Here is a 144179-nt window from a genome sequence, read left to right as displayed (position 1 = left end):
GCATTTATACGGAGACTTGATTACACACAGGTGGATTCTATTTATCATCATTAGTCATTTAGGTCAACATTGGATCATTCAGAGATCCTCACTGAACTTCTGGAGAGAGTTTGCTGCACTGAAAGTAAAGGGGCTGAATAATTTTGCACGCCCAATTTTTCAGTTTTTTATTTGTTAAAAAAGTTTGAAATATCCAATAAATTTCGTTCCACTTCATGATTGTGTCCCACTTGTTGTTGATTCTTCACAAAAAATTACAGTTTCATATCTTTATGTTTGAAGCCTGAAATGTGGCAAAAGGTCGCAAAGTTCAAGGGGGCCGAATACTTTCGCAAGGCACTGTAGTGTAATACATAGGCTTTTTGCCGTCATATAATATCAATAAATAATACAAATACAAAATAATACAATAAATCATAATAATGGCGCACAAATATACATAGGGGCCGGGCTCCCCGTCACACCGCCATATTCACTTGGCTTTTCAAGTTTAGGGTGAAGGATCTACAGACCTAAAATCTCATTCAGGTTTTATTGAGAAGGTCAGCACACCACAACACAGCCCACAGTAGCGTGCAAGCTGCCCCTTTATACCCCCAAACCCCGAGAAAACATTTAGACATAACAAGACACGTTATTGGACAACATTCACAAGCACACTGGGACTCGATCACCCCCCCCCCCCCCCCACAGGTGCACTCGCTCACATGCACTCAGGACATTGACAAAACACGGAACAGCGACACAAAACCATATAACACATAACACATATAGTCCAGATCACTACAATATGAAAGGAAGGTTGGTGAGTCTTACGTGTTTCACGTAAAACCGAACACTGGGGCATCTGCGTTCATTCCTGCCACCCGGACACAGATGCCAATTCCCGGGCTGTCCAAGTCAAACCCGGACAGGTGGCAACACTATTTACAGTGCAGATTATTTTGGATTATTTATAACTTTGCCGAACAGAAAGCAAATACGAGCGTTTCTAAAGAGATTCCCAAACACTGTCTTTTAATTCTGTGCATCTAAAGTCTTGCAATTTAAAGTTTTACGAATGAAGCCTACTGTTTGGTATTACATCCTAAATCAGCAATTTGTCAGTCTCAGACTGTTATGACATAAATTATATATAGGGTTTCTGGTTTTTAGCCCGACTTTTCTACTCTCCTTTAAAAATTCAATGGATCCATGTTGAGCCAACCGTATCTCAACTGAGAAATGTATTGATAGCAATAATTTAGGGGTTTATGCTTTGAAATAACTAACTTGTCTTTTAAAATTGGCCAAGCCTTAATTGTTAATTTACAAGCAGAACGTACATACGTGATCACAGCATTTCAATAAGTGACTAATCTTTATTAATGCTATAATGAAAAATAAAGTGGAAACACTTGTACAATTGCTATGCTTAACTGTATTTACATTAGTAAAGATTAGTTGCTTCTGCTTTTACATAATAAACTAAGACATACGATTTAAAAGCCAATATAGTTGTTTCTCAGAAAAAAAAAAAACGTAAATTAAATCAATTAAACTATTAACACGTTTCTCAGTTGTGACTGAGATACACAAACGGCTTAATAGGTATCCGCTGAATTCTCAAAGGAGAGATTAAAAGACATAAAAAAATCTAATAATTATATACTAAATAAATTAGAAAAAAGACATTTGTTAGTCAGATTATTCTGCATTTTGTTGCAACTGTGGCACCATTCAGTAGAGCGAAAATCGTAGAGGCGTACTTGAGCTGAAACTTCCAGACAGAAGGGGTACAGTTTCAAAAAAATGTTGAAAACTACGGAAATAATGGAATTAAATATTATCAGGATTTATGTAAAATAATTGAAAGTTCCTGAAAAAACTAATTCAAATTATATGGTTCAAAGCATTAATTGACTCAGTACTTCACAACATTTCTGAATAATCTCAAAACAGGTTAATATGCTGAAATTGTAATTTATTTTATCAATTACAAGTCGAGATATACACACCAGTCACATCTCAACAGCTCTCTGTATAGCTCAATCAATAAAGCCAGTGCTTGCGGCTTCTTATTTCATAGTATTGAATCTTGCTGTTTGAAAGTATTTCAAGGCAAAGGTACTTCTCGTATAATAACTGAAAATGTAATTGGGTTCGATATTTTTTTTACTAACACTGTTTTTGTTGTAAACAGAGCCAATGTAATGAGTTGGCATCTCAGCCCATTAAATTAAATGGAAAGGCAAGGACTGGCTGTGAACAGCAACCATCAGGTTCAAAGATGAAAGTCTTACCACTCAACTAAAGAGCAAGTACGAGGTAAGTACGAGTCTTACGCTGATGTCAGTATTATTAATTCATCAGTCATTACGAGAAGATCCATTACAACAGCTGCAAAAATCAGCTGAGATCAGCTGGACTACCAAAGGTCATTCAAGAAAAAATCCAACAAGATTTCTGGATGAAGACGGATTTTCAAATCAAAAAGGTAAACATTTGTTTTTATTTTGACAAAAACCAGATTTTTGTTAAATAAAAAAACATTTTATAATAACTTTTTGTTTTCTATTTATTAGGCCCCACATTTAAGAAATGAAAAGGCCAACATACTTTGGATAACTCTGAATCAGGCAATACTGACACAGAATCGTTGTTTTTCATTCAAGAACAGCAGTACTGAATTCAGTAAGAAATAATTAAATCTCTATATGGTCTTTTATGTAGAAAGTGGGATTATTCAGTGTAAATGGATGTATATGGGTACATTTATAGAGCAAAATTGGCTGTATTTCCATGCAGCTTAGAAAGTCGATACTCTCTCTCCACCATCATGATTTATCATTCAGAATTATAGAAGTTACCATTGTTATGAGTGTTTGCAGGTCCTAGGTTTATTTTTCATTACATTCTCATTGGGAAACATTTATTTTATGGAGTTGGTAGCTTTCTAGAGAAAGCTCTGGTTGTTTTCAGTGTATGCGATTAAACCTTGCCAAAGATTAAACTTGTAATTGCACCCAAGGCTATCAGAGTTAAACCAGCTGTCGTGCGGGGGAGATCCACTGATGTTAAATTGATCACACTGCCTTCATCACAACAGTTGTTCGGATAGAGCCAACAGTCATTTTTACCTGCTGTGCTGGGAGTTTCTTGAAATTGAATTGTAGTGATATTGTCAAAAACAGAAATCTTTCTGCCATAAAAAAATAGTAAGGTATAAGTTGCTGAGAGTATGGCAGCCGGAGCTAAATACTACTGCCCTCTAACTTGGGTATCTTGAATGTTCTCATATGCAAAAAATAGTCCAAAGTTACATTTTTAAAGGAAAAACATAACCATTCCAGGTTACAAATTGAGAATGCTGTCTTTATTTCTAATTTTGTAACTTTGCTTTTGCCCCTTGGAAAAAAGAGTAATTTACTCTTAGGAGTATTAGTCCCTAAATATTACATACAATGGCAAACTTGGTATTTTGCCCTCATTAGCTTGCATACACCACACGCAAGCTCCAAATGTTTTCTGCCTTCATTGACATAAGTGTGAACATCCTGTCTCTGGTAGTGGCAATACTGCACAACGATTATTTGCAAATAAGAACCTTGGGCCCTATTTTGAAGTATTTGCAAAAGGATAAAATAATTCTATAAAAATAGCCAAAACCTATTTAGAAGAATAATTTAACTGCTTCTTCCTGAAACTAAGTTGTTACTGTATACTAGAGTTGTAATGACGCGAGTCAAATTTTTGGTGACTCGACTCGACTGAAGTCATCAAATAACTCGAGTCGAGTCCCTGCAAGAAAATACTCGAGATGGAACTGTATTTTTTCAATTAATTTTTCTGTGGATTTTGAAAATTACTTAACGGTATTTTGTAACACGCATTATTATGCTAAACTCTTAGCCTTTCAAGATACATTTCTTTCTGTAATATTAAGCAAATTAGTTTGAGTTTATTGATTTTGAACTGGAGAATATATGTGTGAGTATGCAATGGTTTTAAAACTCTGCTTTCACCTCAGTTGCATTACTTAGACTGTTTTCCTTTGTAGCTGTTATGTTTTAAGCTTAGATTCAAGGGTCAGTGAAGGTCAAAGGGACATTGTGCTGATTTAATGTTAGAATTACAGCTTTTTAGACTTGAGAAAGAAATAGAGGTACAAAAACTGAAGCCCAAAGGAAAAGTACAAAGTTGAAAATGATTTATGTCAAGCAATCTGTTTAATGGAAAACAACCAGGGATAGCGATGCCCTAAGCAGATCTAAGACTTAATACAATATCTTGAAAAATGCTGTGACAGTACTGTAGCAATTTTAAAGCTGATACAGGCACATCTAAATGGCCATTGTTAATTCCCCAGGTGAAAGTATGAAGTCATAATCCTTTAAAATCTGCTGAGATATAACAGCAAGCCTATTTTCTGGTCTTAGCAACTGCACTGCTTGTTGTACAGTTTTGACATAGTCAGTCTTTATAAGCTAAGTTTGGTACTTAAAAAAAGTAATAATCCTATTTTAAAAATAAATAACTCAGCTATGGCCAAAAGTTTTGCATCCCCATGAATTTTTGGATTGAGACATAATAAAAAATAATAAGAAACTATATGTACATAATTTAGATATTTTATTTACATCACTGTTGCAGGGCAAAAGTCCTGCCCTTGTAAGTAATGTGTGTGGGAGGATGTAAGGTTGACAGGGATGGGGTTAAATCTATCCCTGCCAGCAATCACAGGTGCAGCCATTCTCCAATTAGGTAATTGGTGCTAATTGGGGAATGGCCACATATGGCCACTGATTTTCTGCATTTTTGCATATTTTTGACACTGAATGTTATCAGATCTTCAACCAAAACCTAATATTAGATAAAAAGGGACCCTGAGTGAACAAATAACACAAAAAATTGATACATATTTCATTTATTTATTAAAGAAAGTTATGCAACACCCAATGCCCCTGTGTGAAAAAGTAATCGCCCCCTTAGACTCAATAACTGGTTACGCCACCTTTAGCAGCAATAACTACAACCAAACGCTTCCTGTAGTTATTGATTAGTCTCTCACAGCGCCGTGGAGGAATTTTGGCCCACTCCTGCATGCTTAAACTCAGTGACAGTTGTGGGTTTTCGAGCATAAACTGCTCGTTTCAGGTCCTGCCACATCATCTCAATGGGGTTTAGGTCTGGACTTTGACTAGGCCATTCCAAAACTTTAAATTTCTTGTTCTTCAACCATTCTGATGTAGACTTGATTGTGTGTTTCGGATCATTGTCTTGCTGCATGACCCAGCTGCGCTTCAGCTCATGGACGGATGGCCTGACATTCTCCTGTAGAATTCTCTGATACAGAGCAGAATTCATGGTTCCTTCAATGATGGCAAGGCGTCCAGGTCCTGATGCGGCAAAGCATCCCCAAACCATGACACTACCACCACCATGCTTGACCGTTGGTATGAGTTTCTTACTGTGGAATGCAGTGCTTGATTTTCGCCAGATATAATGGGGCCCATGTCGGCCAAAAAGTTCCACTTTTGACTCATCTGTCCATAGAACATTGTTCCAGAACTCTTGAGGCTCATCCAGGTGCTTTTTGGCAAACTTGAGACGAGCATTCATGATCTTCTTAGTGAGCAATGGTTTCCGTCTTGCTACTCTGCCATGAATCCCATTTTTGCCCAGTGTCATCTGAGAGAGGCCTGCAGATCCATGGATGTTGTTCTAGGGTTCTTTGTGACTTCCTGGACGATTTTACGCCTTGCTCTTGGAGAGATTTTGGCAGGACGGCCACTCCTGGGAAGATTTACTACTGTCCCACACTTTCTCCATTTGGACAATGTGGCTCTGACTGTGGTTCAGTGGAGCCCCAGAGCCTTAGAAATGGCTTTGTACCCCCTTCCAGACTGATAGGCATCAGCAACTTTTTTTCAGGGGGTCTTCAGAAATTTCTTTTGTTCGTTGCATGATGTGCCTCTAGAACCTGTGTGCTGACAACGTCACTCTGATGGTAAGGGACAAAGTTAGTCAGATTTATATTGGGCAGAGCTGGCCCAAATCAGGCCTGGTTGTTAACAAAAGTACTCAAACAGCTGACCCTAATTATCCCTTTAATTGGGTTGAGTTAACTAGAGGGGGGGCAATAACTTTTTCACACCTGAAGATTGCATGTTTGATTACCTTGCACACGAAACAAATGAAAGAAGCACCAAACTTTGGTGTCATTTTTTCTCTCAGACTCCCTCTATATACTACTACAACCCACAAAAAAATCTGACTAAATACAATGTGAAAAATGTGCAAAAATGCAGAAAATCAGACAGGGGGCAAATACTTTTTCACAGCACTGTATAAGGAAGGAAAAATCCTTTGTCTGGTGGAGGAAGTTTGGTGAGTTTAGATCTGTTCAGTGAAAGCCCAGCCTGACAGCAATTTTTGTGTATATTTGTGTATTTTGTTTATTTGTTCCTTTGTTTTGTTCCTTTTTTTGTTTAATAAATGTGTGCAACAGTGCTTCACTGCAGCGTCTGTCTCTCTTTTTACTGGTAACAGCTTGGGTCATGACGTTATCCTGTCACATGTGGTGTCAGAAGCACCCTCTAGAGACTCAGAGCGGAACTGCAGGTTTTTTTTTTTTATTTGGGGAAAAAAACATTTGTAATGGAAGACTAGAACAACCAGAAATTGCGCCAGGAGGCAGAAGGGACTCCAATCTGTGTCGCCTATACAGAGTTTGGGCACCGCTTCATGGAGTGCACATACGAAGACCCACTCTTCTTGGAGGCGTTCTATGGGAATGAGGTGAAGTCAGCTGAGGAATGGCTCTGCCTGAATGCGCTCCAAACACTGACCTTGCAACCGCCAAAGACAGCCCCCCCCCTTCTTCCCAGTGCTGAGGGATGGTGGCCTGGACACCTTCCTCACCTGCCTTGAGGACCAAGGTTGGTGTCCCTGCGGGGAGTTTGGACACTCTGTGGCCTGCTTCAATTTAGGTTAAGACATTTTTGCTGGTTATTTGTTTCATCAACCTGTTACTTGTGCAGCTGCAGCACCAGAAAGGCTGCATAGCTACTATTTAGAAAGTTGAAATGTGTTAATATTAATATGTATTTATGTTTTGATAAATATACTGTTGCATTCTTTATAAAAAGGCACACTCTGTTTTATCTGCTTCCAACAAAATGCTTTATATACAGCAACTACATTTTAGCAGATGTTGCAATATATATATATATATATATATATATATATATATATATATATATAAAGTTTATAAGTTGCAAACTACCATTCAAATATTTTATTTTGCCTGATTTAAAATGAATAACTTGAAGAATAGCACCCCCCTTAAGATTGACTCATGGGACGTAAAAGGGTTTAAAAATCCAATTATGCGTAATAAATTTCTCTCACCTCTATCGAGATTAAATTGTGATATAGCATTACTTCAAGAATCACATTTGATTGATTCTGAAAGCCTAACACTGCGTAAAAGATGGGTTGAACATATTTTTCACTCTTCTTTAGTTCCAAATCTCGAGGGGTTCTGGTTCTAATCCATAATCTAATTCATTTTAATGTGCTAGAGGAGATACATGATGAAGGAGGAAGATTTGTTTCCGATTAGGTAGGGAATTTCAAGGTGGGTCTTGCCATTGTGTATGCTCCTAACACTAAACAAGCTGGATTTTACCACCAAATAGGATCTAAACTCTCACATTGGAATAAAATCCTGTTGATTATTGAAGGAGAGTATAACGCAGTCATAGATTATAATCTTGATAGGTCTTTGTAACAGGGCGAGGTGCCCTGTACATTGTTTTGTTTATTTTATTTTAGAGTGGGGTCCCCCTCCGCCCCTGTGTTTATTTTGTATTATTATTAGTATTATTATTATGTATGTATATGACGGCGAGCGCCATATGTTTTTGTTTTGTTAGTGATGGCGTAGCCGTTTTTGTTATTTAGTAGCGTGGATGGGAAGCCCCATCCACATTGTAATTAATAAACTCGTGCAGATTGTGGCCGAGGGGTAATAGAATAATTAATTGCATGCTAGTTAGACCCCTCGGCCACGATATAAAAAGACTGCAGCACTCTCAGTGCGGGGTTGAGTGTAGAGAGTACGGGAGAGCGGAGAGAGAGCGTGTAGAATACAACAAAACAATTGCTATATTTAAAAAAGTATACTTGTTTCTATTTGTTTGGCCATTGCGCCTTTTTGTTTTCTGTTTTGTTGTTGTGTTTAAATCTTTCATTTTGTTTTGTTTATTAATAAATCCACACTGAGTGTGGTCAGCTTCACCCACCCATCCATTGTTTTGGTTTCTGTACTTCCTGGTCCGTGACGTCACCACACCTCACCACTGCGAGCCAGCCTGTCACATATGGTGGGATTACCAGCGCCTCCTGGACTCAGGCAGAAGTAGGGTACTGCAGGTTTTTTCATTTTTTTTTCATTGTGTGTGGAGAAAAGGAGTGAGGAGGAAGAAGGATGGGAGGAAAGAGGAGGATGAGAAGGCAGCAGCCACAACACCAGCCGGAGGAACAGCAGCCCGGGTGTTACTGCTGCGCTAAGCCTGGGCATTCCAGAACCAACTGCCCCTGGTACCCCCTCGGACAGCTACCCCAGCTATGCCCCATCTGCGGAGGTGAGCACTACGTGGCCCCTCTGCCCTGTCCATCAGGAGAGGGAGGAGCAGGGGTCGCCTCAGTCTCCACCACCAGCAGGGGGAAGTAGACTGCTGCTCCCACTGCCCCAACAACAGCGGCAACAACAGCAACCACAGCAGCTGAACAAGAAGTGGTGGTCCCGGGTGCCAACTAAGTTTGGACCCCCGGACTGGACAGCTGAACAGGAGCAGTGGAGGAAGGAGGGGGCTCCCATGTGCAGCGCCTGTGGCGAGTTTGGGCACGTCAGGGACGACTTCCCTTACGGGGACCCCCAGTTTGAAGAGGCGTGGAACCAGGGTCTGGTGGGGGATGCTGCAGAGTGGTTCTGGGCAGTGGACCAGACCCGGCCATCTCCAGCACCCAAGAGGAATGAGCCCGAATGTCCTGCGCCTGAAAGGGAGGAGCCCGAACGTCCTGCGCCTGAAAGGGAGGAGCCCGAATGTCCTGCGCCTGAAAGGGAGGAGCCCGAACATCTTGCGCTTGAAAGGGAGGAGCCCAAACGTCCTGCGCCTGAAAGGGAGGAGCCCGAACGTCCTGCGCCTGAAAGGGAGGAGCCCGAACGTCCACAGCCCAAGAGGGGGGAGTCGGTGCGTCCACAGCCCAAGTGGGGGGAGTCGGTGCGTCCACAGCCCAAGAGGGGGGAATCGGTGTGTCCACAACCCAAGAGGGGGAAAGCCGAACATCCACAGCCCAGGTACCTGCCAGCAGAGGGTGAGTTCCTGCTGGTGCCACCTCCACCTCCATGGGAGGACGACTTGTCACTCCCACCACCACCAGCAGAGGGAGCATGCCTGCTGGTTCCACCTCCATCGCCGCCACCAGCAGAGGGAGCATGCCTGCTGGTTCCGCCTCCATCGCCGCCACCAGCAGAGGGAGCATGCCTGCTGGTTCTGTCTCCATCGCCGCCACCAGCAGATGGAGCATGCCTGCTGGTTTCACCGCTGCAGCCAGAAGGGGAGGAGGCCCTGTTGCCTTCGCAGCCAGAAGGGGAGGAGGCCCTGCCGCCTTCGCAGCCAGAAGGGGAGGAGGCCCTGCCGCCTTCGCAGCCAGAAGGGGAGGAGGCCCTGCCGCCTTCGCAGCCAGAAGGGGAGGAGCCCCTGCCGCCTTCGCAGCCAGAAGGGGAGGAGCCCCTGCCGCCTTCGCAGCCAGAAGGGGAGGAGCCCCTGCCGCCTTCGCCAGGAGCAGAGCAGCAGGAGCTGCCTCTTCCTCCACCATCACCACCTGGGGGAGAGGAGCAGGAGCTGCCTCTGCCTCCACCACCACCTGAGGGAGAGGAGCAGGAGCTGCCTCTGCTTCCACCACCTGAGGGAGAGGAGCAGGAGCTGCCTCTTTCTCCACCACCCGAGGGAGAGGAGCAGGATCTACCTCTCCCTTCACGACAGGACGGACCAAAACAGAAGGCTGGCGGTCCGCAGCTGCCCTTGCACAGGCTGCTAAAAAGGGCAAGGGGGAAAATGGCTGGGTCACCGCGGCTGAGAAGAGGGCCAAACCTAGCCCCACCGCTGGTCCTGGCTCCCCTCCTGCAATTGCCTCCCAAGGGTCCACTGCTGCTGTCGCCTCCTTAGGGAAAAAAGGGGGGAGGTCAGGAGACCAGCTCCCCCAGCCGCACTTTCGCGGCCGGAAATTGTGTGGTCAGAGCCCCATGGAGGGGAAATGCCGGCCATGAAGAAGGGGGGGGGGGGGTCAGGAGACCAGCTCCCCCAGCCACACTTTCGCGGCAGGATAGTGTGTGGCAGGAGCCCCGGAAGAGGCACCTGCCAGCCACGAAGAATGGGGGGGTGCCGGACCTCCCACCATGGCCACCCCCATGGACACTGAGCTTCCCCCTCTTGCGGGACTGTGAGACTGAGGGGGGAGGTGGCCGTTGGGGCCATGTGTGCGTTACTCAAGGGGGGGGTATGTAACAGAGCGAGGTGCCCTGTACATTGTTTTGTTTATTTTATTTTAGAGCGGGGTCCCCCTCCGCCCCTGTGTTTATTTTGTATTATTATTAGTATTATTATTATGTATGTATATGACGGCGAGCGCCGTATGTTTTTGTTTTGTTAGTGACGGCGTAGCCGTTTTTGTTTATTTAGTAGTGTGGATGGGAAGCCCCATCCACATTGTAATTAATAAACTCGTGCAGATTGTGGCTAGTTAGACCCCTCGGCCACGATATAAAAAGCCTGCAGCACTCTCAGTCCGGGGTGGGAGTTCAGAGGAGGAACGAGAATGGAGAGTGGAGAAAATAAGAATTATAACAGGAACAGTGAAGGTAATCTGCCCAGCCTGACCTATATGGTTTATTTATTATTTAGTGTGCAAGATTTGTTTGGTGTTAACCCTTTTATTTTGCTCTGTGAGCGTGTGTGTTTTTTTGTTTAAATATTTTATTTATTTTTGTTATAAATAAAAATGGCAGCCAGCCGATTCTTTTTACCTGCAGTACTTCCCTGGTGTCAGTGTTTTTACGTTCCTGCTTCTGTCTGACGTCACCGACTCAGTCATCCTGTCACAGTCTTCTAAATATATTAATAAATGCTCTAAACCTTCAAATTAATTTTAGAAAATATGTTAAAAGAATTAGGCCTAATAGACGTGTGGAGACTTTTTAATCCCTCTGGCCAAGCTTATACATTTTTCTCAGCAGTACACAAGTCATTTTCACGAATTGATATGATATTTACCTCAAAATACATTACTAAACATTTTATTTTATTTATACCCATGTCCACCTGCAAACGTCATGCACACTGGAGTTCCCTTTCAAGTCGAAGACGACCACCAACATTAAGTATGGGATATTCCCTGTCCTAGAGGTAGGTAATACTGAGCTCTCTATATCAGAGCTGCCGAAGGCCCCTTTCTGTGATGACGCACTTGGTCCCGCCTACCGAGGGTACAAAACCGTCACTCACCGGAAGATCTCCCTCTTTTTCCTTCTCAAGACGGTAAGGTAAGACCTCTGTGTCTAGAACTGAGCGTGTTGATAGGAACAGCCCTCGAGTCGATTCGGGTCGGTTGTAGTTCCTAGCATTCGTGCTGAAATCAACGACTCTTGAAAAAGACTGAGTCTTTCATCTTTCTGTCTTTCAACGGCCCCTCTTTGTGTGCCGCTCTCTTTTTACTGTCTGTCGTATGTGAGCGGCTGTCTGTGCAGCCACCCGCGAGTGAGTTGTCTTTTCCTAAAGAGAGTTACACAAGTATCCTCCTCGGGGCCAGGCCTGGCCGTATCCCCGCTGTCGTGTGACCCAGCCGTGCTCCCTTCCTCGGGGCTAGGTACTGCTGTATCCCCGTCCGAGCGGAGCCGCCGGCCGAACCTGACCGCTGCAGTGAGTCGGTTCATGTGCGTTCGGTGTACTCTCTCTCTTTCCTTCCTTATAAACTGTAATTTCTGCTTGACAAAAACTTCACCCACCGCGGCTTCGGCCTCTGTCCCACCAGGTGTGTGTGTTGACCATGCGGTCTGGGTACGCCCTTTGCGTAGCGTCCTCTCCGGTGCTGCGGTACTGCAACGCATGCATAGCCTGATTTCTCTTGACACGTTGCCAGTGTAGGAGCATAACGCACACGGTAATTGGTACACGGTACTTGGTGGAGTGTGTGTATTTTCGTTTCTTTACTGCCTTGCAGTTTAGAATTAAAAAATAATACAGCGGGCCCTGCTGTTGAGCAGCTTCTGCTGGCTTGTCTCAGCCCGCCTACTCGGTGCGCTGTTTAAAAGCAGTCACACGCGCTGCCGTGGTGACCGCTATTTTACCCTCACAACCTTGCTGTTGTGTGTGTGTGTAACAGGGCGAGGTGCCCTGTACATGGTTTTGTTTATTTTATTTTAGAGCGGGGTCCCCCTCCGCCCCTGTGTTTATTTTGTATTGTTTATTTATTTTTATTGTATTATATTTATGACGGCGAAGCGCCGGTTTTGTATTTTAAATGACGGCGTAGACGTTTGTTTATTATTTAGTAGCGTGGATGGGAAGCCCCATCCACTCGGCCACGATATAAAAAGGCTGCAGCTCTCCAACTCGGGGTGGGTGATGTAGGAGTGGAGAGAGCGAGAGTGGAAAGAAACGTAAACGGTAAAACATTTAAAGTATAACAATACAGGAGCAGTGACAGCGACTGCCCAGCCTGATCTGTATGGTTTATTTATTATGTAGTGTTCGTGATTTGTTTTTGTTAAAATATTTATTTTGTTTTTTGTTATTAATAAAAACGGCCGCCAGCCTTTACCTGCAGTACTTCACTGGTGTCAGTGTTTTTACGTTCCTGCTTCTGTCTGACGTCAGACCACTCAGTCAACCTGTCACAGTGTGTTATGTGTTTTTTCTTTACTGCCTTGCAGTTTAGAAAAATAAATAAATAAATAAATAAAATGTAGTATGATATCAAACGGCAGCTCTGCTGCGCCCCGCTGTTGAGTTACATACGCAGGCTTGCTTCAGCCCGCATACTCGGTGGGCTGGAAAAACAAAACAAAATCAGTTAACCGCGTTGCCGTGGTGACTGATATGTTTACCAACACAGCTTCTGTGGTGTGTGTTTGTGTGTGTGTGTGTGTGTGTGTTTGTGTGTGTGTGTGTGTGTGTGTGTGTGTGTGTGTGTGCATTTCCTTCTTACTGCCCGGCAGTTAGAAATAAATAATAAGCTGATTCTTCCACGGGAACCCAGCTCTGCTGTGTACCATGGTTGAGTTGAATCCACTGGCTTGTTTCAGCCCGCCTACTCGGCGCGCTTGGTCACCCGCCTGGCATGGTGAATGTGTTTCTCCCATAGCTGAATGGCTGGGTATAAGCCTGTATGTTCCTGTTACTGCCTTTGCAGTTAAAAAGAAATAACAGGTTGCAGCTCCTTGAGCCTGTGCTGCACCCTGGCATACGCTATGCGCTGCCACGTTATTATTATTATCCACGTTGTGTGACTGCACGCGGTCCAGAACCAGGTTATCGCCGCTCTGCACCATGGTGCAGCACCGTGCGCTCCCCTGTACTGCTCTCCTGGTTGCCTACCGCAGCCACTCGAGTCTGGGTATCCACCCCGTTGTATGCTTTGCGCTACCCCAGGTTGTGTTGACTTCACCCGGTTAAGGCTGGGCGCCCCCAGTCGGCGCCCTCGGTGTTTAGATGCTCCAAGCCTCAATGCTTAGCACCACAACATGTGAATAACACCTGCACTCGGTGCCCCAATGCTTTGGTGCACCAGTACTGTATTCTACCTCACTCAGTGTCTTTGGTGTGTCTGCACCCTTGGTGCCTGAGTACACGGCTGAGCTGTACGCGGCGTTGGGCCTGGCCAGGCAGCAGGCTCAAGCCCTTTCTGTGGCCTTAGCTCAGTCAATAACACTGGCCCCGGCGCTGACCCCGCCTGCACCGGTGGTTACCCCGGATGTTACGCGCTGGCATCTGCCGTACTCGCCAGGCTGTCCGGCCGGGCGAATGGTTTATCACACTGGACTGAAAGAACGCGGATTCCATGTTGCTATCCGTCTAGTGCACAGGAAGTATCTCCGCTTCGCCTTACAGGGGAGCGTCCTGAGTTTTCTGTGCTGTGGTTCAACCTCTCCTTAGCCCCCGCACGTTTCAAAGTGCATGGGATGCCATCCTAGCACCCTTGCGGCTGCAAGTGATCAGGGTGATGAATTAGCTGAACGACTGGTTGATCTGCCCAGTCGCAGGAAGGAGAAGTGGCCCACACAGTGCAAGCCTACCTGTTGGACAACAGAGTGGCTGCCATTTGCAACTGTATGGCCCTGTTCAACAAGGGTTCACAGTATAATTGGTGTTGTGTTAAAAACTATCGAAGTGTGGCTCAGTGCCTTAGGCTGCACCCCAAGCGCAACAGACACCGTCAGCTGACAGTGTCTCGGCTAGGCTGGGAAGCCCTACGCTGATGGAAGCAAGCCTCTCTTCTGAGCGAAGGCGCAAGCATAGGAGTGATACACAACTGTCAATTGGTGATGACAGACACACCCAACTCTGGTTGGGGGGCTGGTCTGGGCAGGTGGAGCAGTTCGCGGACCCTGGTCGGATCGCTGGACATAATGCGTGGGAACTGAGAGCAGCCCACGAGTGGTCCAAAGCGTTTTTTGTACGCTTTCCCGCCTCTACCTCTGCTCCCGGCTTTTCTAGGAAAAGTCGGGTTAGAGAAAGCATCAGTTCTCCAGGTGGCCAGGAGAATGTGGTTTTCGACCCTGTGCCAGCTGTTGCATAGCCAGCCCTGGGAGATTCCACTTCGTTGGATCTCCTCAGTCAGACGGAAGGCTCTCTTTGGCACCCGGAGCCACGCAGGTTCCAGCTATGGGTCTGGCCCCTGTAAGGGACCGCTGGCTAGCCCTAGGGCTATCGGAAGCAGTTGTGGGTACCATGCAGAGCGCTAGGGCGGACTCCACTAGGTTTTTTGTATACCTGTAAGTGGAAGTATTTTCAAGCTTGGTGTCTGGCTAGAAACGATGACCCCATCACTTGCCCTAGGCCAGTCATATTGCAGTTCCTGCAATAACTGCTTGGTGATGGAAGGTCACCTTCCACCTTGAAGGTGTATTCAACGGCTATCTCTGCTTGACATGCCCCCTGTAGATTCTATGTCTCCGGGTGCGCATTTTTGGCTACCCATTTCCTTACAGGCGCACGGTCATTACGCCTTCCTAGGAGGACTGTTCTCCCCGAATGGAGCCTTAATATTATACTAGAGGCTCTCACTAAGGCCCGTTTGAGCCCTTAAACTCCATTGAGCTGAAGTATCTGTCTTCCTCTTAGTTATCACCTCTGTAAAGCGGGTCAGTGAGCTGCAGGTGCTGTCAGTGCACAGCTCCTGCATACGCGTGTGGGAGGATGGAAGCGGTGTCGCTGCGCACCAACCCTGCTTTCCTCCCCAAGGTGATTACAGCTTTCCACATTAACCAGTCTGTGGAACTGGAGTCTTTTCATCCACCTCCGTTGCTTCAACGGAGGATGAGAGATTTAATTTTCTCTGCCCAGTGCGGACATTGAGATGTTACGTGCTTAGGACAAGAGCGCTGCGTCAATCTGACCAGCTCTTTGTCTGTCACGGAACACGGACCCTAGGACAGCCCCTCTAAGCAGCGTCTGTCACACTGGATTGCAGACACGGTGTCGACTGCATATGATGGTCCTGGGTTACCCCCACCTGGTAGAATAGCTGCACATTCGACTAGAGGGTTGGCTACATCGTGGGCCCTTTTTAAGGGCACTTCGATGTCTGAGATTTGTGCTGCGGCTAGCTGGGCTACGCCGCATACTTTCACCAGATTCTACCGCATTAATGTGGTAGATCCTGCTGTGCCGTCTGTGGGCACAAGGGTCCTTGAGGGTGTAAGTTCACACCGTTAACCTCTGGGTTAGACAGCACTTGTGCGTCCCTCATATGCTGCCGTTCCTTATCCCTCGTAATGGCTCTGGTATACATTATCCCATACTTAATGTTGGTGGTCGTCTTCGACTTGAAAGGGAACGTTAGGTTACTTACCGTAACCCTGGTTCCCTGAAAGAGAAGACGACCACCAACCATGAGGTCGCTCTGGTCGTCCTCACGGGTTTGGCGGAAAAAGAGGGAGATCTTCCGGTGAGTGACGGTTTTATACCCTCGGTAGGCGGGACTGAGTGTGTCATCACACGAAGGGGCCTTCGGCAGCTCTGATATAGAGAGCTCAGTATTACCTACCTCTAGGGCAGGGAATATCCCATACTCAATGTTGGTGGTCGTCTTCTCTTTCAGGGAACCAGGGTTACGGGTAAGTAACCTAACGATTTAATGTATCAATAGTAAAAGATCAAGCTTTTAAATAATTTATTCATGCAGAAATTAAGGAGTTTCTTCTCTTTAACAAAACCCCAGATACTCCTCCAGCCACTCTATGGGAAACGATGAAAGCCTTTCTTTGAGATAGAATTAACTACTATACTGCCAAAAAGAAGAGAAAACAAATGGAAGAGATTCAGTGTCTACAAGGGAATATATAGAGTTTACACGTGCTGAATTTAAATTAAACAATCTGATTACTGATAAAGAAGTGTATTTGTTAAACTGATTGAAAAGAAAAAAACCATGAGCATGGGGATAAATCTTGCAAGGTATCGGCTCATACTTTGAGAAAGTTGGTACTGGCCTCCATAACGCGATAAAGACTTACTAGACTGTGCCAACTACAGACCAATTTCACTTATTCAGAACGATTGTAAGATTCTGGCAAAGATCCTGGCTACCAGGTTACAAACTGTAACAGACACATTAATTCATAATGTACAAAAAGGATTTGTAAAGGGAATATATTCCTCTGATAATATTCAACATTTATTAAATCTTATATACATTTCCAGAGACAACCCTGATCCATCCTTGGCTTTATCCTTAGATGCAATGAAAGCATTTGATCAACTTGACTGGAAGTTCTTATTGTATACATTACAGCATATGGGTTTTGGAGAGCAGTTTATTAAATGGGTAAAGATTTTATATGCTCAGCTTTCTGCTTCAGTTTACATGGGGGGACCCATGTCTCCAAGCCATTCAGGCTCTTTTGGGGAACATGTCAAGGATGTCCCCTTTCTCCAGTGATGTTTAACATGGTCATAGAGCCTCTCACAGCCAAAATACAACAGTCATCTGGTGTCCAGGGACTTAGCCAGTATAGTCAGTTTAAGTTGATGCTCTATGCAGATTATATTTTAGTTGCAATTAAAAATCCTCAAACCTCTTTACCACAGTTATTTTCTATTCTAGAAGAATATGGTGCTATTTAACTGGGCTGAATCAGAGGCAATTCCACTTTCTAAAAATTGCTTTCCATCAGAATATTTGGAATTTCCTTTTAAATGGCCTATGAAGGGCATCAAATACCTGGGTATTAACATTCCTAGATTTGCTGAAAATATGGTAAATGGTAACCTAACCCTCTGTTAAGTAAAGTTCAAAAATTAGAACTCTGGAATAAACTTCCTTTATCTCTGTGGGGCAGGATTGAGACCATCAAAATGGCTATCATGCCTCAGTTAGCATACATGCTTTCTATGATACCTCTTCACATTCCAAATTCTTATTTTAAGTCACTTAATGAAATGTTTTCTGAATGTATTTGGCCATTTAAAAAAGCTAAATTAAAAATGGACAAATTGGACAAGTCATAAAGACAGTGGTATTAATTTACCTAACCCCCTTATGGTATTATTATGCCTATCAGATCAAACAATACTCACAGTGGTTATCACCTTCTTTAGCAGAAACACCATCAGTATTGAAATTAGAAGAAGAAATTGTAGCACCCTTTTCATTGAACAAGATTCTGATGCATGATCCACCTAGTTTCCTGCGTAATATTCTTACTATCGTAAATAGTTATAATATTTTTTTTATTAAAATTGGTAAACTTATAAACTCTAAAATAAATTTATATTCATATTCAGGGATTTGGAATAGTCCACTGTTTGTATACAAGAAAAAAAAACAAAAAAACATATGGAATGACTCGGCTACAGCTTTGGGAAAAAAGATCTAAAGCAAGAAATGACTTGAAAATTGGAAAGATATTTGCAATAATATCAAATTCTCTACTCGAAATGCCAGATTAAGGTCAATACAATTTAAAATTCTTCGTGTCTGTTATTCCCCTATGAAAATACATAGGTGTGAATTAATATCATCTGATATGCTGGAAATACAATTTGTGAAACAAGATCTATTATCCATATGTTTTGGGAATGTACTAAAATTCAACCCTTTTGGAAAAAGATAATACAGCATTTATCAAACATTCTGAATAGAGAAATTCTATCCTCCTTTAAAATTGCAACCCTGGGAGATTAGCATATCCTTAAACTTTAAAAAAAAAAAATTGATTCTTTCTTCTTTGTTAGTAGCCAAAAAAGTAGTTTTGTTGTCATGGTAAAATAATAGCTCCCCAATACTGAACTTGTGGAAAAACCTATTATTAGATAATATGAATTTGGAAAAAGTCTCTTACTCCTTTAATAATAATAATAATAATAATAATAATAATAATAATAATAATAATAATAATAATAATACGGATGAATATGAAAACATTTGGCATAAAGCGTCAATTTATCTTACCTCCCTAGATTTGCTAGACTGAACACAAAGCCTATTGTATGTACAGATGGCTTGGGTGTAAGTGTGTGTGTGTGTGTGCTGTATAGTACATTTCAAACTGTATGTTTGCATAGGTATTCAATGAATTTGTAACTTGTGCCTTTTTATTATTGTTATCACTGCTTTATTGTGAACTGATCTTACGTGTGTTTGTCTTTCTGTCTTTAAAAATCCAATACAAATGCAAATAAAAAATAAAATAAAAACAAGTGTACTCAACACATGCTGTTCATGCATTTATAAAGATACAGCAGAAATACAGATTTTTGAGTGGTCAGGCACAGTAGTCTAAAGCTATTGTAAACAGTGAGGCAAAAAAAAAACCATGTTTAAACTTTTATAAAGGTAATTTAGAGAATTATTTCTGCAGAGACCCTGTGATGGGGTATGTCCGTCCCTATGTTTATTTGTATCATTTTTGTAGTATTATTATTATTGTTTAATGTATTTGTATTATTATTGTTAAATGTGGTTGGCAGGGATGATTGTTAAACTCTTGTCTCTGCCAAATACATCCTTTGTGAATGCGTGGTCGGCAGCTAATCATTTATTGACAAATTGGCTGTCGACCATGCTCATTAGAAAACCCCTGCGGAATTTGGTCAGGGATAAACAACCCAGTGGGCAAAGTTGGTTGCAGTGATGTCGTATTGACGTCAGATTCTTGGATATTGGTCAGAATAAGGTTGTATATGGAAGTTTTTCTGACGTCTGAATCACAGAAATGAACGGTGATAAATATGTGTGTATTTATACTGACACTCTTGACAAAAGGTAATTGAACAGCAATTAATTGTCCTCGCTTAACACTGTAAACTTAAATCATTTTAACAATCGCAGTTTCAGGTTATATTTAACAATTAAATTTACTGATCCTTACCTTGAAATGTGGAAGAGTGTGTTTCTGCATGACTCTCGTTGTTTGTCGATTTAACACGGATGTAACACACCTCTGTCTCTCACCAAGTCACCGCCTTCTGCGATTTCTCTCGAGCATCTTGTTGACCTATATTCCTGCTCTTGTGCATATTTTGTGCATAAATTGTTGCATGCTGAGATTTTAATTTGGGACAATTGATAAGAGGCTAGAAAAAAATGTGTAATCAGTCAGTGACCGCTTATTTACAGCCATGGATACCGTACCCAACAACGCAGTTCAAAGAAACATATAATATAAAAAAAGGAAGCGGATTAGATTAATGTTTTTTATTAACAGTTTTTATTAAGTTGTTTATGAGAGTATGTTTGCTGTCCCAATACATAAAAGAAACATTTATTATTAATTGATTGAAATGTTTATGAAATGTACATTTTTAATGGCTTAAAAATAGTCGTGACTTTAGCTCCTGAGTGGCGCATTCAGTAAAAGCACTCGCTAGAGTGCAGGATGCGCTGTATAGCCTGGATGTCGCGAGTTCGAATCCAGGCTATTCCACAGCCGACCGTGGACGGGAGCTCCCAGGGGGCGGCGCTCAATTGGCCGAACGTCGCCCGGGGGGAGGGAGGGTTAGGTCGGCCAGGGTGTCCTAGGCTCACCGTGCACCAGCGACCCTGTAGTCTGGCCGGGCACCTGTGGGCTTGCCTGTAAGCTGCCCAGAGCTGTGTTGTCCTCCGACGCTGTAGCTCTGAGGCAGCTGCACGGTGAGTCTGCAGAGTGTAAAGAAGCAGGCGGCTGACGGCACACGCTTCGGAGGACAGCGTGTGTTCATCTTCGCCCATCCCGAGTCAGCGCAGGGGTGGTAGCGGTGAGCTGAGCCTAGAAATAATTGGGCATTTCAAATTGGGGAGAAAATAATAAAAAATAATTGGCAACGACTAAATTTATTTTTAAAAAAAAATAGTCGTGATTATAATGTGGTTGATGTGACAGTAACATTTTTGGTTTAAAAAAAAAAAAAGGTGACACACTCTTGTCTCTCAAGCTCAGCTCACACTCTGTCGTGCAGCACTATGGAGCGTGTCGTTGTAGTTTTTGGCCCCCTCCTAGAGACTTACATGCATGGGGGGGTGCCATAGCAAATAGCAAATAGCAAACTCATCACCGGGCCTGGTCTGATGTCTGCAACCAAGCCATCCTGTCACAAAACCATACAGTATAAAGTGATCAAACTGACATGCCCACAAAAGAAACACTTGTAAATTTATTTAAATAAAAGTATTTTGTTTCTAGCAACTCATAGAACATATTCCATTATAACCAGATCACCTGTGATGTGTAATGTGTTTTGAAAACACAAGCCACAATTACTTGCAATTATCAAAACGATTATCCACTTGGATTCTTTGCAGTTACGGTTATGCATTGAAGTAGAAGACCTTTGTATTTAATCTGATGTTATTTAACACATACAGTACAGTGCGCTGAACTATTGAATTAATTTGCGATTTTTTTAGATTTCTACAATATTGTTGAGAATGTTCTCTATATTTCCTAAGGCCTAAAAGCTTTGATATAAATCCACTCACTATTGGTTATATACGCTATTGCTTCTAAGTCATTGAAAGTCTTTCTGAACTATATATATATACAATGCCTATAGTAAGTATTCACCCTCCTTGGACATTTTCACAGTTTGTTGTGTTACAACCTGAAATCTTGATGCATTTAAATTGGATTTTTTTTCCTTTGATTTACACCACCTACTCAACACTTTGAAGAGGAAAGGCAATTTTTATTGTGAAACAACAGTTAATGAAATGTCTTGGTTAGATAAGTATTCACCCCCCTGAATCAATACTTGGTAGAACCACCTTTGGCAGCAATTACAGCTGTGAGTCTTTTGGGGTAAGTGTCTACAGGTTTGGACATCTGGATCGTGCAATATTCGCCCATTCTTCTTGGCAAAATTGTTCGAGCTCTGTCAAATTAGATGGGGATCGTTGGTGGACAGCAATCTTCAAGTCTTGCCACAGATTCTCAATCAGATTCAAGTCCGGGCTTTGACTGGGCCACTCTGGGACATTCACTTTCTTGTTTTTAAGCCACTCCAGTGTCGCTTTGGCTGGGTGCTTGGGGTCATTGTCCTGCTGAAAGGTGAATCTCTGTCCCAGTCTTAGGTCTTTGGCAGACTGAAGCAGGTTTTCCTCAAGGATCTGCATGTATTTAGCTCACGTGCAATAACTACACTTTTTTTCTTCATAAATCTCCAAAATCAATCAGTAAATAGTTAAGGCTAACAATAGTCTCATAAAGAAACCATGAAGAATTGTTTCATCCATTTTGCCCTCTACCCTGACAAGCTTCCCAGTCCCTGCTGATGAAAAGCATCTCCATAGCATTATGCTGCCACCACCATGCTTCACAGTAGGGATGGTGTTACCTGGGTGATCTGCTGTGTTGGGTTTGTGCCAGACATAATGCTTTGCATTTAGGCCAAATAGTTCAATTTTTGAATCTTTTGCCACATGTATTCAGAGTTTCCCATATGCCTTTTTGCAAATTCCAGGCAGGATTTTACATGGGCTTTTTTCAGAAACGGCTTCCTTCTTGCCACTCTTCCTTACAGGCCAGATTTGTGGAGTACCTGAGCTATTATTAACACATGGACAGTTTCTTCGATCTCATCCATGGAATGCTGTAGGTCTTTCGGAGTTGTCATTAGCCTCTTGCTGGCTTCTCTCACCAATGCCCTTCTTTCCCGGCTGCTCAGTTTGGGAGGACGGCCTGCTCTAAGCAGATTCTGGGTGGTGCCGTATACCTTCCACTTCTTAATAATCGGCTTGACTGTGCTCCAAGGGATATTGAATGCCTTTGAAATCTTTTTATGCCCCTCCCCTGATCTGTGCCTTTCAACAACTATATCCCAGAGTTGTTTTGAAAGCTCTTTGGTCTTCATGGTAGTATCTTTGCTTTGAATGCACTACCCAACTGTGGGACCTTACAGAGACAGGTGTATTTAATCTGAAATGTGAGCCACTTTTATTGCACACAGATGGACTCCATTTAACTTATTGTGTGAATTCTGAAGACAATTGGTAGCACCTGAGCTTATTTAGGAGTGTCATAGCAAAGAGGTTGAATACTTATCTAATGAAGACTTTTCATGTTTTTATTATTCATTGATTTGATCCCCCCCCCACCATTTTTTGAAAGTGTTGAGTGGGTTGTGTAAATCAAAGGGAAAAAAAAAATCCCATTTAAATGCATCAAGATTTCAGGTTGTAACACAACAAACTGTGAAAACGTCCAAGGGGGGGTGAATACTTACTATAGGCACTGCATATATATATATATATATATATATATATATATATATATATATATATATATATATATGCAGTGCCTATATACACACACACAGTACAGCGTCACATATCTGACCCCCTGTGAACTGGGGTATAGGCGGATATGTGAAGAAGTCAGATTTGCAGACATCTATAGAAAAAGCATTTACTCATCCATAAATAGCTTAGTGAACAAAAACAACACGCAAACTGCTTTAAACATGGGGACATTTTTTGCTTTAAAAGTAAGCAAATGTAAACAAGATTAATTAGGCTACAAATACATAGTGTTGCTATGCGATTTTCTATAAGCCATCTCCACACAAAGCTTTTAAAAAAAAATAAAAATAATACAAAACAAAACGGTAAATGTACAGTATCCTGCAACTGATGGTTTCCTTCTTAACTCTAGAAGTCCCTGCCTCCCTGGTTCTGCATTCTTAATATCTCTGTCACAGTACTTTGCGCTCTTTCTTGATATTGCCAACAGCCAATAAGTAGCTTGGTTTGAATATTGCATCGGCTATTTTAAACAAACTGATGGTATGCATTGCATTTATTAAGCTTTCTTTGTTTAATTCATATGCATTTAAAAGCTACAACAACACACTTCCAATATCTGCAACTGTGTGCTCCATATAAACACATTGCACAAAAAAAAGTTTTTTGACTGGTGTATTGAAACGTCACTGCTACACACAGCTGACTGACACACGCACACAGCCCGTCTCTCTTAAAGGGGAATGCACCAAAAGGCTGATTGCTATAACGCTTTCTTTCTGTTTCCATCTCGGAAGCTGCATTTGCTGCCAATACCATTACTCTCATTGCCTATTTTTAATATTTATTTATCTATTTAGTGAGGCGGTTAATTGATAAGGGCGGTTATCTCTCTCTCTCTCTCTGTATATATATATATATATATATATATATATATATATATATATATATATATATATATATATATATATTAGCTCAAAGAGCCAGCTGCCCAACGTTTCGATATGTTGTACATACCTTTCTCAAGGGAGCCTGTGTTTGAATCAAAACATTGGAGGGATTTATAGGTTTTTGACGGCATGACAACTACTTGTTACTGTTTACATTCAAATCCATGATTTATTCTTACATGATGTAATGGTGTTCTATACATTGTGACATCATTTTTACTTCTATCTTTGAATCTGTATTAATTCTAATTAACATTACTTTATATAAACTTATATTTTTATTATATCATGCAATGCTGGCTCTGAGGATTAGTCTAGATTTGGCCTCCCCAGCGCATCAGCATGCACAACTTCTGAATGAATTTTGTTTATTTATTTAAATGTTATATATTTATTGAAGTTAATTAGTTCATTCTTTTCTGTTGAGTCCCGCTGGCATAATCGTGTTCAGTCTATTTATCCATTTACTTTCTTTTATTCTTCTATACGTCGCATTCTTTAATTTGAGCTGTTCTAATACTACAAACTTTACATCATTTATGTCATGTCCCTGACTGGTGAAGTGCCGTACTATTGGTTGTTTCATTTTTTTATTTCTAATTAATGAAAGGTGGTTCTGAATTATTTTTTATAAAGTAGTTCCAGTCTCTCCAACATATTTGATTTCATCACATTTTTCACAGGCTATTCCATAAACAACATTGCTATTTTTACAGTAGGTATTAGTTTTTAGTGGATATGTGGTGTTCTTATGTTTAATTATATTTTTACTTTTGTCTATGTATTTACACACTTTACATCTACTAGTGCACATGTTCGTAGAACCTATTTTGTCAATTATTCTTTTATGTTTACTGTGAACTAAAATATCACCTAAATTAGCTTCTCTTTTGAATGCTACAACTGGGGCCTTAAGAAATACTTTTTTAAATTTTTCTGAATTATGTAGAATCCGCAAGTGTTTCCAAACTATTTTAGAAATATTGGGCAAAAGTTTAGAGTAAGTCATTATTAATGGGACTCTTTTGACCTTTTTATCTCTATTTTTATAATCTAGTAGATCATCTCTTTTTAGTTTATCCACTTTTCTTAACTCCATCTCTATAATTCTTTCTTTGTATCCTCTTTTTTTAAGATTTGTTTTTAATACATTTCTTTGTTGTACATAGTAACTTTCTTTTGAGCATATTCTTTGTATTCTTATTCCTAGACCCTTTGGGATTGCCCTTTTAGTGTGTATCGGGTGTGCAGAGGACATGTGTAAATACTGGTGCATGTCAGTAGGTTTACAGAAGAGGTCAGTCTCAATTGAAACTGAGTGTACAGAACATTAGGAACACCTGCTCTTTCCATGAAACAGACTGACGAGGTGAATCCAGATGAAAGCTATGAACCCTTATTGATGAAACCTGTTAAATCCACTTCAATCAGTGTAGATGAAGGGGAGACAGGTTAAAGAAGGATTTTTAAGCCTTGAAACAATTGAGACATGGATTGTGTACTGTATGTGTGCCATTCAGAGGGTAAATGGGCAAGACAAAAGATTTAAGTGCCTTTGAACGGGGTATGGTAGTAGGTGCCAGGCTCGTAGGTTTGAGTGTGTCAAGAACTGCAACGCTGCTGGGCTTTTCACGCTCAACAGTTTCCCGTGTGTATCAAGGATGGTCCACCACCCAAAGGACATAGTGGTCGAAAACGGCTCATTGATGAAAGAGGCCAAAGGAGGCTGACACGAATTGTGCAGAGCAACAGACGGGCTACAGTTAGTCAATTGACAGTCCAGTACAACATTGGTGCCTAAAGATCCATAAAAGAATGCACAACACATATATATATATATATATATATATATATATATATATATATATATATATATATATATATATATATATATATATATATGGTGTAAAACTTAAAAACACACATATTCTTGCAATAAAAAAAAAACATATTTGAAAACGGTGTACCATCTATTATTAATAAAATTGAGTTTAAAGCTTTAGCCATGTACAAAAAAAAACAATTCTTTCAAAAAAGAAATTATTCTTTAGCTTTCTATTTGTGCTTGAAGCATATGCTGGCATCCCTAATTTATTCATATACAGTTCCCTAAAGCCACAGCTGCTTCCTCAAACATAAAAGCTAAAAGATAATAACTTTGAATATTGTTAGCAATGTTTCGTGACTGCAACTAAGGCCAAAAAAAAAAAAAAAAACCTTCTGGCTCTGGCTCAAGTCAAGCAGCCTGTGTTATAAATATATATTTTTAATTAAATGTTGGTGCAAAAAAAAGCATGTTCTTGAGTCAGAACCTTTGAAAAGAACATCCATGTGTGATTAAACAACCAGCATTCTAAAACGCCTATATTATTCCACAATCATATTTTAATTATTATTATTTATGACTTCAACATAAGAAGAGAACTAGACTGATGGCAGTGCAGTGTTGTTTTAGGAGATTGGTGTTTTCTACAGTAATATCTACTTTTACACCCCAAGAGGTCACATGCAATAACTACTCTTCATAGATCTCCAAAATCAATCAGTAAATAGTTAAGGCTAACAATGGTCTCATGAAAAATTATTAAAGTCGTTTAGATAACCATATTCATGACAAGTCCACCCCCCCCCCCCCCAAACAATTAAGTATAAATTCAAAACTTTTGTTGGTTGACACCTATATCATGTGAGAAAAGTGTTCTAAAAATAATATAACTTTAATGTCATTTTGGGGTACCATTTAAAGAAAAAGAAAGAAGTAGCCATCAATTCAGCTAACCAAACCATGACAGTTTGAACAACAAATTGACTTCAAAATTCAAAATATACAGCACTAATGTACTACAAAAAAATTGTATTAATACTTCCATTGACCTTTTCAGTGCCATTGAACAGTCATCATTATTGCACAGTATTTAGCTCCTGGTAGGAGATTTTCCTGTGTTGCACTTGATAAATACATGTCCTTACCCCCTGAAAATTTGAATTGCTTTTATTGAATGGAACCTTCTCATTTCCGATTAAGTCAGCAGACTTAGAATTCTAATGTGAAGATGATCACTACAGCACCCATTGAAAACATAACTACATAAGTTTCCCTTTCTCTGTATCCTGGGGAAAATAGTTCAGTTTTTCCCATGCATAAATTACAGTTCCCTGAATTTTTTTAAATTACCATTCACTTTAAAGCAAAACTTATCTTTAAAGCGTGACTGTGGTTCAGTCTGACCTCTTGCACACATGCTCATTACGCTACAGTCCCTTCAAGAGAGAACAGTTGTCTACGAGACAGAAACATCTTACAGGAATGCAAATTTGGTGCTATGGTGCTTGATTTTAGAGCCAGGGTACCTCATATAGCGTCAGCAACATAAAATTATTAATCTAAAAACATAGGTCATAAAGAACAAAGTAGTTTGGTTATTTTTTATAATTTTACCTGACCTACAGTAAACCACGTTCCCTTTTCTGCCAAATTATGTTTATTTATAGTACACATGCCATTTAACTGATTTTATTTCTATGCAGTACTAAAACTGGGCTGCAATCTTGTGAGATGTTAATTTTAGGTCACTATCCCTCAGGTTTTTGTAGTTCAATCCAAACAAGCTTGAATCAATGAAGCAAAATAGGTCTTTTATTACAGAGTACAGACAGCACTATATAATTACAGTATGCAGCAAAAAAAGCTCCAGGTGACAATTCAAGGTGACTGCAAACACCCACTATTACACATTCAGTTTAATACAGTCTACTTCTTTATTGAACAATACAGCCATAAACACACACACACAAACACGTATACAATATTCACAACTTAGTGATGTGGTTGTGGCTACCTTGTGGGAGACTGCCGATTTATTTTTCTGCATACTGTTATCCTTTAAAGAATTGTAACTGTTTTGTGAACTGTTTATAAGCCTATTCTGCAATGGCCAGGCCCTATAATGTTACCTGTTGGGTATAGCAACACCTATTTATTTGATGGTGTTTGGATTACTGTGAGTTTGGTATGGTATAAAAGCATGAAGTAATAAATGGCTGACTCCAGTTTTAGTTACCGTTGTAGATGCAAGGACCGAAATTTCTGGACATTTCTGACTTGGGACAAGAAAAATCCTTTTGCCTATTTGTTATGTGAACCAGCTGGATCCACTCCCCATGCCGGATGTGTTCTTTGCATGTGTATCTCCAGGCTTTAGATACTTATGGTCTATCACCTTCAGATTTGACACCTTCCTCATCACATAAGTCAGCATCACTGACATGTTAATGTTCTTGTTCTGGCCACCGCGGCTGTCCGGAAGGCTGGTGATGTAGTTATAGAAGAAAAAAGCAATCTGCTATAAATTGCCAGAGCCAAAACCTTTGTGTTACAGGAAACTGAAAGCTTCACTGAATGTACCACCAGATTGTATGTCCACAGTAGCCTCTAATAGAATGGCCTCTCTTCTAGGCACTGCTAGAAATACAACATTATGCTGCTGCCTTATCATGCATCTTGGATTAATAAACACAGTTCTTGTATTTTAGCTCCTGCTGCAAATGCCTGCACAGGTACATCTAAATAGTGCAAGCACTAATGCAAAGAGAGACCCGAGTAGACCATACTCAGTAAATAACAATACAACAAAAATAACTCCAAACAATTAATATACATCCAAAGTGATATATACATATTACCTATGCACACATATACATATACTTTACATGCATATATACCCATACACATTCACATGCATACATATACATATGCCTACAAATGATAAAAAACATTTTAATAATGGTTTCATTACAACTAAAACAAGTTAATCTCAAGCACAGAAGATGCTGAACAGTAGTTTTAAACCTGGAGAGGCTTGACAATGACACAATGGCCAAAGAAAGAATACTGACACAACCGAAGAGATAAGGAATGATGGCAAAAATGTATATAAGTGAACAAGAATAAAATAAAACTTTCTGCCACTTAGTGATTTAAGAGAGGAGCGATTAAGGTGGTTATCATAAGTAGAATATCAATTCATCATTCAATACAAACCTACAAGCACATTTTTGCAGACTCAAGCTTCTTAATATTGTATTTTTTAAATGGATCCCAGACAAAACAGTTGTACTGTAAAATAGGCCTTACCAAACTCTTGTAAAGATGTAAAACAACATTTGGATGGGCCTCTCTCAAGGAACAAAACATAAACTCCAAAACTCTTCTCACTCTACTACAGACATAATCAACATATTGTGTCCAGAGCAAGTTATCTGATACCCAAACCCCCAGGAGCTTGTAATGCGACTTTCTCAATTGTAAATTAAACAAAAAAGGGCCCAAAACAGACCCCTGAGGATTGCCAAATATCACCGGTAGCTTAAAATAAAGTTGTCACTGAACAGCAGCCCTTTGCCAATGCCCCATAAAGGAAGAAGAAATTGAGCCCAAAATGCCTTCACCAAACCCTTATTTAGAAATTTTTGATAAAAATATGTAAAAGTAGCCTGACCAATACAAAAATTAAATTATAGAAGATACCTACAGCATACTCTTATTGGACTATTTTTGGTGTGTAATTAGTAAAGTTATGAAATTTAAGGTAATCTTCCATATTATAGTGGAGAGTATAATCTGCAAACACGTGTGGGATCTGCTTCTTCCCATGGCTGGAATTCATGTTGCTGTTTGAATCTGTGTTGAAATAGGTAAGTGGATTGTAGTTTGTTAGTTAAAATAGTTGCTTGCTAAAGGCAACCAGCCTGCACTTGAAAACTAGTAATTAAGTTATCCAAAATGTGTTGGGGTGTGTTGAATTGTGAGGTTGATACAAATGTTGTGTTAAGTATACGGCTCCTGGCCTACAGAATAGTATAAATTGGCAATCAGTGTCTTATAACGCCAGCCGTTCTAAGCGCTAGCCGTCTAAGGGCAGTCTGAGCTGTGGCAGTCAGAACAAGGTCCTTTTCCTTTTCCAAATCTCTCCCATTGACTACTAGAGGCCTCATTCCAACTCTTAACATTAGCTGTAATTAAGTAACATTATTAAGGTGTTTTATTTAATTAAGTGATTTACTGTTTGTGATTAGTACCAGGTGAGTGTGGTTAAGTTGAATAGAGGTTGATTTGCAATTTGATTGGTTTCCACACAGCTTTTTCTAGTTGTGTGGTCCCATTGAAGTGCATTGAAACTATTGTATTGCTTAAGTATTGTCTTTAGCATAGTTTAGCAACTGTTAACCAGTTCCCTTGCAAAGTGAGGGTGCGAGGAGAGGCTGTTTGAGAAAATCCGAATCTAGCAGTGCTCTGGAAGACGCCAACTACTAGACAGGTCTGTACCCTCCCCCCACAGCTCCTGCTCCCACTACTACTGTACATATCTGCCTCACCTGTCCTGCTATGACTATCTCTCACATCCGTTATTCTGTCCTCTCACTCCCGTCCTCTGTCCTCTCTGCCGCTGCTCCCCTAACCCCTCTAACCTCATCCCCCCCCCCCCCCCCCACCTACCTCCCGCACTCTCTGGTGCCCTCTGGAACTGCCACTCTTCTGCTAATAAAGCTGATTTCATCACTGCCTTTGCCTCCCACCCACAAAGCTGGACCTCACCTTCTCCAGGGCCTGCTGCCCCTCCACCCTCTCTGTCACCCCTCTGGACCTCTCTGATCACTATTTCATCTATTTTCTCAGTCTCTCCCCTCTCTCCCTACTCCACCTACCCCCCACTGTCACCTCCCACCGTAACCTCCGCTCTCTCTCCCCCTCTGTCCTTGCCTCCACGCTCTCTCTCACCTCCCTCTGTCCCCTCACCTCCCAATCTGCCCGCCCCTCCCCTCCCCTCCCCAACCCTCCTCTCCCCAACCCTGGCTCTCCTCTGTGCTCCACTTGGCAAGAAGCAAACTGCGCTCTGCTGAAAAGAAATGGAAGAGAACCAAACTCCCTGCTGCCCTAGACCTGTACCGCTCCCTACTCTCCCCTACTAAACGCTCCTATTTCCAATCTGTTGTCCAATCCTCCACTAACAACCCCTGGAAACTATTCTCTACCTTCTCCTCCCTCCTCAACCCTCCCTGCCTCCTCCTCTTTCTCCTCTGACGACTTTGCCTCTTTCTTCTCCTCTAAAATCTCTGATATCCACAAACTCTAACACCTCTCCCCCTCCCCCTCCCCCTCCAACCCCAACACCCTCTGTCTCCCCTACTTCTCCTTCTCCTTCTCTCCCCTCTCTGACCTCTCCTCCCTCCTCCAGGGCCACAAACCCATCACGTGCACCCTGGACCCACCACGTGCGCCCTGGACCCCCTCAGATCTTCCTCTCCTTCCCCTCATCTGACCCCACCTGTATCTCTACTTGTCTCTGCTATCTCCTCCTGAATGCACTTGCATCACCTCAAACTCAACCTCTCGAAATCTGACCTCCTTTTCTTCCCCTCCTCATCTTCCCACTCCTCTGATTTCTCTATCTCCATTCCTCTGGAATCCACCACGCTCTCTCCCTCCTCCTCAGCCAAGAACCTCTGAGTAACCCTGGACCTCTGCCTCTCCTACTCCCAGCACATTTCTACTCTAGCACACACCTGCCGATTCTTTCTGAGCAACATACAAAGAATCCGACCCTTCCTCACCAACTACTCCACGCAACTCCTCGTCCAGGCCCTCGTAGTCTTCCCGCCTAGACTACTGCAACTCCCTCCTGGCCGGCCTCCCTACGTCCGCCACCCGTCCACTCCAGCTCATCCAGAACTCCGCTACTCGCCTGGTGTTTTCTCTGCCTCACTTCTCCCATGCTACTCCACTGCTCTGCTCACTCAACTGGCTCCCGATCACCGCTTGCATCCAGTTCAAGACTCTTGTACTCGCCTACCGATGCCTTGACCAGATTTCACCCAGCTACCTCCAGACCCTCATCTCTCCCTACACCCCCAACCCACCTCTCCGCTCCGCCTGCACTAGAAGACTGGCTGTACCTCCTCTACACTCCCCTGCCTCCAGACCCCGCTCCTTCTCCACCCTCGCCCCGCAGTGGTGGAATGACCTTCCTATGGATGTCAGGACTGCCCAGTCCCTGACTAACTTCCTGCGCCTCCTCAAGACACACCTCTTCAGATAATACCTGTAAAACTCAACTATTTCCTTCTGGACAATATAGCACTCTGCCTTTAATGCATTTTAACTTGCACTTATCTGCTCCCTATTTTACTGTATTTAATCCTGCACTTAACCCAATCTGTAGTATTTTGTATTTCACTTGCACTTGTATCTAACCCTGATGTAACTATCAACACTGTTATCTGCTCTTGAACTGCCCCGATATCAAATCGTACTGTGTTTTGTATTTGCTCTTATTAGGACTGAAGTCATTGTATTTTGCATCTTGCTCTTAATTGTACAGTAATTCTTGATATGTATTTTTTGTATACAACTGTAAGTCGCCCTGGGTAAGGGCGTCTGCTAAGAAATAAATAATAATAATAATAATAATAATAATAATAAAATTGATCTATAATATTGTCAATAGGGATCATAAATACATTCACACTGTCAGAATCATACAACAATGCTATACATAGAAATAGGAACCTAAAAGGACTTAAGTACAGTAGACATCTGGTTCATGGGAATACACTGATAAGGAATGGTTGATACATAACTTTGTTAGTTGAAAAACTGAACTGTACTTCTCATCTGGAAATAAATAAGGATGCCATGGTTGTTTGTAGTAGAATTTATTTAAAAGGACAAAACACAAGCACATATATTTATATCCTTTTTTTTGTTTAAATCAATGACATTAGTTTTGTCAAGTAAGTATTGAAATTAAGTGTTTGTCTTCTTAATAAACTGTAGGATGCCTCTTGTTGTCATTTAATTAAAAAGCTGAAAAATAAAAAGAAACCATTAAAAACCTTTGTTATTGTAAACTGCTCACAATCACACTTTTAATTACACCAATGACATTTCCTAATAAGGCATAATGAAAAACAAATAAATAAATAAATAAAACCAAGAAATACAAAACTGGAATGAAAATCCATCTGAGGATTTCCTCCAGAGGTGATTTATTAAACTATTTATTAACATAGGTACATACAATAAAAAAATAATGAAATCAGGTCAGCAAAAACATACATTTATACTTTCTAGGGATAGTGACATTACGATCCACCACTGTTTACATCATTAATAAAGACCAAAATATGTTTTAATTGTTCAAAGAAGAGTGTTCAGGCTTCTGATGTTGAATGAGTCGTTTGGCAGAAACACTTGATGTACTGTCCGTTTACTCCTCAACATAAACAAGATCACTAAATCAAAAGGTATATCTAATCGGCATTCTATTGCATGCACAAAAAGAGCTTTTCCAAGAGGATATTGCTTTTTAAAACATTGTACTTACCTATAAGGGTAACCATGATATTTTGATCTGAAGATTGATAACAGGAAGCTGAAGAAGAATACAACCAAGCCCAGGCCCACAAGGCAGATAACTGAAAAAAAGGAAGAATATTTTTGATTAATGGTAAAACATACTGATAAATATATAGTACTGTCTAGAATACAGAAACAAGTCAGTGTTGTAATGCAGTTGGTTTCGATTTGATGTCAATGTTTTTAACACAACCTCAGAAGAACGCTTACCTCCAAGGTTTTAAACATTTCTTCCACAATAATGATCCACAAATGGATTTTACAGTTTACTAATTATTAACTATATGTAAAGGCTTTAGCATTATCCCTTTAAATAAAATGAGAAACTTTTTTTAATAAAATGTTATTACCAATGTAACCCACACCAATTAAGTTGTATTTCGACTTGGGATCCCAACAGAATTCACCATTTATTGAGTATGAATGTTGAATGATTATGAATTTTAAGAGCTTCGTTTCTGAGAATTAGCATGCTGATATTAACAGCTGTGCTTTTGACACTGAATATATTTGTTGTGTAAAGTAAAGAAGACAATGTATAGAAGAGTCAGCATTGCCCATTAGTAGACCCTAAATTACATTGTAAATCTGTGTCTCATTTTGTAGGTAGGCATTGAAATTCATTCTTTGAGCTATTTCCTACTGTTGTCTTTAATCATAGCAGGCAATAGTTATTGGCAATGACATTTATTGTCACATAAATTGGTGATACAAATGTTTTAATAATACGTTTCCCAGGCAAGCACAAGACTTGGGGCACACAGCATAACATTTAGCCGCATTTGCTACGCCATGCTGCCTTTGGTATTTTTCTTCAGTTAGGTATCGTGTTAGCAGAACACCCTCAGCACTAACAGGGTCGTAAAGCAACATTTTAGTAGAGTAACAAGAAAAATACAATACACAAGTAATAGAAATACAGGTCAGTATCATCCCAATATTTACAATGTGAAAGTACTGCTGTATGTTTGTTGAATCATTTCATTTGGTCTGTAAACTATAACATACCATGTATGGGCAATTATTATAATAGTCTGTAAATGTGAATATATCTGAATAGGTATTTACTATTCACAGACATATTATATTTAATTTAGGAATGTAACTGGTAGTTTGAGAATTAAGCCCTTAAGGTACATTGTACAAGTTTTCAGCAGCGAGGACTTCTCCTTCCCTCTGACACAGATCTCCCCTAAAAAACTGAAGAAGCATTTTGTATAAATCAAACCGAAGACTAGGGGCTGTTCCCTGGTCCGGATGGCATATACCCAAGTGTGCATAAAAGAAACAAGGAAGGTCATTGCCAAGCCGCTGGCAAACATTTATGACAAATCAATCAAGACAAGAGATTAGCTGACTGGTGCATTGCACATGTATTAACCATATTTAAAAAAAGTAAGATAAAGCTGAACCAGGAAACTACAGGCCCTTCAGCCTAACAAACTCATGGAATCAATCACAAGAGAGAAACTAGTGGAGTGTCTATATCGTAACAGCATCATAGGAGACAGCCAACACCCATTCAGAAAAGAGCGCTCTTGTCTGACCAACTTGGAAGAGGTACAACCTCTAGCCCGGGCCATGTAATCAGTGGGGTGCCACAGGGCTTTGTGCTTGGAAACCTGTCTTAAGGTCTCCCCACACAGGACGTGATGCTATTTGTTCTGCGTTAAAATTGTACTTTTGCTGCAACACTACCTTTCACTCTAGTGGCGACAGGCGCACACGATGTGATAGGTGACTCTCCTCTGATTGTATCATCAGCTGGAAAAGAACCACACGTACTATAGTCCTGTTTAACAGCTAATAAAAATGTAGAATACATAGTAGCTTTTCAGAATGCTTATTTCAGTTAAATGAATCATACACACAAGCTATATCCAGTTCCCTGGAGATGGACTGCCAGATGTTCTCCCTCATTGCTGTGTCTTTTTATTATTATTTTTTATTTCTTAGCCGACGCCCTTATCCAGGGCGACTTACAATTGTTGCAAGATATCACATTATTTTTACACACAATTACCCATTTATACAGTTGGGTTTTTACTGGAGAAATCTAGGAAAGTACCTTGCTCCAGGGTACAGTGTCCCCCACCTGGGATTGAACCCACAACCCTCCAATCAAGAGTCCAGAGCCCTATCCACTACTTCACACTGCTGCCCTGTCTTTATAATTGTTGTATCCTTTATTGTACAGCTTCGGGTATTTTTATCCTGCAAGAATGATCTTTTCTTCTACTATTAAAGGTGATGAAATGTGTTAAATACCCTATCATTTGACTGTGTGCAATAAATGAAGCCCACTAATCAGCTTTTCTCAGTTTTGTTTAGAAGCTGCCCTGATTGCAGAAACAGGAATTACCTTCTGAAGTAGTTATTAAGTATGGTAAATAATAATCCATGTAGGCAACCAACAAATAGTTGTATTTCCAAATTTCCCCTTTAACATGTTGTAATGGAAAGGAACCTGTTAAACATGTTAATTGCATGATGAAATTTCCTGCCTATTCCATTTTTCGGTATTAATCAATGAGCTTGCGAAAGCGTATTCTGACAATCTAAATGAGATAACTACGCATTTTACGGTATAGAAAGTCACGTAAGAGTTTATTGCAGAAATTGCTTAGCCCTGTGTGCAAATGCCTTTTTTTCTCCTCACTATTCAGGTTATACATTTTCCCGGTGCTAAAGCCACAGAGGCAACCAAGCCACTCATGCCACAAGTTCTGTAAAACAAGATGGGTGGAAAATGTGCCAGTGACAGAGAGGATTATTAAAATAATGCCAGACTTAAAGAACTATGTAGATGCAGTGGAGTCTGGGAAAATCCCAAACCCTGCTACAAAGTCATACAGTACTGTCAAGGAAGGGTGGAAAGATCCATTGATGCCTGCCAGACTTGCATTTCACCTCTCGTTTGCAAAAGAAGTGACCCCCTTTCTGACTGTATACCAGACAGACAAACCAATGGTTCAATTTATTGTAGGTGATCTCTTTAATGTGATTAAATCAATCATGCAGAGGTTCATTAAGGGAGATGCGATTGCTGAAGCCCACTCTGTGTCCAAATTGATGAGCATTGATGTTGCTGACAAAAAAACTCCACTGCCATCCACACAAAATAGATGTTGGGTTAGAGCTGAGAAGATAATGAAGGATCTGGTAGCAAAGAAAATCAGTGAAAAGAGAGTACTTGAATTTAGGATGGAGAGTAAAGAGCTGCTTGCTGTCAGTTGTGCTGAAGTTGCGGGATAAGTCTCCCCTACAATACACATTGGTGCGCAACATGGCATGCTTGGATCCACATGAAATGGCCAAGGATCAGGAATCTTGTGTGAAAATGTACAGATTTTACATATTTTAATTATACTAAATGTAGGGTGGATACCCTCTTCTATGACATAATGTCAGGCAACAAAGCATTTGACAAACTGTGGAAAATTGTGTAGGTCCTGCTGCTTTTGTCTCATAGAAATGCCTCAGTTGAGAGAGGCTTTTCAGTGAATCGTCAGATTGAGGTTGAGAATCTTGAAGAGAAGACCTACACAGCCCAGCGCCTTGGATGTGACCATCTTAACAGCTGGTGCCAGACAAAAGTACCATACGTACCTGGATGAGCAAAAGAGGCTAAAGGAAAATGAAAGCAAGACACTGAAGAGAAAATCACTTATGGATGAAATTGATGAAATAAATAAAAAAAACAAAAATTTCATCAGCTGATGAATTTGCTTTGAAGGCTGAAAGCACAGGAAAGCTGACATAAATAGCAAAGTCAAACAGTTTGCGCAGATCTGCTAAGGATAAACTTGAACATCTGGGACATGTAAAATAAGAACCAGATGAAAAGCTCAAAGAACTTAAAAAAACATGTAAAACAAACAAACAAAAAAAAAACATTCAACATTTGTATGACAGGACTTTGTTAGAATTGACATTGACATGTTCTTGACAATCAGTATACATTCTTATGGGTTTATTTGAAAAATAAATAAATAAATAAACCAGTTTTGTTTTTTGAAGAACTTTAGTTCCCTGCAGTTTTTAAAATCTTTTTACTTGATCTAATAACACCGTGTAACAATTTTTTTTTTTTTTTTGGTTCCTGGGTAGTAAGTGTTATTTCCTAATTGCTTATGCCTCAAAAGTATAGAAAATGGCTATTATTCCCCACAAACTTTGCTTTTGTGACCAGGACAGTGATATTTTGAAATTTACCTATTTCCAATGAGAAAACGGGCGTATTTGTGTCTTTTCGTTCACATAAAGTCAGAAAAAAACCAACATATGAATCCAAATTATGTATTTATACTAAAGTAATACAAAAATGACTACAAAAGATTTAGAAGTGAGTAGTTTTTCGAGATTTACGATTATACTGTAAATCACTTTCACGAATCAGCCCCCAAATGTAATCTCCCATCATGTTCTCGTTATACTGTCCCTGGTAGCGGCGTTCAAAGTCCAGTATATCCTGGTGGAAGCGCTCGCCTTGCTCCTCAGAGTACGCTCCCATGTTCTCCTTGAATTTATCAAGATGAGCATCAAGGATATGGACTTTGAGGGACATTCTACAGCCCATTGTGCCGTAGTTCTTCACCAGAGTCTTAACCAGCTCCACATAGTTTTCGGCCTTGTGATTGCCCAGGAAGCCCCGAACCACTGCGACAAAGCTGTTCCAAGCCGCTTTCTCCTTACTAGTGAGCTTCTTGGGGAATTCATTGCACTCCAGGATCTTCTTTATCTGTGGTCCGACGAAGACACCGGCTTTGACCTTTGCCTCAGACAGCTTAGGGAACAAGTCTTGAAGGTACTTGAAGGCTGCCGACTCCTTATCTAGAGCTCTGACAAATTGTTTCATAAGGCCCAATTTGATGTGCAGTGGTGGCATCAGCACCTTCCGGGGGTCCCAGCCGTACTCATCATACTTCAAGGCGTCCAGCAAGGTCTTGATGCTGTTGTAATCGTCTTTGAGGTGCACCGAGTGAGCCAGGGGAAGAGACGGGTACTTGTTACCATTATGGAGCAGCACGGCTTTGAGTCTCCTGGATGAGCTGTCAATGAAGGACAGTGTAACGAGAACATGATGGGAGACTACATTTGGGGGTTGATTCGTGAAAGTGATTTACAGTATAATCGTAAATCTCGAAAAACTACTCACTTCTAAATCTTTTGTAGTCATTTTTGTATTATTTTAGTATAAATACATGTTAAATTTGGATTCATATGTTGTTTTTTTCTGACTTTATGTGAACGAAAAGACACAAATTCGCCCGTTTTCTCATTGGAAATAGGCAAATTTCAAAATATCACTGTCCTGGTCACAAAAGCAAAGTTTGTGGGGAATAATAGCCATTTTCTATACTTTTGAGGCATAAGCAGTTAGGAAATAACACTTACTACCCAGGAACCAAAAATTGTGTTACATAGTGTAATAATTCCAGACATGCTTGCAGTTACTGATCAGGTTTTAATGAAACGCAAGCAAATATGAGCAAAGAGAAAAAAAAACAGAAAGGGACGAGACGGGACGGAAAGGCGCAAATATGATTGCCTGTCTCTGCCGCTAAAATACCTAATTACGGCTCAGTGTACGACGTTATCGCTTACTGCATCATGTCTGGTGTGTAGAGGCCTTTAGATGGGGGGTAATTAGAGAACGTGTCAAATTTGCAGAGTAAGTAGTCTAATACTGGTCACCACAGTACCAAAGGGACATTATGGCCCGGGAGAGAGTCCAGGCTAATCCCACGGTATAATGAAATGTGCTATAGTATGAAGGCAGGCTGAAAAAAAATGTCTTTGTCTAGTTAGCCTAAAACAAAGAAGAATTAGGAAGGACATGAAGTCTTTAAAATCTTACAAATGAACCCTAACCAATACATTAAGCACAGTACAGAAACCAGGGTACACATTGGAAATAAAGTGGGGATAGACTTAGGACAGAGGGAAGGATATACTTCTTCACACAGAAGCGAGGGTAAGGACATGGAATGGGCTACCTAGTCATGTTGATGAGACAGAATCACTTGGATCCTTTAAGACTCAACTTGACAACATTTTGAGACCAATCACCTACTAGGAACTGGACGAGCTTAGATCGGCCGAATTGCCTTCTGTTCTTATTTAAATATGTACAAGTAAGTTGCATACGTTTACATAAATAAAGAAAACAATTCATCTCAAAAGAATACATTTATAGAGTATAATGGTAAAATGTGTGTATGCTGGATCATCAAAATGAACAGAAACTCTAATTTGAAGAACAACAAAAAAACAGCCTGGTACCAGTTATAATAATATTTACATACATATATGTTCATTAAACTCTTTTCAGTGTTATAACAAGTCTTTTAAATGCAAATGAGTGTTTAAATAAAACATACTTCTTCGCTTGCCAACGTCTCCTTTGGAAGTTGCAGCTTCATTCAGAAGAACCATCCCCATGGTAATGGCAGCATCTGTAGTTGTTGTCAAGGAAACCTGCTCTGTGTAACTCATGGAATGCACAAGAGTGCATATTCAAAAATAGATTTTATGTTCGACTGAACAAAAACAAACAAAAAAAAAATGGTAAACTTGTGATTTACATAAATTGTGACCAAATATATATTGTTATCACATTACATTTTGAATCCCATTTTATATGCTAGACATTGACACTTTTTAAAAATTAATTATCTGTGCAATACAAAAGATAAAATTATTTTGTGCACATGTAAACACCTACAGCATTCTAGCTTGTGACTTCCTACTTTAGTAACCAACATTTTTTTTTTTAAGATGATTAGCAACCTGTGTTGAGGGAACCCTTTTCCTGTGATGCTTTGTTGTCACAGAACCCATGTCCACAGAACCCCTATCCATTTGAATAACTTGTCAATACCAGTCGCATCATCGTAGTGACAGTGTTACAGAGCTTCTATTTTTTTTCTTACTGAATACCTAAATTGTACATCAAAAAGTATTCCTAAAAGTCATGCCCATAGAAATAGAAGAACTTAAAATATAAAAAGGGGGATTTTACACTGTGCATTTTTAAGAGTTACAGTATTAAAACTGTAAAATACATTTGAAAGCTCATAGTAAAATAGGCAACCTGGAAATTTTACTTCATAGACAAATATAAAAATACTGTATTTGAGGATTTAGAAAAGACAGGTCAGTTTGGCCCATTTTCATTCAACCAGACTGCATTTAACATCTTCATCAGTAAATTAATAATAGACATCTCTCATGTCAGGTGGTCTCTCTAAAATTATTCTCACATTCAAATGTTGTATAATAACCTCAACCTGCATGTTAGAAATTTGGAAGCAAGAGGTTTATCAAAATATTTTTTTTTCAGTGACACTGAGCAGAGTGGCTTTTAACAAACTTCATTGTGCCAGGGAGCAAGGCAGAAAACTAAACACGACCTGAATCAGTTTTTTGAAAACCATAGAATGAAAATAGTACTAAAGCTAATTAGTAAGACACACCCTTCATGGCTTTAACTAAAAAAAGAGAGAGCCATCAGTGTAAAGCATTACAACGCACATCCACCATATGCATAAGTGTGAAAATGGACAGCTACCTCCAAATATTTCAGATTCTTTGGGTGTGCCCATTCTCGGATTGCACCACTGGAAATGGGCAGGGCTAAAACCAGTAGCACAATAAAATGCATTTCTGGCACTAATGTAAAAATGATTTTGATCATTAAGACTAAATATCTGTGAAGTACTAGTCCCCCCTTCATCTCGGATTGGCTCTATCCCTAGACTGCAGGTTGACAGTTTTTACTGTCCAATTACAACCATGAGCTCCAAGGACATGGAATACCCCTAATACCAACCAAGAGAGACATAGCTATCTCCAAATATCCTTAGATATTGATCTCTCAATAACAGGATCCTGCTAAATCACAACTGGACAAGCAGTTCTCCATATTCATACAAAATATATAGGTGTGTCATATGTACATGCAGAAAGACCGTCAGACAGGTGCCTCCTTATAAACCCAGATTCTAATACTCTAAGTGAGTGCATACTGACTTGAGGATACCCTTGCTGTTAACCTGAGGCCTCATGAGAGTGTCAAAGCTGTTGATTTGAAAATGTCCTCCTGAAGAACACACTTACATAGACTGTATCCAATCACAAAATTACAGATTACACAAAATAAAAGTCCCCAGTAGTACTTTTCCTAAATTAATCCCACTAATATATTTCAATTTTACATATTAGATGTAATGGATAGTTTTCTGCTCAGCAATGGCAATGGTATAGCACTTAATATTAAAATGTTTGTGATATCCTGCATAAAATAACTAACTCAAATAATGTGCCACATGCCTGGAAATGTGAAAAATCCTGTCCGCCAAATGCATACCTGTGGACTAGAAACACTCTTTTGGGTTCCAATTATTTATAATTAGAGAACAACAAGTTCACCTGTTTTTAAGGACCTTTTTACCTCCGCAAAAGACTAGGGCTGTGTTTGAAGGTTCACGCTAGCCAGGAATTCGAAGGTAATTCTAAACCACATATTAAATGTCATTTGCATGCAAAATTCAATCTTTTAATTTGTGTAATGCGTATTACTGCTCCCAGGCAGTTCAAGTGCAGCTCCCGGTGAAATGCTGGGTGACGCACACTTTGCGGCTCGAATGAACTGAAGAAAGAATAATAAACAAAGAGGACTGCAAAGTGAAGCGGAATGGTTCTGGCTGCTCAAAATGATGTCCCCTATACAATAAGAGACACCCCTACACACAACTTTTTATAAATAAATCACACAAATGAAGACAGTCAGGAATAACTTTAAAACCGTGACACACTGTACAAGACTAAACACTGTTGGAAAATGTTATCATCATAACCCTGTGTGACAGATGGCTTCCCAGTGACGTGTGACCAGGATGAGACAGGACAGAGTGGTGAGTGAAATGCGCTGTTGCACCGGTTTATTATAAAAACAAAAGGGTTGAACAAAACACGAAACACTAACACAAAACAAACGGCATGTTGGCCAAAAGAAACAGACAAACAAAATACTGACCCAAACAAGTACCGTGCTGAGATGGTTTAGCACCAGTAGCAATTGTTTCTATTTTAGTTTTCCTTTCTTCTATCACCCGTTCTCCACTCACCGAACACCCAACCCCATGTGCGTGAAAAACTGGATCTTTTATGCAGCTGTACCAAGACTCGCTAGCTAATCAATCATTCATTCAACTTGAATCTCAGCACATCTGCACATGAACTACTTTGTGCACTCCCTGTGTTCACATACTATTACATCTGCACGTGAAGTGATTGTGCAACCCCGTGCCTACATACAACTATATATTTGAAATCATCCGTGATAACCCACACTCCGTGCAATACATACATACATATAACACAAAATAAGCACAGGGGCAGGGCACCCTCCCACACCCTGGTTCCCTGAAATAGAAATGTAACCATTACCAAATGGGCTATTACTGAATAGGTATTTGCCTCCTAAAGACCCGAAACCTGAATATATCAAAGTTGCTCACAGAGCCTGTGACGCAGTCATGGCCCGCTCCTGAGGGCACAAAATGACAGCACTCACAGACCTCAGCATCTTTTTTCCTTCGAGCCTGCTGCAATCATGGACGCAGCGACATTGAAGGTTAATGGTTAAATTTCCATTTCAGGGAAGCAAAGAGTTATGATAACGTTTCATTTCAAGTACTAAATGTAACCATTACCGAATGCACCAAACTGTTAATAAACTTGAATTTGTAATCACGTTCCTAGTATGTGGCCCTGGTTGTTTATATGTATTAAGACATATATGTACGAGGCATCGGTATACAGGCGGAGCGTTGGGGGTTGTTGAGATAATTTCAGCCCCATTACTACTCAAGGTGAAAATTTCCACCATCTTGCTTCTCTTGCTGCTCCCAGAGAGTCCTTGATGCGATGAGAATCTGGAAGGGTTATATTCCAGGAAGAAAGGAGACACCTTTGTAAGTGTCTCATATGTAGTCTTGTGTCTCTTACCAGGTAGACTGCTGCTGCTATGTGACCCAGGAATTGCTGGAATAATTTTACTCCTACAATGAAAAGACCTGCAACATGATGAATGAGGGCTTCGGTTAGGCACACTGTTCCCAGGATAGTGCTGAACTGTGCACCCAGGAAAACCAAGGATTGTGTTGGAATGAGAGCTGACTTTTCTTTGTTCACTAGGAGACCCAGTTCCTGGAATAGGTAAATAGTTTTGGATGAAGCCTGTATCAACCAATCGTCTATATCAGGGTATAAGTGGATGCCTAAGCTTCTGAGGTGTGCAGCCACTTCGGCCATAACCTTGGTGAACACCCTGGGCGTGGTGGATATTCCAAATGGGAGTATTTTGAATTGATACTGACCTCCCTTGATGGAGGTATTCCCTGTAATCCTCGTGAATGGGGATATGAAAATATGTGTCTTATGAGGTCTATCAGCCAATCTCCTGGTTGAACTGCCTTGATGACTGTGCCCAGAGATACCATCTTGAATTTCTTTCTAAGAATATACTTGTTTAGACCCCTGAGGTCTAGAATGGATCTGAGCTTCCTGTTCTTTTTGGGAGTCAAAAAATACCTGTAGTGGCCCTGCTCTTGAGAAGATGTAGAGACATGTTCTATGGCAAGGGAAAGGAGCACAGCCCCTATTTCTTCTTGCAAGAAGATCCCTTGTGGGCTTGACCAGTCCAGTAATGTGCGGACGATTCCTGCTGGTGGTGGCAGGTGTCGGAATGGTATCTTGTATCTATTTTGTATGAGCTCCAGGGTCCACTGATTTTGTGTTATTTTCTGCCAGCTTGTCAAGAAATTTGATATCCTTCCCCCTATAGGCAGAGATGTGTTCTGAGGGACATATATATGGAGAATGTCAGGAGGATGAAGTAGGTTTACCTCTTCCTCTGCTATAACCACGAAAAGAGCCCTGTGGCCTGGCCACGTTGGAAACAGCCCTGCCCACCCGAGAAGGATTGAGTTGGTTGGTGACGAAAAAATGCTGTTTGGATATGGTCAGCTAAAAGCTAACTCTCCAGTCGGCGTTGAGCAAGATCGCATTGCTTGTCTAGCCTCCTTCATGTTTGCCAGCAAATCCTTGAGACTCTTGCTGAACAACAGCTCACCCTGAAAAGGGAGCTCAAGCACCTTGGACTGCGTGTCAGCAGTGAGAGAGGAAGATTTCATCTGCCGACATCTTCTTGCAGAGATAACATTAGCCACTGCTCTAGCATTAGTGCCAGTTGTTGCATGCGGCTTGTAGTTGTATCTTAGCTGCGTTTTTGTCTTCTGCTGCCAGCTGCATAGCCATCTCCACGCTTTCTGGAGTAGGGGTCTGCAGTGAATCATACAGCTGGCTCCACACTATATGCTGGTGTTTAGCCGCATGCATTTGATAGTTGTTGATACCCATGCTGGCAGTGGCAGCAGAATAATCATTCTTTATGAAGTTGTCAATCTTTTTGTCTGCCCAGTCAGGTGCAGACGTTCTGGAGGGAGTACTGCTTGTGACAGACATGATAGTGTCTATTTTAGGCTGTTTGAACAGGTAGTCCTTATGATAAAAAAAAAAAAAAACTCTATAAAATCTGTCCACTCTAGGTAGGACTTTGACCGTAGATGCAGGGTTCTCCCAAATAGCCTCAACGGGCCTCCAGACTGCCTCATGGAGGGGAAAACCCCCAAAGGCTTTTTTATCATCCTCCTCAGTATTAGTCTGGGTATTAGTGATAAGGAGGATATCCTTAAGACCGCTTCTGCATTTGTATATAGGGCTGCAGTACCGCTTGCCTCCCCCAGTAGTATCCCAGGGAGACAAAGGGGACATTTTGTCACATGTAATGAGTTTTCTCTTCCATTAGAAATTAGTAGAGGGTGTCAGTAATAATAATAAAAAGGTATAGCTTAGCACCTGATTCCCTGGTGCTGATCTAAAAGCATCTACTATATGCTCAGCAAGTATTATATGTGCCAAATTTATGTCACAAAACTCTAAATTCACCTGCACATTTTATTATTTAAGGAGGCTGTGTGGTCCAGTGGTTAAAGAACAGGGCTTGTAACCTGGAGGTCCCGGTTCAAATCCCACCTCAGCCACTGACTCACTGTGTGACCCTGAGCAAGTCACTTAACCTCCTTGTGCTCCGTCTTTCGGGTGACACGTAATTGTAAGTGACTCTGCAGCTGATGCATAGTTCACACACCCTAGTCTCTGTAAGTCGCCTTGGATAAAGGTGTCTGCTAAATAAACAAATAATAATAAAATAATAATTATTTGATTTACAAGAACATTTTTTCAACCATCACAAACAGTCAAACAGATATTGGATTAAGGCCACTACCAATAGTAATCAAGCAAGATAAACTTAAACCAACCTCTCTTTAAAGAGGCTGAGAGATGTAAATCAAGATTTTGAGGCAGCACCAAGTGCCACCAAAAGCAAGGCAAAGCACCACAACCAAGCAAGTCAAAATGCTATGATACTTATGTTATGTTTGATTCACTATTAAAAATGTTAAAAAATGTTTTAAAAAAATCCTGACGGATCACGTTTCAACAAGAGAAACAAAAACAAGCTTGGACTATATGGATTGCTTGCTGTATTTAAGGGCTGATTTATTTAAATTCACAGATATTACCCACATATAACTGTACCTTAAAGCTACCATAACCAGTCAAAAGAAGCTCAATTTTCGTAATATGATTGTTGTTTTTTTACTTAAAACTTGTGAGGACTATTTGCATTTTTTCAGTTTTTCAGACATAACACGGACATAGAGAAACAAGATAGCTGCTTCCGCATCCAGCGCTTAAAGAAAACCGTGGACATTTGCCAAGCTTTTTGAGATGTGATAGTAATAAAATAATGACTTGGATAGCATTATTGAAGAGATTGGTGATATCAGGAGATGATTTATCAGTATGCACGACTATGAAGAGGTATGTGAAAAATACAGCGAACAAGGGGTGGGGCAGGGCTGGAGATGCAGTACTGAGTGTCCTGTTGATATGCAGTGCCTTTTAAACCTGTTTTTACTGTGAATAAAATTACTTTTAAACAGTGCATGTAAAATAAACAGCTTGTGTGAAAATAAATTAGACCTGACGTGCCTGACAGGCGCTGAATAAATGGACCGCAAAGGGTTAAGATAAGCCCTGACCACCTTCAGTGATTTAAAAGAAGTATGATCTAAGTATGAGTACATGTACAAGTAGGAGTTATGGATCCTCTGCATAGCCCTACTGTGCAGGATCAAGAAAGGGTCAATAGGAGTCAAGATAAGACGTCTTCTTGTTGACAGATCTCAGCCTATTTATATTTAGTACACGATTGCCACCAAATGATGTATGCTAAAATAAAAGTCTTTCATTAATTCAGAAATCCCAACAACTAAATGTTATACCCTGAGATATTCTATATTCTTTGGGACCTCACCCATGACAAACAGGTTTACCCTGCATGTTTATGAAGGCAATTTTACACAATGGAAAGTTTTTTCTCCTTGTTGGGATGTAAGTAAACTGAATAGTGGGCTTTCAAAAAAAGTATATTTGAAAATAAAATCAACTATGCTAGAATTCTTTAATTAGGCAAAGCACATTTATATTTGCTTTGCCACAAATAGATTTCAAAACTGCTCTACTCCCAAACTGTGAAATAATGGCTCAGACTTCTTTTTATTAACCCATCCTCCCTTGTGTGATAAAACTGATTATACAAAAAGCGAATACTGCTCTCCCACTGTTTTCAGTCAACAACAGAACGACAAATGAAGCACAGCTGAGATGACACTAGCAATTAATAACACTTGTACTAAAACCACTACTTAATGGTGAAACTGCTCTCAAAATGAATCTTTTCTGTGGACTTCAGAACAAGAATAAGTTAAATAAATAAAAAATAAACAGTTGCTGTGGTGTGTTCTTTGTTGAGAATGGACCTTACCTTGCAACACAACACAGCAATGCCATTATACCTTAATTATCCCATACTAAACCAAATTTGTTATACCAATCTTTTTTTTTTTTAACATATACTTGGATACACAATTTAAATACACAACCAGACACATTTTTGTATCAGACATTGCTAGCCTATATTAAACATACAATCATTTTTGTACTACTAAAGAAACTTAATTTAGTTTTACATTTTTTGGACAGGTATTTTTTTGCTTACCAATTTATCAAGAATATAAAAATTTAGTTTGACTCACCTCACACTTAATCATTTTAAATGATCTATGTGCGATTAAAAAAAGGATACTCAGCAGCAGTATGATGTGAGATTCTGCAACAAATTGGGCTTGGCTGCTCCCATGGATATAGCTCTGTTGAAATGAAAACAAAACATGATTAGAAACAGACTCATGCAATTAATGTACATTAACACAAATCATTTATGTAAGAAATGTAAGATTTTTCTTTTTCACTTAAAAATATTTGCTTTGTGTTGCACAATTTTGTTCTAGTTTAAATATCTGTCATGAAAGAACTAGACTCCAATTGTGTGGTGGCCTACCTTTTACACTGTATAGCCTTTCATGTGGTTTATCACCAAAAGGAGGACACCTTATACAGTAGTGATAAAAACCATTAAAAGTTTTCTCCAGTCACACGTGAATAAAGAAACACATTCATTTATGGTTGCTGTATACCTACATTTTCTGTATTGCAGCAATATATTTCAGAATAATCTGGATATTTTTGATATTTTCATCCAAACACCATGGGTCAGATATGTACATTTCTCATACAAACACCTGTACGCGTTGACACAGCGGCTGTGTCACCATATAAATCACCTGTAAGTGATGACACAGAGGCTGTGATAATAACCACCAAGTTAAATAGTTAAAGCCTTTTAACCACTCTGCTACCATGCGTGTTCAGCTAAAAGTGTTGTAACAGTGTGAAACAACTGCTATTACACACAGTGTGAAATGCGCTACTATTACACTCATTATGGTACAGTTGAACACACTCAACAGGCAGCTAATTTCTCCAAGGGGGAAAGAACTCATTTTATTTCATGTAAATTTATAATCCTGACAAAAACAGTTAAACCATCATACTCTGATACTGAAAATGTTTTTGATCTGGCTTTTAAAAATCCCCGATCCCTGCTTCTGAATTCCGATTCCCGACTGCCGATTGCTAGGTTCTAACTTCCACGTGGTTAAATTACTTTAACTCAGTGGTGCTTTGCTTCATAATACCCACGGATAAAAACAATGTCTCTATTAATTTTTTTTTTTTTTTTTACGATTCCATCATTAACCACCTCAAAACCGAAATATTCCTTTACCTCACTGCGCACAGACTTTGAGGTTGTTCATTCTATAGCCAATCCGGAAGTAATTCAATCAAGATGCTCTGCGTATGCTGACTCACGACACCTCTAAAAGTGTTAAGTATGGTGTTCTGCCAATTGTGCATTATTTTGAGATGTGTTTTGATGTTTTTATACTGTTTGATCTCTAAAAATGACATCTCATGTTTAATACCAAAAGTACACATTTAAACCACGGCAATGAATACATTAATAATAGTGCAATCAAAGACAACATTCAATTAAAACACTGACACGTGCATATATCAATTAATGCAAAATCTGGCATGACACCAGATGGCCAATAGTGCCAAAATTAATGCAGCATGCAAATAGCGTTTAGTACCGAAAAGCCAATTAATGGAATAAAATGGTTGCAGAAACTGTTGCAGAGAAGGGAGGATGCATTTTTCCTCATTTTTGCCATCGGAAAAGTAAGAGCGCATGCAGGGTTGCTAAGTTTGTAGGCACTGTAGATCAGATAGGTAAAGCTGTCTATCTCCAACTGTTTTTCAAAGGGAATGGCAGTGCAAACTTAATCAACTGAGCCAGGGATGGCCCCAATTGGTACCCCCAAGTGACCAAAGTATGACCCAGACAGAAGACATTTGGGGTTCTGATATTAATTTGACTGTAGAACAAGAAAACGATCGCACTCTGAAATATGCGTGGGGAAATGCAATATCTGTTGATGGGAAACCCGTGGACAGTATTTAACCTGTGACCAATCCACACATTCTGGTCGAACGATCCTTCTTGTATTGTGAGGCCAAATTACTGGGACCGGGATAAATGGTACAGCAATTGTGGGTAGCCAGGTTCTGATCAGAGCTTTTGTGGTTGGCGCATAGCATCCCGGTTGCAGGATATCTGGGGAGAGACAAGACCAGGGAACGCCTGGCCACCCAATTTTATTGGCCCAGAATATACAAAGATGTGTGTAATTATTGAGCCCAGTGCCTGAGTGCCAGTTGGGTGGCTCTGCGGCGGGTGCCCCCGGCTCCTCTGATTCCACTCCCTGTTGTTGCGACTTGAGCGGATTGGCATGGACATTGTAGGCCTTCTTATTAGCTTCAGCATGTCATAAGCATGCAAAGAAATTAACACGTTCTCCAGTCACGTAACACGTTCTCATGTGGTGTAATAGAGCTATTTCAGCGGGAGCACGACAGATTACAAAGCAGAGGAAACACACACACACACAATAAATACCAGATATGGATACATTTCTAATTCAACCATCAGCATCAAAACAACAAAACCAACAGAATGATGATACAGAACTTCCTTCAACAAGTTCAACTGTAAGGGCTGAAGAACAGCGAGGAGGTGGTGTTGTGAGTAAAAAACATAAAGCCGTTATTAACCCTGCAAAATTAAGTTAATACACAGACAGCTACTTGAATTTCAGTTTTATTTGTACTGGAAGTGGATATATACTTCAACCACAGTGTGTAATTGTGTGTAAAAGTACTGTCCAATGAATGTTTGAAACCCTCCAAATTACAGAGACATTTAATTACCATTCATGAAATATATAAAAACAAGCAACATTCATTTTTTGAGCGAAAGGCTAAGGAACTGCTTGGTACTAAAGCTGTAATGAAATCCACAACTACCGTGGATAAAAAGCTTGCAGTGTCATCATACATAGTGGCACAGAAAATTGCTAAAGCAAAAAAATCGCATACGATTGCTGAGGAGTTGATAATGCCATGTGCCACTAAAATTGTAGAGGAAATGTTTGGAGATCAGAAGGCCAAGGTACTGGCAAAATACCAATGTCAAATTACACTGTCAAATGTTGGATCGCTTTTATGTCAGAAGACATAGTTTCGCAGTGCATTGAATGGCTGCGTGACAATGATTTTGCTATACAACACGATGAATCCACAGACATTTCTAAAATGTCCCATTTACTCGCCTATGTTCGGTATGTGTGGAATAATGGAATAAATTAAGACTTTTTTTTTTGCAAGGAGCTCAAGACAATAACAGTTAGACGATATTTTCAAACTGTTAGATGATTTTATGACTTCAGTGCATTGTGGTCTGCACTGCTGGAGCTGCAGCAATGACCTTAAACCATTCTGGTGTTGTGCAAAAAATAAAAGTCGTTGCAAGTCGCGCTACTTGAACACATTGCTTTTTACATCGAGAGGTGCTTGCTGCGAAAGATATTGAACCAGGTCTTCAGTGTTCTGAACACAGCAGTAACACTCGTTCATTTTATTAAATCCAGAGCAACAAACTCCAGGCGTTTTGCTGCACTTTGTGAGGAAGTGGGCGCAGAGCACCATTCCTTGCTCATACATACAGATGTGAGATGGCTATCGAGGCAGAATGCTTACCCATATGTTTAATCTTAAGGAAGAGTTACCTACTTTCTTAGCTGATAAGAAACCCAAACTTGCCAAAGTGCTGAAAGATGACGTGCGGCGGGCAAAACTTGTCTGCGAGGCAACCCTATTCAGTGAAATGAATAAGCTGAATAAATCTATGCAAGATGGGAGCACTCACACCTGTGGGCTACAAACTCCATTAGTGATAATATAGCTAAACTGCCACCCTCTGTCCCATCAAAGCTGTTAGGAGAGCTCACTGACATTTCATTAGACAGCTCTCTCAGAACCAAGTTCAGTGAAATGCCGCTGGAGACATGTGAGTTGGTGTGAGTGCTCTGATGAATACAGCACCGCTTCTTCTGCAGCACTGAAAGTGTTGGTCCCATTCAGTAAAACCTAATTCTGCAAAACCGGACTTTCAGCCATGACATTGATGAAAACAAAGTACCAAGCCTGGATGAACATTACACACACACACACACACATATATATTTTATTTATATATATAAAAAGACGAGGAAAAAAAGTTACAAGAAACAGATGTCTACAATTATTTATTTCAGCAATTTTTATTGCAAAACTCCAAAAATGCTAATTCAAAAGTATTCATACCCTTTGATGCTATGATAGTACTGTTTACAAGGTGCTAGACATTTCAATATGATAATGCAAAACCTAATTCTAGAAAAGTCTAGAAAATACTGGATTGTAGATGAATGTTTTTATAGAGTATAAAAGGGTTGGACACAGGATGATTGCTGTCATTAACAATAAGTTAATATGGGGAAAAAGTAAAGAGCTATCTGAAGACCTTAGGCATAACATTATTTATTGTAGTAAAGCTGGACAATGACACAAGAAGATTTCCAAGCATTTGAGTATCCCAATTTCAACTATTGTTTCTACTATCAAGTACAAGACTCATGGTACTGTCACAACACTCCCTCGGTCTGGAAGAAAGAATGTTCCTTCACCAAGAACAAGTAGAAGAATTGTGAGGCAGGTTAATAATCTGAGATTGACTGCCAAAGACATTCAAAGTGAATTGGCTGCAAGTGGGAGTGGGGTTTCCATTTCAACCATAGGTCGAATATTGCGTGGTGAAGGTCTCAATGGTTGCAGGCCAAGGAAAAAAAAAACAAAAAACACTCTTAGGAAAACGTCACAAGGACAATCACGTAAAGTTTGCAAAATGGCATTTGAATGATGGATACCTACTGTCAAGCACGGCGGTGATAATATCCTTCTATGGGGCTGTTTTTCCTCTAATGGCACAGGAAATTTAGTTCCAATACATGGTAAAATGGATTTCATAGCATGCCAAAAGATGCTGGCCAATCATCTGAAACCCTCCGCTACAAAACTTGGTTTAAAGCATAACTGGACGTTCCAACATAACAACGATCCAAAGCACACATCAAAATCTACTTCAGAATGGTTGAAGAATAAAAACAAGGGTCTGGAATAGCCAAATCAAAGTCCTCATCTAAATCCGATTGAGAATCTTTGGTATGAGTTGAAGAAGGTTGTGCACAAGAGAAGTCCTCGGAATTTGAATGAACTGGATTAATTGCGCGTTGAAGAATGGTCACAAATCACTAAATAATAATGCCAAAAGCTAATTTACAAATATCCTAATCATTTAAAAGAAGTTATTATTGCAAAAGGTGCCTCAACTAGCTATTAATTTCATTTTCCTTGTCAGTTGAATACTTCTGAATTAGTATTTTTGAAGTTTTGCAAAAACAAACTGCTTAAATAAGTAATTGTACGCATATATTTCTTGTAACTTTTTTTTTTCCTTGTCCACAAAAAAAGCAAAACTTTTATTTCAAAAGATTGTTCCTAAAATTATTTTTTTAATTTTGATATTTTATTTAACATCATGTAATCAAATAAACTACAAAATCATATTGCAGTCTACCGGAAGTCATAATAGTTGTACAGTATTTTATGTTAGATTTTGAAATATCACATTTTTCAATTTGTGTCAGTTTTTCATTAAGTACATGGAAAACTACAAAGCGGTATGCAATTCAATATGTTAACATGATTCAGCAGATTTCATTTGACTTGGTGAAGCAAAATTAGTTAATTCTGTAGGACGGTGCAAAACCTTTGGCCATAGCTGTACATTAACTGAAGCTTGTACTCATTATTTTTCTGTTAAACTCTATGCAAGTGATTTGGGACCTCAGTACTTGGAAACAATAGCTGAGTGAGTTATTTTTCAGTGCTGAAGACAATTCAGTTAGCTTCAAGAACAGTCCACGTTCAGTTTTAAACATTGCACATCTATGGTTCTACAAACTGGCCCTAGTACTGCAGCAAGCAGCATGGGTTTGCTACTAAAACGCAAATGTTGATGTAATGGAGTATTATTTTTAAGCTAATTAATTAAGCACTCGCTTCAAATAAGTAACCACAGCTTGATGGCAAATATAAGGAAACAATGTTCTGCAGGTTTAATTTTTCGAAGATTCATACATTAGAGTGTTACCTAAAACGAGCTTCATCATAGTCATTAAAATAATAATAATAATAATAATAATAATAATAATAATAATAATAATAATAATAATAATAATACCATTTTTTTTTCTTTTTTTTCCTTTTTTTTTTTAATAAATGTAGTCATTGCCAATTATTTTTTTATAATTTTCTCCCAATTTGGAATGGCCAATTATTTTATTATTCTCAGCTCACCGCTACCACCCCTGCGCTGACTCGGGAGGGCGAAGACTAACACACACTGTCCTCCGAAGCACACTGCAGACTCACCATGCAGTCACCCAAGAGCTACAGCGTCGAAGGACAACGCAGCTCTCGGGCAACTTACAGGCAAGCCTGCAGGCGCCCGGCCAGACTACAGGGGTCGCTGGTGCGCGGTGAGCCTAGGACACCCTGGCCGACCTAGCCCTCCCTCCCCCCGGGCGGCGCTCGGCCAATTGAGCGCTGCCCCCTGGAAGCTCCAGTCCTCGGTCGGCAAAGGAATAGCCTGGACTCGAACTCACGACGTCCAGGCTATAGGACGCATCCTACACTCCACGTGGAGTGCCTTTACTGGATGCGCCACTCGGGAGCCATAATAATACCATTTTTGGTATTAGTAGTATTTGTGTAAAATTACAAACTTAATAAATGTAAACCATTTCATAGTATCTACTTCCTCTGTCAATAACTTGTAAAAACATTAACCCATGGTATTAGCATGTATTCCTGTTACCAGTGACAATAACACTCAATTCAATAAATGAAAAGTATCAAATCATTTACTATACTACTTTTGTTGATAAGTCAATTTAATACATAAAAAAACAGTGACAGCCAATAAACTGTAAAATGAAATCATTAGCATTTATTTATGGTGTCAGTGACTACAACAAGCTAGTCAATACATTGTGAAGAACATCATTGCCATCTACACACATGGTATGTGGGGAGGACATTATGGCTGCATTTGACACTACTGATCAGATTCTATTGGAACGCCTTGAATATTTGGTGAGTAGTCCACGGAGTCCCGCAGGGTTCTGTTCTTGGTCCTCTCCTTTTTAATGTGTACATGCTGCCATTGGGAGATGTTATACGGCACCATGGGTTACAATGTCACACCTACGCAGATGACACCCACACTTATTTTGAAATTAATTCTAATGCTGGAGTGGTCCTATCTGCATTTTTGGCTGATGTAGAAGCATAGATGTCAAGTAATTTCTTGAAATTAAATGCAAACAAAACTGAGTTGCTGGTGGTAGGGTCTAAACCCCAGCTTTACTCTCTTCCTGGGGTTTCTTGTTCTTTTAGCGATTGTTCCCCTAATGCTTCCTCGGTGGTCAGAAGTTTAGGTGTTCAGTTAGACTCTAGGTTAACGTTTGACACACATACATATCTACAGTGGTGAAGGTAGGGTTCTTTCACCTAAAGAAAATCTCTACAATGTGTCCTTTCCCGTCTCCCACTTATTACTTAGATTATTGCAATGCCTTTTTTCTGGTCTTCCTGCTCGCTCTATCAATCATTTACAGTTGGTACAAAATGCAGCACCTAGAATCATGACGGCCAGTAGACGGACTGAACACATTACTCCTGTTTTTGCACATTTGCATTGGCTACCTGTCTGTTCCTGTGTCACTTTCAAGATTCTGCTGCTGACATACAAGGCCCTTACATCATGGACCATTTCAGCCCATACATCCCTGGGAGACAGCTTAGGTCTTCCAATTCAGCACTTATTAAATGCATTTCACCTAAGCGTATTACTCTTGGTGTGCGCAGCTTTAGTTGCATTGCCCCTTCCTTATGGAACTTTCTGCCCAGCTGCATTCAAAATTCTACTTCAATTTTTCAACTTCTCAGTTAAAAACTTCTCAAAAGTTTTGGTCGCATTCCCGATGTTTGTCAATGGGAATCAACTGCTGTTTCAGGGCAACCTTACAATGACCCACGCCAGTAGGTGGCTGAGTGTTCTCCAATGTGGCCATTTCAAGTCTGATCCAGGTGCCAGTCACTCAAATCGGTTCAAGACCAATATCCCCAAGAGGCCCTTTATTGCCACCATTTCTTATCCAGAGTTCTTGCCAGAGAGATACACGCTTGTTTTCTTTTAATCCTGTGGAGGGGGGAGCACACTCAACACAAAACTGTGTCTAGATTTTAACTGACTCTGTGTTGGCTCATTGTTGTGTAAGGGGTGAAGTCCTTCTATTAGCTGTTTTGTTCATTCCTTCATCGATGTGACTTTTCTTCTGATGCGGGGCAGGGCAGTGCCAGCTAGCACATAAAGGCATTCGTGTTGGTGGGGAGCACGCATCCAGTGATGCAGCACCAGGTTGTATTTGGTGCCACAACCGAATTTTTTGCGTGGCAGGACCTGGTCCAAACTGCGCAAGCATACTTAGCAGTAGCATAGCACAAAGCCAGTGTTGTGGGATGAGCGCCCCACTTAAGAGTCTGCCAGCTTTCTGATCAGATTGTTTCTTGTGGCCACCTTTGCTTTGACTTTTTTGTGTGTTCCTTGTAGGACAAGATGCGGTCGAGGGTGATGCAATTTGTGGTTGACTTCTTTGTTTTGTAGATGGAATGCAGAAACGGGGTATGGATGGATTGGGCTTGAGGGAACTGGCAGAGTAAGTTGCCAGTTCCTCTAAGGCACTGAGGATCCCCTCGACAACTGCAAAGGATTTGGTTTGCGTTGTGATGCAGAGGTGGTTTTGGCTGATCATTTGTATAAACATTGAAGAGTAAGGGTGCCAGGACACTGCCCTGGGAGAGGCCGCTCCTCTGCTTTCACCAATGACTTTTCTTACCATTCATCTCAACGAAAAACCATCTGTTCTCCAGGAGGCTCTTGATAATGAGAGTTAGATCTAAGTCGCCTGTTATCTGGTAGAGCTTCCAAAGCAGGCGACGACGTTGAATTGTGTCACATCTACGGCAGACAAATCTACGAAAGCTGCACCGGTTATCATTTTCTTTTCGAAAACATCTTCGATGTGTTGCATCAGTGCTAATGAAGATTTTAAAATAATTTTCTTACCTCTTATTTGCACTAGCAACATTATTAACCCTTTGAGCAGTACGAATGTACCGGTACGTTCTGCGACTTTAAACTTGAATTACTGAGCCTACAAAACCCTTGATAACATAATATTGTAACAGTAGGTTTCTGTAACACCTTTTATCTCTTACGCCCTCTGCCAGATATTGACTGAATTACATACAATAAACCCAGTCACAAAATTGTCAACAATGTCTATAAACCATCAAAAATTGCTCAGTGAGAAAGAAGTATTAGAAATAATACTGAATTCAGATTCTTATTTAAATTCAAATACATACAATTCTTCCACTGAATCGGATGTCGGTGAAGAGATAAGTGAAAGTTATTTACCATCAACATCAAGTGACAGGCGTCCAGCGAAGAGACGGCACCAAGCTCAGGGAACCTGGAATCCTGGGGACTTTACTCCGAAGAAATTCAGGTTTGATCCGTCACAGTATGGCCTAAATAAAGATTGTTCTCTGCCTGCTGACCCAAGCGAGATGGATTGCTTCAAATTCTTCTTTGATGAAGAGACTGTGTCATATATTACAGACAAGACGAAGAAGTTTGCCAGGCAACTGAGAGAGAACACTCAGCTGGGGGTCATGTCAAAGCTCTGTAAGTGGGTGTACACAACGATGTCTGAAATGTACATCTTTCTGGCTATCGTTCTGCTCATGGGCTTGATCCGAAAAAAATGCCTGAGAGTACTGGCAACTCCTTTTTTCTCTACCCTTTTCTCTCTCGATCTCTTCCTTCTGCTCCTGAGGGCTCATCATTTCTCTGATAACAACACCGCACAGATTGTAGACCCCTGAACAAAATCAGAAAAATTTTAAATGCCCTCCAAGAAAAGTTTACCCGAGTTTTCTACCCTTTCCAAGATGTGTGCATTGATTATACTGTGGAAGGGAAGACTCTCCTTCAAGCAGTACATACCCTCAAAGCGACATCATTTCGGCATCATATTGTTCATCACCTGCGATGTGAAGCCCGGGTACATTTTGAATTTTATTGTTTATACTGGTGGCACTACTGATATTCTTCATGACACAGATCTTGGTGTGTCTGGCTCTGTTGCTCTCTAGTCTCATGAAGCCTTACCTGGGCAAAGGCCACATCGTCCTCACAGATAATTGGTATAACAGCCCAGCACTATTTGAGTGTCTGCACAGCCAAGACACAGGTGCGTGTGGCACTGTGCGATCCAACAGAAAAAGAATCCCCCAGTTCAAAACAAAATTAGAAAAAGGCGAAGTCCAGTTTTTACACACAGATAAGTTGTTGGCAGCAAAGTGGCATGACAAAAGAGATGTGCATATCCTCACCTCTGTGCATAGACCTGTGATGAAAGTGACCGACAAAGTCAATCACGCCACTGGGGATAACGAGGTGAAACCAGAGTAAGTGCTCGGTGGACAAATCAGACATGCAAATTAGTTTTGTCGATTGTGCAAGGAAGTCTCTCAAGTGGTACAAAAAGTTACTCTTCCACTTGTTTGACATGGCCGTGTTGAACGCCTTCATCCTCCACAAAACTGCATCCAAAAAAACAGTCAGTCACTTTCAGTAAGTTCAGGCACAACCTCATCTCTCAGCTGGTAGAAAAATACCACACACCGCGGAAGTCATCCAGTGAAGGACGCCCAAGCTGAGACAACCCCAAAAGACTCACAGACCGACATTTTCCACATCCCGTACCCCAAAGGGTAATCGTATTTGTTTTATTTATTTACAGTAAAAATTATTTGTTTACATATTTTCATAGCAATGTAAATAAACTGCTAATAAGCCTACTAACAAAATATATCGAGATCTCGAGGAAGCAAGTTTTCTTCCAGGACAACCTTGTACTTGGCTTGATTCATGCGTCCTTCACAAAGACAAATCTGCCCGATTCCAGCCTTGCTGAAGCACCCCCAGATGAGTCCAATTTTCAGCTTTGCCCAACACCTGGTCGTCTAATGGTTAGACGGAGACCTGGAGAGGCCTACAAGCCACAGTGTCTCGCACCCACTGTGAAATGTGGTGGAGGATCGGTGATGATCTGGGGGGTGCTTCAGCAAGGCTGGAATCGGGCAGCTTTGGCATGAATCAAGCCAAGTACAATGTTGTCCTGGAAGAAAACTTGCTTCCTTCTGCTCTGACAATGTTCCCCAACTCTGAGGATTGGTTTTTCCAGCAGCACAATGCTCCATGCCACACAGCCAGGTCAATCAAGGTGTGGATGGAGGACCACCAGATCAAGACCCTGTCATGGCCAGCCCAATCTCCAGACCTGAACCCCATTGAAAACCTCTGGAATGTGATCAAGAGGAAGATGGATGGTCACAAGCCATCAAACAAAGTCGAGCTGCTTGAATTTTTGTGCCAGGAGTGGCATAAAGTCACCCAACATCAATGTGAAAGACTGGTGGACAGCATGCCAAGACGCATGAAAGCTGTGCTTGAAAATCAGGGTTATTCCACCAAATATTGATTTCTGAACTCTTCCTAAGTTAAAACATTAGTATTGTGTTGTTTAAAAATGAATATGAACTTTTTTTCTTTGCATTATTCGAGGTCTGACAACACTGCATCTTTTTTGTTATTTTGACCAGTTGTCATTTTCTGCAAATAAATGCTCTAAATGACAATATTTTTATTTGGAATTTGGGAGGAATGTTGTCAGTAGTTTATAGAATAAAACAAAAATGTTCATTTTACCCAAACACATACCTATAAATAGTAAAACCAGAGAAACTGATAATTTTGCAGTGGTCTCTTAATTTTTTCCAGAGCTGTATATATGATGATACAGACAGATGCTTGGACAGACAGACTCCTTTTACCTCAGATTATGATACACACAAAATGTGTGTTGAAGAAGTAGCAGGTTTCATCTCAAATGATCGGTTCTCAAGATATATACAAACATGAAAGTGTGACAGAAAGGCCCCCTACATACAGTATATCCCCCCTTTTATGGTACTCTCAATAATTATGTTAAAAGAATGTCCTTAGCAAGTTGCATTCCATTTGGGTAAGTGTTGCTCTTGATAAATTACTTCTTAAATATAAAGTGCAATTTTTTTTTTGTTGTTAAAATTTCTTATCCAGGAAACTACTTCAACTTAATAATGAGTCAATCTTAGAAGACAAGTACTTTATGAAGCAAAGCAATATTCACATAAAACAATAAATATCACATTTGGTATTATATTTCATAACCCAAGGGCCTTAGGATATATTGAAATGTTCATGTTTGCCACTCAGCATTCACTAGACGATCCCTCCGATTAGCTGCAGGGCTTGTGATGGAACCAGAATGTCTAAAGCAATAACCAGAATGTCTAAAGCAATATTATAACCATTCCTCATACTGGGAACATGTTTTATTTTTTTCTGAAATAATGTACACCAACTGCTTAGAATTTCAACAGGTTACGTGGATACTGAAATTACTTATGATTAGCAACATGTCATCAGTATACTATCTCAGTGTAATACATGTTCATATGTTAACTCCAAAAATATAATACAAACACCACTAATTCTAATAGTAATAATAATGATACTTAAATCATGGATATGTGCTGAAATGCTTTGAAGAGCTTGTAGTAATTATTTATTTATGTATCCAAGCAAATGGCACAGTACAAAACAATACAATACCTTTTGGTGTAGAAATAACAGCAATTCCTTATTAACCATTTTTAATTAAAACATACATTTTGTAACATACAGCTGTTTACAAAATCTTTTTTTTTCCAGAATATAACTAGACATGTAAGTGTACTGATTTATACATAAACATTGTTGTTTTGCATATCAATGTGTTGCACCAAATGAGGCTCCTTCTAAACTAAATGTCTGCGAGTCCAGCTTTTTAGTTTCTTGTTGAGTGTTAATGTTTTAAAATGCTGGTAAATGTGTCTATCTTGTGGATCTGGGACAATGCACCTAGACAAGAGGCAACCAAGGATGTGCAAGATAAATATAATGCACACAGGCGCCTAACCCATGGGGAGGGGGGCAGACTATATATTTTGCCCATCCACTTTTTCCGTTAATTATTTATGTATTATACCTTGTTGTGTTTGACATTGGTTTACTTTAAAATAAAATATAAAAATGAAAAAGTATAGAGAGGATGGGCCACATTTATATACAATCACAATAAATTCTCCCTACACAAACATATCGGTTTGAACCAAAAATGTGGCACTTCAAAACCACACAAGCCTGATTTTACTTTAGAGAAAACGTTGGCTACAATTACTGTATTTTTTTCATTAAAAACGTGCAACTTAGTTGTTCTTTGCTGATATTAATGTGCAGCTTTCATATCAAAACATGTGTACTTACTAATAATTTAAACTCACATTTGTTTAATAATAAATATGTAGGTACAGTATGTTATGTCTCTGAATGACTAGAAAATGTAGAAATAAATGCTGATTGATAAAAAGGGCAACTCAATATTTACCAATGTAGCTCATGATATACTGAAGTATATCATCAACTCCATTGGTCTGGGGAAGGTAAATCTCACATACTTGGTGCATCAATTTTTATGTATTTATTTATTTTGGTGCCTAAGGATGTGGGACTCATGTAAATGTGTCTTTTTCTTTTTAAAATCAAGTTTGTCTTTTCAATTTCATGCATGCATGCATACACTGCAATAAAGAATGAGGACAGCTTACTGCTTTCTTGGATTTTAAGATTATTTAAGATGACAATTATTTCTTTAATAGGAAACCAAAGCATATAGCGCTATGCAATTTGAATGTTGTGGTTCTACAACAGTACTACAACAGAGTACTACAACAGAGTGACATTTGCAGCAGTTACAATTTTCACATAAGCATATCAACAAAAAAAATCTCATGTAAAACTTAATTTTTTAGAAGTTCTTAAATATGTTAAAAAAAGAGTTGTATGTATGTAAATAATTCATTTTGCAAGATTTTACAAAAGGAGTTTTAGGCTCTGTCCACACTATGGCTTTAAGCCGTATTAGTTGCCTTTAAACTGGCTTAAAAGTGCTACATACGGTTAACGTCTACACTACACAGCGTTTAATACCGTACTCGAGAACCGGACTCAAGACCACCTCAGGGGGTAGTCTCGAGTCCGGTTCTAAATTAGATCACATCAGGTTCTGTGGTTTATCAGAAGTGTGGACGCTGTAATACCAAACGACATTTTTTGTGTATCCTCCAATATCCCAAAATGCTTTCCGATATATTTGGCGAAATACTCCAAGCAGGCGCCAGAAGTACTTGCTATCAGTGTACACTCCGCACAAGGTAGTAACTGTTATGCTTAGAAAAAATCCATCAGGACATCTCTGTTAAACTAGTGCAGAAAATATCAAAAGCACAACATTAAATTAGGTAACTACAAAAATGAAATGAGACTTAAAAGTAGGATCGGGGATGAACATTTCACGTAAATAAAATTAAGGGGACCAGAATTAGGCTCAGGCAAGATATGAAGGTAAAAACAAAGATTGTTCTGTAATTACAGCTTTTTCTGAGTTTAATTATGAAACAAAATCATCTCAATTTGTTTAACACTAGAAGCTCCGGAATTTCGAACTACCTAGAAGTGCCAGAATTTCGAACTACCTAGAAGCGCCATTTTAAAACGATAGCTGTAATATGATTCTATAAAACTCAAAAGTTTTATTTATGAACATCAAATCAAACATTTGCATAGCAGAAACACCATATTTAGCGTATTTGCTTGAGTAAAAGTCGACCTCGTGTAAAAGAGATTCAGGTATATATATATATATATATATATATATATATATATATATATATATATATATATATATATATATATGTTATCGAAACAAAGATGGTAAGTTTAGTGTAACAGAAAACAAAAAGTAAGTCCTGAAATCGAAACTGTTGTTAAAGTACCCTTAGTTTTAGTTTTCATAAATAGATGTATTAGATATGGTGCAGGTGCGTGGCTAAGTACTGTATGTGAACTTGCCTCATGCACTGAATGCATGCCTGCCATAGGGCTCCCCTTTGTCCTAAACCCTACTAGGTACGGACGGGGATTGCAGTAACCACACACCAGCCATAACTTTTGCAGACATTAACGGTTTGTTGCTATAAGGGGGGTTTTGCTCATGTATTAGTCCAGTGTTTCCCAACCGGGGGTACGCGTACCCCTAGGGGTACATGGGCAGTCCCCAGGGGGTACGTGGGAAGATTTTCAAAAATGTGCAAAAAAAAAAAAAGAGTCAGAGTCACTCACGATTTCAGGTAACAGGCAGCTAGCTTTGAGTAGAAGAAAGACACTAGCTATGGATCAATGGCTGAAAAAACGCACTGTTCCAAGCAGCAGCAACGCTAGCGGCAGGTCAAGTGAACACGTGGAGAAAAGAAAGAAAGTTGACAAGTCAAAGTACCGTCAATTTCATGAACAGTATGTCCTCTTCGGTTTCACATCCACACCTACAGAGCCGCCTCAGCCACTGTGTTTCCTCTGCGGCGATGTGCTCTCAAATAATAGCATGAAACCAGCCCATTTACAACAGCACCTCAGTACCAAGCATCTTTCCTGTGTGGGTAAGACAGCAGAGTTTTTCCATAGAAAGCTGTCGGAATTTAAGGGAAGTCAAGAGAAATTAAAGAAAGCAACTGCAGTATCAACCAAATCATTGGAAGCCTCATATGCTGTGTCGCTACTTGTGGCTAAGTCCAAAAAGCGGATTACTATAGCTGAGGAGCTAATTTTGCCTGCTGCTTTTATTCTCGCAGAAACAATGATTGATAAGAAAGCAGCTGATGCACTGAAGACTGTACCATTGTCAAATAACACAGTGTGCCGCAGGATCGATGACATGGGCGTCGATATTGTTGATCAAGTGGTGGAAAAGTTAAAACATTCCGGTTCATTTGCTCTGCAGTTGGATGAATCGACCGATGTCAACGGGGAAGCCCAGTTGATTGCGTTTGTGCGATACAGAGACATTTAGGAAATTAATGAGCACATTCTGTTCTGCAAGAAGCTAACGGGGAGCACTACGGGTGAGGATGTGTTTCACATTATTGACTGCTTTTTCTCAGAGCACAATCTGGATTGGAAAACCTATGGTGCAACTAGTGAGCACACATTTATCCAAACTTAACAGTGAGTTCAACTCCTACTTCCCTGACATTGAAAACAAGTCTGCCAAACTTGACTGGGTGCGTAATCCTTTCATGACTGAAAGTATGAACAACAACATTCCTACCAGACTGCAGGAAAATCTGCTGGATGTGTCCTCAGGCCGTGGCTTGAAGATGAGGTACTCAGAGACAACACTGTCACAGTTCTGGTGTGATGTGGAGAAGGAATATCCTGATTTGGGGAAACATGCACTGAATGAACTGCTGCCATTTGGATCTACATATTTATGTGAAGTGACATTTTCATCTATGACCATAATCAAGACCAAGCACAGGAACAGACTCAACTTGGAGAAAAGCCTGATAACTTCTGTTGCCACACTGTCCCCGAGACTGACAAAGCTTATGAGTGAGAGACAGGGTCAAGTTTCTCATTGATTGGTGAGTCCTCATGTGTCATATGCAAGTCTATACATATGGGTGATATTGAGAGTAGGCTGCTACTATGTGTATAAAATGTGATCTTTGTTTTTGTATAACTGGTCTGGACTCTTGAAGATGTGAAAAAGTCATACAAATATTAAACTGATTAAAGTATGAGTATTATTATAGTAATACATTATCATTATTCACAGGTAAATGACAGACAGACAAATAATATTGATATTAAACCTAATTTAGTCAAATTTACACCTAATCTAGGAATCACACCGGTCACACACGCATAAGAGGGTACTTCAGGCAGGTGAAAGTGTTTTGGGGGTACAGTACCCAAAAAAGGTTGGGAACCACTGTATTAGTCGACCCCCACAACTTCAGGATTATGTATTGAGCAAATACGGTAAATATATATATATATATATATATATATATATATATATATATATATATATATATAGTTTTTTTTTTAAAGGGCAGTACAAAACAAGAAAAACTTAAATAAACCGAATCCAACTCAAAAGACTTGGCCGAATACCGAACCAAATACAGAATCTACAAAAACTGTCAAGAAAATTGAAGGAAACTGTGGAATGAAAAACAGACTGAGGTTTCTCTTGCGTGTGACAGCATGGACCTTCAGCACAACGTACAGTGGAAGTGCTGTTTCACGGTCTCGGTTGTGACGAACTGTACCAGAGGAATCCACAGCTTATGCATGTTTCACACTGTTGAACATCAGGAGCTGAGATATGGAGAGAGCTACCATTGTGCTGGATGTAGTGACAACCTGAGTTTGATGCTTGATGTTTGGACCCTCCTTAATTATGTTCACAAGAGCCAACATGACCTTGATTCTTCCATGTGGAAGTCTTCCATGTAGGCCACTAACTCTGTGAATGAAATGCCGTGGAGATGACCATTGGGATCCTCATCAGCACCTGTGCTGTCAGCTACTCTTGCTCTATTGTAGTTTCACAAGGCATTTCAGGTGGTACTTAGCCTCAAGGGCAATCATGTCCCCAGGTGCAAGCTTGGCCAGCAGAGCAGTGTCTTGTAGTTCCATTGCACATCTCCGAACCTTCGAATCAGTATCATAGGTAGAAGCTTGGTGGAGGCCTGCAGAGCCAACTGGCTCATCGCAGAGGAAGCATATGGGCTCTGTGAGGTCAATGTTGCCATGGCTTGAACTTGTGTGCACAGCTGATGAAGCAGTGCTCTCATTCGTTTAAATGACTGTCAATCACCAAGACCGACTGAGCACTTTCATTTGCCAGCTGCAGTGCCTACTTTGAAATTAGCGGGTTAAGGTGTAGGTAAGCTTTTGCTATAGGTATACGGTGACAGTTACTAGTTTGATTTGAAAATGGAGCGCAAGAAGAAAACAGAGTATTGTGCACAATACCCTGATCGACGGCTGAAGTCTTCGCGGCAGGACGAAGCGGGCCCGTCTGCCTTGCCTCCAGTGACCCTGAGTCCAGCTGTGCTTAAGCAGGAGAGGGGCGGAGCTCAGAATAATAAGTGCAAGTTAGTTTTGTTCAACGATCATATAGTCTTTTTTATTTTAAGCATAAAGGTGGATTTCACCCATGCTCTGCTTGAATTGAAAAATAAAGATAAAAAACCTGGTAAATTCTTTCAAAAATAAACATCGATATTAATCATCGATTTGGCAAAAAAATAAAAATCGAATAGTAGCAAGCCTAGGCATAACACATTATTTTAAAATAAATTACAGTGCATGGTAGGATACGATCATATTAATTCCCACTGTTCATCGCACTGCTAGGAACTGTAATCAAACTAATTTAAAAGTGTATGAATTCATTAAGCCCAACTCAACATGAAACGGTACTTCAGTGTGGGCGCATTGCGCTGGATCAATTAGAACGGTTTCAAGCACGGTTCGCGAGATCGGTTATGTAGTATTGACAGGGCCTTAGACACAGAACAAGAATAAATATGTTTGTGTGCAAATCAGTCAAATGCAAACCTCTAATATACAGTACCTTTAGACTAGCTATCCCATACACAAATAAGACACTTAAACAAGCACGATGTGCTTCAACCAAGTCTTTATAGAAGAGAGGCACATATGCATGCACATCAAATTGTACACAGCAATAATAAGATCTCACCTAAAATAGAATTAGTTGAATGCTTTTCTGTACAGTACAGTAATATCCAGTTGCACAGCACTGATGCAGAATGTAAATATGTCACCATGGAGAATGTGGTAGAGGCTTATACAGTACCTTCTATTTTCTATTATTTAGTATGCATCTCTCACGATTGGCAGTACCACACTAGCATACTGTCATCTAGTATAGTGTCTTGAGCTGCATGGCAATATGACTTATTACTAGCTTATGGGAAAAAAAAAACAAAAAAAAACTAAAGCTCCTCTTCTGGGGTCAAACATACAATGTTCCAGCTGCAGTTGCAAAAAAAGACTTCCACACCAGAACCAGGTCATATTTTACTTGTAACACCCCTATGTCCAAAGCTCATCCAATAATAATGGCTTACATAGGGAAGGTCAAGGAAAGGCGATAACAGCAGAACATTTTATCAATACCATTTTCCTCCACAAATATACAGAGTCCCGTTGTCTGCCACAATAACCTCAGCAAAACAACCTCTAGAACTGTTTGAAGCGAGGACAGTTTTTGGTATGTCTGGAAAACCATGTAGAAAACTGCTTATGGTTTAACTCGCCCTGTAGATGCAGAAACTTTAACAAGAGACACATTGAATGAGAATAACCTAAATATAAAAAAGGCCATAACAACCGACACCACTGAGCAGATAGATATCACGCATGGTAACAACACAGTGCCAGAAATGTATCCGCTCCCTGCCCTGAGCCTGACACTGCAGCATAACCAGTTTAACTCTGTGCTGTAACCCACATGAAAGAGCTTAACCAAAAAAAGAGAGAACATTTTCTGTTTTACTCACTCCAGAACCTTCCTCCACTTTTGGCTATAAGCCTACTTAAGAGGTCAGAAAGAACTTCCAGTGCACAAATCAAACAGCACATAAAAACAACACAGAGACAGCAGCAGAGTACAGGTGTAGAACTACAGACTCTAAACCTGCAGCACTGCAGTTTCAATTTCTGCAAATCGCTTTTGGGTATTGGAATGAGGTTGGGAGGCATGCAGGTTATCTTTATGGCCTGATTAGAAAGTTTCTGACAGCTCATCATTTTCATGATTAAAAAAGCTGCAAGAACAGCAAAATAAATCATCTTGCATAACAAGACCCCAATTAAGGTACAGAACAAATGTTGAGATAGTAGTATTCACATCAGAAAACCTACGACACCATAGCAGTAACTTAACACTAGAAGCCCCGCAGCGGTCATTTTGACAGTTTTTGGTTTTAAAATGTAATTTTCTTCAGTCGTGTAACACATATGGGGCTGGGCGTTCGTGTACCTTTCTGTCTGTATGTATTAAATATTCTCACAAAGCATGAAACGCGGGAGTGCAGAAATAAAGGAGATTTATTACAGATTTACTACACAGGAGGCTGTGTGGTCCAGTGGTTAAAGAAACGCGCTTGTAACCAAGAGGTCCCTGGTTCAAATCCCACCTCAGCCACTGACTCATTGTGTGACCCTGAGCAAGTCACTTAACCTCCTTGTGCTCCGTCTTTCGGGTGAGACGTAGTTGTAAGTGACTCTGCAGCTGATGCATAGTTCACACACCCTAGTCTCTGTAAGTCGCCTTGGATAAAGGCGTCTGCTAAATAAACAAATAATACTATATCTAAAAGCCCCGGGAGCAGTCACATTGATGGCCACACATAAAACAATTGTATTTTGATTATACAGAACGGTATTCTACTTTATTATTTTTATTTACCAGTCTGAAATGTGTTTAGCTGTAATCAGATCCTGAGTGAATGACTGACAGTCTATTGTTTTCAATCAGTCTTTTGAAGGCTGGAGCCTCTTGCCAGCTGTGCTGCTTTCGTCAGTCAATTAGCATCGGGACGTGAAAATAAATACCAGAGACCGTTGAGTTTTACTACGCAACAAAATATCGAGTTGATGTTTTGGATCAGATGGCACGGAAGTATTCCGTGAAAGCTGGCTCCCGACGGTGGTCTGTTCAGGTGTTTTACAATGTATTGGACCTAGCAGCCATCAACTCCTGGGTACTTTACAAAGAATGCATGGAGAAGAATTTACCAAGTAGAGAATATATTTTACAGTTACCACAGCAATTTCGCAAGAAGCATTTGGAACAGACTGAGACTGCCAAGCGTGTACCCACAGCTGAAGCTGGCAACCCCGCTGAGAGCCGCAAGAGACTCCAATGCCAGGTTGGTAAGTGCAATAAAAATAAAACAGCTGTGCCCTGTGCAGAAAGGCGGCGTGGAGAAGCACATTATCTGTGTTGATTGTGAACAGCCTTAGACTCAAGGTAAAAGAATACCCTTTTGTCGAAAAAAAGAAAAATAAATTAGACTTTTTTTATACAACTTCTTGTGCAGTGCGCTTCTGTAAAATGTTTTTTTTTCTAAGTTTATTTATCTACGTTGTTCAGTTGCTTTTGCTCATCTGATAATAAACCGATTGCTGTTGAAAAGTTAAAAATGTATTGCTATCGTTTCAGTATTATAAATATGTATGTTGTAAACCGATGTCTGTTCAGATGTTTTTTTATTTACATTTTCTTGTTTTGATTTGTAAAATAAATGTTCATTATATATATATATATATATATATATATATATATATATATATATATATATATATATATATATATATATATATGTATGTATGTGTATATGTATGTGTGTGTGTGTGTATATATATATATATTATATATATATATATGCTTCGGTTGTTCAGATGTTTACATGACGTACACAATAAAAAAAAATTAAAAAAAACTAAATTACATCCGACTGTTTCTTCTTTCTTTATACTATTTACAGGTCTGCCTTAACTAAGTAATATAGTCAGAACCCAGAACCAAGCATATTCTACATTAACTGAAATACAACATTTATTTTAGGTGTACAAAATTAGTTCAATAGAAAAGCAACTTTTCTGTCATGCAATCTGCAATCAAAGTCCTTTCAAGTACGAAACGTAACCATTACCGAAGGGTATTTACATGATGCAGTCATGCCCACCCCCAAGGGTATAAATGACTATAAATGCGCGCACAGATCTCAGTGCCATGTTTCCCTTCAAGAACTGACCACACAGGAGAGCCTATTCAATCTAGTTTTCAGCATTGGAGGTAAAATAGTAGAAATGGACGACAAAGCAAAAGTATATTTCGGTGATTGATTGTGTCAAGATATTTCCCAAAGAAACTGTACATGCAGATGTAGGTAATTGTTTTGCAAATCTTAATGTGTCTTTGGAGAAAATACGATTGATCGCTATTTAGCTTCAGAATCACACATTAAACAAAAGGCTACTACAGAGGCTGGTGAACAGAACGTAAAATAAACAGCTTTCAGAAACCAAAACTGGAAAGTCAGCCCAGACTAAAAGTATTACTGTCGGCAAGTTATCTAGCACAGCCAGCTCGCTTCAACCTGCTGCTTACTTAATTTTAGACCTGAATAGCCACGTTTTCTTTGTTTTGACTCGGTACAAATAAAATAAATTGTTGGATGGGACAAATAACATGACAATGAATGTGCTGCATATATTGCCTTTATTAAAGTATGTCAGATGCCCTTGGGTAAATGAGTTTTGGGGCTGTTTAATTGATTTCCACATTGGTATAACTTGGCAAAGCTTTGCCTTAACTTCCAGCCAATTCAGTGGATGCAGAACGTATAATCTCAATGTATGGGTTTTAGTAAGGAAGCAAGTACCACTATTTTTAGGCTTTAGAGTGTTCTGAAATACTGTCTACTTAGGTTTATTTAATGTTTATCAGGTCCGTGTAATGTTTACGAAATCCTAATTTTATTCCGCAACCTACCCGTGAAAAATACATAAATCAGCGATTTAAGTAGACCCTATTAATAATGCATCGATTGCTTTAAAGGAATAACATTTTTGAATAAAAGATAAATAAATAAATCCATGTAAGATCCCCATTAAAGCAGAACATTTTTGTTTAAACGTTTAGTAAAACACTCATTTCGTTTTGAATGTATTTTTGATTATCGTTTTAAATGTTTAAACAGCTATGCAGATTTATCATGCAGTTCAGTTCAACTATAGCAAATTCTTTTGGGGTAAAAGGAAGATCTGCACATGAACACTCTGCTTCAGAGAGTGCCCATTTCAGAATTTTCATTAACTAATGCACATTAAGGTAATTGTGAGTTTGTGCAGTACATTTTCACTTGGAAGCCTGCCAACAAAGCATGCAACAACGAAGTACACTACACTGAAAACATTTACAGTAGCTGAGCACAATCTTCACCGGGCGGGGCAGGGCAGTGTTATTGGTAGGGTTTGGATTGTTCACCACATGCTTTATTGCAATTAAAATAAAGGGGGTGGTTTTACACCAAAAAAAACCACATTAATTAAAAAAGTTATGTATTGAGAAAAACATTTTCTAAATCATTGTGTCCTGAGATATTACTCCATGACCTCACCCCACAATCATGTACTCAATCTAAGAAGTATTTAAATGTAAGTTCACTGCACATTATTGTTTATTTAATTATTATTAGCTTGCTATAAAAATGGGGAAAAAATTGCCAGTACTCACATAAATTTGAGGTTGACAATAATGTGAGTACCGGCATTTTTTTTTCATTTCTACAGCAAGCAAAAAAATTGTCCAAAAAAAAAAAAAAACACATGTATTACCACATGTATCCTTATGTGTTTAACATGTACATTTAAATCTGCTCACATAACATGAATATCAGGAGAAATAAAATAAAACAACTAAAGGAGTCTGCTTTTTTTTTTCTTTTTCCTCATGAGTTTTATATAAATCAGTATTTAAAAATATATAATTATTGTTTCTCAATAACCTAAATATGATGAGCAGGGTTAACACATACCACACAAATACAGATCTAGAAACTATCCCCTTTCAAAAGCAACAAGGAAATAACAAATGCTGAGACCATGGTTAAGTTAATTTCAAAAACACTCAACCAAAAAATAGGGTAAAAAAGATGAGGTCACCAAGTTTTACCTAACAAATTGAATTAAGCACAGTAATAATTATTACTGCTTTGAAAAATCTAAAGTTGTTCTCTTACCACCTGTCCATTCTGCGGGTTCTTATGTGCATATGGAGGCCCACGTATGTGATTCCACATCTGTCCTGATGTCATGGCAAACACCACACACTAAAAAATGTAAGACAAAGTCTAGTAAATCTAGTATCCTCTTTAATATTTAAAACACAGAAAATGTTACTGAATACAAAATGCTTACACACCAGAGCTGCCATTCCCCAGCCAGTCTTATTGTAAATAAACTCCAAGTTGTTTCTTCTCAGGTAAAGCAAACCACCAACTAGAGACACCAGAAGAGCCAGTGCAATAGTACCTGAATAGTTTGGAGGTCTAAACACTCGAATCTGGTGTAAAAAAAAAAAAAAAAAAAAAAGTCAATTTCATCATATAAATCAAGCACATACTTAATTTAACATACCGGACAAATTGCCCAGACCTTCATTGTAAAAATCATATTTTCTCTATCTCTGTTCTGCTTTAATGTCCAGAAACAAGAGCAAGTACCCCAAAAAGCAATTTCAAATTTTTATGATGGATCAATCTCAACAACGCACAGCTTTTTGATACTCTCTCCAGTCATTACTGGAGTCTGCATAATACTGACAGGGAGACTTAATGGGGAGTATTACCTTTCTTCTAATTGATTCCTTTAGATTAGTCCCTTTAAAATGAATGTCCCTGTGATAAAGAAATAAAGAATCTGAGCTGTAAATCTCCCTCCCGACCCCACTGTGTAAGGTTGGTGGTACACTTCCCCATAGATCGGTCGACTCGACGGAGGGCAGAAACAGGAAGTCGGCCATCTTGGAGGAAGCGCGTAGCTACACGTACACGAAACGAATCCCATGCGATCAGCTGCGGGCCAGGCAGCTATGCGAGTACGGCCCCTTGCGCTGACAACATAACATATTTTGTGCACTATGGATGTGGATTGGGGATTATTTGTGTGTGTTTTTGTTTGGGTTTTCAAGCCTGTTGTGTACCCCCCAAATACCATTGCTGGTAGAGGGACAGCTCTTTTTGTTTCTGTTTAATAAACACAGACTTTTTGGGAGAAATGCTGTCTGGACAGTCACGTTATACACCACAACACTTGCATCAAGATTACAGTCCTGTTCGGGCATTGCATTACCCATGAAATGACAACCTTTTATGAACATCAAAAGATGTATGAAAGTATGTTTTTAACAATCCAACTATAAAATATATATATACATGTATCAATTTACATTCCTCTGGATTCAGACATTATAAATAAGGGCTTCTGTTTTCCGGGTTTTAGCAATTGTATTTTTCGGTGCTTATTTTTAGCTATTTTTGAGTTTTATGTAAAATCGTTTTTTTTCTGGGCTTTCGTTTTTGATATACCGTATGAAATTAGTGTTCCCTTTCAAGTCGAAAATAACCATCAAGGTATGGGATATCGCCGTCAGGCAGTAGGAATTGCCTGTTCTCTCCTTTTAGGTTGTAGAATAGAGTTAGAGGACGCGCTGTGCGCTTGGCCTTAGGCCGCGCAATATTTTGCAGCCTCGGTCTCGCTTACAGTTAGACCCAGTGTGGAGCCTGCTGCTGCAGCCACTCCAACAAATACCACCCGCGGATTGTAAACATCGCACTGCGTGGTAGCTGTAGGGCTGTAGCCCACTTTTACAGTTATATTTGTTGCACTTATTACATAGCTGCTGCAGTCCTCTAAAAAAAATAAATAAATAAATAAATAATAATATTCCCATACGATATACAAGGAAGACAACCACCAAGTGCACTTTTACAGTTGCCCTTTAACATAAGGTAAGTATAGCACAGCACCACTGTCCTTTACTGGGAAGCGCTACGCTGGTGGAAAGTTCCATCGAACATCCGCCAGGGCGTACGCTTGGGTCCCATCTTCCGGAGGGAAGTCATCACGACCGACGCTTCCAACCAAGGTTGGGGAGCAGTCTGGAACGGGACAGGGACCCGTGGAGTGTGGTCAGAACCCTGGAGGTCAGCCCACATCAATGCTCTGGAACTCAGAGCGGTGGACCTTGCCCTTTGGCACTTCTTGCTAGTGCTTCTAGGCAAGCACGTGTTAGTGCAGTCAGACAACACCACGGTTGTGGCATATATCAACCGCCAGGGTGGCTTGCGGTCCCCCGGTCTTCACCGGATGGTAACACAGATGTTGCTATGGGTACAACTGCGTTTAACCTCTCTGCGTGCGGTCCACCTATCGGGCAGAGTCAATTACGCAGCGGATCTCCTATCCAGAGGAGGCTCTCTTGCGGGCGAATGGCGTCTTCACCCTCAGGTGGTAGAGCGCATCTGGGAATGGTTCAGCACAGCGCAAGTAGATCTCTTCGCTTCGCAAGAGACCACGCACTGCCCCCTATGGTTCTCGGTGAAGGACCTCGATAGCCCCCTAGGAGTCGATGCACTGGCTCACGAGAAGCTCAGGGTAGAGCAAGCGACAGCGATTCTGATCACTCCTTGGTGGCCTCAGAGAATATGGTTCCCGAGTCTGGTGCAGTTGTTGCACGGTCGCCCAAGGGAGCTTCCTCTGTGAACGGACCTGTTGTCCCAAGCCCAAAGGGCTATGGCACCCGAACCCCAAGCTCATGCAGCTATGGGCTTGGTCCCTGAACGGGAGCACCTGTCAGCCTTAGGGCTTTTGACGGCGGTGATTTCGACCAGAGTGCCAGAGCGCCCTCTACTACGTCGCAATATACGTATAAATGGCAGTTGTTTCAGGGTTGGTGTCTGGCTGAGGGCCATAACCCAATATCCTGCCCTATGGCAGTGATATTACAGTTTCTACAGAAACTGTTAGATGAAGGGAAATCTCCCTCTACACTTAAGATGTATTTAGCCGCCATATCGGCTTGCCATGTACGCATTGACGGTTTATCACCAGGTTGCCATTTTCTGGCATCTCAATTCCTTAAAGGCGCAAGACGCTTGCGACCTCCAAGGACGACCAGTTTACTGTCATGGAGCCTTGACGTGGTGCTAGAAGCCCTTACCAAGGCACTGTTCGAGCCTCTCCACAGTGTGGATATGAAGTGCGTTTTTGCTATCAGTGGTATCAGCCAAATGCGTGGGCGAGTTACATGCACTATCGGTGCATTCATCATGTACTCGTTTTGCAAGAGACAGTTCTAAGGTCTCCGTGTATCTAAATCCGGCCTTTTTACCCAAGGTCATATCCCCGTTTCATATGAACCAACCAGTTGAGTTGATGGCGTTCCATCCTCCTCCTTTTTCTTCCCCAGAGGAAGAACGGTTACACATGCTCTGCCCCGTGCGGGCATTGAGGTGTTACATTGACCATACAATGACTGTGAGGCAAACAGAACAGTTGTTCATATGCCATGGTTCTAGGACTTTGGGTCAGCCGTTGTCTAAACAATGCCTTTACCATTGGATAGTGGATGCTATTAAATTAGCATATCAATCTGCAGGCCTTCCGCCACCAGGGCAGTTGAAGTTGCATTCCACTAGGGGTATGGCGATATCCTGGGCCCTCTTTAGAGGGGTGCCGGTGTCTGACATTTGCGCTGCAGCCAGTTGGGTTACACCACATACTTTTACGAGGTTCTACCGTTTAAATGTACTGGAATCCTCTGCTCAGTCATTTGGAGCATCCGTGTTACACTCTATGACGCCCTAGTTGGCGGTCATATTGAGTATTGTCACGATATGGTGTTGATTTCCACCTTAGGACAGGTGTCATTGCGAGCGTAGACGCTGAGGCGCGGCTCTGTATACGCGTAGATGTATTGCCTACGCAGTTGTGTTATGACGTAAGTCTGTCCTACTGCCGAGAATCCTCCCTTGCGACGGCTTGGGCACACTGTTCCCATACCTTGATGGTTATTTTCGACTTGAAAGGGAACTATAGGTTGCGGATGCAACACCGGTTCCCTGAAAGAGAAAATAACCATCAAGCCGCGAGGTCGCTTCGGAAGCCTTCACGGCCTGAAGCAGGAAGTGCATTCTGCTCGTGGCGTAATGTAAGCTTCCAGGGGGGCGGGCTTACACGTCAGCTCGCGCAGAGGCCTATCGGCAGCTTTGCTATAAAGCTCAGCCAATTCCTACTGCCTGACGGCAATATCCCATACCTTAATGGTTATTTTCCAAAATGCTTGAGCGGTTTTTTTGTGTCAAAATTTGTATAGTAGTATTTTGACAGTACATGCACACTTAAATTGTACCTTCTTTCCTTTGCTGTCTTCCACAACGAAATCCCTATGGTCACAGGCACATTCTTCAGGGGTTTTTGTGTGTAGGCATTTTTGTACATTTTGTCACAATTCTGTTTTAAATCCTCCGTATCTTAACTGTAATACAGCTTGAAATCCTGCTACCAAACCTCCATCCTGATTGTAATCTTGTTCTAAATCTCGCAAGCGGAGTCAACAATAGAAATGTAGGAATGTGCCGTCATTCAGTAGTTGTGGCGGGTTTCACCCTTTGTGTATTGTAACACAGCAGGGAGGGGGTTAATCCTCCCTGCATGAAAAATTTTAATTTAATTGTTTTGTTTAATTGTTTAATTTAATTTGTTAATTGTTTTATTGTTAATTATCCCCTGCACCTGGGTAGTAATTGCAAATTAGGACCAAGTGCAGAGTATATAGGAGGTGCAGTCAGTCTGCACAGGGCTGCTAAGGAGAAGGAGGCACAAGGGGTGCTCTGCTTCCAAGCAGTCATTAAAAGGACAAAAAGTAAGTTTAAAGAACGGAGTGTTTGGTTGTTGGTCAGGTAAACGGCTTAGCCGACCTGCGGGTTAGTTTAGGTTGCTGTCTGTGTCATAGTTAGTGCTTGTGAGAGCTAGGTGTTTATTTTTGGTTTTGCTTTGTTTGTATTTTCTGAATTAAAAAAATAGCGCATCCGCGCTTTAAAAACTCCATTCCTGTGTCCTGGGTCTATGCTTTTAAAGGGGCGACGAACACGAGTGGGTGCTGTTCATTCACAGTATGTAATGAATACTGACGTAATACAGACAAATAATTTTTACCGTAAATAAATAACAAATACATATATTTATTTATTTGAGAGAGAGAGAGAGAGAGAGGGACATGAATAAATCATATCCGGGTGAACAGGTGGTGGGGGCGGAGGGAGTGGGAGAGTCTAATGCTTCAGCGTATGATACTCCTTGAAGCATGGAGCAACGCACAGAGCTTGGCGCCGCCTCTTCGCTGTCACTTGAAGAATATTTATCATCAACATCGCTTACGTCTTCACTGACACACTCGCTGACATCTGATTCAGTGGAAGAATTGTATGTATTTGAATTTAAATCGGAGTCTGAATTCAGTATTATTACTAATACTTCTTTCTCACTGAGCGATTTTCGCCGGTTTACAAACACTGTTGACAATTCCATCAATATCTGGCAGAGGGCGCAAGAGACCAGTAAAATGTGTTACAGAAACCTACTGTTACAATATTATGTGATCAGGGGTTGTGTAGGCTCAGTAATTCAAGTTTGAAGTTGCAGAATGTACCGGTACGTTCATACTACTCAAAAAGGGTGAAAGTATTGAGAACGATTCAATGACAGATGCAAGTCAGGAAGGCGGAACATTGCCCAGCAGCACTGGGAAATGTATTTATTATTATTTTTGTAGTAGTTTTTTTTTTTTTTTTATGGGAAAAGGGTAAAGTCAACGTGAATTGATTAACCATTTCCACAGTTTTTCCGGTGTTTTCCGGTGTTTATTGGCTAGCCACCGATTTATTTTTTTTTTTGTATCGGGGGTGTTTTATCGGGTTTTATCGGTTAAAACCAAAAATCAGAAGCCCTAATTATAATATTAAATATTCAGTCGCTAATCATTATATACAGTTAAAAATGTCACCCTCCACTTATTACAACCACATTCATATGTCCCAGCCAGAATATAATAGTCAAAGGGCTTTGGTTATTATTACACTACAATTAATATCACTCAAATTTAACAGAAAGACATCCGATTTCCACCCCACTTAATATTACTTTGTAAAATAAAAGCATAAGATTACAAGGTGTATGTAAGTTGATGTACACAGTTATGAAATATTCAATGTAACACAACATAGAATACATAACATTGCAACATGTAGTGTATGTGTTCCATTTCCTTATGTATAGTCTATATTTAAAATACTTATTAATGAATGTTATTTTAATCAAGGCAATACAAATCAGGCATGTTTGTTGTATTAAATATGTGTTGCATTTTGTGTTTTAATGCCAGGTTATTGGTGAGCACCTGATAAACTGCTCAAGATTTATGCACAGTCCCTGCAAAGTGATATTAAAACATGGTTATCTGTAAATGTATTTTTACACTGTTTCCTTTTAACTCACCCACTCAGCAAAAACAAAAAAGCATAAATCTCAAACAGTTGCCTACAGTGGAAGGCAATCATAGCATACACTTTCTAAAATATCATCACTAACTACTTGAATATCAAACAAAGGTTCGAAGCAGAGGTCTTAAGAGCATGATTTTTGTCAGCTTAAAAAAGCACAGAAAGTTCTGAAAGTTCACACTACCCAGGCTTTGTCAGGCGACTTACTTGCACATCGGTTCTGTCAGCAATCCACTTAGCAAGCTGCTCGGCTGCAAAACCGATTCGCTGCAGGTCAAAAGTGTCCGCTCTTTTGGGCTTGCCTTTTGGAGGAAAATGCATAAACGTAGGGGCCGAATTCATGTTGAGCTGTGAAAGAAAGAAATGGTGCCTATAAATGATAATTAAGTCAAGCCTACATTGTGCATATCAAACAGCTTTTGTTTAGCAATTCACGTGTGGGTGACATCTTTTATTAAGGGTTCTCACTAGTTGCATGGCACAGATTTAATTACTGCAGTTTTCCAAGCTGGAATTTGAATTATATGTCATAACTAAAAAATGTTGTGTTTTTTTTTTTTTTTTTTTTTTTTTTTAAAGGCATGAATAATGCAGAACAGCAAAAAGTATCTGAGAAAGTCAATCCTTTGCTAGCTGCCTGAACACATTTGCTGGAATTTATATGTAATACTGTTAATTTTTTTTACATTTATTTCAGAGAATGCACTTAACTACTAAAGTATTTATCAGAATTACATAACACAAGCAAGTATACATAACTATCTAGAAACCAACTCTTTGGAAAATGGAGAGATAGAGAACACTTAATGGTCTCAATTTAGTAATATGCGCATTAAAACTTTGACATAAATTGCATCGTTTAAAGTGATTAACACTTATAAAAAATAATCGCAAAAAAGGAGGAGCTACTCATCCATATGCTACAATCTTCAGCAAGATGCTTATTTTCATTTACATACTTCACTTTGTAGCACACACTTAATATAGATTTTGGGGGTTTCAATACAGAGTATATTGTTTCACAATAAATAATCATCATCTACAACGATAGTTATTTCTTTAATTGCAACTTAAAAGACCAAAATGAAAAAAAAGTGTAATCTAGAATACATCAAATATCAGTGTTAATCTCTCCTTATACCAGCACAAACAGGATATTTTCAATGAGAAAATGGAATTGACATTTCTTTTAATATCAGTACATTACTTATGCATACTAGGACTTTCACAATACCTCAATATACTTTAATATCGGGTTGGACTGTGGCACACCAGGATAAGTGGATGAGCTGCAACTTAACATAACATTTCCTCTGGTTCAGCCTTTATCATGCTTTTGCTAAGCTTATATTATAGTGTCTGCATTAACCACAGTTTACCATACTATACAGCTGTACAGTTTGTATACTGTTTTACCATGTTTCAGAACAGACTGCCTGTAGTTCCATCATGCTTTGGCTTGGCTTCGTTGCTTATTAAAACTAAACCTAGTGTAAAAAGGATTTGTTTGCCACATTTGATGTGAGGTTTTTTTTTTTGTATTTAAATATATCTTTAGAGGCAGGTATCATTTATATCATTAGCTGGCTTGTGGAAATTCAACATAAGATGATAAATGTGTAAACCTGTTTTTAGGCAGATCCAAGTAATTCAAATTATTCTATTTATCTACACTATAACAATGTGTTTATGGTTTCTCCAAGTTAGTGCACTGAGTTATCACATGACAGAACTCTTACGCTTAGAAACATTAATCAGCTGGAGAAAGTTATTGTGCACAGCGACAGGCAATATTACCTGCTGAAACACATCCGCCCCCTCATCATAGTCCACCACAGTGAAGAACAGTTTGTTAGAAAAAGCAGATGAATAGCGCCAAGAGTTAGCCAGCACCTGGTATTCTTCATTAGCTTGTCTATGAGAGAAGAACAAAATGTAAGAAAGAAAGAAAGAACAAAATGAAAAAAACAGTATATGCAGAGTTAGTAATTGGGGTAGTGTAGGAGAAGCATAGCATCTGTTACAGACACTTCTGATTTCAGAAGTCAGTAGGCAAACACAAGGTAGCTAAACTGCCTACTGGTTCAATAGGTAGCAATGTGGTTTCTAATTAGTTTCTTTCAACTGAAACCAATAGACTGAAAAAAGCCAATTAACTAAGCTCAGTTAAAAAAAAAAAAAAAAGTCTGGAAACATTTACAGCATTTAGGAGTACTCTTCTCATACAATTAGCTGTTGTCTATGTCCCGTCCCCGTCCCCGTCCCCGTCCCCCCTGCTTCAAAATCATTTCAAACTGGTTAATAGACTAGCAAGCACTGTCAATATCAGCTCAGTTTTATACAGTGCAAAACGTTTTAACGTTTTGTTTTGTTTATGGACTTTGCGATACCTGCATGATGCCTGCATTAATGGTGGTATCTACAACGTATCGATAATAACAATCAACCATTTTGTTACAGACTTTCAACAAGTCTGACACAAACAATTTTGTCTGTTAATTAAAACATTGTTAAAAAAAAAAAAAAAAAAGAACACCAAAATCCATTCATCCATCCATTATCATTAACCGCTTATTCCTTTACAAAGTCGCGGTGAGCCGGAGCCTAACCCGGCATACACAGGGCGCAAGGCGAGACTACACTCTGGACGGGATGCCAGTCCATCGCAGGGCACCACACACACACTCGCTCGCTCACAGACGGCAATTTAGAGTGACCAATCAACCTGGACAGCATGTCTTTGGACTGTGGGAGGAAACCGGAGTACCCGGAGAAAACCCACATGAACACGGGAAGAACATGCAAACTCCACACAGACGGTACCTTAGAGGATTCAAACCTAGGACCAGAACACAAAAATGCTTAACGTAAAAAAGAAGTCCTACTACAGTAGCAGGCAGTTTATAGTGCCTCTGGGATTCTAATTGCATCATCAATTCCACATTTTTTAAATCCATTGATGGAAATGTCCGGTCTACTTTTAATGTTTTCAAGCAAATTGGCTTCATCACTGCTGTTCTCATACCCACTTCGACATCTGACACATTATGTCCAGCACTTCTTTAACATGTTCTGTATACCAGTCTGACAGAGGGAGGGATCTCTACGAGTACTGTATGGAACCCTCTGATTGGTAGAAGTATTATTGGCGATCCAATCAAAACAGCCAATAAAGCCCAAATAAAGTATCCGCCCGTTATACAGTATAGCCTAGGACAGGGGTAGGCAACCCTGGTCCTGGAGTGCCCCAATCCTGCAGGTTTTGTAGGTTTCTCTTAATCATCAATTGCTAAATACCTGGAGCACATGGTAATGCTGACCAATTAAGCTAATAATTGAATCAATTAGGGCTTGGGTAAAACAAAAAACAGAAGAAGTGTCTGGCACTCCAGGACCAGGGTTGCCTACCCCTGGCCTAGGATACAGTCCGTCAGTTTGAGAATCACTGCTCTAAACCATTAACATGGTCAGCTAAAAGGGCAATTAGCCACAGCCAACTGTAAGAACACACATTATTGATAAATAAGTTCTACTGTAGAACAACTATCATACAAAAGAGCTAAGAGAAAAAAGTCAACATAATACATAATGGTTGTTACCTGGTAATTTGTGAAAAGGTTTGTGCGATACAACTTTTGAAAACTACCAACTTATGATATAGCTGGTTACTCAGATTTACAGTGTATACAAGTTATTATGTATTGGCAGGCCATGTCTTTAAGAAATATAATAATCCATTTGTTTATTAACCCTTTGCGTTTCCCTTTCCGGATGTAAAAAACAGGTCTCTAGTCGTTTTTTCTCCGGAAAAAGCCGAGAAAACCATTCAATGGCCGAGTGAGACCAATAGCAACCGAGAGAAGCTGAAAAAAAAGGGGGTGGATCTGAGCAATACACATAGCCCCAGCAACACAGAGATAACACGGACATAAACAAACAAGATAGCTGCTTCTGCATCCAGCGCTCAAAGAATATCACAGACATTTGCAGAGCTTTTTGAGATGTTATAGTAATAAAATAATGCCTTGGATTGTATTATTGAGGAGTTTGGTGATAAAACGAGTGATCAGGAGATGATTTATCGGTATGCACGACTAGGTATGTGAAAAATACAGCGAACAAGGGGTGGGATGGGGCTGGAGATGCAGTACTGAGTGTCCTGTTGATATGCAGTGCCTTTTAAACCTGTTTTACTGTGAAAAAATACTTAAACAGCACGTCTAAAATAAACTGCGCGTGTGAAAATAAATTGGACCTGACGCGCCTGAGACACGCTGAATAAATGGTCTGCAAAGGGTTAAAGAAATAAACTAACCACTGGTTCATTCAAATCTTTCTAGGAAACCTACTAAATTTTAAATAAATTATAGCTTTTTGCTGCTGTGCACAAAATGTTTCAGTCACTGAGACATTTGGTAGATATATCCTGAGCTACATACATACATACATACATACATACATACATACATACATACATACATACATACATACATACATACATACATACATACATACATAAAATAAATAAATAAATAAAATGAGAAGGGGGTGGTTGAGGGGAGACCAAAGGGTTAGTTTTTCGTGCTTTGTTAATTCCAAATGGGATAATGGTCATATGCAATTAGTTACAGTTTTTTTATGATTATAAATAGACTTTGTGGGAGTCAACTATACAGCCAATGCCACAGTTATTCAACATATTTTATAAAAGCAACCTTTTAAATTAATGAATATGCAATTACTTTCTTTAGTTTATCTACAAGGCAAATTCTGTTTTTTTGTCTTTTCTGTTAGTACAACAATTCTGCATACTTTTTTGACACTTTATTAATGTAGCTATCTGTCAAACACAAAATTGACAGCTGTTGGAAACATATAATTGTTTAACTGACATTAAAGATTAATTTTGTAACTTTGCCCGTCCTGTTTATATCCCATCTTCGTACAGTATAGGGATGTGCTTTTGGTACATTTTTATGAACGTTTAAATGCTATGCAGGTGTCGGTGTTTAAACCATATCTACATAAACACACACTCTTTATATTACATTATGATGTATAATGACAGCCCTGGTTAGTATTGTCCAAGCAAAGAACCCCTAAGTAAGCAAATAACGTTTTAACATAGCAAAGACTGAGACTGCAAAGTTTAAAAAAAAAAAAAAAAAAAAACCCACCACGTACACACTGAAATTAGTGCTGTCAGTCGACTCTTTTGATTGGTTAATTTATGGGCATTAGGTGATTAACCTCTAGATTCACCCATGCACATTTTTTATAAAGGTAACGATCTTATAGTGGCAGTCCTGCATGTAATACTAAAAAATCAATAGAATAAAAATTAAAATAATAAGCCCAATGGGAATTTGGTCTTTTTAAAACAGTTGTATTTTTATTTTTACCTTAGTAAATGTCAGTCTTTATTTGTACTGCACTATTGAGATGTACCTGTGCTGGGCCCTGTGGGCACAAAGTGAATAAACTAAACTAAACTAAAACTTTTTTATATAAATACAGGAAAACAATTCCATCTTTGGTTTCTGTGACAGTTTATAAATGACTCAACCTTCGGTCTTGTAATTTAAGACGTCACAGAAATCCTAGAAGGAATTATTTTCCTGTAACTCACTGAAGCCCATCTATTATTCTATATATACATGGTAAAATGGATTCCATAGCATACCAAAAGATATTGGACAATCATCTGAAACCCTCTGCTACAAAACTTGGTTTAAAGCGCACCTGGACTTTCCAACACGACGATCCAAAGCACACATCAAAATCTACTTCAGAATGGTTAAAGAAGAATAAAATCAAGGTTCTGGAATGGCCTAGTCAAGTCCTGATCTCAATCTGATTGAGAATCTTTGGTATGAATTGAAGAAGGCTATGCACAAGAGAAGTCCTCAGAATTTTAATGAACTGGAATAATTGTGTGTTGAAGAATGGTCAAAAATCACTAAAGAATCATGCCAAAAGCTCATTGACAAATATCCTAATCGTTTAAAAGAGGTTATTATTGCTAAAGGTGCCTCAACTAGCTATTCATTTTGTTTTTCTTGTCAGGGTATGAATACTTTTGAATTAGCATTTTTGGAGTCTTGCAAAAAAATTGCTGAAATAAATTACTGTAGATATCTATTTCTTGTAGCTTTATTTCCTCATCCACAAAAGCAGAACTTTTGCTACAAAAGATTTTTCCTATAATGCTTTGTTTTTGAGAAATTTCTAGAAATTATAAAATTTCCATTGGGGTAGTAAACTTTTGACTACAACTATATATATATATATATATATATATATATATATATATATATATATATATATATATATATATATATATATATTGTAATATAGCGGGTTGTGAGAGACGGCAGGGAGGGGGTTAACCTCCCTGCAAGAAAAAAAAAAAAAACATGTGGAAATGCACCTTTTTGTTTAATTGATTTGCTTATTGTTTAGTTAATTGTTTTATTATTAATTATTATCCGCACCTGGGCATTATTAAAAATTAGATCCAGGTGCGGAAGTTTAAAAGGAGAGCAAGCAGTCTGCTCGGGGCTGCTGAGTGGAAGGAGGCAGTAGGTGCGCTGTCTCCGAGTAGCCAAATGAAGAAAAAGTAAGTGCTGTTGAAACCAGTGTGTTTAGGAAGGACGGGAAAACAGCTTAGCTGTCCCGCATTAGTCAGGGTGTTCCTGAAAGTCGAGTTAGTGCTCCAGAAGAGCTAGGTGTTTATTTTGATTTTTGTATTTGTTGTGTTTTCTGTTTATTTAAAAAATTGCGCAAACGCGCTTGGAAAAATCCATTTCTGTGTGCCGGGTCTATTCTTAAAGGGGCAACGAACCCGAGTGGGTCGAGTCTTTTACATTTGGTGGCAGCGATTGTGGGCGCCCCTGGAGACCCAAATGGATTTTAAAGAATTAATTGAGATGTTCAATAAAAACACCGCTGCTCAGGTGGAGCAGATTAAGAAGATGGAGAGGCAGAGACAGGAGCTGGGCGGGGCCCCGTTGATAATACAAGAGCGGGAGCCAACGGAACTGGAGCGGTTGCTACAAAAGTGGGAGCTGCCGTCCCGAGAGCCAGAGGGGGTGGAACTACCGTCCCGAGAGCCAGAGGGGGAGGAGCTGCCGCTGCCGGAGCCCAGAGGGGAGGAGCCACCGCTGCCAGAGCCCAGAGGGGAGGGGCCGCCGCTTCCAGAGCCCAGAGGGGAGGAGCTGCCGCTGCCGGAGCCCAGAGGGGAGGAGCTGCCGCTGCCGGAGCCCAGAGGGGAGGAGCTGCCGCTGCCAGAACCCAGAGGGGAGGAGCTGCCGCTGCCGGAGCCCAGAGGGGAGGAGCTGCCGCTGCCGGAGCCCAGAGGGGAGGAGCTGCCGCTGCCAGAGCCCAGAGGGGAGGAGCTGCCGTTGCCAGAGCCCAGAGGGGAGGAGCTGCCGCTTCCGGAGCCTAGGGAGGAGGTGAAAAGCGTACCTCCACCACAGCCCCGACCACCACCCCTACGGTCCAGTCCGGCGTCGCTGCGTCCAGTCCCTTACCCCTTGCTCCTGGACACCCTGTCGGTTAGCCTGGACCTCCCTTCACTTGACCTGGAGCCCAGGAGTCGGCAGGATCGGGCACAGTTCTCCACCTGGTCCCCTGCTCCGCTCCTCCCGGACATTAAGACGTCGCTGTGCTGCTCCCAGACGTCGCGTACGCTCCCCCTGGTCGCTACGTCGCTCCCCCTTGCTGACCGGACGTCGCTGCACTGGGTCCCAGCTGCAGACCTCTGCCCGCTACTGCAGCCTCCAGTGCCCCGGTTGTCGTGCCGGTCGCCCCTGACAAACCGGTGGGGTCCCTCGTCGCCGGTGCGCGGTCCCTACCTGGCTGACCCAGGACGTGGACCGATCCACCCTCGAGTTCGCCCGTGGAGGAGGGCGAAAATTGACATTTATGGACTCGAGGGTGGGTGGTTGTGTTTTAGGGGAGGAGGTGGCCGTCTCATGGCCGGTGTCTTGGAAAGACAAGGGGGGGGATGTGTAATATAGCGGGTTGTGAGAGACGGCAGGGAGGGGGTTAACCTCCCTGCAAGAAAAAAAAAAAAAAACATGTGGAAATGCACCTTTGTTTAATTGATTTGCTTATTGTTTAGTTAATTGTTTTATTATTAATTATTATCCGCACCTGGGCATTATTAAAAATTAGATCCAGGTGCGGAAGTTTAAAAGGAGAGCAAGCAGTCTGCTCGGGGCTGCTGAGTGGAAGGAGGCAGTAGGTGCGCTGTCTCCGAGTAGCCAAATGAAGAAAAAGTAAGTGCTGTTGAAACCAGTGTGTTTAGGAAGGACGGGAAAACAGCTTAGCTGTCCCGCGTTAGTCAGGGTGTTCCTGAAAGTCGAGTTAGTGCTCCAGAAGAGCTAGGTGTTTATTTTGATTTTTGTATTTGTTGTGTTTTCTGTTTATTAAAAAAATTGCGCAAACGCGCTTGGAAAAATCCATTTCTGTGTGCCGGGTCTATTCTTAAAGGGGCAACGAACCCGAGTGGGTCGAGTCTTTTACAATATATATATAATATATATATATATATATATATATATATATATATATATATATATATATATATATATATATACAGTACTGTGCAAAAGTTTTAGGCAGGTGTGAAAAAATGCTGTAAAGTAAGAATGCTTTCAAAAATAGACATGTTAATAGATTATATTTATCAATTAACTAAATGCAAAGTGAGTGAACAGAAGAAAAATCTAAATCAAATCCATATTTGGTGTGACCACCCTTTGCCTTCAAAACAGCATCAATTCTTCTAGGTACACTTGCACAAAGTCAGGGATTTTGTAGACATATAGTCAGGTGTATGATTAAACAATTATACCAAACAGGTGCTAATGATCATCAATTCAATATGTAGGTTGAAACACAATCATTAACTGAAACAGAAACAGCTGTGTAGGAGAAATAAAACTGGGTGAGGAACAGCCAAACTCAGCTAACAAGGTGAGGTTGCTGAAGACAGTTTACTGTCAAAAGTCATACACCATGGCAAGACTGAGCACAGCAACAAGACACAAGGTAGTTATACTGCATCAGCAAGGTCTCTCCCAGGCAGAAATTTCAAGGCAGACAGGGGTTTCCAGATGTGCTGTCCAAGCTCTTTTGAAGAAGCACAAAGAAACGGGCAACGTTGAGGACCGTAGACGCAGTGGTCGGCCAAGGAAACTTACTGCAGCAGATGAAAGACACCTCATGCTTACTTCCCTTCGCAATCAGAAGATGTCCAGCAGTGCCAGCAGCTCAGAATTGGCAGAAAACAGTGGGACCCTGGTACACCCATCTACTGTCCAGAGAAGTCTGGTCAGAAGTGGCCTTCATGGAAGACTTGTGGCCAAAAAGCCATACCTCCGACATGGAAACAAGGCCAAGCAACTCAACTATGCACGAAAACACAGGAACTGGGGTGCAGAAAAATGGCAGCAGGTGCTCTGGACTGATGAGTCAAAATGTGAAATATTTGGCTGTAGCAGAAGGCAGTTTGTTCGCCGAAGGGCTGGAGAGCGGTACACGAATGAGTGTCTGCAGGCAACAGTGAAGCATGGTGGAGGTTCCTTGCAAGTTTGGGGCTGCATTTCTGCAAATGGAGTTGGGGATTTGGTCAGAATTAATGGTCTCCTCAATGCTGAGAAGTACAGGCAGATACTTATCCATCATGCAATACCATAAGGGAGGCATCTGATTGGCCCCAAATTTATTCTGCAGCATGACAACGACCCCAAACATACAGCAAAAGTCATTAAGAACTATCTTCAGCGTAAAGAAGAACAAGGAGTCCTGGAAGTGATGGTATGGCCCCCACAGAGCCCTGATCTCAACATCATCGAGTCTGGGATTACATGAAGAGAGAGAAGCAACTGAGGCTGCCTAAATCCACAGAAGAACAGTGGTTAGTTCTCCAAGATGTTTGGGCCAACCTACCTCCCGAGTTCCTTCAAAAACTGTGTGCAAGTGTACCTAGAAGAATTGATGCTGTTTTGAAGGCAAAGGGTGGTCTCACCAAATATTGATTTGATGTAGATTTTTCTTCTGTTCACTCACTTTGCATTTTGTTAATTGATAAATATAAACAATTAACATGTCTATTTTTGAAAGTATTCTTACTTTACAGCATTTTTTCACACCTGCCTAAAACTTTTGCACAGTACTGTGTGTGAGTGTGTGTATATATATATATATATATATATATATATATATATATATATATATATATATATATATATAAACACACACACACACACACACACAGTCAGCACTTGGTTATCCATTACTCAGATACATGTCAGTCGCGTTTTACCGCCCTTGGGTTAAGAATAAAATCAATCCCCATTATATACAATTTATGTAACAAATCAATGCACTTACCTGTCACACGTGATTTATGACTTTTCTGATTTTTCTGATACAAAGCCAATCTCTTCAATGTTACAATTTATCTGAATATCCGTCAAAGCCCGTTTAAAAAAAAAAAAAAAAATCTCTCTAAAGCCAAATCAGTCTGGCTTACATTGTGCAGTTACACAACGCTTCAGCCAGTTTCATCTGACGAAAATGCAGACAAAACAAAGAGAACGAGACAAGCTAGGGTAATGTAACAGTTAATCATTAAACAGTTCTAGATACTTTGATGTACTCTTTTTTGGATCTTTTGTTGCTTTTGTGCATTTTCAATCTCAAGTGAACTGTGACATTAGGGCCTCATCGAGCACTATATTCTGCAATTTTGAATACTGACTTGGGATACGGTTTTAATTCTGGAAACTGTGTTGATGTTTTTTTTTTAGATGGTTTTGCTAAATTGTATTGCCTTTTACATTTTATACAGTTCTGTGCATGGATAACTTTGACAGAAATACAATGATTCTTGGTGGTAAATCTCCTGACCTCTGAGGACGCTAAGCAGCAATAACAGAGTTCCCTCGACGGGCTGGCCTGACAGTTCTTTCCCAGGGTTCAAGGGAAGTCAGCCAGCTAAGAAGGGGGCGAGACTCCGTTGCAATAATGCATTGACCCGGAAGGGAAACGACGTGGCAGCCGCAAATTGGAGAGGCAGTTGCACTCGTTTACCAAGGGGTCATGTGTGACAGCATAAAAAGGGGAGAATTGCAATCTGTTCCTTCGCACTGATTTTGTGTTAATGAACTGAGAAGGACTGTGAGAGACCCCGTAACTAGTGAAACAGTATCGTGAGTGTTTTATTTGTTTGTCTGTTGTTTGTAAATCACTACACGGCTAACACCAGATTCCAGAGCTGTCGCCGAGGACCAGCACTAAGCCGGAACAGCACTGTACTACCGTCACAAAATAAACTGTATCACCCACCACGAGCACTACTGCACGCACCCATGACTGGTGACCGTGTTGGTATTATTGTGGGGCAGATACTTATTGTTGACTGTTTGGGTCTGCAAGCCCGTTATTGTTTACCCCGTGCAGTACACATTGCTGTGTATTGCCGGAGGATTATTGTTTCTGGTCACCAGACCTGGATATAAATAAATACCACTTTCCAAACCGGATTACAAGGCTCTGTCTGTTTTATTACCGCACTGCATCACTCCTGCACCTGTTTCCACTTAGCCAATAACATTTAGATTTCATTTTACTGTTAGGTCATTAAATGGGAAATTTTACATACTGCTACAGTACGCACAAGATTTAAAAGTATGTACTGTATTATTATTATTATTATTTATTTCTTAGCAGACGCCCTTATCCAGGGCGACTTACAATTGTTACAAGATATCACATTATTTTTTACATACAATTACCCATTTATACAGTTGGGTTTTTACTGGAGCAATCTAGGTAAAGTACCTTGCTCAAGGGTACAGCAGCAGTGTCCCCCACCTGGGATTGAACCCACGACCCTCCGGTCAAGAGTCCAGAGCCCTAACCACTACTCCACACTGCTGCTGTATTACAGTTAACGTGTTGTCTCTTTAGTTTTGGCAAGGGATATTTTCAGAAGCATATCGTTCTGAATTAAAATACAGTTGTCGTTGTCCATCAACAGTCCAATGCACCTTTGACCATTGTTCCATAGTCCAATTTCTGTGTTCTTGTGCATATTTTAGCCTTTCCTAACAGATGTATTCTTACTCCAACACATCCTTTCAGTCCTGATTTCAAGAGTGACCTTCGTACTGTTGATTTGATGGACAACGATACCTGTTCCTTCTGCCAGTTCTGTTGTCAATTCAACGCTTGTCTTCTTTCTATTCTTTCGATTGAAAATCAAGTAATGCAAGCTATTTCACTTAATGTTTTTCCTTCTTTATGCAAGTCAAGAGTGTTATAATAGTAGAACACACTAGTGGAGGCTTTGAGTAAATTGTTGATGCTCATAATGCACCAGGGTAGAAAAATGCAACATGTCTAAGACTCCTGCACAGCAACGTGTGTGTGTGTGTATATATATGTATATAATATAAATATATATATATATATATATATATATATTATATATACACACACACACACACACACACACTGTATATGTGCACACACACGCACTGTATATACACACACATATATATATATATATAGGTAGTGCCACTATAGTTAGGGTTGAGTTGGGTACTCAATGTTTGGGATTGCTCATTGAGAAGCTTTTACTGATAATATGGGGTCAGTATTTCCAATTTCATTATGTTACACAGATAAAATTTATTCGATGAGATGTGACACAGTTTAATTTATAGCCTGCTTGATTGTTAGCACTCAGAGACATCCAGCGAATTTAAAACAATCTGCGTGAAGCTTTCATTTCTGTTCAATGAAGATCAATAAAAAAAAAATTGATTTGCAGGTTTAGTACTGTCTTGTTTCATTAATTAAAATTCCAGATTAAAAACGGCTGATTGTCTACCTTTACTTGTAAGCCCGTGTTTCATTCTTTTCTTCAGTTAAATATGACTTTACATTTAAAAATGTTCTCTTATTAGAAAAGTATTAAGGAATAGAATTTGATTTTCCATTAGCAACACTGGTACCTCAGCAGAGTGTTTCTAATATAACACAAAAAAATGCAAGTTGCCCTCTTAATAGACAGAGATTCAGAATCGCATTGTAAGTGCAATTTAAGATTACATTAATAAAATCACTTAGTAACTGCAGTTTAACACCAAAAAAGCGACATTGCAGCTGCAGTTTAACAGTAGCCTGTAATATAACAGGGTTCATATACTTTTTCCAGACTTCCATTTGACTTGTGTTTTAGTTAGTTTCTACTAATTTTTCGATAGTTATCTACATAGGCGGGCAGCCGCAGAGCATTATAGCTTTTTGATTCAGAGCAGAAGTTGCACCTGGTTTTCTAAAAGTACTTATCAGAATCTGGAGGTGCATATCTAGCAAGAGACAATGCAGGTATGCAAAAGAGAAGGAAGATACTAGAAATGTCTAATATTTGAGAACTACGTTGCATTATTTACAAAGAGAATATAAAAAGTTGTATACTGCAAGTATACTTGTGCCAAAATAGGACAGTATAATGGTACCAATAGTATACTAAAACAAGACCATTTTGGCACAAGTATACTTGCAGTATACTACTTTTTTTGTAAGGGATGATATTGGATTCTGATCCAAACTTATTTATACTCACTGTTAAATGTTGAACACTATGGGAGGTGAAAAATAACAAATGAAATAACAAATGTGCACGCATTATATATTAAAATGTGCAAGTGTCATATATTAAACATACAAGTCAAATACTAAATACAGTACACCCTCGCTATAACAACCCACACAATCTCCCTCTTCCTCCGCTAAGAACCTTGGAGTCACCCTGGACCCCTGACTCTCTTATTCCCAGCACATCTCCACTCTGGCACGCACTTGCCGATTCTTCCTGAGCAACATCCGAAGAATCCGACCCTTCCTCACCAACTATGCTACCCAGCTCCTGGTCCAGGCCCTGGTACTCTCCCGCCTAGACTACTGCAACTCCCTCCTGGCTGGCCTCCCTGCGTCCGCCACCCGTCCGCTCCAGCTCATCCAGAACTCTGCTGCCCGCCTGGTGTTCTCTCTGCCTCGCTTCGCCCACGCTACTCCACTACTCCGCTCGCTCCACTGGCTCCCGATCACCGCTCGCATCCAGTTCAAGACTCTTGTACTAGCCTACAGATGCCTTGACCAGACTGCACCCAGCTACCTCCAGACCCTCATCTCTCCCTACACCCCCACTCGACCTCTCCGCTCCGCCTGCACTAGACTAGCTCTACCTCCGCTACGCTCCCCTGCCTCCACAGCCCGCTCCTTCTCCACCCTTGCTCCGCAGTGGTGGAATGACCTTCCTACAGATGTCAGGACTGCCCAGTCCCTGACCACATTCCGGCGCCTCCTTAAGACTCACCTCTTCAAACAGCACCTGTAGAACTCCTCTGTTTGTATCCTGGGACACTATCACTCTTCATGTAAATGTGCTTTATTTTGCTCTTATCTGCCCCCTATTTTACTGCATTTAATCCTGTACTTCATAATACTGTAATCTGCCAAGTGTTTAACCTGTAGTACTTTGTATTTAATCATATCCTGATGTAACTATCACTTATCTGCTGTATTATTGAATTTTGGTTTGTCACACTTGTACTTTGCTTGAACAAAAGTTATTGTATTTCTTGTTCTTATTGTATTACTTGTATTGTAACACTTGAAATGTATTTGCTTACAATTGTAAGTCGCCCTGGGTAAGGGCGTCTGCTAAGAAATAAATAATAATAATAATAACCCTGTTTGGGTCCAGAGCCTTTTGTTCGCTATAGTAAAAGGACAGTCCAAAACGAACAAGCTGCTGGAGTAACCCCCTCTCCCCCCCCAAAAAAACGTTTTGTTTCAATTTCAAATGTTAATTTAAATCTTGGTTTCATTATGTGCCAGTTGCATAGAGCTGCATGAGCCAACATCAGCAGCAGTTTGATTATTTTTTTATTTATTTTTTTTAATCGGTATTTAAATCATATAATGAAGACATTATAGCAAAGATGTAAACGGTATATCTACACTCGGCTGACGGTTTGGACCCAAGACTGTTGCTGCACTGGGTACTGTAAGTTGCAAGCAAGCACCATACATTTAAAATAAAATTACCGGTACATTTTATTAATCACATTAAAGAAATGAAAAAAGCAGCGTTAACATGCACGTTTATACACACCATAGGGGCTACAGAAAGCGTGTTTTTCCGAGCCAGTGATGATAATAAACTATTGGTTTGTATTCATTTTTTTTTTCCTGCTTTGGGAAATAGCGTTAACAATTTAATAAAGGTAACAACAAGATAACAAGATAAGAAAGTTTACAAATGAGAGGAGGCCATTCAGCCCATCTTGCTCATTTGGTTGTTAGTAGCTTATTGATCCCAGAATCTCATCAAGCAGCTTCTTGAAGGACCCCAGGGTGTCCGCTTCAACAACATTACTGGGGAGTTGGTTCCAGATCCTCAGAATTTTCTGTGTAAAAAAGTGCCTCCTATTTTCTGTTCTGAATGCCCCTTTATCTAATCTCCATTTGTGACCCCTGGTCCTTGTTTCTTTTTTCAAGTCAAAAAAGTCCCCTGGGTCGATATTGTCTATACCTTTTAGGATTTTGAATGCTTAAATCAGATCACCGCATAGTCTTCTTTGTTCAAGACTGAAAAGATTCAATTATTTTGGCCTGTCTGCATACGACATGCCTTTTAACCCTTTGCGGTCCATTTATTCATGCGTGACAGGCGCGTCAGGTCCAATTTATTTTCACACGCACAGTTTATTTTAGACACGCTGTTTAAAAGTATTTTTGTTCACAGTTAAACAGGTTTAAAAGGCACTGCATATCAACAGGACACTCAGTACTGCATCTCCAGCCCTGCCTCACCCCTTGTTCGCTGTATTTTTCACATACCTCTTCATAGTCGTGCATACCGATAAATCATCTCCTGATCACTCATTTTATCACCAAACTCCTCAATGCGATCAGAGTCATTATTTTATTACTATAACATCTAATAAAAGCTCTGCAAATGTTTGTGATATTCTTTGAGCGCTGGATGCAGAAGCAGCTATTTTATAATACAACAGTATAGGAGGCTGTGTGGTCCAGTGGTTAAAGAAAAGGGCTTGTAACCAGGAGGTCCCCGGTTCAAGTCCCACCTCAGCCACTGACTCATTGTGTGACCCTGAGCAAGTCCCTTAACCTCCTTGTGCTCCGTCTTTCGGGTGAGACGTAGTTGTAAGTGACTCTGCAGCTGATGCATAGTTCACACACCCTAGTCTCTGTAAGTCGCCTTGGATAAAGGCGTCTGCTAAATAAATAATAATTTTGTTTGTTTATGTCCGTGTTATCTATGTGGTGCCGGGGCTATCTATATTCATGAGATACACCCCCCCCCCCCCCCCCCTCCTCCCTTTTTTTTCGGCTTCTCCTCGGCTCCTGTCGGTCTCACTCGGCCATTGAATGGTTTTCTAGGCTTTTTCCAGAGAAAAAACAACTAGACATCTTTTTGATGATGTCGGACAGGACATTGGACCAGAAATGGAAAATTGCAATGTCGGACCAGGTCCGACATAGGGCCGCAAAGGGTTAAACCTGGGATAATTCTGGTTGCTCTTCTTTGCACTCTTTCTTGAGCAGCAATATCCTTTTTGTAATGAGGTGACCAGAACTGAACACAATATTCTAGGTGAGGTCTTACTAATGCATTGTAAAGTTTTAACTTTACTTCCCTTGATTTAAATTCAACACTTTTCACAATATATCTGAGCATCTTGTTGGCCTTTTTTATAGCTTCCCCACATTGTCTAGATGAAGACATTTCTGAGTCAACATAAACTCCTAGGTCTTTTTCAGAGATTCCTTCTTCAATTTCAGTATCTCCCATATGATATTTATAATGCACATTTTTATTGCGTGCGTGCAACACTTTACACTTGTCTCTATTAAATGTCATTTGCCATGTGTCTGCCCAGTTCTGAATGCTGTCTAGATCATTTTGAATGACCTTTGCTGCTGCAACAATGTTTGCCACTCCTCCTATTTTTGTGTCGTCTGCAAATTTAACAAGTTTGCTTACTATACCAGAATCTAAATCATTAATGTAGATTAGGAATAGCAGAGGTTATTACGTTTATTTTCCCTGTTTATAATTCAGTCAGATTTAGTGAAAAATCCACTACTCATTCATTTGAGGAAACATTTTGAATACTATCTTATGAGGCATCATAAGATTGGGTTTAGTAGAAGGGAACTACATTTTCAGAATCGAAATGAGAGAGAAAGTGAAATATCAACTTCTCCATAGTTCTGACTGAATAGTCAAGAGTTCAGTCCTTCTCATGCAGGCTGAAAGAAAAATGGCGCAATCCCTATGCGACAGCCGTTGATATTTCCTGGGGGCAGAGACAACGGCTGACACAGACACGGCTCTTAAAGGAACAGCTTTGATACAAGTGCTCAGGTCATTCGGACTGTAAGAGGTATATCCCATTCAATAATGGTTACATTTCTTACTTGGAAAGGGAAACAGAAGTTGTGGTGTCTTTAAAGGCACCAAACGGGATATTAAAAAGCCATACAATAAACCATAAATACCCAAGCAGCATGTTATTGTGCAAAAGACAGAGGGAAAATATGATCTCAAAATGTATTGTATATATTAGATACAATGTGCCAATTACGATAATGTAACTCCAATGTTTGAATATAATAATAACAGTTACTGTTAGCCTTTAACATTCTTTCAGTTGTACACATACGTCTATCCTATAAAAACCTGTGCACATTTTGCCTTTGTACCTGCAAACAGAGCACTGCCTCTGAGGCTGCAGTGCAGTGAACATCACAATTATGGAGTAGTTGCGGGGTGGCGCCTTTACAAATCTTCTGAATTTGTCTCCGTTCAAGCGGATGACTGAGCGTCTGGAGCTCCATTCCATCAGCTGTTCCACCTTCTCAGCCAGCATGTTCTGTCATGAGGTAAAGAAAAAGAAAACAAATCAGAATCAAAACTGCAAAACAAAAATGTATAAAAACAGCCTGTCAAACCCCTATCCTCTTAAAGCACGCAGCATACAAATATATATATATATATATATATATATATATATATATATATATATATATATATATATATATATATATATATATATATATTCCGTCTTACAAGTATTTTCATATTTTTTTACGTTTATTTTCCCTGTTTATAATTCAGTCAGATTTAGTGAAAAATCCACTACTCATTCATTTGAGGAAACATTTTGAATACTATCTTATGAGGCATCATAAGATTGGGTTTAGTAGAAGGGAACTACATTTTCTGTAACAATTTTAAACTTTTAAAAATAACTACTTATGGGGTGGACCATCAGAACGAACTTGACTGTATAGAACTCGAAGTAGATCACAAAAAATATAATTTCAAGTTTGTTTTAATGTTCTGACATCTGACAGTCTTTTTCAAATAGCTTTTTGGGCAATAAAAAAAAAAAAAACATTTCCAGACCACCATTAAAGGAGCCACTTGAATTAGTTTTCACTAATGCCCTATTAACAATACCGATATAATTCAGGACCAACACATGTTGATTGTAAATAAACTTAATGACAAGGACGTCTTTTCAAATGTTGATCACACATTATTTCTCTAGGGTGAACTAGGCCTTTAAAAGCCAGGACTGACTGATATGGAATTAGGCCTTAGTCAATAATAATGCAGACCAGAACAAAAAGCCAGGCAAAATTAAGGTTCAATCAATCTTGGTCTATCCCCAGGGCTAAACTAAAATCAATCAGCTTTATAGAGCTTATACAGCAGCACTGGTGCTGCCATCTTATCTACTGCATAGTGCAACAACCTCCTCCAAAGAATATCCTTAGTACTTTGGTATGCAGTGAAATGTGCAATTAAATGATATAGCACGAAGACCGTGGGTACTAAAAAGCAAATATGACGCTATGTGCTTTTTAAGGATAGTTGGATTCCACTATATTATAACTAGATTTTTTGGTGGGAGTCAGGGGGAGACTTAAGCACAAAGCATCCCCCAATAAAATGTTTTTAAAAAATTAAGTAAAATAGATACCCATCATTTATATGGCCAGAGGTAAAAACACTGTGCCAGAGGAACTTTGAGAGAATGCAGCCTAAGTAGACTGGGAGTCAATGCCAAGATCACCAACACATTTAGCATGAAGTGTTTTATAACACCCTTTGAATGTATGCCAGTGGCAACTTTGCACAATGATTGACAAACAATTCTCTTATACAATACCTTTGATCGAACTTGATCAGTAGCATCACAGAACAGAATACAATACAAATATTGCAAAAAAGATGAGGGTCAAACAAATGTATCATGGCTATCAAAAAAAAAAAAGAAAGAAACACAAAAACATTGTAGATGCTATCTATGCTGTTGACTTTTGTAATTGCACATAAATGAATGGTAAAAAATAAATAAAATAAATAAAAAAAAGTTTAGTGATTGACAATTTACAGGACCTTAACCAGAGGCACAGTCAAATACATTTAAAAAATCTCCACTCCTCCTCTACTGGCCGACTGGTCGTGCCTTCCTTCCACTTTCCATTATCCCATGCCTGCTTCTCTTCCCTAGCCCCTCTGTGGTGGAACCAGCTTCCGTCTCTCACTGCCTTCTGCCGGCTCCTCAAGATCCACCTGTTTAGACTGCACTTGTAGATCCCTTGATCTACCCCTCCTACTATGCACTGACATAAGCACCATGTAACTGGGTACTCAGCTGATGCAGTATTGCACTACTATTATGTCTCTGTAGATACAAATTGTCTTACTCCTTACTCCTCACCTCATATTGTATTCTAATAGTATTTGCACTTACTGTAAAATACACTATTTTAATAGTGTTTTTGCACTGTAACACCTGTCGTCTTGGATAAAGGCATCTGCCAAATAAAACTAATAATACTAAAAACACAGTATAAATGCACTGGGCATCTAAGAGACAGTGTTAAACAGTATTTTTACTACTGTATGTTTGCAAAGTATCTTTCAACACTTCCCCTAGTACCTCTTTCTATCCAAATCGCCGACAACAAATGTTAAGTAAAGAAGGCCATCTTAAAAAATAACTGGAAATTCAGACATTAAACATATTGGCTTTTTAGTAAAGTTGTAATAGCCTGCAAAATGTGATTAGAGGTAAAAGGTGGAGTGTATATTTAATACAATCCCACACTGTTTAGCGATCCTACTTCCTCTCCCTCCTCACCTCTCCATCTCAGTATCCCTTGACTATCACTCTCCCTCTCCTGCTAAAAACCTAGATGTTACTCTCGACCACTCCCTTTCCTTCTCTCAACACATCTGACATGAACTTGCCGCTTCTATCTTAGCAACATCTACCGAATCCGCCCTTTTCTCACAACATATTCCACCCAACTCCTGGTCCAAGCTCTTATACTTTCCAGATTGTACAACTGTAACTGTCTCCTTGCTGGTCTCCGTTCTTCGGCTATCCGCCCACTTCAGCTCACTCAAATTTCTCCCAGCCTCGCTACTCTCAAGTTACCCCTCTGCTTCACACTCTGAGAAAATTTAATATTTTGTTTCAGTAATAACTTCCTACAGTATGTAGTCTGGCATTGTAAAAGCATACCTCTAATTTAAAGTCTGTGTTTTCCTATGTTAACTTCACTACATCTGAACACAGTTTTTTACGCATAAAAATGCTGTATAAGTGGTTGTGGGGGAAAGAACCACTTATACAGTCACACTGTGTTGCTGAGGACAATTTTAATTTAAACTGCGATTAACAATTTAAATTAAAATTGTCCTCAGCAACACAGTGTGACTCTACACATGGAACGTCCGAAATAATGCCAGACAATATTTCAACATCAGATTGTTCAGAAACTGATAGGGAGATGGAATTTGTGGCCGAATTCGACTTTCCCACTCAATGGTTTGTAGACAATTGTGCATGTGTTGTGTCAGGAAATGCAAATGAAATTTATGGAAACTATAAGATCCAAAATGGAAAATTACCTATATGATAACAGTATCCTGGGAGACGGTCAGTTTGGTTTTAGGAAAGGGAGATTGTAACTAACCTGCTTGATTTTTTTGAGGATGCAACATCGACAATGTATAAATGCAAAGCATATGACATGGTTTATTTAGATTTCCAGAAAGCTTTTGACAAAGTCCCGCATAAAAGATTAATTAATTATCTAACTGAACGCAGTAGGGATTCAAGGAAATGCATGCACATGGATTAGGGAGAGGTTAACATGTAGAAAACAGAAAGTACAGATTAGAGGAGAAACCTCAAAATGGAGTGAGGCAAGCAGTGGTGTACCACAGGGATCAGTATTAGGTCCTCCGCTATTCCTAATCTACATTAATGGCTTAGATTCTGGTATAGTAAGCAAACTTGTTAAATTTGCAGACAACACAAAAATAGCAGGAGTGGCAAACACTGTTGCAGCAGCAAAGATCATTCAAAATGATCTAGACAGCATTCAGAACTGGGCAGACACATGGCAAATTACATTTAATAGAGAAAAGTGTAAGGTACTGCACACAGGCAATAAAAATGTGCATTATAAATATCATATGGGAGATACTGAAATTGAAAAAAGACCTAGGAGTTAATGTTGACTCAGAAATGTCTTCATCTAGACAATGTGGGGTAGCTATAAAAAAAGGCTAACAAGATGCTCGGATATATTGTGAGAAGTGTTGAATTTAAATCAAGGGAAGTAATGTTAAAACTCTACAATGCATTAGTAAGACCTCATCTAGAATACTATGTTTAGTTCTGGTCACCTCGTTACAAAAAGGATGTTGCTGCTCTAGAAAGAGTGCAAAGAAGAGAAACCAGAATTATCCCGGGTTTAAAAGGCATGTCGTATGCAGACAGGCTAAAATAATTGAATCTATTCAGTCTTGAACAAAGAAGAGTACGCGGTGATCTGATTCAAGCATTCAAAATCCTAAAAGGTATAGACAATGTTGACCCAGGGGACTTTTTTTTACCTGAAAAAAAGAAACAAGGACCAGGGGTCACAAATGGAGATTAGATAAAGGGGCATTCAGAACAGAAAATAGGAGGCACTTTTTTACACAGAGAATTGTGGGAGTCTGGAACCAACTCCCCAGTAATGTTGTTGAAGCTGACACCCTGGGATCCTTCAAGAAGCTGCTTGATGAGATTCTGGGATCAATAAGCTACTAACGACCAAACGAGCAAGGTGGGCCGAATGGCCTCATCTCGTTTGTAAACGTTCTTATGTTCTTATGTTCTTAAAACCAAATACGAAGGATGAAAAAATGCAGTATTTATTTTTTTAGGTCGGATCATCCTCAAAGACCTCATACCGAAAGGAAATACATTGTTTCTGAATCTCATTAGGTAGTTTATTTGAAACGTGTCCATTCTGCAAACACTCAGAATCAGCTGGAGCTATATCTAAGACTTTGGGGATATATACTGAAATCCCACAGTGCTTCTATAATTGTGGGTTGGTCTCTTCATTAGTTGGAAATGAGAACAACTTCGTCTTGGGTTTTCTTTTTCCCCGCAACCATTTACACAGCACAGGCGTTTTTTATTTTTTTTATTGAATGCAACATTAATCATAATAATACATCAAAATACAACTAGCGAAGGAAACATGTACAATGTGAAAGATGTCTACTACACAAAACGAAAGCAGGTCCAAGTTCCTTCCTTATGGAAAATTAGACAGACGATGTTTGTCACACAGACTAGTGTGTTTCCACGTGGAAGTAATATAGCTTATACAACGCTTCATTGGGCATGCGCCGGTACTTTCAGAGTACATGTGAGGGTACATGCGGAACTCATGTTTTTTGGCTCAGAAGAGATGCTCTAAAACAGTGATTTTGGACATAGCAGCGTGGCATTATGCAGATGTTTGGGCGCATATGGATTATTATACAATGACCAAATACATTCGGAACAGCAAGGTGGGATAGTTTATTTTATTTTTTATGTAGTGCTGATGTACCCTTTAAGTCACTTCTAATAATGGATATATCACTTTTCACTTACTATCACAAATTGGTTTCACAACACAAATGTCCTCATTGGCTTATAGGCGCTTTGAATGGTTGCAGGTTACTTTCAATATTGTTCTTGCAGTCTGTCAAAAAGCTGTCTGACTATTGGCCTAACTGGAGAAAAGGATTTGTCAATGTCTCAGGCACTTGACTTTTGCGTCATGAAGCAAACAATCTTGTATGTAATAAACCTGGCCTTCATTTTCAGTTAAGTATAACTAAACTTACATAGCACAAACACAATGTGGGTTTCATTAAAATGTAAATTTCTGATTGATTACTTAAAGTGAATTCTAATCATCTAACCACAATAAGTCTCTAAATTTTACAGCTGTCCATCTCCCAAATCAGTAATGCCTATTTATTTATTTTGTTTTATTTAATTTGTGTTGTCAAATTTAGACTCAGAGTAGTATCTTCTAGGAAGATGAGTGGGACATAAATAAATAAATAAATAAATAAATAAATAAATAAATAAATAAATGTGCAATAGCCCTAAAGTGATTTGCCAGCAATTTTAGCTGGACTTTAATAATGAGAGTTAATGAGTTCAATTACCCTCATATTCTTCAGTCTTCTGAGTGACAAGTCCAATAATTGCTCTCCATATTTTACCACAAGCTCACCATGAACTATCACATGCACAGCGTAAAGCTGCAACTTAAAATTAGTTAGCAAAAGAACTGTCAAATACTTACTTAAATGGTAGTTCACTTATAATTTATAGATTATTTATTGAATATATTATATAATTTGCTAATATTTACTAAACTATAGTACATCTGTTTAACAGATTAAATGTTTGAACCTTCTACATTTGTTCACCATTTAAACTATCATACTCATTTTCAATGAACAAGTAGACGTGAGTATGTATTTATACATTACATTTTTAATTATTTATTCAAAAATGTATCTTGATTTTCACAGACAGTATTCAATTAGTGGTTTACAATACATAGAAACTATACATCAATACACTTTTTTTAAACAATGTGAAAAACAATGCAAGATTAAATTGCATTTATCATTTAAAACTTAACAGCCTTAGGAATAATGTAAGGAGAATGGCCAGGGCTGGTGCTAGGCAACTTGCCACCCTAAGAAAAGCCTAGCATGGCACCATATCAGAATATGTACAGAATATCATTAATAACATTCTTAATTTTATACATTAAAATGCCTCACACATGGGTACAGTAAAATAGTAGTAGAGATCAGTCATGTTGAGTTGACATCTTGAACAACTGGTTCCTGGTCCTAGATTTTGTAGTTGTTAATTTTAGAACATAAGAAGAACATAAGAAAGTTTACAAACGAGAGGAGGCCATTCTGCCCATCTTGCTTGTTTGGTCGTTAGTAGCTTATTGATCCCAGAATCTCATCAAGCAGCTTCTTGAAGGATCCCAGGGTGTCAGCTTTAACAACATTATTGGGGAGTTCGTTCCAGACTCCCACAATTTTCTGTGTAAAAAAAGTGCCTCCTATTTTCTTTATTATTATTATTATTTTATTTCTTAGCAGACGCCCTTATCCAGGGCGACTTACAATCGTAAGCAAATACATTTCAAGTGTTACAATACAAGTAATACAATAAGAGCAAGAAATACAATAACTTTTGTTCAAGCAAAGTACAAGTGTGACAAACCACAATTCAATAATACAGCAGATAATAGTGATAGTTACATCAGGATATGATTAAATAGTGATAGTTACATCAGGATGTGATTAAATACAAAGTACTACAGGTTAAACACTTGGCAGATTACAGTATTCTAAAGTACAGGATTAAATGCAGTAAAATAGGGGGCAGATAAGAGCAAAATAAAGCACATTTACATGAAGGGTGATAGTGTCCCAGGATACAAACAGAGGTGTTCTACAGGTGCTCTTTGAAGAGGTGAGTCTTGAGGAGGCGCCGGAATGTGGTCAGGGACTGGGCAGTCCTGACATCTGTAGGAAGGTCATTCCACCACTGCGGAGCAAGGGTGGAGAAGGAGCGGGCTCTGGAGGCAGGGGAGCGTAGCGGAGGTAGAGCTAGTCTTCTAGTGCAGGCGGAGCGGAGAGGTCGAGTGGGGGTGTAGGGAGAGATGAGGGTCTGGAGGTAGCTGGGTGCAGTCTGGTCAAGGCATCTGTAGGCTAGTACAAGAGTCTTGAACTGGATGCGAGCGGTGATCGGGAGCCAGTGGAGCGAGCGGAGTAGTGGAGTAGCGTGGGCGAAGCGAGGCAGAGAGAACACCAGGCGGGCAGCAGAGTTCTGGATGAGCTGGAGCGGACGGGTGGCGGACGCAGGGAGGAGAAGTCTCAAGGCAGATAATAGTGATAGTTACATCAGGATATGATTAACCCCTGGTCCTTGTGACCCCTGGTCCTTGTTTCTTTTTTCAGGTCAAAAAAGTCCCCTGGTTCCCCTGGGTCAACATTGTCAATTTTGAATGCTTGAATCAGATCGCCGCATAGTCTTCTTTGTTCAAGACTGAATAAATTCAATTTTTTGAGCCTGTATATGACATGCCTTTTAAACCTGGGATAATTCTGGTTGCTCTTCTTTGCACTCTTTCTAGAGCAGCAATATCCTTTTTGTAGCAAGGTGACCAGAACTGAACACAATATTCTAGATGAGGTCTTACTAATGCATTGTAAAGTTTTAACATTACTTCACTTGATTTAAATTCAACACGTTTCACTATATATCCGAGCATTTTGTTGGTCTTTTTTCTAGCTTCCCCACATTGTCTAGATAAAGACATTTCTGAGTCAACATAAACTCCTAGATCTTTTTCGTAGTTCCTTCTTCAATTTCAGTATCTCCCATATAGTATTTATAATGTACATTTTTATTGCCTGCATGTAGTACCTTACACTTTTCTGTATTAAATGCCATTTGCCATGCGTCTGCCCAGTTCTGTTTACTGTCTAGATCATTTTGAATGACCTTTGCTGCTGCAACAGTGTTTGCCACTCCTCCTATTTTTGTGTTGTCTGCAAATTTAACAATTTTGCTTACTATACCAAAATCTAAGTCATTAATGTAGACTAGGAAGAGCAGAGGACCTAACACTGATCCCTGTGGTACATCACCGGTTACCTTGCTCCACCTTGAGGCTTCTCCTCCAATTGGGTCCCCAATTAACCAAATATGCCAAACTAGCTCCTGTAACATACGCACATATGACCACAGTAGGAGGTTTTAACACACAACCATTTACATATAATTTAGGTTGCACAAAATGCATCAAAGCGTGTTACCCGATTTGTTTTTTAAATTTGGCACATCTGCCGGGAACGTGCAACAAAGACAGGAGCACACATGTCGCACATAGTTCCATACCCCCATGTATGTTGTAGAGCACAGCCAAGATGGAAGCAGAAGACACCACTAACATTTTAAGAATTTTGAAATATACAGGCTTTACTGAATAAAACGAGAGCTGCAGGTAGTGGAACAGTATATAATCAATGCAACCGTATACAAATTTATGCAATGTGACAGAATAAACAAATGTATTTTTGTGCAACAGTTTTCTGCCAATACCATAGTATTTACAACTGATGTCCTGGCATTTTAGGAAAGGTTACCAAAATATGAATAAAAAGAAATGTAACAACTTCAGCTCCCGAACAAATCCTTCGGCGGACATTGTGTTTGAACTTCCAAAAATATTACAAGTTATAAAAATGTATTGCAATGGTCAATCAGTATTCAGCAATGAAACACACTGGCCATTTCTAGAATTAACTGTACTGAATTTATGCACATTGCTGAACTAACTCACTTATGATGTTTACAAGCAGATACTCTCTATTCCTGGGTCAGGGGGTATTCAATTACATTCACTGGAGGGCGAGATAAGGCAATGCTCAAATTTTGGGAGGCCACAGGGTGTTCATGATGTGTGTATTGGAGGGAGGGGGGGGGGGGGGGGGGGTGCACTTAGAATGATATGATTTCTGATTGTCATTTGATAATACAAATACAAAGCAAATATATTTATCACTTTAATGGTATTAAACTACATGCTACTAATTATAATTTTATTAAAACCATTAAATTAAAATGGACATCTAATTTTACTGCGCAACAAGCATGCAACTTAAGTAATGAAAGCTCATCAATCAGTGGCAGAGCCAGACTTTCCATAAATGGGCGGGGGGGAGGATGGGGATTAAAAAATTGAGGGGTCTATACTGGAGGGTGGGGGGGGGGGGGGGTTAAAAAATGGAGGGTTCTATACTCCATTTTGTGAGGGCACACATAAAGACACTTGAATAATTTTTAATGTCAGAAGTGGACTACGGTGAACAGCAAGCATTTACACAGCAACCTTAAGGAAAGATAATGTTTTATTGATTGAGGGTAGCTTACAGAGCAAGTTGTAAACAAGGAAGAAGGGTTACCAGATAAAGTGCAGTGAACTTTTTTCCCTGTATTATGGTGTGTTGCCAATAAATATCGCTTGTTAGGGGCTACAAATGCCCTGTAGATAGCAGCAACCGTTCACCTGTGCGTATCTGCAACTAGTATTTGTAATGAAGGACAGCTGACCAGGGCTGCCAACTACTTTTACAAAAACCTGCCTACTTCTTCCTGAATGAACCCATAGAAGAAAATAACAACATTAAAAAGCATGGACCCCAGGACTGAATTTACCACTGCTGTGCACTATGTTCTGTGCAGCTGGATTTCTTTGAGATTGGTGCATTTTGTGTCATTAAAGAGATATTTTGTGTCATTAAAGAGATATAGTCACACTATAACATTAAAGAGATATTCACACTATAATGTTTATTTTCAACCTATGGAATTGAATACTACTTTTCATACTTGAGCGTAATCGCGGAGAAAAAAAATGCAAAATTCGCTGGGGGGGAAAAAAAACAACACTATACTGGTTTGATTTTTTATTTTTTTTTTGGATGAAAAATACAAAGGCAATATGGATCGGGTGCAAGCTGCTGCATGGTTATTGCTCCGAAGAAGAGAAAGAAAGAGAAGAATGTGGATTCACCCTATAATAACGAGCAATGGGAAAACCTAGGGGAGTACCAGTGTCTTGTGCAAGAGCCAAAATATACTGAATATATTTATATAATCTCAAATTGTGTTATTGATAACAAATAATCTCAAAAATGTTATTGGTTTTTGTTTAAACAAAATTAAAAGTACAGACAGGACAACCGCTATAATCAGACGTTCCCCCATCTTGCCTATGATATTTGATGAGCAAGTCTGAATACAAAAATAGCAGTGAAACGTTGGGCGTAAAAAACACAGCGAATAAACGCTATAGTGTGAATAGCCCTTAATGTATTTGACGATCTCAGGACAAGCAATCCACTGTGGAAATGGCGGTGTGATTTGTCACTAGAAACGCTCATTTCTATTCTGCCCTTCTCTTTTTGTCGTTAACCTCCAACACGGGTGTTACTTGGAAGCAGTTTGTTATTTTATTCAAGGCAGAATGTGGAGCAGCATTGTTAATACGAGGAGGCTGTGTGGTCCAGTGGTTAAAGAAAAGGGCTTGTAACCAGGAGGTCCCTGATTCAAATCCCACCTCAGCCACTGACTCATTGTGTGACCTTGAGCAAGTCACTTAACCTCCTTGTGCTCCGTCTTTCGGGTGAGACGTAGTTGTAAGTGACTCTGCAGCTGATGCATAGTTCACACACCCTAGTCTCTAAGTCGCCTTGGATAAAGGTGTCTGCTAAATAAACACATAATAATAAATAATAATAATGTTTAGTTGTTTTTTGAATCTTATTGAGACGCTGCAGTATCTGGATTAGCAATTAGCCATCCTAAAAAAAACAAAAAAACAAAAAAAAACACACTTATTCTTAGCCATTTACTTTACTGGAAGAAAGTGGGCAGCAAGGGAAGCTGTGGAAGATGTAAAGGCTGCCCTTCGTATCAGTGACATCATGGGGCAAGTACAGCATGGAAGAGGATGCCTTGGTCTCAGTTCAGTTCTTCCTACATGGCACAAGGCAACCCCAGCTCAACAAAGGAAGCTGGTAGTCAACGAGGTGCAAAAGCAGGAGGAGAGGATAAGGTGCGTAAAGGCACTTTTCCAGGCCAATCAGGGAGAATTCACGAGATTGGAGAGAGTAGAACAACGCAAGATCGGCTGGACAATGGAACAGAGCAGGATCAGTTTCCTCATCAGGTCAACATATGATGTTCTCCCATCACCACAGAACCTTAATCTATGGGCAGGAGAGGATCCTTGGTGTTCTTTTTTTTCATAGCCAGCTACATTGACACATTTTGACAGGATGTAAGGTGTGTCTTAGCCAAGGACGGTTTACTTGGCGTCATGACCAGGTGCTGCAATGTTTGGCCTTAGCACTGGAAGACAAGCGCAGCATGACCTACAGGTTGCCACCAATGCCAGCAATATATGACACACAAAGAACAACATTCCTCCGTCCAGGGGAGCAACCTCCAAGAAAAGGTATTAAAACCAAAACTCATCTAGGACAACTGGAGGTTGCTAGAGACTGGAAGATGCTGGACAACGGCTTATTTTCCCACCTGAGATTGCCACCACTAACCTTGTCACGACTAGATATTGTCTTGTGTTCTGGATCACCACGCCTTGTTCACCTGGTAGAGTTAACAATGGGAGGATGCTGTGGATGAGGCGTATGAAAGGAAGAAGCTTCGGTATGCTCAATTAGCTGCTGACGTGGAGGATGGAGAGTCCAGGTGTACCCAGTGGAGGTGGGTTGTCAAGGATTTGTGGCACAGTCTACAACCCGGTTTCTCAGAGATTCAGTGGTCAAGAGTTGCGACGCATAGTGAAGAACTCATCTGAAGCAGCAGAGAGGAGCAGCAACTGACTCTGGTTGAGACAAAAAGATTCTGGGTGGGGACCTCAAGCACAGTAGAAAGAAAGCAACGATGTAAAGGAAGGCAAGTAAGCTGGGCTTAGCTGAGTAGGGGACTGTAACAGGGCGAGGTGCCCTGTACATTGATTTGTTTGATTTATTTTTAGAATGGGGTCTCCCCCTCTGCCCCTGTGTCCCATTTGTTTTGTTGTAGTATTGTTATGATTTATTTTATGTATTTATATGACGGCGAAGCGCCACTGGTTTTGTTATTGTTTTTATTTTTAAAACGTGTTCTGTCAGAGGCGAGATTGGTGCTCGTCCTCTGCCAGGAATAATTTAAAAACCTCGTGCAGAACGTGACCATCTCCCGAGTTTAATTAGTGGTGTAATTGTTGCTAATCGAGAGATGGTCACCTGCATAAAAGCCTGAAACACTCTGCACTCAAGGTGGGGTGTTAGGAGTGAGAGGAGCGAGAGAGAAACGAAACTTAAAAGTAAAAAACCAAAGGATCAGTGAAGGCTATTGCCCAGCCTGATCGTGTTGTTTGTGTTCGAGATTTTGTTTTTGTTTGAACTTTTATTTTGCTCTGCGAGCACAGTGTTTTCTGTTAAAACTTTTTATTTTATTTTTGTATTTAAATAAACGGCGCCGCAGCGTCTTTCTTTTTGAACTGCAGTGCTGGTGTCAGTTTTGTTTGGTTCCTGCTTCTGACCTGACATCACCACCCAGCCACCGTCACAGGGACAAAGGGGGGTGATGCTGGGACACCAGAATCACTGTCGAGCCCTCTTAAGGAGTCGTGGGCTAGTCGACAAAACACCAAGGATGGAAGGTGCCCACTTGAAGACCCCAAAGAAGTACCCTACTCTGCTCTGTCCAGACGGTTGTCATGCTGATGCGCTAGGGAGGCCGCATTGTGGTTGATCCCTGGAGCTAGCATTGCAGCTGTTGTGTGCGCTGATGCGCCAGGGAAGCAAAATAGGCTGATCCCTGGAGCCAGAATTACATTTCAGCCATCAACACCAAGCAGAAGGATAACTACATCATTAGATGGAAGGAAATGCAGATGTATCACATTAGTTTACAGTAAAATAAGCTATGTCTTATTTGGTACTTATCTTGGCGAGAGCCAAGTCCAATATCAGCATGAAGTTTTAACACCTACTCTCATGTAATGGAAAACACTGTTTTAAAGATGAAAAACATCAGCATGAATAAAAAGCTCTGTATTTTTTTATTTGAAAATAAGCCATTTATAAGGGAGTTACTCTTAATCATGATACATTTTAAGGGGTAATGTTTTATTAACTGTTAACAAGTTGCTTTCTAATATATTAAATATGTCCTTTTTATTATTATTATTATTATTATTATTATTTAGGGTTGCTGTTTTTTTTTCTGTTTTCCCCTGACGTTTCCTTCCCCTTTAAGAATTCGAGTGATCCCTGCTAGCCATTCAGTAGTAATATTGGTTTAATGTACTTGTTTTGGTGTGTGCAGAATAAAGAAACTGCATGCAAATTAGGGTGCAACATTTTAATAAGCGATTAAGGTATAATTTTAAAATGAATAAATGCAGGGCACACTTCATAACAATCACTACTGTTCATAATTGTATTAACATTAATACAAACTAGTCACTTACTAAAATGTTGCGCTCTCGTTTTAGCATTCTCTTTCTCTCTCTGTGTGTGTGTGTGTGTGTGTGTGTGTTGCTCTTACTCCAATTCTGATTGGATATGTTATGTTAATCATGCTTCGCCAATCATGGCAGAGATTTCATGTTAAAAACAAACAAACAAACAAACAAACAAACAAACAAACAACACCGCAGTGTTTTGCAAAAAATGCACAAAAATAGACAACCCGTCTAGCATCATTTTCTCCGGCAAAACAGCCCAATTTTGCGGAAAACACATCCAGCTGGCAGCACTGCAGCTGACATCAGACATAAGGCTCTCGCTGGCCGCCAATTGAAGAACGCTGTCCTAGGTGATCAAAGAAGTTTCTTTGGATCAGTTAACCCTTTCTTATGTAGTGGATTGTGGGATGCTAAAGGACTAATAATGGTTCTTTAATTTTTGGGGTGTGTTTAGTTGCAAATTATTAGGATGTAAATCTGGATGCAAATGCTGAACTTGGACCCTTGTCCCCACCAGTCTTGTATAGTGACTTTTATACTAGAGACTATAATCATGACAGCAAGGTACTGTACATTAAAGATAGGGTATTGCACTCCCATTATTATTTACCCCCCTCCCTACCTCCCGCGCAAACATTGACATACGGACATGTTTTTCGAAATAGTTTTGGAACTGGAATCTTAATACTCTGTTCCAATGACAGATCCCCGGTTCAGAACCGATTCCAAAACTCTTCTCAAATGCACAACACTGTTTAACAGACATACAGTTAAATCTGAGCAGTTTACCGCAATACTTCATACTAAAATCAGAGAGTAAGGAGAAGTCGTCGAATGTCAGTCCACCCCAGACGCGACTTGGAAACAATTAACAAAACTGGAAATAAATACATGACCCCACCCATGCATGCCTATTGGACATACTAGAGATGGGCTGTCCCATTACAAAACAGGTCTTGTTACCACCCTGACCTCCGGCAACTCTGTTGTAAAATAAAGGTTGGACTTGTAAAATCTATAGATCAGAGCTATTGAACATCCCTATATATCCAACAGTGTTATTGTTATCATTATTATTATTAGTAGTAATTGTACAGTTGTAGTCATAGTATTTTATTTTTTTTGTGGTATCAGTCGTAGTAGTGTGATTTGAAGCCTGGTACATCTCCAGCTGTCAGCAGACAGCTGGACAATAGTAGTATCGTTGAACTGATATTTTCAACAAAACTATTTTATTGTTATACATTTATATATACAACTTACTGCAATTTCAATTGTGTTTCTTTACAAATTCCTTCTTTGATCCTTTTTGTTTATTAACTTTTAAAAGTGCAACATTATTATTATTATTATTATTATTATTATTATTATTATTATTATTATTGTTGTTAAGCACTACATAATCACCATCTTAATTATTAATATTATTATTAAAATCTATGTTATGTTCAGGTCACCACTTACCTTGCATTATTTACTTTTATTTAGTTTTTCCTTTTAAAACAGTCCAGTGAAAATGCTTTATATTGCTGGTTTTGTTTTTTTAATGTCTAGAATAGTATTATTATTATTATTATTATTTATTTATTAGCAGACGCCCTTATCCAGGGCGACTTACAATTGTTATTTTTTTTTTTTTTTTTTTACATTACACTATTTTTTACACATTCTTTTTACATACAATTACCCATTTATACAGTTGTTTTTTTACAGGCGCAATCTAGGTAAAGTACCTTGCTCAAGGGTACAGTAGCAGTGTCCCCCACCTGGGATTGAACCCACAACCCTCTGGTCAAGAGTCCAGAGCCCTAACCACTACTCTACGATAATATTTTGGTTTGTTTGGTGAATCTCCACAAAACTTCATTTTATGCGTATGTAAAGACCTTCTTGTCACAGATTTGTGCCAAAGAACAATTTAGTGAACAAAATATTCAAACAAATAAACAAACAAACCAAAAAAAAAGCTATAGCTTAAAATTAGGTCACATGTTCAAGCAAAAGTGCACATTTTTCATTTAAATTCTGTATATGTTGCGCTCCCGAGTGGCGCATCCAGTAAAAGCACTCGCTAGAGTGCAGGATGCGCTCTGTAGCCTGGACGTCGCCGGTTCGAGTCCAGGCTATTCCACAGCCGACCGTGGACGGGAGCTCCCAGGGGGCGGCACTCAATTGGCCGAGCGTCGTCCGGGGGGAGGGAGGGTTAGGTCGGCCAGGGTGTCCTCGGCTCACCGCACACCAGCGACCCCTGTAGTCTGGCCAGGCGCCAGCAGGCTTGCCTGTAAGCTGCGTTGTCCTCCGACGCTGTAGCTCTGAGGCGGCTGCACGGTGAGTCTGCAGAGTGTAAAGAAGCGGGCGGCTGACGGCACACGCTTCGGAGGACAGCGTGTGTTTATCTTTGCCCCTCCCGAGTCAGCGCAGGGGTGGGAGCGGTGAGCTGAGCCTAAAAATAATTGGGCATTTCAAATTGGGGAGAAAATAATAAAAACTAATTGGCAACGATTAAATTTAAAAAATAAATAAATAAAAAATTCTGTATATGTAGACTGCATGTATGGTCTGGTTTATTTTTGCATATTAATAAACATATTTTTATGCAACTTGCATAAATCAGAAAGAAAATCTCTCGGTGCTGCTAAATGCACCACCTGCAAGCCACCCAGGCATTGTCTTTCTTCTGGATGTCTTTGTAGTCATTCAATTTGCAATCATATAATAATGGATACTGCTGCACCACAAATTAACTTTTCGTCGTCCATGATTAAATTATTTTGAGGCGTGACTTGTTTTGAGCCATGTGTTTGACGTGCATCTAGGGTCTTAACCTTCTTAACCAGGTTCTATTTTAGCGACACGAAATTCTCAAAGACAGGCTCGCTGATGGTGTGGATACTCCCATTTGACTGAAGTGACTTCTACATTATTCGCTCGCATCTACTGTGGATATGGCTTAAACGTGACTTATGACGGAACATCCGTGGTAACCACTGACCACTCGGGGTCCAATTAGGCAAAAGCTCCCCCCCTCCCCCCCTTAGTGCAGTCCCTGTCTATATAAATATTTAAATCAATTAAAACCCTGAATACATCAAATATTTCCCCTATAAATACATTTTAAATGTTTGAAGTGAATGTACTTTAAAAAGCCAAACAGGCAGCATCACCAAACCAGTAATATTACATCAGCAATTATTAAATAAAACGAAAGCTAATAAATGACTTACCATTGCCTTGTTAGTATCCTCTCATCTACGCTCCACCTTACAGGATAAGGCGTCAGGGCTTGGTGTTGAATATTGCAATTATAGAGAGTCATACTCCAGAGAATCGCACAGATCTCTTTCAAACCAAAATTCCACTCGCTGTGATGTCAGCTGTATCCACAAATCCCACCGCTCGCTCTTTAACTGCAGCATGTTGCACGCATCGAACACAAACTGCAACAAGCTCCCGTTTTGATACATCTTGACTTTCATAACCAAGTATTGAATAGTAAGTGTTAGGGGTTTTGTGTCATTCTTGCTTCATCTTGTGCAGAAGTAATGAAGCTGCAGCTTCTAAAAGGTCGTTGTGTATATCTGGGCTCATCATTGTGGCATTTTTAGGAAGCTTTTCAGGTCGAATTTGAATTCTCTTATCATATTTACTGATTAGTTTGAAAAGTTCAAGAAAGTCCCCTTTGTTTAAGCTTCCTGGCTTTCTCTTTGTCCATGTAAATAAATGTGTTATTTTACGCAGAACAGCACAATATCAAGCACAACTTTAATATGCTCACATATCTATTAAGTGGATGTTTATTAAATCCTTGTTTAACTGCTTCAGAATATTTCCACGATCTGATAACTGACACTGTTTATGGTTGTCATATTTAGACAGTGCATGATTGCATGTGCTTTGCTCGATATTTGGAGCAGGCCTGGTGCATATGCTTCCAATCACTAAAGCCACTCTGACTGAAGGGGTCTTCAGTGCAAGAGTCCCCAAAATGCCAACACATTTTACAAAAACTGCATTTTCAGATGTGCTATATTCCAGTCATTGATGTTTTGCATACCAATGTGATGCAAAGCTGCGATTTTTATCGCAGATCAGAAGACGGAAAAGACTAGAGTTTCAGTTGAGTCAGTGGTTCATCGATATTGGATAACTCAGTAGGCCAGCTTGGAATTCCCTTATCTTTGACGAAGCGGTAGTTGTAACTGGACTGGTTCCACATTTATTTTCACATGTTGCCATTTCCACTGCTGAAGTAGATTAAGAATTTGCAGATTCGGAGGAAGAAAGGTCCATTGTATTTTAAAAAAAATTAAATTGACTCATTTTCTTTGCCATGTTGACCGCTGCACTACTACTAATTAGACTGCAAGTTTGCTTAAATTTCACAATTAAAATAAAAAGTTGGAATGTGGAAACATCTGGGACTTAACAGATCTGCGCCAACTGCCTCACAAGCTGTCAATCAAATGCAGCTTGCACATGATTCGTTGTGTGATCTGAAGATCCCACCCAAACATTCCATCACAAGGACTACTTTGATTTGATTGGTTAAAGCCTGCAATTGTTTTAACAGCATATTTGTCCTAAACTTGAGCTCCCGCCTTAAATAAATAAATTATAAATGGACTTAAACTTGGCATTCACATAGGCGCATATTTGGGTGGGCCTGTGTGCTAACTGGGTGGCTTTCGTGAAATTTAAGCGTGTTGCAGACTTTGAACTTGATCTGCTTTTTCTTGAGCGGAGGCAGTTAGTAGCCTATTGTATACTGCTTGGTATTAAAAACCGATAGCGGGGTCAGTATGTGTAATACAATAAACTCATTGCAGGAATGACAAAAAGTGTCTGGAATGCATCGGGGGGCAGCTATATCCAAAAATTGCAGTAAGGGGACAAGTTACAAAAAGATACGACTCAGTTTTCCCCCAAAAGATTTGTGGTTATATAACAGCATTATAAGCATGGTGAATAAAATACACACAAACACACCTTTGATTTCTAGCTGTGTTCAGGAAGTGGCTGACATATGGGGAAGGGCAATCACTTATTGTATTTTATACCACATGGTTTTTATGTTCTCTCCAGAATTGAGAAGCACTCAGGGCGGACATTAAGAACAGGGTTATCACACCAGGGATAAAAGAATGGGAGGATAAAATCGGACAGCTTGTCAGAGAGAGGATTACAGTTTATATAACCAGTGGCCAAATTAGCCTGATTTCGTCAACCTTCTTGCAAAATGTAGAAAGACATTATGGCATAGAACAATTAACCACTCATGATATAAGGACCTATAATACTGCAGTATTACTGGGAATAGATGACTGAACATTAACTTGTCAGTTAACACAGAAAGGTCAATTTTAGAAGTATGGGTTATGCAAGCACAATTAGGCTATACTTGCACTATAACATTCCAGTTGGCTGCATATTGCACAACCTTAAAGGGACAAACACTATCAAGCATTTGGATTTGGTGTCTTTGTTTGTTAAAGCCCAAGTAAAGAGAACACCAAGACAAATCGCAGGCATACGTTTTACTGTATTTAAAACACTATTTGCATTGGGCATGACACGTTTTTCGGGAATATTGTTTTCTGTAATATGAGACATTGACACTGGTGACAGCTTTAGAAAGAACTGGAAGGAAAGGGTTTCTGTCTTGTACAATACACATGATCACGCTTGATAATCACAAATTGCATCTCTGTACCGAGTATTAGGCCAGTGGGCCCAATTTTGATGAACGCTAAAAAATAGAAGGCAATGTGCAAACTCAAAAGCATGTGCACTGCTGGTAAAGGGCAGAAAGGGCCAGCAAATCAATAGAAACGGACGTCCCCTTAATGTGATATACTGCTTACTGCACGTGTTTTCTGTGGTATATCAATAATAACATAAGCATTAATTATTTCCATTATAGGTCGGCTAAACTTCTCTGCCATTTATTTCTGACAGCAACCACTGACGTCTTTCAATCACCTGCTTGTGCTTGTGAAGCAGTCAGCAAGAAAGCCTGAAATGGATTTCCGCAAAACACACAACTGTACACAGGAGGTCACATGAAAGGGGCGCAACTCAGTATAGTGTTCAGTCCTTCAGTCCACTCCGAATGAAGAAGAGTCCAAGCCCATGTTTCAGTTCTCTACAGCGGGTATTACAATACAGTAATTAAGAACCCGCCAACATTACGAAACTTGCACCTCACACAATGCAGCTGTATTACCTACATGATCAAAAAATAAAACAAACAGACGCACGTCCTAGGGATGCAGACAACTGCAAATGAAGCGTGCCAGGTTAAGATCAAACCAGACCTTGCATACTAATCCGACGAGGTGTCCGTAAAAGAGCTTCAAATCAGAATGCTGTTAAGTTTTCTGGACTTATTTCACTGAAATGAATGTATGTATTTGTTTCTCTTAGCCAGTCGAAGTACATTAAGAGCCTGTGTTGTCATTTTTTTCATTTTTATTTTTCTACTGTATTTAATTTAGCTGTGACGCATTTAATCTTACGTGTCTACTGTTGATAGTTTCTGTAGCACTTTTTGGGAAAGTGCTGTACCAGTTCTCTGCAGTTTCACCTCCAAATATGTTGAAGAAAATGGGGGGGGGGGATTTTGTGATTTTGGGATTTTATAATGTTGTGCATATTGATTTATACAGTGTGAAACAGCTCATTAGTATGCAGGGCGTGTGTATACACTATTTTCCCAGCTTGGTCATGTGATGCTGTTTAACCAATCTGAAGTTCTTATTTTTCCAAGCTGTGCTTATAATATTATTATTTATTATTATTATTATTTATTTAGCAGACGCCTTTATCCAAGGCGACTTACAGAGACTAGGGTGTGCGAACTATGCATCAGCTGCAGAGTCACTTACAATTACGCCTCACCCGAAAGACGGAGCACGAGGAGGTTAAGTGACTTGCTCAGGGTCACACAATGAGTCAGTGGCTGAGGTGCGATTTGAACCAGGGACCTCCTGGTTACACGCCCTTGTCTTTAACCACTGGACCACACAGCCCCCTTAATAAAATTAATCAGTTTGGAATTAATTATTTCACACAGGTATGAAGTATAAGCATAATATCTTTGGTAAAGAGTTTGTTAATCATGATACCACTGAAGGTTATTCTTCGTTTGAAATACTATCTTTTGCTGGTTTGTAACCCATTACCCCTCTACATTACAGTTATTTATCAGCCACCTAGACCCAATTCCCTTTTCCTGTCTGAAATTGGTGAATTTGTACCTACAATGGCTGTTAAGCATGATAGAATTATGCTGGTAAGCGACCAAAAAAAAAAAAATAATCCCCTTGCTAGAGCTTTTGGGTTGCTGCTGGAGTCAATTGGGTTTACTCGTTACTCATCCTTAAGATATCACTCGTAGTTTAAATATTTAGAATCTACTAAAAATTACTGATCTAACATTTTCAGACCATTCTAATGTTCTACCTGTCTTGCGGAGATTAAGCAGTCAATGTCCAAAAACTTTGTTAAATTAAACTCAGTTAAAACAGCGATGATGCATTTGGGATCACAGAATCAACCAAATAATATAAATCCATCTGATTTTAAATTAGGTAGTTTCTCCTTTGAGTCAAAGGCTGAAATTAGATCTTTCAGATTAGGAATGTAATTAGTGTCTTTTTTTTTCATTGGAGAAATATAAGGTTGTGTATAACTTGTGCAAAATGCTGCTGCCACAGTGTTAATCAGAACAAAGAAGCACACTTTACCCCTGTGTTAGCAGCCTTACATTGGCTTCCTGTATGGTTTAGGATGGACATTAAGGTCATGCTTCTAATAAAGCTTTAAATTGCCTTGCTCACTTTATCTAAAAGATTTGCTGACCCCATATGTCCCTCAGTAGTACATGGATACAGATGGCTGACCGTTCAGCTTTAGAGCCCTAAAATTGTGGAATGATCTGCCACAATTTGTAATAGAGGTAGCATCTCTTGCTGCTTTTAAAGCAAGAGTAAAAACACATTTTTATAAATTTTGCATATGTATTTTAAAAGGGAAAATGCATCATCCTTTTTTATACTTTTTCTTTTTTATACTACTTATTTTTGTCATTGCTTTTTAAAGTAAGAAATGTATGTATGTAATTTAAAGCTGTATTTTATCATATTATCTTTTACTACTTCTTTAAATTGCTTTGTAGATTATTATTATTTTTATCTGTAAAGCACTTTGAGGCGGTTAATCACAAGGTGCTATATAAGAAATAGAGACTGACTGATAATATCATAAAAAAGTTTTTGTTTGAAGCTATCATTTGCAGAACCGCACTAAGTAAATCAAGCTGGGTCGTCACACAGAGAGCCTTGTGCTGAATGTACATATAACACCACTAGCCTGCAGGGCAGGGCTGTATCAAAAGCTCTATTGCAGACATGCAAGATAAACATCAGGTTATGTTGGCAGTTTTTTGTGTTGCTTATTTTGTTAATAGTTATATTTTAATACCTTAATGATGATTTTTGTAATGTCTGCGCATTTTTAATCTGACACGAATTGGACATGTGCCAGTTTTTCAAATAGTAGTAAAGGACTGAGCTGCTTTTAAACAGCAACTATGTGTTATTATCATTATTATTATTATTATTATTATTTATTTCTTAGCAGACGCCCTTATCCAGGGCGACTTACAATTGTAACAAGATATCACATTATTTTTACATACAATTACCCATTTATACAGTTGGGTTTTTACTGGAGCAATCTAGGTAAAGTACCTTGCTCAAGGGTACAACAGCAGTGTCCCCTAACTGGGATTGAACCCACAACCCTCCGGTCAAGAGTCCAGAGCCCTAACCACTACTCCACACTGCTGCCCTTGAAACTGATTAAGACTGTGCCAACTATCTTAATTGAAGGCCAACACATTTTTTGTGAAATTCAATGTAAAAAATAGTGTGGAGAATTTGTGTCCGATACTGACACAATGATAAATAAATGCTATAAACCCTACTGCAATATGATGCCAGTTACAAGATCTGCTGGATAAAGTTGTGAAAACAACAATCTAAACAGAAAAAAAAGAAAAATATGTCTTTTTTATTATTATTATTTTAATTATTTCATAAAGTGTTGTAGTATTCAATTAGCTATCCTAGCAGCAACTTTTCCAGAAAACCACCAGGGGAAAAATGTGTGTCATGATTTGAATGTGTAAAATTAAATATGTTTGATGTATTATGCATGTACTGAGGATTCACAATGTATCTGCAATAAGCATGTGTGTGTTGTATCAGAAATATATTGGAGTGAAGTGTTATTTTAAACATGTATGCTATAGTCAACCTTTCCGTCATACAATTGACTTAAATTAAAATGAAAAAGAAATAGATTGTTTCAACTTATCTCCCAGTTGTATCCCTCACACACTTGTTTATTGTGTGTTGAGTATTCCCTGCAACAGCTTTTGCTCTTTGCACGGTCTTCAAAATCACTTGGGTAAAAATGATAATGAGGCCGCTCTTCAAATTTGTTGTCTGACACCTGACGGTAGCTCAAGCATAAAATCCTGGGGCAAGACATGGTAAGAAAATCACTTCACAGTGTAAAAGTCTGATCGCACTTGTTTGAGCCTACCTTGCACCCCATAAATCAGAAGTGAAGCCTTTCACTGTATTCAAACTGGTGTAGTCAGCAGGTCCAGATTGCTCATTGTGTCTTTGAATTCATTCTTAATGGTTTCTAACACCTGCACGGTATTCTATCTTTTTTGCAGATATAAAATCGATGAACTTGCCCATTTAGGTGCCCAATCACACATGAAAACTAAAGAACACAGTAATAGAGTCAGATAAAAGTAAGAACTGTCTATAAAGAAGAAAAACAACACCTGTAACAATCAGAAAACAGGGGTTGCTAAGGAGCAAGTACTGTAATGCTCTTTCTAAGTCACAAAGACAGCTGCACAACTGGCAAAGGACTTTTTACCCAAACGCTACAGAACAGGCTTTATAAAGACAAGCAGAATCCTTGAGAAGTGAAGAGTACTCCCAGGTCCAATTTTTTAAAATGAATTATACTGTATCTTACTGGAGCCTGACCATTCAAGTGACTGATAATCACCAGAAACAGCTGCATGACAATAATTAACATTTGTAGAATAATGCCCAATGTATGTACAATTCTGTCTGTAGCTAACCAATTTGTAAAGCTTTTACTGAAGCATATTTTATCGTTGGGAGGTATGCTCATGCTATATTGCATACAGTACATAAGGCTAGAATCCTACAGATAATCTTACAGATATATACAGAGTCTGTTACAATGCAAATAATGAGTCCAACTATAGAAAATATAACATATTATATGTGCTTTGGAGTTTAATTTGACAAATAACTTCCTTTTGCCAAGCTGCTATCTGTATAAACTGTGTTTCTGATTATTATTTGTAAAAGATTGTTATGAAACATTCGGGTTCCCTTGGATTTTTATTACTGCACCTGTAAATCTGGCAGGAAAAATACAGTAGCTGGGAAAATTACATTGTTGATGGTTTACTTTTATACTGAGCAGAGGAGCATTTGGTTACACCAAAAGGCACTATTAGGAGAGAGAAAAATGTACAATTCCATTTATAAGGCATTCTTTAGATTTCTTGTGTCAGAGTAACAGCCTTGCAGAAATTAAGAAAAGTTAGATGTGGCACATTTGATTAAGCATCTCTATGTGGAGAGATTGTATGAATTTGCAAATACGCTGAAACTGATAAACCATTTGACCTTGCAACTTCATATTTTCAGAGTAATAGAAACTCCTTGGGCAAAATCTAATGTAACCGAAGGTGACTGCCATACTGCGGTCAAGTGACTTTCTGCTTTCCGGGTGATCGTTTTAATCTCTGGCCATATAAATGATACACACTCACATTCAGACAGTAGCTTTACAGCTGGTACACCATTATATTCTGTAGGCACTTTCACACGTTAGTTCATTTGACCCTTTAATGCTGATTGAAGTGTGGTTCGCTTGGAGTGATATGTGAAACCTCCAAGAACCAAGTAATCACACCAGGATGTGCATCAAACCAAGTAAACCGAGATCACTTGAAATGGTGGTCTCGGTAAGTTTGACACTTTGCTCCTGTGGCAGTGTGAAAGCCCTTAATGTAAATAGTGAGTGTGTGGGAATAAGGTTGGCAGGGATGTGGTTAAATCTGTCTCTGCCAACAATCACAGATGTGGTCATTCCCTAATTAGGTAATTGAGTGCTAATTGGTGAGTTGCCACAAGTAATAAGGAAGGAAAAATCCTTTGTCTGGTAGAGGGAGTTAGGCGAGTGGTTTAATGGGTGTAGCTGTACTTGTAGTGCAGGTGAATGCCCAGCCTATAGTACGTATTATTGTTTTGTTTAACCTTTTATTTTGGCCTTTGTGCTTGTTTATTTGTTCCTGTCCTTTGTTCTTTCCTGACTGAGTCTTATTTCTGAAGCTATCCTGCTACAGCTCCGTTTCAATTTTTTGCAATGTGAAACCCAAATGTATTCCAGTTCACTTGGAAATGAACCGCTCCAAATAGCGAAGCAAATTGTGGAAGTGACGTACTTCAGCGAACACCAAGGAAAGGGTCTCCCCTTGTCACGCATACACAACGCAGGGCTTGTCAAAAAACACACACCAGACAAGAACACCACAAATGTCACATGGAACAGCACATCACAAAATAATACTATGGGGCTGATTTACTAACTGACGCGACCCGGGGCTATTCAATGAAATGAAGTTAATACCAGTGTTTGAGATTTACTATTAGAACATAAGAAAGTTTACAAACGAGAGGAGGCCATTCGGCCCATCTTGCTCGTTTGATTGTTAATAGCTTATTGATCCCAGAATCTCATCAAGCAGCTTCTTAAAGGATCCCAGAGTGTCAGCTTTAACAACATTACCGGGGAGTTCGTTCCAGACTCCCACAATTACCTGTGTAAAAAAAAGTGCCTCCTATTTTCTGTTCTGAATGCCCCTTTTTCTAATCTCCATTTGTGACCCCTGGTCCTTGTTTCTTTTTTCAGGTCGAAAAAGTCCCCTGGGTCGACATTGTCAATAACTTTTAGAATTTTGAATGCTTGAATCAGATCACCACGTAGTCTTCTTTGTTCTAGACTGAAAAGATTCAATTCTTTTAGCCTGTCTGCATACAACATGCCTTTTAAACCCGGGAATTCTGGTCGCTATTCTTTGCACTCTTTCTAGAGCAGCAATATCCTTTTTGTAATGAGGTGACCAGAACGGAACACAATATTCTAGGAGAGGTCTTACTAATGCATTGTAAAGTTTTAACATTACTTCCCTTGATTTAATTTTAACACTTTTCACAATATATCTGAGCATCTTGTTGGCCTTTTTTATAGCTTTCCCCATATTGTCTAGATGAAGACATTTCTGAGTCAACATAAACTCCTAGATCTTTTTCATAGATTCCTACGCAGCATGTGTGTTCTTTAAGCATAAAAGCAAAACGGTCAAAAGAAAATTCATAGAAAAAATATGAAATGACAATTGAATAATGACTTAGCACATGTATTCCGTCTGGCCTCATCAAAATTGTGCCATATACACTTGCAGGGAAAACATTGTGCCAAGACAAAGAGGTGCTGTCTGTACAGACATTAGTCACTGTTGCATTTGTGCAGCGCTGCCTGAGTTCAGTAAACCACCTCATGCTGCAAATCTATCTCACCACACTCATATATATACATCTTTTTCATAATCATGATTGTCTCTGGCATTTCCTCCAAAAGAACAGTGTTTTTCCAACAAATACTTGATGCTGTTTCGGCATGTTCCTTTTTTTCAGCAATGATTTGATGTGAACACGAAATGAACCAAAAGAACAGACAACAGCACAGCCATTGCACAAAGTATTCTCCACTTTAGGCATGATGGAAAAAGTTTTTTTTAGAGAGAACTTCCGCTCTAGTAATCAGCAAGAGAGCCGAGTGCGTTTGGAAAGTTCAATCTAGAACTCTTGTCTAGATGAAGCTGCAGTGAACCAAACAAACACATTTGAATACGCTTTAAAATCAACTCAAGTTCACTTGAACCACGATTCGAGTCACTTGCAAGTGAACTAGGTGTGAAAGTGCTCTATGATTCTCTCAATAAATTTACATTACAATTATGTTTTTCTTATTTTTACAAACTATTTGATCTGATATGACTTTCCCTTTAGATTAAGCCCCTAGGAATGCTTAGCTTTTGCAAAATATATTTATATTCTCAAATACTTCATCACAGAGACATTTTATCAGTGACATAGACAATCTCTTTTTGAAAAACATAAAGCAAGTGCCCTCAGCAACATCTTCAAGGCTCGTCCTATTAATCTGGATCTTGCTGTAGACAGAATTGTTGCAAGATTTCCAATAGATATGTCTGTAACACCATTACCTGGCCTTGTGCGTCAGGGTTCTCCCCAGGAATTTTCTACAGCCGGGTGGCAGACCATAGCAGCCATTAACGTTTTCAACAGAATAAAATGTGTGTTTACACTCATGTACCATTGTGACAGAGAATGAATGAATTTTGGTTATAAATCTCCCTCCCGACCTGTGAGGGCGCTGTGTAAAGGGAACAGTGTGTCCTGGACTGGATGGTCTGACAATTCATTCAAGGGAAAAGTGGAAGGTCGGGCATCTAGAAAGGGGGCGGAGCCACAGTACACCAAGTCATCGCCCCAGACGGGAGGCGATGTGGCAATCACAGATTGGAGGAAAAGCGATTGCACTCACTAACCAAGGGGGCGTGGCTGAAGGTACAGAAGGGGATGTGGCCGAGAGAACTGCTCCTTTGTTATGGTTGCGAGAGAACCACTGAAGGACTGTAAAACAACCATGAGTGTTTAGTGTTTGTTTGTTTTGTCATTCTAAATTGTAAACATTTGTTCGTGTTAGACGGCTAACACGTACCAGGAGCTGTCGCTAAAGGCCAGCACCAACCCAGACAGCACTGCACTACTGTTCACTAATAAACTGTATTTCACCACTTGCACGCCAGCCCTTACTCTGGACTTGTAATCGTGTTTGTGTTCTGTGTGTGTTTATTATTTTGGGACTGAACCCCGTGGTTTGACTGTGCAGTTCACATTGCTGTGTATTGCCAGGGATTATTATTTACAGTCGCCAAACGACCCGGATTATAAAACAAATAAAGGACTTTTTGGACTGTGAACTTTGTTGTCTGTCATCTGTTTAACCCTTTGTGGTCCTATGTCGGACCAGGTCCGACATAACATTTTTCCCATTCCGGTCCGATGTCGGACAGGGTCAAAAAGACGTAAAGCACAGGTCTCCAGTCGTTGTTTATTTTTGAGTTCTCAAATGCTTTTTTAATACATTCTCAACCAGTACATACATTTCAGTGCTCCGATAAATGCCTCTCTCTAAGTTAGTCACAGCCATTGCATGTTTCCATAGAATTTTGCCAGTTTGGAGTAACTGTGCCTCAGCGCACACCAATGACTTGTGTACCTCCGATTTTGCATGATCCTCAATACTCTCCACTCTCATTCTTACACAAGCTATGCTGCTCCATTTACCACCCCCAAGGTTTTTGATTTATTTGTGTTTTTGGCAGACCTTGCACATCATTCCACCTAATTCAGTGCTGTAAAAAATCCATTTCCATTTTTTCTCCTCCCCCCACCCATGTAACATCATGCCCATTATAACGTGTTTCTGTGTTTTTAACACAGGCTCCCAAACCTCATCATCCTGCATTTCCTCTGATTGTTTATTTTCATTTGCTGTATCGTATTGTCCCTTTTCGCTTTTTAAACATGTTTCATAACTTGCTTCATTGTTTTTGGTTTGGTTATTTTCATGCTCGCTTCCACAATTTTTTTCCAAAAAAAAAAAAAAAAAAAAAAGTTATCTTCTTAGCAGTCATTTTAGCCTTCCCCAAACTGCAGTGTCTACTCCGCCCACACCAACCAACGTGATTGGTTAGAAATGTTACCACTGCGTGAATGGAGTGGATAAACACATTCAATGCATTTCAACACTATAAAAAAAAATAAACCGTGAGTGTGAAAGACTGAGGCTGCTGGCTGTCCAATTTACACCTTTGCAATAGCAATGACAGCTGGACGGCTGCAAATTTTTCAGGTGGGCGGCACCACCAAACCAGCCGTGCAGCGTGCCTGGCTAAAAAGGCCTGGGGAGAACCCTGTGTATGTCTAGCTTTTGTATGAACACTACAGTAGCAGCAGCGTGTAGATATAACGTAAAACTTACAAAATAATTCCAGTAACAAAATGTTTCCAAGATTTCAGCTTTCTGCCCAATGGGTTATCTCAGTTTGGCTGCTATGGCAACATGGTCATCATCCTCCTGCCATAGTCTAACTCTTCTATAAAAAGGCAAACTATGATGCACACACACCTACTGTACCCTCTTCATTTTATACCACATTAACCACTTCAGCTCCAGATGTAAAAATGAAACCCCTTCCCAGATTTTGAAAATAATAATATTGTTTTCAAACTTGTAATTGCTATAAAATGTTAACATATGATGAATAAAATACAAATAAATGACCTAAACTGTGTTTTTCATTAACCCTTTATGCTGCTGTGTACTACACACCCATATTCAATATAGAGATAAACAAGTGTTTTGTTTTTTTTTGAACAATGAAAACAAAAACGTTGCTATTAACAATAATAATCAGTAAACGGTAATTATCAAATAAAAATCAAACATCAAAACCTGTGCCATTATCGACTTGCTCTGTGCCATTTATTGAAATGTTCAATACAACAGAACCTCTGATGACAGGAATACTTGGTATGTAGGTGTTTATACATGAGTATGTGGTCTTAAAAGCCACTATTGCATTATTCACTTGCCTAAATCTGTCCTCTGAGTAATAAGACCCTTGTGGAAGGAATTGTTAAAGGTTTCTGTGGATTGCTCCACTGTAGCACATCTGCTGCTTGTCAAAATACGTTCTCATCCATAACTCAATAGTGCTGAATTTAGAAATACTGAAATAAATTAATTCAATGACATGTTTTGACTAAAAGTATTTTTCAATGCCTTCATATTGATGTCTTTGAAAATATTTTGTCGAAATGCTTGTCATTGAATTTTTGTTTACTTTGTCACAATGTTTCACACATCTGCAAGTTTAAATTGTTATTACCCAACCTTAAGGTCTAAACATTAAGAAATGTAATGTTTTGTTGCTGGTTCTTGTTATAAAAAGTTAAGGATGGAAATAAATCACATTTCAGTTCTATCAAATGATTTACAATCTACTACAGCCAAGTTTGTTCAGACTTCATTATTCAAACATCTGCTGGCAGATAAAATACTTCAATATGACTTAAAATAAAAAGGTAGAGATGATTAAAACACTGTTCTGTCAACTGGGATATAAAAATTGTTCTTTTTGTTTTAAAGTTATTATTACCACATGTGAAAATGAATTTCTACAAATGGAATACCTATTTTTACCAATACAGCATTATTGCTAAACCTGCTAAGTTTAAATCCAACCAAACACGTTCAATAATTAAATGTTAACTCTGTGGAAGAAAGCATATCAAGCACCAAGTCATTTGATAGACTAGTTCGTTGTAACAGCCAATGCATTTACAATTTACTCTCTCATTTTACCACCAAGTTAAGAGTTTATAGAAATTAGATGTTGTAAAATGCGTGGCTGAACACAGCACAAGTTACGGCTTCTTTAGAAACAATTGCAATATAAAAACATTAGGCTTGATTCCCAAACCATTTCTAATGTACTTGCACTAGTAAATGTTGGTTTCCAAAATGTTACGAATGTAAGTTCAAGTGTTTAATTCTCCAAACTTCGTTTTACATTAGTATTGTTCCAAGGAGATAATGACCTACTTAAGTAATTCTGAAACCCACTTTGGTTGTAACCGGTATCATCTACATTTGTAATTATGAATACAATTTAGTTCAATCGTATTCATGTATTTATACTATAAATAAAACATGAACATCTTAAGGAACGTTTACAAGCGCTCTTTAAAAGTGATTAGCAAAGGTTTTTGATGTAAATGAAAGATTGCTCCTTTTCATCTCATTACATGAAACTTTCAGTTTAAGTGGGATTCATAAAACGCTTTTGTTGCTCAATCATTTAAAAATGCAATTGTTAGTTTAGTGCATCACTAAATCACATATAACAAGTGTCAAGCACAATCTAATGCAGTAGATTTAAAACATACCATGGTGTTTGTTTTGATTCAAATATATTATGGTATAAGCAGCGTAGGGTGCCCATACTTTTGTCTGTGACTATATACAACATGGAATGCAGCAGGAAGGCAAGAATTTATTCAGAAAGATACACAAATTAGCCTCAAGACTAGGTTACACACTAGAACAAGAGCGTTTAAAAACAATGCAGACTTAACACAACAGTCTTAGCATTGTATGATGGCACTTCATGATACAGGCATAACATATTACTGAACTAGGCAATAGAAGTAACTCTACAGCAAACATATACCAAATATTTGGTAAAGCCAAGATAGGTGACAGTGCTTATTGTCTGTCTTACCTGCCAACCCTGTACTGCCCTGTAACACCTGGATACAGGCGTCTGCTGAATAAATAAATAGGAATGGGAATTTTAAACTACAGAAGAAGTGGTCAAACATTTAATAATATGCTAGACGTATAACCGGTCACGTGACAAAATTCACCAAACACATATTTTTTCATGTATTAATTTATCATATACAGTAGTCGAGTATCTAACTGCGGTGGTGTCAGAGTAAAGCGGATATTATAAAAAGGAAGGGGTTTGGCAATTGCCTCTAATTGGTGCAATAGAAAGATTGACACTGGATCGGGTGCTATCCTCGGTTGATCTAGCGCTTCAGTGGCACACTCTGTGTTCATGCTGTAATAGGTGTGCAATGGTATCCAGTCCACGTGGTAAGAGAGTTAATGACAAGCGTTTTTTTTTTTTTCTGACATTTGATATATTTTTTTAATAAAATGGCATCACTAAACAAATGAATGAGTATTTTGAAAAAACAAAGTTAATAGGGAGCCAGTTACTAACCTTCTTTGTTGTGTTAAATGTTTTATTTCTTTTTTTGTTTTGTTTTTATATGCTTTAATGGTTCTTTCTTTTGTCTGCACTTTTAGGAATGTTTAGCGGGAAGTCTGGGGTCCATCCTTTTGGGGGGCTAGTGAGTCGCACTTCCCTGACCTTTGTGCAAGATATGCTTCCTTTACCTACCGAGGGAGGTTCTCTCAGAGAGTGAGAGGGATCCCCCGGCCAAACCCAACCTTTAGCATCTCATGCGCTATTTCTCCCCTCGCAAGCCGAGGATCTTGCAGAAGGCGCTCTCCCTTCGTAACTCAAGGCAACTCCACCCCAGTTTTGGAAGTCTAGAATTCACCTCATCGAGGGCAGCTCTCAATGAGCCATAATCTATTTTCTTCCTTCCTTTTAGGTTCTCACGCCTCTATTTATGCATGTGGGATCTTTCCTCTGTGTCTCTGGTCCCCCAAGCGGCTGGGACCCCCCTTCTTAGCAAACGGCAGGCCCTCTCTTGTATGTCCCTGAGGGTGCTGAGCACCCAGCCCTTGGAATTAGCCGCAACATGACGCAGCCCTCTCAATCTGCAGTGGTGACCTCACCACGACTCGGACCTCGTCCTGCCGAGGGCTTGGTCCCAACGCATGCATGTCAAGTCTCAAGGTTTACCCATGAAACTCATGGTTTTTCACAAAGAGTCTAACGGCCGTGCAACGGATTCTCACGTTTGTGCAGAAGTTTGTTATTGTTTGCGAGGCTGCGAAACCCTTTAACATGATACAGCGGTAAATCCAATACAATCGTCCAAGCGTATTATTAATTCGAAAAATATAATTTTTGTCAGTGATTATAAAGACAATAAAAAGAGACACGATATGGTAAGAAATAACAGAACAATTGGAAATTGATGGTATGTCTCTCTCTCTTTATTTCACCATAATTTTAGTCAAAGTGACGAGGAGCGCCACACACTGGTTTCGTTTTTCTGTAAAATGATGATTTTTTGTTTTAATAATGTTGACCGACATCATATTCTCCATATTTGTTAAAAATTAGTTATTGCTCTTTAAACCCTTATTATCTACATATAAGGCCTTTACATCTTTTTTTTTTTTTTTTTAAAAAGCACAAATATGTTGTGCAATAACATTGTATCCGCCTTTCCCATAATCCTCTTAGTGCAAAACTATTGTATCTGCACAAATTGCAATTTTAGTTTAATTTCGGTTACAATTAGTTTATTACCGTGGTATAGTGTTTGTCTAAACTAGGCCAAAATGCAGCCTGCTGTATGTGGTAGGCCCCAGATTTATAAATACAGTATGAAGAGATATGTAACATTAACACATTTGACCAAAATGAATTAGTTATAAATGAGTGGACACTACACCTTATCTATTTTAACAAACCACATTATAAGCACAAATCTTTACAATACAGCAAGTGTATGAGTCTGGGTAATAATTGTCAACAATGTGTTTTGGTTAGAGGCAGCTGGGGAAGTGAGGATGAATGTGAAAAGTCAGAAAGTGCCAGTGAAACAGTTAATGAGAAAGATGGTTCAGACAGAGTAAAGCAGCAGTCAGGAAGTTTGGGCAGTTCCAGCGAGGTGCATAATCATTCCAGTGAGGTCTTTGAGACAGATAATGTACCTGGGATTAAAAGTCAGAGTCATTCAGAAGAAACAGGAGTCATCTGTAGGTACTAATGAAGGCAGCGGAAGTGAGGATGAGAATATAGAGCACACAGGAAGAAAGAGAGAATCCCGATAGAGGAAGCAATATAAAAGTAATTGGAAGTGCACGGTACGTAGTAAACAATACAATTCTGGGAAAATTAGGCGATTTAAAATGCAGAAGCAGCAACGTTATATGAAAGGGACATGTCAAAAGAGCTGTCTTAAATTCAGATGAGCAAGTAGATTCATAAGACCTTTTGGGGTCTTGGCAACCAGAAACGAAGAGCTGATTTTGTTGCTGCATATGTGTCCAGAAAATCCACAGCACGCAGCAGAGTTGAAAACAGCCGCAAGAAGAATTCCTTTTTTTACTGTCTTCCTAAAAATGGAGAGAGTTCAGGTCTGCAAGTCATTCTTCCTCAAAACTTTGGATGTTTCTGATTACATGGTACATTACAATCATAAAAACATCCATCAGAGTTTTTCAGAAGAAGCAGAGATTCATAGCAAGAAAGTTGCTCATAACAAGTCCAAGCCAGACAACTTAAATGTGTACGGGAGCACATCGGCTCATTCCCCAAAACAGACAGTCACTACTGTCTCAGTGACACACAGAGAATATCTTGAGGCTGGATTATCCCATGCACAGATGTACAGAATGTATCAAGAAAACTGCATCACAAATGGTCAGAAACCGGTTGGAGAATTTGTTTACCCGAAAGGTATTCAATGAACCCTGCAAAGACCAATGTGCACTCTGCACAGATTACAGAGTGAAGGAGCACATAGAAGAACTGAGTGAAGATGATCATATGAAAAGGAAACAAGCCAGAACATCCAAAGAGAAAGACAAACAACACAAAGAAGGAAAGGTTGCTGCAACTTTTGATCTTCAGCAAGTGTTCTGTGCTCCAAAGCTCCATGTAGGAACATAAGAACATAAGAAAGTTTACAAACGAGAGGAGGCCATTCAGCCCATCTTGCTTGTTTGGTTGTTAGTAGTGTATAGATCCCAGAATCTCATAAAGCAGCTTCTTGAAGGATCCCAGGGTGTCAGCTTCAACAACATTATTGGGGAGTTGGTTCCAGACCCTCACAATTCTCTGTGTAAAAAAAGTGCCTCATATTTTCTGTTCTGAATGCCCCTTTATCTAATCTCCATTTGTGACCACTGGTCCTTGTTTCTTTTTTCAGGTCAAAAAAGTCCCCTGGGTCGACATTGTCTATACCTTTTAGGATTTTGAATGTTTGAATCAGATCACTGCCTAGTCTTCTTTGTTCAAGACTGAATAAGTTCAATTTTTAGCCTGTCTGCATGCCTTTTAAGACCAGGATAATTCTGGTTGCTCTTCTTTGCACTCTTTCTAGAGCAGCAATATTCTTTTTGTAACGAGGTGACCAGAACTGAAAACAATATTCTAGGTGAGGTCTTGCTACTGCATTGTAAAGTTTTAACATTACTTCCCTTGATTTAAATTCAACACTTCTCACAATATATCCGAGCATCTTGTTGGCCTTTTTTATAGCTTCCCCACATTGTCTAGATGAAGACATTTCTGAGTCAACATAAACTCCTAGGTCTTTTTCATAGTTCCCTTCATCAATTTCAGTATCTCCCTGTGGCAAAGTGCCCCCCCTGTGTATGTTATGTTAGGTGTTGTGTGTAAATGTTGGTGTATAGGCATTGGTACACGGGATATAAGCGGTCTGTGTTTCACGTGTGTGTAAATTGTATATTTGTATTTAGGCACGGGGATGGCACATCACATCACGTGCAAGTAAAAAGTAATATGTGAGCACGGGGAATTGCACTTTAATTAATTCACGTGCAGTTGTACCGAGATTCCAATTGAATGATTGACTAGCAATCGAATCTCGGTACAACTGCATAAAAGCTGCATGTTTTCACTCACGGGGGGTTGGTGTTCGGTGAGTGGAGAACGGGTTAGGAGACGGAGGGTATTATAAAGTAAAAGTAAAGTAAAATCGTAAAGATAAGTGTTTTCACTCACCGTGTTTGTTCGTCTGTCCTGCACCGTCTGTTTAGTGGTTAGTCGTTTTGTATATCTGTTTATTTTGGCAAGTGCCGTGTCCTGTTTTGTGTTCTGTTTGTTAAAACCTTTTTATTTATTTGTTATTAAACGCTGAGTGCAACCATCGCACTCAGTTTCTCATCATCACCGTCTGTCTGTGTGTTTCTTTCTCTGGTCTGAGTTCCTCCCTGCAGCCATTCTTGTCACACTCCCATATGATATTTATAATGCACATTTTTATTGCCTGCATGCAATACTTTACATTTTTCTCTATTAAAATATAATTTGCCATGTGTCTGCCCTGTTCTGAATGCTGTCTAGATCATTTTGAATGACCTTTGCTGCTGCAACTGTGTTTGCCACTCCTCCTATTTTTGTGTCGTCTGCAAATTTAACAAGTTTGCTTACTATACCAGAATCTAAGCCATTAATGTAGATTAGGAATAGCAGAGGACCTAATACTGATCCCTGTGGTACACCACTGGTTACCTCGCTCCATTTTGAGGTTTCTCCTCTAATCAGTACTTTCTGTTTTCTACATGTTAACCACTCCCTAATCCATGTGCATGCATTTCCTTGAATCCCTACTGCGTTCAGTTTGAGAATTAATCTTTTATGCGGGACTTTGTCAAAAGCTTTCTGGAAATCTAAATAAACCATGTCGTATGCTTTGCAATTATCCATTTTCAATGTTGCATCCTCAAAAAAGTCAAGTAGGTTAGTCAGACACGATCTCCCTTTCCTAAAACCATGCTGACTGTCTCCCAGGATATTGTTACCATATAGGTAATTTTCCATTTTGGATCTTATTATAGTTTCCATAAGTTTACATATAATAGAAGTCAGGCTTATTGGTCTGTAGTTACCTGGTTCGGTTTTGTCTCCCTTTTTGTGGATCGGTATTACGTTTGCAATTTTCCAGTCTGTCGGTACAACCCCTGTGTCAAGAGACTGTTGCATGATCTTGGTAAGCGGTTTGTAAATAACTTCTTTCATTTCTTTGAGTACTGTTGGGAGGATCTTATCCGGCCCAGGGGATTTGTTTATTTTAAGAGCTCCTAGTCCCTTTAACACTATTATGCTAAAGTTATTTAAAACTGGATAGGAAGGTCAACATGTAGGGCATGTTGTCCGTGTCCTCCTTTGTAAAAACCTGTGAAAAGTAATAATTTAATATATTTGCTATTTTGTTTTCTTCATCTATGATTTTGCCATTTGTGTCTCTTAGACATTTACCCTCCTCTTTGAATGTTCTCTTGCTGTTATAATATTGGAAAAACATTTTGGAATTGGTTTTAGCCCCCTTAGCAATATTGATTTCTATCTGTCTCTTGGCCTTTCTAACTTCCTTTTTTGCAGTTCCAAGTACTCTTTCTGTGTACTTTGTTTTTGGTCCCTTTTAAACGCTCTGTAAAGTGCCTTTTTTCGCGGAATATTTTTTTTAATTGATCTATTAAACCATTTTGGCCATTTTGTTTTAGATTTAGATTTGTCTACTTTTGGGATGTAATTGTTTTGCGCATCTAGTACTACATCTTCTTTTGCAAGGCAATAGTAATCTGATAGCAAATAAACTTCTGTAGATAGGAAGTGCATATTACCTGCGCAAACTCAGTGTTTTCAACCTGACAGTATTTGAACTTGACAAATCAGGAAAGTGCTACATGTGGTCCGAGGATCAAGGGGGCCATGGTGGAAACAAAATTGCTTCCACTGTCTCACTTTGGCTGAAGGAAAACGATGCACAGGGTATAGAGCACGCTGTCCTCTATAGTGACACCTGTGGTGGACACAATCTGAACCAGATAATGAGTTCCACGATCACTGTGGCTTTAAGCAAGAGCACTAACCTCAAACTGGTTGAACAGAAGTTTTTTGAAAGTGGTCATTCTTTACTGTGCATTCTTGACAGCATGCGCAGTGTAATTGAAAGAAAGGTAAAACATGCAGAAGTTTATTTGCTATCAGATTACTATCGAAGCCTGCATCCGTCAACCATACAAAGTCACTCCCATGACCCACAATGACTTTGTGAACTGGAGTTCCATCCATGAGCACTACTTCAAACAGAATGCATTTTCTGGAATTGCTTCTGAAAACTACACAAACAGCTGATGAAATCCAGCTGCACTTCAAAAAGAAATCAGTGAAACTGAAGATCTCCTTTGAATCCACTACAAAAAGCGTGGGAGGCCAAATCGTGACTCTTGCATTCTAGAGAAAGCGTACGCAGAACCTCTTCCAATTGATGTAAACAAGAAAAGAGACCTTCTGGTGCTTTGCAGATTTCTTCCTCCAGATAGCAGAAGTTTCTTCGAGAGCCTTCCTGCAAAGGCTGATTAAGATTTTTTTATTTTATTTTATTTTTTTGAATCAGCAATTATTTTTCTCCTTTTTGTTTTCAAAACAACTTGGCTCACCACATCAACTCCAGAGCGCCCACAGCCCAGCTAACACACCATTCAGAGGATTCAATGCAGCTGAAAATGGCAACTCCCTGAACCTGCATCACCACATTTCAGTTTAATCAGCTGCGCTTCCATTACCGTACAAAAGGTGTTATAGGTCACACTGGCGTAAAAGTCTGTCCGGCTTTGAGACTTCAATTTTAGGAAAACACCTTTTTTTGTGTTTAAAATAATTTTTTTTTTTTTAAAGTTCCTACATGCTCAGCACCGATAAATAACGAAAGATACATAGGTTTAGTTTCGAAATAACCCTTGTTTGCAACATTTTATTCCATTAATAATTTTACAGTGTTGTTTTTTGTTTTTAGTTAAACTGCTAGACATTCATTTTGTTTTGCTAATCAGAACCACAACCATACATGCAATTTACAAGTATACCACTGCATTGCACTGCCATGAAGAACAAGTTACAGTATGTATTAAAGTCATTCAAAGTACTCATTCAAACAAAATATTTTCCACATCTGGCCATAAACACTTTCCTCCCATCAGCTCGTTTTTCTTTGTCCATTTTAAGTTTGTCTTTGTTTCGTCTCCAGTCACATACTGTTTTTTTCAGCATTGCGAGGATGGGAGCTTCCCGGGGGCGGCGCTCAATTGGCCGAGCGCCGCCAGGGGGGAGGGAGGGTTAGGTCGGCCAGGGTGACCTCGGCTCACCAAGCACCAGCGTCCCCTGTAGTCTGGCCGGGTGCCTGCGGGCTTGCCTGTAAGCTGCCCGAGAGCTGCGTTGTCCTCCAACGCTGTAGCTCTTGGGTGGCTGCATGGTGAGTCCGCAGTGTGAAAAAAAGCGGTCGGCTGACGGCACACGCTTCGGAGGACAGCGTGTGTTCGTCTTCACCCTCCCGAGTCAGCGCAGGGGTGGTAGCGGTGAGCTGAGCCTAAGCGGTGAGCTGAGCCTAAAAATATAATGAGTTTTGGTTGTAAATCTCCCTCCCGACCTGTGAGGGCGCTAAGCAGCGAAAGGGAAAGGCTTTGGACGGGCTGGCCTGACAGTTTTTTTCCTGGGACGGGAAGTCGGTCAATCTGGAAGAAGGCGGGACTCTGTTGCAGGAACGTATTGAACCGGAAGGTAAACGATGTAGCAGCTGCAGACAGTAAAGACAATCGTTTACCAAGGGATCATGCGTAATGGCATAAAGGGGCTGGAGAATTGTAAATCTTTTCCTTCGCTTGGTTTCAGAGCAGATACGAAACTGGAAGGACCAGGAGAGATACCCTGTGAATTATTGTGAGCAGTATTCGTGAGTGTTTTGTTTGTTTTTGTCAATGTTAGTAATTGTCTTTTGTTTTGTAAATTCACTAGATGGCTAACACGTCCCTGGAGCTGTCACCTTGGGCCAGCACTACCTGGAACAACACTGCACAACAGTCACTGTTTAAATTGTTATCACCCACCACCAACACTACTGCACGCACCCAGACTGGTGTATTGTATTGTATTGTATTGTGAGACGGATAACGTGTACTATTATTTGGTTTGCAAAACCAGTTATTGTTTCCTCTCATGCTCTACACATTGCCGGGGGATTACTGTTTGGTTACCAGACCTGGATACAATTAAAAACTGTTCCAAACTGGATTATTACTCTGTTTCATTACTGCACTGCATCACCCCTTCACCTGCAGGTGCCACTTACCACTTTGCCACATGTGGTGTCAGAACATAGGATTATGGATCACGCAGCACTTACAGCGCTGCTGGAAGCTATGGAGAGACAGAGAGAGGAGCAGTACACAGCATTGGTGGAGAAAATCGGTCTGGCAATCCAGACCACAGTACCAACGACACCCGTGATGATGACCCCAAAGGCGAGGGCATTGAATGACAGCGGACGACGACACAGAGGCTTACCTGGTCGCTTTCGAGCGGCTGGCTACCACCGAGGTCATGGCTCAGGATGTACTGGGCAAGCCAGCTGGGATCCTGCCTGATCAGGGAGGCTCAGGCAGCGTATCAGGCCATGACAGACACCGAAGCCGCTGACTACGACCTGGTAAAGCGAGCCATCCTACGCCAGCTCAACATCACGAGGGAAACGCACAGGGTACGATTCCGGGAGTACCGAAGATCCCCAGATACACGCCCCAGGGTGGTTGCGCAGCAGTTGTATGACCACATGGTGCACTGGCTAAGCCCTGCCCAGAAAACTGTTCTGCAAATGGGCAAAGCTATAGCAGTTGAGCAATTCTGCCATGTGGTCGGCGCCGAAACCCAGTTATGGATACGGCGCCACAACCCCACCACCCTGGAGGCAGCAATAAAGCTGGCGAAGGATTTTGAGGACTCCCTGGTCTCATCAACCTGGCCACAGCTCCCGTCCACCGGAGCAGCGGCACACCACCTCCTCTCTCTGCTCCATCTACAGCACCAGGACTGAGACCTCCTAGATCTCCGGCCCCTATGGGCAACCTTGCCTCCTCTTCATGGAGAACAAGGTTGGCCCCCAGCTGGGGTAGAAATGTTGCCCCTACCCCGTTGTCATACAAGCAATGAGACAAATATTTAACCATTGTTCCCTCTGTCCCCCCAGCTTGTTTTAGGTGCAACCAACAGGGACATCTGGCCAGGTCATGCCCCGCTGCCATGGTCTTGTGTAATTGGGCACCTGAGGTAAGCGTGGGGAAAATGGTGGGGAGGGGCCTTGTATGACTGATGTGGTTTTAGGCAATGTGAAAACCCACGCATTAGTGGACGCAGGATATGAGCAAACCTTAATTAGAACAGCTCTCTTGGGCGGTGTGTCGTGGCGGCCACGAGTTCAGGTGGCCATCTCCTGTATCCACGGAGACACGGCGGCATACCCCACACTAAAAGTATATTTATCGGTAGGACCGATAAAACGTCACCTGGTAGTAGGGGTGGCGGAAAGGTTGGCACATCCAGTTATTCTGGGCCGAGACAGGCCAAAATTTAAGGAATGAATGCAAATAATGGCAGTCTCAGCCGCACGTGTAAACAAAAAAGGAACGAATTGGTGATGCGTTTCCTTTTCAAGCGGAAATGTTTTCTCCTATTTTCTGTCCTAGAAAAACAAATAGAGAAGGACCACAAAATGGGAGGGAGCATCACTGAAACAAGGCTGGGGTCTGGTGGGAGAGTGCTTGAATGGTAACAAACGCCAGTCAAAAGGAGTTGGAACGCAGTGTGACCGAGATTACTGGGCCATCCAGGGCAGATGCTACTCCGGCCCCTCTCAATATACCGGAGATGTGGTACCCAAGTGCAGACATAGTGTGGGGCCAACATAATGATCCGCAACTAGTGCACACTTGGTGGCAGGTCCGGTTTATTGAAGGTAAGGATGTTGATGGTGTTGGGGCGCTAGTATATCCACACTTCAGTATCAAGGGGCAATTACTGTATAGGGTAAATCTAGCCGCAGGCACAGGGCAGCCTGTAACACAATTACTGGTTCCCCCGTCTTGTCGGACCGAGGTCATGAGGCTGGCACATGATATCCCTTTTGCGGGGCACCTCGGAGCTGACAAGACAAGGGAGCAGATTTTGGCTCGATTCTATTGGGTAGGTCTTAATACTGATGTGTCAAAATATGTAGCCACATGCCCAGACTGCCAGCGAGTAGCGCCGGGTCAAGTGCGCCCCGCCACTTTGGTTCCACTGCCGATTATTTCCACTCCTTTTGAAAGGACGTAGTGGGCCCTTTGCTACCTTCTGACTCTGGGTATACGCATATATTAGTAGTGGTAGATTATGCAACGCCATACCCAGAGGCAGTTCCATTGACGTCCACTAGTCCTGCTGCAATACCCACCGAGTTAGTACAGATTATGGCTAGGGTAGGGATCCCCAAAGAGATCTTGACTGATCATGGAACCAGTTTTCTGTCTAACACGTTACAGCAGGTATATAAAATATTAAACAGACGTCCCATCAGGACGTCTGTTTATCATCCACAGACGGACAGTTTGGTGGAATGCTTTAATCAGACCTTGAAGTCGATGCTGTGACGGTTTGTAACGCAAGAGCAAAAGCATTGGGCATCGCTTCTTCTCTACCTCCTTTTTGCAGTGAGAGAGGTGCCGCAGAGTTCGACAGAGTTCTCCCCCTTCAAGCTCTTGTACGGCCGACAGCCTCATGACATCCTCGATCTGTTGAGAGAGGGGTGGGAGGAGCACAAAGCTCATCCAAAAGTATAGTGAAGCATGTGCTCCTACTAAGAGATCGCCTAGATTTGGTTGGTCATTTGGCCCAGGACAACCTCAGATCGTTTCAGCACAGACAGTAGCAGCATTACAACAAAAATGCACTAATTCGAACCTTTCGACCAAGAGACAAGGTAATGCTGCTACTTCCCTCATCAGAATTGAAATTGTGTGCTAACTGGCATGGGCCACATGAAGCGATTCGGGCTACAGGAAAGGTGAATTATGAAATCAGACAGCCCGATCGTGGGGCGGATAACGTGTACTATTATTTGGTTTGCAAAACCAGTTATTATTGTTTCCTGCTGTGCTCTACACATTGGTGTGTATTGCTGGGTAATTATTGTTTGGTCACCAGACCTGGATACAATTAAAAACTGTTCCAAACTGGATTATAACTCTCTGTTTCATTACTGCACTGCATCACCCCTGCACCTGCACGTACCACTTTGCCAAAATCATGTAAATGTTTTTTTCTGTTATACTTTGCCCATTGAAGGAATAGCTTTTATTTATTTATTTTTCATATGTTCGTTCTGTTGCTAGAAAAGCACCCTGGATATATTTCTAGAGAGCCAAGCTAGTTTCTGAAAACTGAACTGCGGAAGTCTAGCACCTACAAACAAACATTTTTAAAAGTGTTTACATCCCACCCCAATCACTTCTGGTAGGCAAGCCAAGAGAGTGTCTGGCAAGGCAGGCCAATCTTTCACTAAAGGTATTATTTACGGTTTTTGTAAATTAGCAAGTAAGTGATACTGCTTTCCTCATACATGAGCCTGACATTTAAATGCAGATTAAATGCATAAAGTTAATAAAAAATAAATTTAAAAAAACACCAGGTCGCTAAGGTATTAGCAGATTAGAAAAAATCATGTTGTGTAATTTATAAAATTATTTCTGATTGTACTTTGTGGTCAAGCGTTTCCAAAAAAAAAAAAAAAACACACACCTTAAGTTTACTGTTTAGAAGCTTTCGATTTTAGTGTTTTTTCTTCCATTTTTTTTTTTTACTATACGCTATATTCATTTTAAAAAAAATGTTTACTAGATTTGAACAGAAGTGATATTAGTTATTTATTGGACATGCACAATCCATCAATTTGTGAAACTATTAAAACATGAAGATTGTCAAATATGTTTATATTGATAGAAATTAAATGCTTATATTACAAGCTTCTGTACAATATTTTATTTTAAAATAAAATAGACTGTAAATGTGTTTATGTATTAATGTATGTATTTATTTTTCAGTGAGCGTAGTGATGGGAAAACAAAACAAAGAAAAATAATAATAAAAAATAAAAACATCAGGGTATGAAACCGGGATCACCCTGCTGCAGCAGCAGGGTTAGAAACTCAGGTTCGCCAGCGGTGAATTAAATCTGATGAGGGCTAGTTGATGTCTGTGTGTCAGTAGTCCTCTGGACGAGTACTTAAAACAAATGTACACATATATGCTCACGTTCAGTGTTGTGTTAAAAAAATGCAGGAAAGGCAATTTTCTAACAGGGTGTAGCAGTGGTGAATATGCATTCATAATGCTTACAGAACAGTCACCAACGGAACTGAAACCTCCCTTCATCTCCCCTGCCAGCATTTTTGTAAATAGCAATACATGTACCGAACAATAAAATAAACATTGTATTTGTGTCATCAGTGTCAATTTCAGGTGGTGCTTTGTGGTCGGCAAGGTGACACAGCTGAGAGAATTTTCTTCCTCTGTCATCCTGTCTGGTGCTGTCAGTGTCAGTTTCTCAGCACACAGTACAGTAGTCGCTCAGTAACGAGGTGCAAACAGGTGATCGATCTGTAGCAGCGTTTACGAAGGTGCCTTGGTTAAAAAAAAAAAAATCTAAATGTGTGTATTTTTTAGGAAAATAAAATTTAAGCCTATTTTTTAGGGACCACAGCTGTTGTTGCTGATTCCAACTTAGGCATTTCACATAAGGACTAGCAAGTTTACAGCAGGACTAGCAAGTTTCAAAAAGGTACTAGTCAAAGGACTAGTACCACAGTATTGTTAGTTTCTAACCCTGAGCAGTGTTCCAGTTAGCCATCATGGGACAAGATGTTAGATGAGGAAAAATAACTGTAAAATGTTGTACACTGTTTAAAAAAAAGAAGAATATAATAGAAATAAACAAAAGCATATTTCGTCTTTGCTGAATTTGATGGAGCCTACTGTAAATATTGCGTGCATTTTGGTAGAAAAACAGTAAAAAAAAATTTTTTAAAAAAATGCAGAGAAACTTATACACAAGTCCTTTAAAAATCTGGGGCTCAGCAGATACAAAACTGAAAGAAAGAGCAAGAAAAATCTAAATTCCACAAAGCAGCAGTAATAATTGGCAATGATTTCTTATCTGTGATGCAACAAACGAAAACACCTGTACATCAGGAGTTGAATTCAGCTTATAGAGAAAGAGTGGAAAAACAGGTAGAAGCTATTTTTATATTTGAATAACTCCAAGCATTGCTTCTTATTGTTGTACTATACATTTCCTTAAAGTATGTTAAACATTTGTTGAGGTGAGGTGGGGTCACAGTAAACATTTTGTGTATCTTGAAGAATTTAGTGAACCCATCAAGCTACAAGGCTAGATCCGCCCCTGTTAATCACTAATTGATTGATTGTGTTCACTGTTAAATAAAACCAAAATCCTACAAGTTATATTCTACTTTTGTGTGTGTGTGTGTGTGTGTGTGTTTGTGTGTGTGTTGTGCGACAGGGAGGGGAAGTAGATATCAAAGAAGGACAAGTAGATTTTTCTATTTTTTGTCCTTGGGCAAGATGTTTTTTTTTTTTTTTTCAAAAATTGCACACCCCGCTATATTTTAAAAACTCAAAAAAATAAGAAAAAACAGCTTGACCACTGTTAGTCTATAATAATATATACTTTATATACCATGACCCAGTCAACTTCCTTAAGGTAGACAGAACCTGTACTGTACTTCCATAGATTTGGATCGGACCTCTCATTCCGGCTAGTCTAGTTTCCATCCCTATGTCATTAAACTAATTTATCTGAAATCCCCATACATTTACTACATGGTTAAGACGTTTCAAAGTTCAATGTATTATACTGTTCTTTTTATTCCTGAAAGAAACAAAAACTGCAAAACCAATAAAGTTGATTTAAAAACAAGTGCAAGCATTTTCATGTTGTGCTACAAGTGATACTGTCCTATTTCCCTTGACCTACATTATGTTGGTATTTTGTGAGTCACAGACCTTAAAAACATCATTAAAAACAAGCAAATAAAAAGGGCCCAGTGAAGTTGTTATATTTATTTTTGTAACTGATTTGTTTTTTCCTTGACTTTGGTTCTAGGGCCATTCCATAAAACTGCTATAGTTGCTGCGCTGGCTTGTAAGTAGTCCAATATTGATGAATTACCAATGTAACAAATTTACATTTCATGGAATGGTCCACTAAGCTAAGTGCACACCTTTCAACACTTGTCACTTTAATGTCCTTTTTAGGTTTGTGCAGAGTAAACAAAGTGTTACACAATCTCATGCATACAAAAAAAATGCATTGGAAAATGAGACCAAAAAAAAAAAAAAAAAAATCTGTACCAAAAATTAAAGGTGTTGGCCAGGTTGTGCCCCCTCCCCCAAAAAATACTGCCTATTTTCTCAATTGTGATCTAAAATCTTGGTAGTCATCACTTATTTTTGTACCATTCTGCCATACATTGGTATTTTTTTTTTTTACTACCAGTGATAGATAGATAGATAGATAGATAGATAGATAGATAGATAGATAGATAATTATAAAATATAATACAACCACAACAGAAAATAATATATATATATATTTTTTTACAATTATTGGTTATTTAATTGGTGCTACTACACCTCATATATATATATATATATATATATATATATATATATATATATATGCGCTCTGGTGTAGATTTTGTTTCAATGTAGCGTGTGTGCACTGCTATATTAGAATAACAAAAACGATTTATGTCATCACTGTGCAAATTAGTAATCCCATACAACAAGAACGTTTTAAAAACACACCATCCACCATCACCGAGCAGCATCATCATCATCATCCCGATGATTTAGTATGGGCGCTGTCTAGGGGGCTTGTTTTTCACACAAATCTTAACAATTATTATGCAAAATGAAAATGTAATACGAATTACTTTTTGTACCTCTTTTTTCTTCTGTCCACCTCCGAACTGAGCGCACAGCACCAGAATAAACAGCGAACATTTTATTAGCAGGTGCAGAAAAGAGCCTTTGTATTTGGACGCCATGTTTGCAGATGCTCAATGTACCCTTTTATCACAAACGCGACTGGTTACAGTGTTGCCCAATGAAACACCACTGCAGGGATTGTGGGGAATGTAGTTTAATGATGTGATTTCCTTGGAAGGTTTCCAGTGCAGTCTGGCGAGAGTAGAACTACAATTCCCAAAAGAAGAAAATTAATTTTGGCCGTCCCATTGACACAACATCTGTCTTGATAACCAATATGTCATATATCGGGTCAATTGCAACGAACATTCAGAGTACGCTACTTTTCTGACGATCATCCCCAGCTGCGGATTAAGTTCCAATACAACGAACAAACGAGTTGGGGATCAGCTGATCCTCAGGTTTAGTACGCAGCAGAGGATAAAGACTAGGTGCGTTCACGGTGATCATTATGCGCAGATTCTGTGCAGAATCTGATCAGTTCATAGAAGATCATTGGCTAAACTGGTCAGATTCTGCGCAGAACCTGCGCAGAATGATCTTGGTGAACGCACCCACTATCTCCAAACCTCAACTGCGGGGTGCGCTCACAAAAAACAATTGATTCCAGTTTGTTATTGTTCAAAGGATTTATGTGATTAAGCACTTGCATTTTTTATGCAAAAAAATACAAAAAAAAAAAAAATACAAAAAAAAAAAAAACACCTTATATGTGTAAAACATGAAGATAATACATTTTATTTAGCCTAATAGTTTTGCGTGGTATATGCACAACGTATTTATCTGCCTAATATATAAACAAAGACCATTAATCAGAGCAAGAATTGATCAAAGCTGTAAATGTAATCAGATAGGAAATCGAGTCATCCAAGTATATAAAGGTGTAATATTCATTGTATTCATACCAACGAAGTAACGGCTGGTGCTGGTGGTGGTGCACATAATTACTGGACAGAGAAGACACTTTATTTTGTCGAGCAATGCCAACAGTAATTGAGTGGAACGTCTGACCATCCTTTGCCCCACGATATACAGCCTAGTTACATCGTTTCTGCCCAATTTGCTTGCCTCATTAGAAGGAGCTATTGAAAGTGATAACATTGGGGTTTATGCACAAGAATTTGTCCCAGGAACACCAGGTAAGATTCACTGCAGTTCAGTCAGCATATTGGCTATTATTAAATGTAAATAGTGGTGTTACATTAACGGGTCATTCTTCACAGGTCCAGAGAGAGCCACACGGTGTGAAGAGGAAATACCCTGCGACAATTCCAATTCAATCATTCCAAATATTTTTCATAATCATCTCATATCTACATGTATTATAATTGTACATTTATTCTATACAAAATAGTCCAATACTGGAAGATTATTATACAATTGACCTTGCAGTACTATTTACTGATGCACCCTCTAAACAGATCAAAATAACACGTGCTAGTAATTTCAACTGTTTATAAGGTACACTAATCATCAGTAAATAATACATATTGGCATGTGTTTTGTAAAATATTTGGGTTGAGTTCTCTTTAGATTTTTCTACACTTTCCTGTAGGCGATTCCAAAGCGGGAAAGAAGGCGAGGCTGTGGAGCATAATTCCCTCGTGTCCCTGATGGAAACCTTCCCTCTGTCTGCCACTCATCCATTGAGACAGCATTGTCGTCTCTACTAGAAGGGAAACGGGCTCACACATCTTCAGAAGGAAGAATATTTTTCAGAGAGAGATTTCGCAGACGTAATACCAATGAAGCCTTTATTGAAAAAAAAACATTTATACAGGTCCATAATAAACACAACAGTGCAGGGCGATCACAATCAAATAGTGACCAGATTAAAAAATGAACACATAGCCACAAATGGTAAAATTTATGAGACTCTTTAGAAATTGTTTAAGATGCCTAGTTAAAGCATAAAGTGGTTTTCACACACAAGTGTCTGTTGTTTCTATATCACTGATTAGTGACTGAAAATTTAAATTCTCACACCCACAGGTTTTCATGTAGGTTGGTATATACTGTATATATACAGTATATATATATATATATATATATATATATATATATATATATATATATATATATATATATATATATATATTATTTTTATTATTATTTACTGTATTTCTTAGCAGATGCCCTTATCGAGAGCGACTTACAGTTGTTATAAAATATCACAGTACAAAGTATCACATTACAAAGTATCAAATTACAGAATATCACATTACAGATAAGAGCAGTTATATAGTACAGTAAAGTCAGTAGCAGATAAGTCAAATAAGAACAGAATAAAGAAGTAAGTAATTACATTTGAGTGACTTCG

At 39.7% G+C, this 144179-nt stretch overlaps 1 protein-coding gene across 4 annotated transcripts; it reads right to left on the bottom strand.

Moving 5' to 3' along the window:
• Positions 1-32629: 32629 nt before the first annotated feature.
• LOC117420989 (tumor suppressor candidate 3-like) lies at positions 32630-142234 on the bottom strand. 4 transcript variants are annotated; one of them, XM_059026900.1, is made up of 10 exons: positions 141805-142234; positions 95491-95660; positions 79471-79588; positions 77881-78021; positions 71535-71675; positions 71353-71442; positions 47630-47693; positions 39732-39806; positions 33317-33407; positions 32630-32796 (listed from the first exon to the last, which is right to left on the bottom strand). In XM_059026900.1, exons 1-10 carry the CDS (start codon positions 141916-141918, stop codon positions 32781-32783), a joined length of 1020 nt encoding a protein of 339 aa, XP_058882883.1. In that variant the 5' UTR covers positions 141919-142234; the 3' UTR covers positions 32630-32780. The 4 variants fall into 4 exon arrangements, with proteins under 4 accessions (XP_058882883.1, XP_033890708.1, XP_058882894.1 ...); XM_034034817.3 differs by having other exon boundaries at positions 141814-142213; XM_059026911.1 differs by lacking the exon at positions 79471-79588 and having other exon boundaries at positions 141814-141966.
• Positions 142235-144179: the final 1945 nt, after the last annotated feature.

The sequence above is a fragment of the Acipenser ruthenus genome, chromosome 1 (assembly GCF_902713425.1).
Source record: "Acipenser ruthenus chromosome 1, fAciRut3.2 maternal haplotype, whole genome shotgun sequence".
Taxonomy (NCBI): domain Eukaryota; kingdom Metazoa; phylum Chordata; class Actinopteri; order Acipenseriformes; family Acipenseridae; genus Acipenser; species Acipenser ruthenus.
The sequence above is the reverse complement of the archived record's forward strand: the minus strand, read 5'-3'. Positions and strand labels throughout refer to the sequence as shown.

Coding starts and splice junctions, on each gene's coding strand:
- LOC117420989 (XM_059026900.1), bottom strand. CDS start 141,918: ATGGCGTCCAAATACAAAGGCTCTTTTCTGCACCTGCTAATAAAATGT. Junction 71,676..77,880: donor CTGACAGAACCGATGTGCAA/GTAAGTCGCCTG, acceptor TTTTTACACCAG/ATTCGAGTGTTTAGACCTCC. Junction 71,443..71,534: donor GCTGGGGAATGGCAGCTCTG/GTGTGTAAGCAT, acceptor TACATTTTTTAG/TGTGTGGTGTTTGCCATGAC.